At 38.7% G+C, this 121896-nt stretch overlaps 8 protein-coding genes across 11 annotated transcripts in view; 2 read left to right on the top strand and 6 right to left on the bottom strand.

Annotated features, from left to right (window-relative positions):
- Positions 1–246: 246 nt before the first annotated feature.
- Positions 247–3817, bottom strand: ethe1 (ETHE1, persulfide dioxygenase). Its single transcript, XM_004078322.2, has 7 exons — positions 3335–3817; positions 2455–2599; positions 1967–2115; positions 1712–1841; positions 1404–1493; positions 1149–1265; positions 247–1028 (listed from the first exon to the last, which is right to left on the bottom strand). The coding sequence occupies exons 1-7, from the start codon at positions 3542–3544 to the stop codon at positions 982–984; spliced, it is 888 nt and encodes a 295-aa protein (XP_004078370.1). The 5' UTR covers positions 3545–3817; the 3' UTR covers positions 247–981.
- A 965-nt stretch (positions 3818–4782) lies between these two features.
- LOC101158972 (transmembrane protease serine 3-like) lies at positions 4783–17929 on the bottom strand. 2 transcript variants are annotated; one of them, XM_020710333.2, is made up of 10 exons: positions 17109–17929; positions 16510–17002; positions 9854–9949; positions 9095–9238; positions 8679–8844; positions 7963–8138; positions 6648–6743; positions 5932–6074; positions 5688–5843; positions 4783–5200 (listed from the first exon to the last, which is right to left on the bottom strand). In XM_020710333.2, the coding sequence occupies exons 2-10, from the start codon at positions 16919–16921 to the stop codon at positions 5141–5143; spliced, it is 1449 nt and encodes a 482-aa protein (XP_020565992.1). In that variant the 5' UTR covers positions 16922–17002; positions 17109–17929; the 3' UTR covers positions 4783–5140. The 2 variants fall into 2 exon arrangements, with proteins under 2 accessions (XP_020565992.1, XP_004078369.2); XM_004078321.4 differs by having other exon boundaries at positions 9104–9238.
- A 109-nt stretch (positions 17930–18038) lies between these two features.
- Positions 18039–54072, bottom strand: LOC101171193 (D(2) dopamine receptor A-like). 2 transcript variants are annotated; one of them, XM_023963811.1, is made up of 8 exons: positions 53540–54072; positions 38125–38523; positions 37226–37335; positions 30103–30239; positions 25500–25714; positions 24721–24804; positions 24141–24489; positions 18039–23204 (listed from the first exon to the last, which is right to left on the bottom strand). In XM_023963811.1, the coding sequence occupies exons 2-8, from the start codon at positions 38494–38496 to the stop codon at positions 23008–23010; spliced, it is 1464 nt and encodes a 487-aa protein (XP_023819579.1). In that variant the 5' UTR covers positions 38497–38523; positions 53540–54072; the 3' UTR covers positions 18039–23007.
- A 5646-nt stretch (positions 54073–59718) lies between these two features.
- On the bottom strand, positions 59719–78018 carry xrcc1 (X-ray repair cross complementing 1). 2 transcript variants are annotated; one of them, XM_023964320.1, is made up of 18 exons: positions 77873–78018; positions 77521–77658; positions 77334–77426; positions 77027–77134; positions 76782–76940; positions 76052–76126; positions 75177–75300; positions 73604–73716; positions 72122–72284; positions 71806–72046; positions 70814–70930; positions 66099–66180; positions 65901–66006; positions 62474–62522; positions 61336–61472; positions 61079–61169; positions 60918–60993; positions 59719–60611 (listed from the first exon to the last, which is right to left on the bottom strand). In XM_023964320.1, exons 2-18 carry the CDS (start codon positions 77569–77571, stop codon positions 60504–60506), a joined length of 1893 nt encoding a protein of 630 aa, XP_023820088.1. In that variant the 5' UTR covers positions 77572–77658; positions 77873–78018; the 3' UTR covers positions 59719–60503. The 2 variants fall into 2 exon arrangements, with proteins under 2 accessions (XP_023820088.1, XP_023820090.1); XM_023964322.1 differs by having other exon boundaries at positions 65901–65997.
- A 1276-nt stretch (positions 78019–79294) lies between these two features.
- On the bottom strand, positions 79295–84522 carry LOC101170953 (B-cell receptor CD22). Its single transcript, XM_004078452.3, has 8 exons — positions 84427–84522; positions 83351–83749; positions 81642–81953; positions 81301–81564; positions 80305–80577; positions 79935–80037; positions 79685–79850; positions 79295–79596 (listed from the first exon to the last, which is right to left on the bottom strand). Exons 1-8 carry the CDS (start codon positions 84461–84463, stop codon positions 79456–79458), a joined length of 1695 nt encoding a protein of 564 aa, XP_004078500.1. The 5' UTR covers positions 84464–84522; the 3' UTR covers positions 79295–79455.
- Positions 84523–101124: 16602 nt separating this feature from the next.
- Positions 101125–104216, top strand: LOC105356074 (myelin-associated glycoprotein-like). Its single transcript, XM_023964148.1, has 4 exons — positions 101125–101794; positions 102136–102548; positions 102592–103288; positions 103673–104216. Exons 1-4 carry the CDS (start codon positions 101749–101751, stop codon positions 104074–104076), a joined length of 1560 nt encoding a protein of 519 aa, XP_023819916.1. The 5' UTR covers positions 101125–101748; the 3' UTR covers positions 104077–104216.
- A 14494-nt stretch (positions 104217–118710) lies between these two features.
- On the top strand, positions 118711–120113 carry LOC101170704 (free fatty acid receptor 2-like). Its single transcript, XM_020710328.2, has 2 exons — positions 118711–118927; positions 119179–120113. The coding sequence occupies exon 2, from the start codon at positions 119186–119188 to the stop codon at positions 120095–120097; it is 912 nt and encodes a 303-aa protein (XP_020565987.1). The 5' UTR covers positions 118711–118927; positions 119179–119185; the 3' UTR covers positions 120098–120113.
- Positions 120114–120204: 91 nt separating this feature from the next.
- Positions 120205–121896, bottom strand: part of LOC101158477 (lens fiber membrane intrinsic protein) — a 2086-nt gene continuing 394 nt past the window's right edge. Inside the window, exons 2-5 of the mRNA XM_004078319.4 lie at positions 121298–121506; positions 120897–121046; positions 120615–120749; positions 120205–120343 (exon numbers count right to left, since the gene is read on the bottom strand). Of these exons, the coding sequence (XP_004078367.1) occupies positions 120282–120343; positions 120615–120749; positions 120897–121046; positions 121298–121472 (522 nt within the window). The 5' untranslated portion in view covers positions 121473–121506 and the 3' untranslated portion in view covers positions 120205–120281. The remainder of the gene's footprint in view (positions 120344–120614; positions 120750–120896; positions 121047–121297; positions 121507–121896) is intronic.

The raw sequence follows: 121896 nt of genomic DNA, 5'->3' as shown, positions 1-121896 counted from the left end.
GCGTTTCCAAACGTCATGTTTTAAAGCAGTACTAAACTGTAGTTTCAAGGTGGTTCACTCCAAATCTTACCAGCCAGATTCAGTATTTTGCTCATAGAGCATCTAAAATTAGGAAATAACTTCCCCTCCGTGTTTAAGCTTAATTTTTAGTGAAAAGTAGAATCCAGCCATAAAGGGTTCCTTTCATGCCAACATGGGACATCATCCAAGTAGCTGTGGTCCTTTCACTGTACCACACATAAAAGCTTGCATTTGCTAAAATGAATTTATTTTGATGAAAGCCCCTTAAAGCAATCACACAGTTTGTAATCACATGTGCAGGTTCCTGTGGCTGATGATCCTAACAAACCTTAGACAGAATGAAGTCTAGTATCTTCAGATAATGGTTTCAGAGTTTGGGATTTTTTTGTTTTTTTGTTTGATATCTTCAGATGAAGACACACAAAGCATTTTTAGTTCCAGCAATGGAAACTGTGCCTTTGATGATATTGAATGCAAAAAGTCTGGATTTATTTTCCTGTTATGCAAAAAATTCTGTACTGGTTAACAAATGCATGACTGTTCCTGTGTGCGCTCTTGGCTGACGGGAGTCCGGAATCACCGAAAAGGCCTCTCTCTCTCTCTCAAGAAACCTGTTGTTCCTGTGCAGCATTCATGAATACTAAACCAAACCTTGAATTGAACTGTTCTATTTGAGCTGCTTTTCTAGAAACAAAAAATCTCTCCTCAACATTACAAATAACACAAATACAAGTATTAGACTTTTTGAACATTTTAGGTACAAATTATTGCATTTGTATTTTTTAACACAACAGTAATTACTTTAGTTGTCAATTAATGCACTAAAAAAATATATACATTTACAAAAAAACACAATAAAAGCACTTAATGGTAAAGCACTTTACGTCCGCTAAATCAGATATGAATAGTCTTTGGAGCCGGACCAGTTCATTCATTAGTGCACTCTTCTCTGCAGGCCATTCAGATTCCATGTAGTCCACACACAAGGTTGGCTGGCACTGCAATGTCTGCAAAAACAAATGAAATCATCTTCTAAACTCATAATGTGAATCTACTGCACTGTTTATTGATGGAAGAACTCATGGAAGTGTCAGCTAGTTAAAATGTGAAATAAATTCCTTTCATACCGATTTTTTTGGGCTTTGGGAGATTCAGATTGTCCATTATCTTTATAAATTCTTCCTTGCTTTTTGTGAGGCGGGGATTCAGTTTGCGCTCCTCTCCAACTGTGGAAACGGTCTGGCCTAAAAACAAAAAAGTATAAAACCAACTCTCGAATTACAGTGTGACAAATAATTAGTCACTAAAACTATGCATCAGATAAAACAAATTGCATACATTGAAAAGTTTTATATTGTGGACTAAAAAGACAATATTCTAACCTAGATAGTCATGTGCGGGGTAGATGAGGCACTGTTCAGGCAGCGTAAAGATCTTCTGATGGATCGAGTCATACAGCTTTGAAGAAGATCCTGAATTAAAAAAAAGGTTGTCAGTATTTTGTTTTCCGTTGTTCATAAATAAGGTTATAGAAATAAATATAAACACTGAAATGATAGAACAAACCAACTGTTGGGTGTTCATAAACAGTGCAACACTGCCCTCTAGTGGCCATTTGTTAGATTTACAAAAACAAGCCGTTTTCAAACCACTAAGGAATAAAAATGAAAGTAGTACAATATCTGCCTACCCTGTTGGAAGTCTGTCCTGCCACAGCCTCTAATGAGCAGAGCATCCCCAGTGAAGGCCATGAGCTCATCATCCAGCACTAGAGTGGAGCAGCCATCTGTGTGGCCCGGTGTTTCCTTCACAACCAGGTACTGAGAAAGTGGAAAATGGAATTAAAAAAAAAAAAATGGAGGCCTGCTAATTATATTCTATACAAAGAAAGCCTGTTCAAATGCTTTGCTTATTGGTTATGTGAACAGTTTGTTGTTTTCCTTACATGTTTTCCAAAAGGGATTTTGTCCCCCTCCGACAGTTGAATGTCTGCTGAAGCGCCGCTGAACTTGGAGATGGCGCTCTTCAACCCCAGAATCCTCTTCTTCATCAGTCCTGTGCTTGTGATGTGGTCCGCATGGCAGTGGGTGTTTACTGTCAAAAAGAAGATTAAAAAAAATATTGATTCATCCAAAAAGGGAGGTATCATATTTCATTAAAAAAAATAAAAATAAACAAAACAAAAAATTACTGACTACTTAGATATTTTATATAGTATAAAAATATTTGGCGAACCCAAGGCTTAAATTCTTGTATCAGTATAACTGCCGCAATTAATTTTAAAATTATCTGATACCATCCATTTGTATTATGGACCTCTATTTTTGTAAGCAAAATAACAGAACCCTCGAGTTATTCTTATTGACTCAAAAGTACGGGTCCAGGCACAGACCATTCATTTCTCAGCCAAACTAAAGCACAAAATAAAAATACCTGCAACTGTTAAGTTGAGTCCAAGCTCTTGGACAAGTTTCACGTCTCTGTCGAGCTTCTCCAGGACGGGGTCAATGATGACTGCATCCTTGGTTTCAGTGTCTGCGAGCAGGTAGGTGTATGTGCAGCTTTCAGACTCAAACAGCTGAGGAGGAAAAACAAGTATAATTAGAAATGACTCAGCAATAAACTCCAACACTACACAACAGGTGTGCCACACCCGTGTAAACCTGCCTCCTCGTTTCGAGTCGGTTTACGTGAGAGGAGAGACAGAACAGATAATCATGTTATAACACCAGTAAAGAATCCCAGCTAATGTATTAAAATAAAAAAAACATATATTACAGGATCAATACAGTTCTGTCATTTGATGTTTGGGGCCTGCTGGGAAATGGATTTGTCTCCTCTTTTTGTAGCATAAGAGGAGCTTTTTTTCAACTTTAACAATAAAGCCCGTTTTTATTTTGTTGTGACTAGATTTTACTTCCAAAAAAACAACAAATGTTACACAAATGTCTGCTGAAATTTCAGGATGATGTGGACATAACTATACATACACACACAAACAAAAACAAGTCTGAGTGGGTATAACATAAGGAGTGGGTTTCCACAGCATATTTACTCCGAAATACAGTAATTAAAAAGGCTAAATGTGATGGCCCAAACCCAAATACAGCAGCCAAAATCCTTTGGTTGAGAGCCGTAACATCATCTACGGTAAGCTAGCAGCTAACTCCGCAGGGTACACTTCCTGTTGTCATGATGACCCTGAACATGATTACGAATTTAGCCGTTTTTAAAGCAAAAACCTACATCATGTTGGCACATTTTGAACACAGCAGTGCAATAAAAAGCAGGCAGATGAAACATGTTGACTTACTTGTTTGAAGAGGAGTCCTTGTCTCATCGCCATACTGGCGCAGTATAACCTCCTACTGTCTCGCGACGGCTCTATGAAAGAATTTAAACCGGAATAGAAGCGCCTACTTTCGGTTAGAGCGCAAGCCGAACCCTCTGTTATCGATCGGAGACGCAATGTATGAGATGCTATCCGTTGAGCAGTGCGTACTCTGCCTAATACCGAACACATAGTCGACTCTTATTTATACCAACGCCGGCTGGAATGATTTATACCCCAGCGGCTATGTCAAAGGGTCCCGAGACACTCCCCCCAGTGGCGGAATGCGCCCTTATCTCAAGAATAGGTCAAATTCCTCAAAAGAACTTAGTCACGCGGCGGATTTGGGCTAACTTTACTCCCAGCGACGATTGCTGTTCGGTACCGCCGTGGCTAGTCCATAGGCTAGCAACGGTGCAGTTTGCCAACAATAAATGTGAATGGTGGGTTTACGTGCGGGTGAACAGCCGCCGTCGGTTGGCGTGTGCACGCGCGCACGTAGAACAGACGCCGTTACTTGTATTTTTTGCCGTCTCACGCAGACTCATCACACTGAAACCAAAACAGCACTTAAGGAACCCTATATTGTATGTTTTGTTTTTTAAATCAGATTGAAACGTTGGAGCTTCATTTTCAAACCATAAAAGAGAATAGAAAAAACTAAACATTTACTTTAAGGTTGATGTTTGCAAAAAAATGTCTTATTTTGAAAATATATAACACAAAAATAAAACTATAAAGCAAAATGCCAGAAGAACCTCTATTTTTTTCTTTGGAAAGCATGCCTTCATATTTTGTAATTCAATGCAAAAACTTGGTTAAATGTTAAGATTATTTGTTTCTGCATTCTTAAGGGTTTGCCTCTGTTCTAAATATTTTACTTTTCTAAATATGTCTGATCTTCATGTCTGTTTTGCAGATCAGTAAATGTAAAGCTAAAGTTGGGCTATTTAATGTATTAAAATGAGCTTTAACACTTTTTTGAAGAGTTCCTCAAATCTCAGTTCCAGTCATCATCACTTATATACTCTCCAAACTTATATAGACAATTTTTGTAGGTCATTAAGGAATTTGTGCAATGTGTTGCAAAATCAGCCCAGCCATGTTCATCACTTTTCTAACAATGCAATAAATAAAGAAAGAAATGTTTAAAATGGTTTTAAACTACCATTTACAAAAATTGAAGTATTTTGAAAATCTATAACAGGAAAATGAAATGTTAGCCTCTTATTGAGACTAGATTATAATGTCAGAAGAGCTTTTCTTTTTTGACAGCATACCTTCATATTTTGTAATTCAATGCAAAAAAATGCAAAAAAAAAGAGCAAAATAACTTTTCCCTTCATAATGAACATTATATTTGACATGAATGAGTTTTGACAGAAAATGTTCCTTTACATCTGAAAGCATCAGCTGCCTTTTTGTGCTCATTTAATTTTTTTTTGCTATGAATGATGTCCAAACATTGCAAAGAACAGTTGTTTTGCTGAAGTTTCAGAATAATCTTAATTTTAAAACTGTGAAGTCCCAGATGAAAAATACAATTTCAAAAATAGTCAAATGAAAAACATGGACGTGATCAAAGTACATTGTGGTATGTTACCCTGCCGCCCAAAACTGGCAAGTGTGTTAACAAATCAGACTACTATAAAGTTATATTGTGCATTTAATTATCTCAGCAATAATACAGAAACTGTTTATATGTTTGTTTGTTTTTTATTAGTCATCCTTCTGCAAAAAGCAATAAGAAAGCCTGGACGTTGTAGACATATCAGCTTTTATTGTCAGTTATCTGAGGGATGAGGCAAGCGTTAGGGAAGTGTCAGTCACTGCTTTCTCCTGCAGTTTCTGTGTGGAAAAAAAAAGAGATTTTTCAACAAATGAATGAAAAAAAATGTGATTCTTGTTAACATTTTTATTTTTCACTCATAAAATTACTTTGAAAGGCCCTTTATGTTCCACAGATATTCAACCGAATAAAACAAAAGCTGTTGTGCAACAGTGACTAAGGGAATTGTGAAGTGTAATTACTACACAATGCAGGTTTACTCATAACTTTTTTTTTTAAATAACGCCATCTCTTTTCTGGTGTTCAGAAAAAAATGCTGCTCTGCAGCTTCTTAAGATTTTCCAACACAATCGTTTGCAAAAGGATTTGCTCTTTGACTCCAAGAAATCTTTGTTTTGCCCTTTTATAGCTTCAAGGGTTATCATGGTGACCCGTTTATTTCCAAGTCTTTGATGCACAGCAGCAACAAGTTAACCATTAAACTATTTGATAGTTTGTCTCCAAGATGGCCAAACCTGCCCATAGAAAGTGGGTATGATGTTGTACCTCTGAGGATTCCTCAATCCATTGGAGCAGTTCAGTCACTCTGCTGTACACACCAGGTTTATTGGGCCGTGCACAACCTTCACCCCAACTCACTATTCCTGCCAGCTTCCAGTCTCCAGAGGATGTCTGGCAAACCAGTGGCCCACCACTGTCTCCCTTACAGAACAAGACATTTGCATTTTGAGCACAACTTTGACCAATAACTGAATATATATATATATATATATCTATATCTTTTAATTACCTGGCAAGAGTCTAGACCACCAACCATGCTGCCAGCACAAATCATCTGAGGTGTTATAAAGTCCCCGTAGACCCTTGAACTGGAGCAGGTTACTTGAGCTATTATCTTCACCTGAGCCTGCCTCAGCTCCTCTGACACCGACCCTGATGAAAAGCAAAAGCAAATAAAATACACAATGAAACATAGGGAGGCGTCATCTCTGAGAAATTTGAGAAAAAAGCCCACGAAAAAGATGGGAATCAAAGTTGTAACACAGCTTTTTTCAATGACAGATTTCAAATTTCAGTTTTAGAATATAATTTTAATGTCACACATCTGTCTGGACTTGATGATAAATTTAGTTTTGAGGAGGTTTGAAGATGTTTTAGTGATTTTTAAAAACAAAAATATCAATAAACATTGATTTAAATGCAGTTTTTGTTTGTATTTCTTTTAATTTAACCTTTATTTTACAAGGGGGTTCCACTGAGATGAGATTTTACTGTCAAGAGATTTTGCAAATATTTACATGTTTGCCTTTAAAAAAATGTCCCAGAATGCACCACTAGACAAAAAAACAAAACAATGTTGGATGTCAAATTTTCAAAACCTAATGCAAAAAAAAAAAAAAAGACTTACACTAAAATTACATGCAACAAAATTTGACATGGTTAACTTTGAAGCTGTTGTGTTGGATGTGAGCCGGGAAATCTAACAGTGAGTATGCGTGAAATGACCTCCTTCTTGAGTGGAGCCCCAGCCTGTAATCCAACAGTCTGCACCAACAGGAAAGATCTCATTTCTCCTGGGTAAACACACCGGTTGCACCCCATCTGCAGAGAAGCCAGCAATCAGACTTGAAAAAACTAAATGATTGAAGATGATGAAGTAACGCATTGCTACTGTTTTGTTTCCTGGAACCACATTCCTGTACAGATTTGAACTTTTGCTTTTCACCTTTGTGAGACATGCCTTCCCACCAAGCAGGAAACTTTGGAAAACATCCAATCAGAGAGCGAGCTTTGGTCAACAGAAATATTTGTTTTTTCAGGAGGCAGATGCAATTAAAAGACAATTCATATTTAATTACATTAAGTCAACAAGATTCAAGTATTAGTTGAACTTGACTTGATCAAGAAAACCAACTAAACCATTTCAAGATCCAAACTTAAGGCTGAAATGAGTCTCATAAAAAACAGAGGATTTACTGATCCCACTGAATGTTGACTTCTGAAAGTCTCTGTCACAGCATTTAGCAATTTCCTTACTTTACAAAGTGGAAAACGAATCTTTACATTTTTGCTTAAAGACCCACTCCAATCATCTATTGTTCTACTGTAAAACTGTTTCGAGTGGTCTTTTAATTATGACATTTTTAGCCAAAAAAACCCTGAGTCTTTCTCTAGGACATAGTTTCTGCAGAGCGGCAGTAGTTCGTTAGAAGCTCGCCACCGAGTTGTGGGGGGGACAACTGCCACAAAGCCACCCTGCTCTTTACCATTGCTGAGAGCTCTCTGTTTACACACTCTACTGCTAGCTTACAGCCCCCACAATTCATACCTACAATTTACAGTGCAGCAAAAATGGTGATCAGTATTAGAGCGATCCAGCTGTATAGTTTGGAGCCAGATGTGCGTTTGGATGAGGTAAACAAAGACGTACATATATCTATTTGTCTACGAGTCATGCATCAGAATGAGAGAGGGCTGGGAGCTTGTGGCGCGCCTATGTATTTTCTACATAACAAATACAATCTTTTTGCACATTTTCATTAACAATTTGAATAAAGAAAAATGCAGAAATGCAATTTTAAGCTAAATAATAACAATCCCTTACATCGTGAGAAAAATGCCACAATAACGTGTTAAAAACACCAAAAACACACTTTTCATTTGAGTGAGTCTTTACAAATTAACATAGTTTAATCTGATATAGCTTTCTCTATTTTTTCCTCAAGGAAATGCACATTAACCTGTGTGTCGAGTTTGCATTCATTTTTGATAAAGAGCATTTCTCTTCTCTGTTGATGAGTGGAGCCATGTCTTTCCCCACCTGTCATGTCAATGTCAGTGATGGTGCGCAGCAGCCCCACATCATAGTCATTATTCTGGCTGCTAAAGCCAGGGTGGTAGAGGATCTGCAGGGCTCTGTAACGTTTCCCTGAGTTGTCTGCGAGGCTCACAGAGCCGACCACCACCAGCCAGTCAGCCGCTTCGAACATCTTATATCTGCAGGAATGGAAGACAAAAGTTAAGGTTTTTTTTTTTTTAATTTCATTGTGCAGGTTTCTTATGGTTTTATTTTTATAAATCTACATGTCTGCTTTGCAGATCCGTTAATTTAAAGCTACAATGAAGCTCTTAATGTACTTTTTGAAAAGTTAATTAAATCTCACTTCTATTCATGTACATTGTCTTAAATTATAATGCAATTTAATTAATAATAACAATACTTTCTTATCTCATTAGGGATATTGTTTAATTTAGAAATGGGGACTATAATGAAAGTAATCAAATCAGGGACTCTAAATTAATTTAATTTATTTAATTGAAATTAATTTCTTTGGCAATTTTTTATTGTTTAAACCGAGAGTAAGCAAAGCTGGAGACCCATTAAGTCTGAAGTTCAAGTACTGAGTTGCAAAATCTGTCCAGCCGTGTTTCATCACCGTCTCAACAATGGAGACCTTCACTGAGCTACAATTCAATGCCCACTTGTCCTTCTCACCCCTCCTCCTAGTCCCCCATCCCCATTTGTCCACCTCTTACTCAACAAAGCAATGAGCAGCAGTGATGACCCAGTGGTCCGAGATGATGGCCCCACCGCATACGTGTCTCCCCCTCCACTGCATGCTGACTTGCCAGCCCCACGCGTACTCTGCCGCCAAATTCCCACCAACTATTCGCGACCCGTCTCCAACCACTAAGGGACAGCCTGAACACCAGTTGGAAAGGGAGCATTAAAAGAATCAAAGGAAAAGGAAAAAATTTTGCACAAAGAGACGCATTCTATAATGACAGGATGATGAACAATACAATTCTTGAGCAGAACTCATATAAAGAATACTTTAGAGACAAAACCATGGGCGTGTTGAAACAGTTGGCTATCACTGACAGGATGGTCAAAAGCTGAAACAATCATTCAGACTTTTTAATGGATAAATCACGCAAAAAGGGAGTTTCACCGTCATTACTTGCAGTAATGTTTGAGGTCTGATTGAGTGGGTTTTTGGACAGAACAGGCCTCTGGCTTGTGCTGCCGCAGCTTCCCTCCACCTTACAAAGAGTTTGTGATTCACCTGAGTGAGAAGGGAATGCCAGGAACTTGACTGAAATAAAAACAAACAGTAAAACAACATCAATGTTTTATTCTTAATTATTTTTACTTGCAGTATTTGAATTCTTTCAAACGCAATAATTGAAAGAGTTTTCTCAAGTATAAATGTAAGTATACAAATAGAAAGTGAACATGTACTGCCAAGGTCAAACTTTTTCACAGGCCACCCATTGTAGGACATCATGGCTGGCATATTAAACAGTCCTGGTTTGCAATTTAGATTTTATCATCCTTTGTTGTAATTTTAACCTGATAACAAAACCCAAATTTATGCACCCAGAGGTTTAGGTGAGCACATTAAGGTTAGATTTTATGACAGTTTTGGAATTATAATCATCAGACTACACCAGGGTGGTATGCCCCAAAGTGTGTTAAAGATGCAGCAGCTGTTCCTTCATGTCAGAAATATACAAAATATTACCGTACGGCTGCAGATCTTTACAAATGCTTCATGGATGACGTAGTATGTCATTAAAAAAGTTTTAAACAATTGACTTGGGAAGAGTATAAGCTCCGTAGTTGATCTTATCAAATGAATATATTGCACAAGTGCAGTTATCAGAACTTCGAAAGCCCACATATCATTTCTGATGCTCTATTTGCTTACCTAATAAAGCAGTACCAATGATTAGTTTGATGGTGATGGGGATTCCCACAATAGTTAGCAGCTCACGAGTTGTGCAGGCCCGAGTGCTTTTTGTTTCTGCAAACATAGAAAAATGCAACTTATTTTTTTTAATAAAACAGAGTGGCTTACATTTCCACTCTAATGAAAATAATGTTTTTGATGTATTCAATATGTTTTGTGACATTTTTCTGATGATGGAGGGTGAAAATTAATCTAGGAATTCAATTCTTCTTCTTCTTTCTCTTTCGGCTTTTCCCATCAGGGGTCGCCACAGCGAATCATCCTTTTCCACCTCACTCTATCATGGACATCTTCTACCCTAACATTAGCCAACTTCATGTCCTCTGTCAAAACATCCATGTATCTCCTCTTTGGCCGTCCTCTTGCCCTCCTGCCAGGCAGCTCCATCTCCAACATCCTTCTACCAATATATCCACTATCCCTCCTCTGAACATGTCCAAACCATCTCAGTCTGGCTTCTCTGACTTTGTCGCTGACACAGGCAACATGAGCCGTCCCTCTGATGTACTCGTTCCTTATCCTGTCTAACCTGGTCACTCCTAAGGAGAACCTCAACATCTTCATCTCCGCTACCTCCATCTCAGCCTCTTGTCTCTGTCTCACTGCTACCGTCTCTAACCCATAGAGCAGAGCTGGTCTCACCACTGTCTTGTACACCTTTCCTTTGAGTCTTGCTGGCACTCTTCTGTCACACAACACTCCTGACACTTTCCTCCAACCGCTCCAACCTGCCTGCACTCGCCTCTTCACCTCTTTTCCACAATCCCCATCACACTGAACTGTTGACCCCAAGTACTTAAACTCCTGCACCTTCTTCACCTCAGTCCCCTGTAACCTAACGCTTCTACCTTGATCCCTCTCGTTCAGACACATGTATTCTGTCTTACTACGACTGACCTTCATGCCTCTTCTTTCCAGAGCAAACCTCCACCTCTCTAGCTGTTCCTCCACCTGCTCTCTACTCTCACTGCAAATTACGATGTCAGTCTAATCTAGGAATTCAATTACTGAGTATTTCTTGATTAAAAGTGTTGTGAATCAGGAGCAGACAAAAATGCTATTTGAAAAAGATCATATTTGTGATGCAGAAAAGAAGTTATAAAAAAGATTAATAGTGGGTTGCTCGCCATTTTTGTCAAGAGAACCTGGCTGCAGACATCAACGTTCAGAACTGGAAGTCCCCCACCCATATCCCTAAAAAAAAAAAGATTGCGACCCTAAAAGGTTACATTAATTCCCAATTTTAAGTTATAATAAGTGTTTATCAGCTATTCTGAACATCTTTGGTTTATGTATAGGGTAACGGTTAGGGTAAATTATATAATTTTTGCCCCCGGCCTATAATTTCAGGGACCATCTTGTCTGCAGCCAGGTTCCTGTCATTTTTGTTGCGCTGGTAATTTCAGGTGTGTGTGTGTGTGTGTGTGTGGGGGGGGGGGGGGGGGGGGGGGGGGGTGTAAGATAGCGGCGGAGTGTGTAAACTACTGCCGCTCTGCAAAATCTATTCTAGAAAACGACACAGAAATTTTGCTTTTAGCTAAAAATCTGCATAAAACACCACTGGCAAAACTTTTAAAATAACTCAACAGATGTTTGGAGTGAGTCTTTAAGCATTAATACATCATTAATGCCATTAGTTTTTTTGTTACTGCTTTAGAAAGATAATCAACAAAATCAAAGACTGCACATGGTTACCTCTAAATAGGATTATTCTGATGAATTTAGGGGAGAGAGGGGAACTCAGTGATGTGGAATTTTAATAAAGCAACAAATCCATTCATTGAAAATCATCCACAATAGTTGTTGGGGGGGGGGGGGGGGGGGGGGCTGTCAAACCTGTCTAATGCTGCAGCTGCCATTGAACCGTGTAAGCAAGAAAGATCTGAATGCAATTTAAATATTTCCTCAGCTGTCACCAAACGTTAAATTGAGCCATGGGTCTATCCGTCGTGTAATAGATTGTAATTATGTTGTGGTGAAGCGCAACGGTGGCAGTACATCCTCTTTAATTACTTATTCCTTTCTTGTTCAGAGGAGTGGGACGCGTCCCATCATTGCTTCGCTTTGCTCTGACAAGAGAAAACAAGAATTCTCCAAGCTGAAGTTGTGGCTCTGCAAGTTGCTTCTTAACAATCTGTTAGCATAGAATAGGTTTACATAATAAACAGCTCCAGAGTGTAACAGCAAAGTCTGTGGCCCATCAGAACTGATATCTGTTACTCTGTTATTGTGCTGCTGTTGCATGCGGGTTTCGTCATACTACGAGTCCTCCTTCAGCAGCACAGTGGAACAGAAGTCAGAGCTGTCACCTTAAAGTTAGAAGGTTGTGAGTATGATCATGTCTGCTGGCTGAAGACTTTGTGGAGTTTTTTTGAATTTTGAACTGTCCCTGAGCGAGCATTGCTCATTACCAGATGGGAAGGTTTGGACACACAAGAACTGATGGTTATAAAGTGGCCTTGGGTTTGTGTGACCGCATTCCTTTTGCCAACCCTTAAAAATGACCTGAAAGTCTGTCAAAACAGTAATGTCTGCATGTTGTGAATACTGATAGTGTCAAAAATTCAGCCCTGTGCAGTGTCACTCTGAAACATTTGTGGGCATTCATCAGCTTTCATCTGAAGTGATGGGAACATTATATTTCATTGAGGATGAGGCAAGAATAGGGGGAAAGTTACTTTTTATTTACAGTAAAAGCTTGCTTACCAACCCAAATGAGTCCCACAGAAACTGCGAACGAAAGCCCATAGACAAAAAGGAGATGGAACTGTCTTATTCTAACTGGACAACAGCTGCTAGCCCTAATTGAGGCCCACTTTGTGCTGCTAAAGCAAAAAAAGTTCAGTCAGAAACTACCTCTGCTCTGGACGTTTTGACAGCAAGCACACTGCTTCAGGTAAATGAAAAGAGCTCTCTAAGTTATTGTTTTTTCTTCCTCCCATCGATTTTACCCACTGAATGCTTGTTAGGGTCATTGGGCTGCTGGAGCCTATCCCAGCTACTGTTCGGTAAAGGTGGGGGAAGGGTGTCCAAATCCAGGCCTTGAGGGCCAGCCTTCTGCTGGTTTTCCCAGAAACCCTGCCTCATCTGCTGTTGATTACCTGGATCAGGTTTGTTAAGCCAATAAGGAGCTTCAATGGGGAGTTGGTTGGAAAACAAGCAGGACATCCTCGATCCCCGGAATTGGACCCCCCTGATTCAGAGTCATCAATTAACCTATAAAGCATGTTTTTGGAAAATGGGAGGAAGCCAAAGTGTTCACGGAAAACCCGGGGAGAACATGCAAACTCCATACAGAAAGGACCAAGACAGGGTTTCCAACCAGGGCCTTCTTCCTGTGTGGCAAGAGCGCCGGCTACTATACCATTGTTTATTTAAAGAGCCGGTGAAAAAAAAAAATTATATTAGAGGTTCAGTTTAATGGACAATGGTGACTATTGGGGTTTATTGGTTTAATGGTTTATTCTGGTCTTGCAGAAGAAAACCTTGTTGCTGTGTTAAACAGAAAGAAAACTAATAAAAGTAAAGTGCTTTTTATGACACTTCTTACAAAAAACAACCACATCATTGCCAAACCCTGGAACTTCCATTGGCGCTGGACAAAGAACGTTGTTCTTCATCTGCTGCTGCACCAAGATGAGAAGACATGCCGCAAGAAACAAGGGGCTTCATATAAAGGGCATCACATGAAAGGGGGGAAAAATGTTCAATGGCTTAATGCATAGGGCTTGACAACAAAGGGACATCAAATACAGTGGTGATGAAAGACCCCCTGCAGTGCCTTCTCATGCTGCGTATGGGCAAAAATGTAGCACACCGCGAAAATGACTTCCAGCCCCCAAGCCTGAAAACACTTTCACAAGAGGACATGTGCTCCACTGCATAATAAGGAAGCAGTCTATGTGGATTATATTAGGAACAGACAAAAGGACAGTTTATAGATTAAAAAAGTGAGAAAGTGAGCTTCCCTGGTATGAAGGGGAGAGGTTTTCTAGTGCTTTATCATTCCAATGTCAAATGGATTTCATCAGCAAACCAATGGTCTGTAGTTAAAATCAAATCGACCTGGAGGACGTCAAAATAAATGATTATTACAATTACAATTACATTACAATTATTTTATGGTTTGGTAAATTGATGTTAGTAAATGATTGTTGAAGTTTACACATGGAATTTGAAACTGGCACACATGTCGTGATAACATTTCTTTTAATTATTATCATTATTATTATGTATAGACAACACAGCAGATACTGTGATAGTTTTTTTATTTATTATAAGTTTCTATTTTAAAACAAGAGAAGGAAATAATCAAACATTTCTAAGGACTTGATATCACGTTTTGAAAAAAACTTTCCACCAAAATTTAAAGTGAAGACTGACTGAATTTTCAATTATGTCTTATTCTATGTTCTTTAATCTCATTTATTTTTTATTTTTTTGCTATTTGCAGTTCGTTATTGCTTCTTACATAGGCTTTCTCTCATTTATTTTTCAGCCTCTTGAGACCTGGCATCCATATGCGTGGACATCACATTTTGGGTTGTATTACCACAGTGGTTAACTCTGCTTATCTGAGGCCGTGTGACCACAACATTAAAAAAAAGCATGTCAAACAAGAGCTTTAGTCTTAACAGGTGAAAAAGAATCTACTTTAGGTCGTGACTGAATTCCTTTACTACTTGATGTACTAGTATAGTGCATTCTCCATTTTGCAGAGCTGTCCAAAATCCAGTACCCTGGAAAATTTCCCAGAAGTCTTTGTGAAAAAACTGTGTGCAACTGTGTGAAAAAATGTATTTTAATGTACTATTTTATAAATCAACCATGTTTTTGGCTACGTCCAAATTCCCTCCCTACTCCTAAACTAAAAGCCTATATAGTATGGAACTATCTAGCGCCCTGAATCTTAGAAGCAATTTGGACACTTTGGTCACTACTTTTTTTTCTCAACGTAAACAATGGTGTTATCAATTTCCCAAAGTAAAAACCAACAAAGTAAAAATGAGCATTTTACAAAGACTACTTCTGAATTCACAGAGTTCAGATGATAAAAAAAAATACATATATTTTTTTTGACCAAAAATTGTTCTCTGTGCTCTATATTCGCCAGTCGAAGAAGCATCAATGTTTTTACTGGAAAATTTCTAGATCGTCCCGCACTATATAGTTTTTATATATATATATATATATATATATATATATATATATATATATATATATATATATATATATATATATATATATATATATATATATATATAGTAGTTCGGGAGTAAGGAGGGAATTCTGACATAGTCCATGTTTTTATTTGAATGTTGTATTGTCTGGTATTCGTGTATTGACCCAATCCTGTCTCTCAGAGCGTGTTCGCCTCAGGTAAACAGATAAATTTCTGTCCTGGTCTCTTTGTATTGACCTGCCCTTGTTCTTCACATTGAGACCTTTTGATAACCAATACAAGCTATGGTAAGGTGATGCTCAGCTGCATACACGGCTCCAAGGTGAACATGTCATTGTTAATCAAGGTGAGTAAAAGTGTGGAAAGACTTCTTATAGTTTCTGGTAAAATGCTGATTGACAGTGCTGTGGCAAAAACAGACATAAAGGAGTGATGTAATGTATCCTCCTTTCTATGAAAGCTTTCTTTCTGTGACATTTGGTTTTAATTTCTCATGCCGAAACACAGAAAGTCTCTGCTGTAATTAAAAACAAAAAACAGAGAACTGTCAAACTCTTTCCTTGCAAAAAAAAAAGGAGGGTCTTGAAAAACTTTACTTAAAAAACAAAGTTTAACTCACAGTGGATGGATTTCCTCAAAAGATAACGAATATAAAAACATTTTATATTTTTTTGAAAGAAAGAAAAACCACCAAAGAAGAGGATCGATTAAACTGAAAGCCCAGAAATTTATTCATTAGATTTAAAAATGTCTTATCAAAGGTCGCAGTAAAGTCTGACAGCAAAAAAGCAGATTCTATCTCCTCAGCCTGTAACCTTTGCTAACACAGAGCTGGCATAGATAGTGGATGGATTGCAAACAGCTTTCTCAGCATTCTGAGCTTTATATAAGCTGTCTGAAACCCTGCTGAGTTTTTTTTCTCCTAGTTTTCACGGCTGATAAGTAAACAGTACAAGGTGGAGGCGATAGCTGGAGTGGGTGACATGCAGGAGTAATACGATTAATTTATGGAAGCTGCTGTTTAAAGCTGCAAGCTGTTTTCAAAGCAAAGAGACAGGATGCATTGGCCTTAAGGCTACCATTCACAACCAAATTTAATATTGCGTGCAGCATTTTTATAGCAGCTATCTGAAAATCTGGTGAATATTGAGCTAATTTAATCTTATCTTCCAAATGTTGTGGATTTGATATAAAGCCATAAAATCCAAACACACACAATTGTTAATCATTAACAGGTTTAAAGTTTTTTTTCTTTTCTATTGTTGTTGTGACTAGGATGAACTAAAATTAAGGTTACGGTAACCTTCTGCAAACCTTCACCTTTCATCTATGAATATGCCTTTTGAAGAAGCCAACATTCAGATCTCTGTATGGTAGTTTTTTGAGTATTAAAATGATGCATTGAAGCTCCGCCTTTAATTAATTACCATACCTGCTTCTTCATCTGGGATGTCCTTGGGCACCAGGAGATTGACAGACCTCTCCTCCACTGGGGTTCCATTTGACAGTTCCCTCTGCTGAGCTTCGTTGTCACTTTTGTAAGTTTGGTTGTCTTGCGCCTCTGGGGATGCAGAGCTGGATGATGAACTTTTAGTAGTTTCAGGCTCTGATGTGAGATAAGGAGATGAAAATTCTGGGTATGCGCCTGCAGCAGCACTTAGAGGTTCAAAGCTGGGTATGAGTGTGAAAACAGTAGGAGGGATTAGAGAGGATACGCTCAGTATTTCAGTGTTGGCTGGACTTTTGAAAGAGTCTGAGGAACTCTGTTCGAGGGACGCAGGGCTCGCCATTTGCAGCTCGGCTTCAGAGGAGCTTGTGTTGTTTGTTTGGACCTGACAATCCATATTTGTAAAGCCACAAAGAAATCACCAACGGCAGAGTATGCTCATGATGAGAGGGGCAGTAAAAAAATGGAAACCAAAAATCTGCAAGATAAACATGACAATAATTTTTAGAAAGCGAGAGAAAAACTAAGAAAAAGAGCTGTTTTACTGAAACACACATCTGGCAACACATAACAAGATGTCTCACCTGAATACTGAATGTGCAGGTTTGACAGCATGAGCTTCATTTATATGCACAGGATTATCCATCCACTTGTCTCCTGCATTTATTAAGCCGGCTTGTAGCAGAAAATGCAGAAGAAATAGATCACTGGTGCATCCTGAGTGACACGGCTCTGACAGTGCCCACTTGCTGAGGAGCATCTTAAATCCAGAGATTTCTGCTTCTTGGCTTTGAATTAATCATTTTTACCTTCAACAGGTTGCAGCAGTTTGTCACCTCGGCTGTTCTCCTCTTCTTAGTCTCAATCTTCTCATTGTGTCACTCCCTTCAGCACCGTCCTCCCCTCCCCTTCCAGTATACTGTGTTTTTTTTTTTTTTAAATCTTTCTCCTCTGGTCACAACAGCGAACGCCGCCATTTCAGGTTTGTAATAGATCCGTGCCCTCGCTGTCACTGGGAGTCAATGAAAAATGCATGGGGATTATTGTGAAGCCTGGGTCACAGTTTAGGAACAGAGGGTAATGTATACTTCAGCGATGAGGCACTGCGGCTCAGATGCTATGCACATAAAGGCAGCGCATGACGAAGGATTGAATTGCACAGAATTTAATGCAACTTTGTAAAATAAAGCTTCTGTTATGAAAGCAATCCATAAAGCAGCTGTGAATGGGGTTTTTCAGAGCTTCCTAAGTATTTTCTATGGAGCCTATTATGTGACAGAATCAGTTACCCCTGATGGTGATGATCTAAAAGGATGAGAGTTACTCAGCATTTTTAAGGTTACACCTCAAAGCTCTGGTCACAGTAAGAAGGAGGAGATACAATATCATTACTGATCACGTCAGTGTATCTAAGCATTGACAAAAGTCAGCACCACAAAACATGTACAAAACATTAAAAGCAAATATTCTTTGTGAAAAAAAGGAAAAACTACAGTACATCTTTTTTTTTGGTATTTTTTTTTTTGCATCTGTCACTTTAAACAGGATAAAACTAACTAAAGGATAAAAAGTTTTGAAACCAATCAACTTCTGAGAAAAGAAGGCTTCAAAAAGGACAGAAAGAGCCCCCCCCCCGCATTAATTTTCATTACCAGAAAGCACACACAGTAAAGAACAGCTCTTTCCATGCACTGAATAAACTCACAATGTTTGTTCTGGGTCACACGATATTCCATGGAGATGATCAGAGGAGATACAGGACTCCATTTGTTTCCAGCTGGCTATCATCTGCTTTAAATCATCAGTGAATCTAAATCATCTCTGAATGAAATATGGTAAGCTATGATACACTACAAATTTTCTGACCTTTATTTAACAAAAAAAAATTCTATAGAAGCTAATAACAATAAGCTGTCAAGAATAGCCGTGTATTTCCACCAATCAAGAATTCTTTTTAGATAAAAAATAATAAAGTCAGACTGAAATCTTGGTCCAATCCATCACTGTAATGACTCCGCCTTCAGTCTAGTTTTTTCTTTTCAAAGTTTATTGCTGAGTGGGAAGGAGACCGAGTTTTTGTGTGAGGATAAGCAGTAATTGCTAGAGACAGTAGGAGAAGTGTCTACAAGCAGTTTAGGCTCTGAAACTCACCTCTTTGAGAGGGGTTGGACTCTTATATGGTGTTGCTCGTACCCCTAAGCTCGGTCAACATGAGTCAAGGTTCGCAAAAGGACTCCATGTCTGTACCCCCGGGTCGGGGACTGGTCTCGGCTTACGGGTCTAACAGAATACTCTGCCTTCCTGGAATCTCTATAAGGGGTTAGGAGAACTGATTCCAATGAAAGTCTTTTGTCTCCCACATGACACCTGGAAGGGGATTGATCAGGACGAACTACTTCCTTGATGTGAGCTGTGTTTTGTTGTTGGACTTCAATGTCAGTCAGTTCATCCATAACGAACACCATGTTTGAGCACAAGTGCATGTGTGTGCACCCTAATTAGGTCAATGATCATCTTTATGGTGTCATCTGACCTTCAGCCATGTGTCTTAGACACTCAAGTAAAAAGAAGGGAGAAGCTTCCAACTGATCACTACCTAATTTGCAGTCAGAGAAGGAGGCTGGTCACAGAATGGGTAATTCCCAACTGTTTTTTTAGAATCTGTTGGGAATGACTGGCTGAGCCCACTGTCAGTAGAGTCTTCAACTTAACTCCCACATCTGACAGAGAGTCTGCTTTGGAGGTCAAGAAGTAGTTGAATCGAAAGGCAAAGCTCCTGATTTGGTGGTCAGTCTATGTTCCTACCATCAGATGTGGTCGCGAGCTTTGAACCTCTCATAAATGCATTTTTCATTGACTCCCAGTCATGATAGAATAAGTTCCCAAATTCAAGAGGCTATAATAAGGGTGACTGGGTGCTCCCTTAGACATGGGATGAGGAGTTTGGTCACCTGGGAGGAGCTTCTCCTCCTCCACATAGAGAGAGGCCAGTTGAGGTGGCTCAGACATCTCTATTGGGTGCCTTCTGGGGAGTTTTCAGGGCATGTCCTACTGGTTGAGGGATGACCCAGGAGAATACTGACGGATGGTCCGGGAGAGGGGTGGGGGTGGTGGGGGGTTAGTGGAGAGGGATGTCTTTACTAAGACTACTCCCCCTGAAACCCTGGCTCCAGACAAGCAGGAGAAGGTGGATAGTTGGATGGATTCATTTTTATATAGAATTTGGCTGTTTTGCACACTGTTCTGTTTTTACAGCTCCTTTGTTAGTTTTACCATATAAATGACCACATTTGATCTTGACCTCAGACCTTTTAAGTAATAGTCTTTAGGATCAAAAACAATGAAAGGGTTTTATCATTGATTACATCAGCAGATTTAAATTTACAAAGTTGGGACATAAAAATGAAAAAGGTGAAAGGCTGCAAGGAGAGAAGTGGCCTATATATAACAGAGAAACACACAGGAGGACAGATCATAAATATAGTTTAAAGTCCAGAGATAGATTTTTTTTTATAATTAATGTAATATATGCAAGGAAACACAAGGAAAGAGATACGATCAAAATGGTCAGGGAGGTAAGCAGCAACTAAAGGTTAGATACAAAACAACTGCTGACAAAAGTGAGAAAATTATTTTAAATCATAAAGAAATGAAGTCTAAACAAATGTGGATCTTTGTTAAATAGTTTGATAGGTTATATATTTTCATAGGCTTGTTCTTCGGGTTAAAATTTGTTTTCTGAGAATTACTTTGCAATATCCTCCACTTTCCTAAGACTTTGTGTCTTTGTGCAATCGTGTCTTCCGTGTAATTTAGAGAGAGAAGCGATATTTTTGAATAAATCAAAATTGTGTGGTTTTATTTATGGACAGAAGAGGTTTTTTTTTGTTTTTTATAACATCCAAAAGTTTTAAAAGTTCTACTTTAACAATGGATAGGAGCTTTGCTGCAAAACCCAGTGCATTGTCATGCCAAATATGATTAAGATGTTATTAACTAGTATCTGACTCAGACATCTGTAAAAAGCATTGAACTTTCTAAATCTGCTTTCTAAAGCATAATTTTGATCTTGAAAAAATGCAGTAAAATGGATTTTGTTTCATTGTTTTTTGCATCAAAACTAGTGTTGTTACACTTACTCGTCTATTTTATTTTCTGTGATATTTCGAGTGAAACACCTTTTCATGCAGGATTTTTCTAAAGATCTACGACACGAGCTCTTGATATTCAAGTGTGGATCCCTCCGTTCCATCTGCTTCTACCGCGGGGCTAATTTGCATCCACGTTCCCTTGTTTACTGAACTCAAGCTGTTCAGCATCTCACACCTGAGCTTGTCATCTAAAGCACATCCCTGTCTGTGTCTAATTCATTTGGTTTCACTGAGCAGGGAGGAAATGCCTTCTTTCTGCCTCCTTGAAAAAAACAAACAAACATTTAATTTGTTTTATTTTGCTCACAGTAAAAATGAACGGATACGATGTGGGGCATCAAGTCAGTGACTTCTTCCATGAAAAAAGCTTATTACAAGGTGGATTACATCCATTGTGGCTGCTTCTATTTATTTCCTATGATGATAATTGTGACATTTTTATTCTCATGCCTCTCGTTTGCAGATTTTGGGAGGTTTAAAAATGATTTTGGGTGTTCTTGAATGACAAAAAAGGGGCGCAGATAGACCTGGAGTTAGCTTACAGTGCATGGAGGACTGGTCTTTTGTATGTATTCAACAAAAAGTTTAGTGAAAAAAATATTTTTTACATTATAAATTCCTCTTTATATTAAATCTCTGAGTGATCTCAATCCAATTCCCTTTGATTGCATTAAGGTCAGATTCCTTTCCTCTGATAAATGGAATGAATCACCTGATCTCATCTGGCACTTCTGACATTCTACCCTCAGCCTCACCCTTCACTAGCACTCCCATCCTACGCCTCCCCCTCTCAGGTTGATGTAGAGTCTTCTAAATCAAGCCGAAACTCTGAACTCAGATAGATATCCAGCGCCCACTGATTCAGAAAGAGCCAGTGTGCTCTGTCATCACCAAAGGTGGCGCTCACAACGCAGCTTTGACGAGCTGACGTGTTCAGGTTACAAGGGCAGGGACTCAGATCTTTGCTACCAGAGGGAAATCAGTGTACTTTTTTATTCAGTTAATCCAGAAACTTGATTAGAATTCAACAACATTGTCCAAATCACAATTATTTTTTCTGTGACTCCGGCACAGTTAGCTTTGTTCAATGTCCCTCCCCCAGCAGGTAGTCATTTTCCATTAACAATTTTCTTTTATGTTGGTAAAAAAAGAGAAAAACATCCACACAAAAGCTTCTGAAGTAGTAAAAGATGCACGATTGTTGAACGAAGCAAACAAGCTTTACAACAGTACTGTGTGTGTTCGCGGTAAACTGGCTGTTGGCCACTCACACATACTTTTTATTTCCTTTGTGAACAAAAAAAAAAAGCAATTTTATATTCTTAATGATTTTCTGACAAGAAGGGTAATGTGTGCTTTAAAATCATACAAACCTGCATTCCCACTTGTTTGCAGACACACTGCTTTTTTTAACTTAATTTATTTATCATCCATACCTAGTGTTATAGGTGAAAAGTTAATATTAATGAGACAAATTTCACATTAAGCTAACAATCTGAAAACAAAATCCCTTTTTTTTCTATGTCTACTGCTAAAAACATAAACATAAAAGTAACTTTTGTGCATATTTATTGTTTTATCAACAGCATAAAAGCCCCAGGATTTACTTTTTATCTTCTATGTACGCTTGAATATATAAACCAGTCACTCCAGCTTGATGCGATTCCGGAGATGCGTCAAAAGTGGGGAAAATATTGAAAAGTTCTGGGCGTCAACATGACACAAATATTAGAGCCCGACATCAAAGTTAGTGTCATTTTTCTGCCTCATTCTCTCCTCTCCAACAAAAAAAGTACATGTAAACACTAAAAAACCCATAGGATGCTTGTCAATGCTCCAAGAAAATCGAGTCTGACGAGAATCAACTGTTCTAGTAGAGTAGGAAAACAGTCACGTCTCAGCAAATCTCACTTTGACTTTGCATGCTGTGGTGAGATATCGACTTCTCACATTCCTTTCACAGATTATATACACAACACAGTGCATGTCATTTCTTCTAAAGATGCTTCCAGCTTGTTTGTGTTTCTTGTTTCTGTCTTCTACATGCCATAACACTCTTTGTTTGCAATTGTCTTGTGGTTTCTTTTATGTCTGCTGTCATCCTCTTGTTTTTTCTGTTTGTTCTGTCATTGTCTGAGCTCCCGGTTTTGTCTATTAAAGCCTCCAAGTCAGTATTAGCTTGACTTCTCAAATGTCCAGATATCTTCTTTTTTTTGCCTCGGTCTTTGTTTCAGTGCATCAAAATGCATCAGAGGTTTCTTACTTTCATCCCAATACTTCTTACCAGTCTCAGGCTTTCATGAAAGCATGAATTCCTAAGGCTGTCAGCAGTCTAGCAGTGCAGGATCTTAATGAAGGCTTTGCGAAATTCAATGTTGAAAGTTGTGTAAATGACAGGATTGACGGCGCTGTTGAGGTAACCCAGCCAGGTGACGGCGCTGTACAGCGAGGGCGAGATGCAGCAGCTCCTGCAGTGCGCTTTGAGCACATGAGTGAGGAAGAACGGCAGCCAGCAGATGATGAACACACCTGAGAAAGAAAAGGGAAATGTGGATTACAGGACACGCGTGCAGTAAAGAATCAGCTTTAATGATTGTTGCTAAGCTTCAAAAACGATAAATATCAGTGGGGAATCATCTCTGACTGTACAGTACATTAACACTGGAGGATTACAGCACAAAAAAAAGATTGATAAGAGCAAAACATTTCAGTCAAAGTGCACATAACAGAACATTCCGTTCACTTCATTTAAGATAATTGCAGTGAGCATCAGATGTACTGTTTTTTTTTTTTTAAAACCCATCCTTTTAACCTTAAATATTATGTCTAAGCTATGAAATAAGAGACAAAGAGTGTGGCATAGTTTCAATGCATCATACAAATTTGGATGTGGAATGTGAAAATTTCAATGCAAATGTAAAAAGAAAAAAAAAAGAGAAAATTTTTCCATTTATAAGAATTGACACACTCCAATCATCTTTTGATCTATTTTCACAGTGTTGTCCTTTATTTATAATTATATCATTTTTAGCCAAAATCAAAACACCTGTGTCGTTTTCTATGGCATAGATTCTGCAAAGTGGCTGTAACTCATTAGAAATTCACCTCTAGTTGTTGGCGGGAGTGTTGACGCAGAGCAACCCCACCCCCCTTCCCCTCCCTGTTGCAGAGTGTAAGTGTATGTGCTTGTGGTCCACTCAGTGTATTTTCTACATATCCATCATGAGAAAAATGCTACTTGTAAATGTTAAAAAAACACCAAGAACTTAACCTTCAACAGAGTGGATCTTTCTTTTTTTAGTGATCATTGTTTTACTTACACTTTTCAAAATGATTCTAGTATTTATTTGTATTTAATAAATCATTTTGAAAATTGATTTATTTGTAGTGTGCATATGAAAATAGACGGAACATGGCTCACTCTAAAAGTGAGCATCTCATTACTTAGTCTGTTTTTCTGCTCACCCAGCACGATGGCGAGCATCTGTGTGGCTTTCCGCTCCTTCTGCTGTGACAGCCTCCCTCTCACCCTCTCCTTGGTGGTGCCCCATTTCTCTCTGCTTCCGCTGCGTCCCTTCCATCCTTCGCACCCCCTCATGCCGTCCTCAAGGGTGGCAGGGCGAGGCGTCAGGGCCGATCTCGTCACAGACGGGGGAAGGACAGGCGCAACTGAGATGGAAAGCGAGATTCCAGTCCGCGGCGAGTGGGACGCGGTCTGGGGGGCGGGAAGAGGGGCTCGGCTTTGCTCGGTCTGGGGCAGAAACTGACCTGGTTCCACTTCCAGAGGGTGGACAACTGCCTCCTTCACCAGAGTCTGACACAGAGAGGGAGAAATGAGGCTGTTAAGGGATGCATAATTTGGGGGACAAAGAGAAGCGTGGCTGCTTGTTATGAGGAAAGATGAAACAGAAATAACGCAAGACTGTTGGTGGGGAGAGTATGATGAGATGCAGGAAGAGCATCATTAAATCCTTGTGCAATTTACAGAAGAGATCCTAAAAAGTGGAGATGAACAGAGTCTGCCTGCTTGATCGTTAGAAGTTACCACTTTCTTGCGCTGAGGAGCTGCAGTGGTGGGTCTCAGGATCAGGGTGCACAGTTTCACATCTTCTGGTTGTGTACATTTATTCTGGAGCAGCACAAAACAAAAATAAAAGAGAAAGCACAAAAAATAGTGTCAGTACATTGTGTTATTAGCTCTGCCATCTATCATCTTGCTCGCATCTCGCCTATTTGAGTTTTTAGAGGTAACTTTTTTTTTCTGAAACAAAAAGAAAAATATTTCACCAGTGATCAAGAAAAAAGTAAAAAAAAAAAAAAAAAAACGTAAAATCCAAATCACTTTTCAATTTTATACAGTTTTAATTTAAAAAAATCAGTTGGAGACACTTTTAAAATGAAGATTACCTATGAAACACTTTTGAAAGGTATACTTGGCAGATCTGGTTGAAAGATGAATGCAATGAATAAAGATAATAAAAAGAACCATAGATGCTTTATAACACGCCTTTTCCATGCGGTGTGTTAAATTAAATCTACTTGTGTAAAAATTAACTGTATTTATTTTCTCAGCCAACAGTTTTCCTACAGTAGAATGAGTTGAAAGGAGATGTTATTTAATTTATGATTTAAAAAAATCAGCTAAAATCAAGGTGTTCCTTTAAGTGTTTTAAAATTACCCTCCAACAAAAAAAGACAAAATACATTTGATATATAAAAAATAAAAAACGAAACATTTTTGTTGGATCCATCGTCCTGTGGGTCGGAGGGTTTTCATGGTGTACATCTATGAGGGATCTGCTCCATCGCATCCTCAAACTTTACCTTCTGATGTCGACTTTCTCTGGTGTCAGTGCCGGTTTGGGTGAACAGGCCGTGTCTGCGAGGAGGGCCGGTGCGTCTGCCTCGCCTGCGCAGCACCACGCAGATCTGGGCGTAGACCAGCAATGTTACGATGAAAGGAACGTAGAAGGACGCCACAGATGAGTACACCACGAAGGCTGGGTCTGCAAAGCTGCACGTGGTGCCTTCACGATTGGCTGATGCAGGAAACAACATACAAATAAAAAAAAAAAAAAAATTGTCATTTTTCTTTCATTAAAATTTCCTCTACTTGACCGGTCCAACTGCTAACTAACCTTGTGTTTACAAATATACACCTTGTGTCAAAAGGTGTATATTTGTACAAACCCCTTTTGTAATTTAGGCTAAACTTTATTTATATTGATTACATTTGTATCCTTTATTTTGTTGGACTGGACGGAAAGGAAGAAGAGGAAAGAAGGGAGGGATTGTTGGAGACACAAGGGCACAGAAGAAAGGGTCAAAACAGGAGTTAATGAAATCTGGAGGATGGTTAAAGAACTGGTGGGGGGCTGCAATCATCAAGCAACAAGATACTGGAGGATTATCATCAGTCCTGTCTGGTGTAAATGTTAGTCAAAAGGGGCGGGGCCTGTCCACACACATACTCACGTGTTTCAAACATACCTGTTGGCTCCAAAAATCTTCACATACAATCATGTCAACATGTACTCAACACAACTACAGTTCACACGGACATATGCATACAAACCAACACGTGTAAAGCATTTCATTCTGTCACACATACTATTTGTGCAAAGGTCAGCTGACACCTGTTCTCAGGTGGGTGTCTGAAAGATTAATTCTTCAAAGCCTTAAGTTAGCAAAAAAAAAAAAAGTTCAAGACACACCTGACTTTTGGACTTTTTGCACAGCCTTCATGGTTACTGGAGTCGTTTTACAGGCTGTTTCGTAAAATACGTCTTTGATCCTAAAAACCAATTCTCTGAAAACATTTATCGTGGAGTTTTGACGCTCTGAATCTTCTTGTGGCTTGAATTACATTTGAGTCTTTTCATGATGAAAGTTGAAACATATAGTCAAGACATTTAAAAGTTAACTTCTGATTAATGTTTGACTTGTTTTATCCCTTTTAAAGCAAAACTGTTACATTATAACAAACAGGGCCTGATTTCTGTCAGTTCCTCATTGTGGGAAAAGGTAGAGTCTCAGCAGGATGTGCACACTGCTGCCCTCCACTGGTTGTTGTCAACCCAGTGAAATCTGCATAAAAAACACACCCAAGTCATTTGATTTTGATACCGATACTCAACCCTGATCGGAAAAAACATTTTTAAAATCTGGGAAAAAAAATGTTATAAACTGATCCAGTTGGTCCCTATTTTTATTTTATTCACCTTCTTTTTTCTTTTAACTCTTAAACAGAGTACTTCTGTAAAAGTAGCATCAACAATCAAGTAAAAATAGTGCAACTATGAACTAGAGAAAAATATTCAACTATAAACGAGTACAAACTGGTGATTATTGGTCATGTGAGAAAGTTTAAAAATGTAGTTCCTTTGGAACTACAAGTCTTTTTTGATTCATTATTATCCATGTTTACCTAAAAAATTCTCAAAAATAGAAGTGATTTTCTCTGAAAAAATCTTTGTTGCAGTATGCCAGGAAGGTAATAGTTATTTATGGGAGAAAGTTTGGTGACTGTAGGATGTTTAGAACATTTTTGATCAGATGTCACCACATCTCTATTAAAAATGAAAAACAAGGACTTTAATTACAATTTATTAGTTGCGGTTGTTTTTGAGAGATAACGGATTTATTTCATTATTATTATTTAAATGAACTTTTTCCCAGAGCTTACACTCTGCAGCTATATCACTGTTGGCAGCAGGAGAGAACTGTTCTCATTAAAAAGAAACAAAAAACCCATCTTCTTTTTGTTCAAATGTTTTTATATGCCATGAGTTTAAGTGTTTATTAAAGGAGTTTTTGAGCCCCGAAGTCAGAATCTGTGAACAGGTTGCTAACTTTACCAAACTGTTTCTGTTTACCTCCTGCTCAATCTGTGCTTTGCAGCAGCAACATGACTTCTACTACATTTATTTAAAACAACAATCTTGAAATATACATCGCTGATCAAAACAACTATAAAAAAAACTGGATAACCGAGCCTGATCGGGAGACAAAATCCAATTTTGATCGAGTCTACAACCTGATTCCGGAAATCCCAAGTTTGCATGACTGAAAAACCCACTTCACTTCAGAAAATTGGGAAAAACTGTCCGTGTTCCAGCTGATGTGAGTTAACTTTGTGATGAAGTAGCAGAAAGAAGATAGATTTGCTGTTGTATGACGACTGGAGGATTTTAGTGATCCTTCATGAACCCATTGAATTATCAGAGCAGCTTCATTTCCATGCATAATGGCGCGTTCTTGTTTCTCCACTGTTTTCTTTGAAAGTTATGTCCTGCTTAAAACAGAAGCACTGTTTTTTTTGTGAAGAGATAGTCTTCCCTGATTTAAACTTGTAAGCCGCAGTAACTCCAAGAATTAGTTGGGAAAGAGAGCAACACTGCTTGCGAAATGTATTCATGTTGAGTGACCAATGGTGACTTGGGTCAGTTAACTGTCTAATTTGGTTCAAGGATGAAATGTAATGCAATAAATTAGGCTCTAGATAAAAAAAAAACAACAACATTACACGTATCTATTAATTTGTTATGACACGGAAAAGGAAAACATTTACTGGTATGTTTTAGTCTAAATTCAGCCTGCCTGTAAACGTATTCCTACTTTCTACTGACGGCACTTCTCCTTCGTGAGGCCACAATCTAATTAAGGCTTATGTGTCCAATTATTTCAAAGTCTGTAATCTCCTTCCTTTGATGAGAGCAAATTACTGAAGTAAGAACCACTTAAGAGTTCAGCATGAAACTGGCATGGAACTTCTTTTTTATTTTAGATCCCAAATAAGAGATCAATTTAAGACATGTTTTTTATTATAATACTGAAGAGGTGGGGTAATTAATAAGATAAAAGATGCTCTCCTGCAATTAATTTGAAACACCAAAATACATTTTCAGAAGAAAAGTAAAGTGGGACCCAAACTTACTTAAATATCTGATACATTTCTATTTGATTTGTAAATGCAGAATAATGATTGAATCATAAAGAAAGCAGACAGTTATTATATAGGACCTAAAAGAGGAGGATCTTTTTGTAGGATTGCTAAGAAAGCCATGTGGGGAGATTAATGGGGATTTGTTATGTGGGGGAGGCTCTGTGGTTTTCAGGGATTTACTGAGTTAATGTGTATGTTCAAACACACACACACCGCTAAATCTGTCTGACATTTCACAAACTGTACAAACAAGCGTACATTCACTCTGGTTTACACAAAAGTCTGTTATCGTATGGCTGACTGGTTGCAGAGCTGCATGTATGTTGTGTTTGATGTCTTCCTCACATCACACATGTTGTGGTTTTTGTTATTGTGTCAGATTATGTCATTTAAAGTCATGTACTTGTTGACATATTTCTGCTTTTAAAATGTCCAAGACTTCATTTTATGAGTGATTTCTCCCATGAATCTTTTTTTTATTGCTGGCCTTTAATTCCCAGCTTATTATCATTTTAAACTGTCAACCCCCAAGGTACCCCGAGAAAACAGCAAACATCCCTGTTTTGTTCTGGATGTGCACACTTAAAGTCACACACTCCAATCATGTTTTTTATATCATATTTGCATTAATAGTAAGAAAATGGAAATTTTTATAGTTTTCTTTTTATTGTTTTCCATTTACATTAAATCACATTAAAAATACATTATTTTGGACCAAAAAGCTTCATAACAGCCGCATTTCTGTTGTAAGCCGATGAATCAAGGCCCTTGAGTGAGTTGAAAGTATTAGCCTTTATACAAAAACTAAATAGCTTTTGCAGACTCGTAGAGTCTGACAGAACAGTGCGTAGAATATTGCTCTGCATGTCTATAAACCACACTGTTTGCCTCAGGAGGAAAAGGAAAATGCAGTTTTAAGTTAAGGGAGAAAATAGAGATTTTTTGTTTTGTCCTCAAAAAATTCTGAATTAAGACTTTGTGGCTCCTACTGGGTTACAGTCAGTAAGAAAATCGACCAAAATATCTCTTTAAGTGGTGACGGTTGCAGACCCAAGCCCTAAATCAATTGTAGCATCTCATGGTAAAGTCTTTTTGAGGAAGGATTGCTTTAAGCATCTTGACAGTCATTTTTACTACTTTGTTTTAACCACAGTGTCGTGTGTCAAAGGGGTCAAACTGAGCAGTGACATCACCTCTGGAAGTGAAGGATCTCCACAACAACATGAAACTTTGATGAACATGACAGAAGAGCTAAATCTGAACCCACATCCAAGAAGTGAAATCTTTATGTTTGTAGTAAAACAATCATCTGTTGGTTTCATTTCTATTCCTGGGTTATGAAAATAATTCCCATAGTTCCTGAAATGGAGCAGCCAATGGGATCCCTGGTTTGTCAGAAACTGGGGATTATTTCAGATTCTGACGTTAGATGTCAACTTTAATAGAAAAAAAAGAATTAAAAAGTAAAAGGAGGATTTTTACCAGTGTTGTTCAGACCGAACAGCAAAGGGCAGGAGATGGCAAAAGAGAGGAACCAGACGACGGCGATCATGACGGCCACCCTCCTCCTGGAGCTGTATCTGGTGTTGTAGAGCAACGGCATAGCCACTGCTGTGTATCTGTAACGATGCATGCACACAGGTATGTCAGAAACCACAGGAGTCATGTAGCTGTCTTTTTTTTCTCCAAAACTCATGCTGCTCACATTTCACCACCAAATGGTGTCATCCTCAGAAACTCATGTCATGCTCTCGTATATTTTAAAGTAAACTTGACGGATGAATTTTTAGGTTCCACTCAAACTGACAAAACTTGTCATTTTCTGGTTTTAAAGCCAGAAGGATACAAGAACCAGAATCAGAATCAGAAATACTTTATTGATCCCACACATATCCCATAGATATTGAAACCAGCTGTAGTCATTTTGGTATGAATGCAGGTAAAGGTAAACTGAAGTGCAGATGCTAATAATCCCAAAAGCTGCTGCAGGGTCACAGACCGAGATATAAGAGAGCTCTTAAGAGTTAACACACGAAATACGAATTTCCAGAGACTTCATTTTATGTCTGGAATTTTGTTTATTATTTTTTTTACTTTAACTTTTAACCTGTCCACCAGCTGAGTAATCAGATAAGAGCTGAAGGCCTCTTGTGTTGGACACATGTTACTGTTACAACAGGTGCGTTAGGAATCTTCTGATTCCCAAGATGTATATTTGTATAAACCCCTTTTGTAATTTAGGCTAAAATTTATTTATTTTTATATTGATTATCTTTGTAAATTGTTTCTCATTGGACCGGACGGAAAAGAAGAGGAAGGATGAAGAGAGGGATGTTAGAGAAGGGGGGAAGGGGAAAAGAAAGGGGGGGGAAAAAGGAAAAAGAAGGATGATTATGGAAGGGGAGGTAGAATTATAAAGCAACCAGCAACAATTTGCTGAAGGCTTAAAATCATTGTGGTCAGGTGTAAATGTTAGTCTAAAATGGGCAGGGCCTGTTCACACACACATTCAAATGTTACCAATGTGATCAGGTAGATTCTGGTAGATCAAATTCTGTTTTTTTTTTTTTTTTTCAACTTGTCCTGTCCAACAGCTGGGCAGACAGATGAGAGCTGAGGGCCTCTTGTGTTGGACATATTTTACAGTAACAAGAGGGGTTATTAATCTTCAGACAAACCAAAGGTATGTCTGAATAAACCCCTTTGTAATTGAGGCCAAACTTTATTAATTTCAATCATGTCTGAAAATCTTTGGTGTTGGACCGGACGGAAAAGGAAAGAGGGGAAGAAGAGAGAGGGACGTTAGAGAGAGGGGGGGTAGGAGGGTGATAATAGGAGGGGAAGGGGGATAAGACCATGAAGCAGCATAAAGCAACAAGTTTACTGGTTGTTAATCATTATGGTAAGGTTCAAATGTAGTAAAAAAAAAAAAAAAAAGGGCGGAGCCTGTCCACACACACACACTCAAATGTTATAAACACACCTGCTAGCTGCAAAAATGTCCACCTGTCGACATGTACACAAAACAGATAGTGTTCACACGCATACTTATGCCTTAAAACCAACTAGTGTGAAATATTTCAGTCATTCAATCATGCAAACTGTTAGTGCAAAGGTGAGCTAACACCTGTGCTCAGGTGAGTGTTTATGTTCTTCTAAAATGGATGGTGGAACGTGAAAAGAAGGAGGGAGAGTGCCCAGCCATCCCCACCCCAAGACCCCCACCGCAGCAGCAGCGGCAGCCGGAATCCCCCCAACGCCACACGGGAACCGGCAGGGAACAACCGCCGCCCGGGCGACCAAGCCCGCCACCCAGGCCAGGGCCAGCAGGGCCGCCGCAAGGCCCCCAGAGCCAGAGGCCAGGGAGGCACGGAGGGAAAGAGAGCGCCGCCCCAGCCCAGCCAGGAGAGCGGCCCCCGCCACGCCGGGAGAACCCAACGCAGGGCCCCACCGGAGAAGGACGCCCACAGCCCCAAACGAGCACCCCACAACCACCCAGGAGTTCCGGGCATCCCCCCGCCCCAACCCCAGGTACGAGCCAGGACCCCCCAAGGGAGACCCGCTCCGCACTCCAGGCAGCCATCCGCCCGGCCCACGGTTGGTCCAGGGAGGAGCGAGGCAGGGGCCCGCCGCCCCCGCCCAGGAGGGGGGAACCCCGGGGAAAAAAAGAGGGCCCACAAGGGGGGTTGTAAATATGGCCCGACCAGGCTCGGCCACAGTTGGAAATTTGGCGGGGCCCAGCACTCAGGAGCAAGGACCAGAACCCACCCCCCAGGGACCAGACACCCCCGGCTCAGATGTAATGTGAACCCCCCCACCGCGCGGAGAGAGCACCGCCGGGCCCAGGAAGCCGGCACCCCGGGGACACGGCCGCCGTTGCAAAGGGGCCCGTACCCCCCACCAGGGAAGAGGTAGGGGACAGATGGACCCAGGTCCCACCTTCCTTGCAAAATGTGTGTGCGTGTATGTGTGTTTGAGAGGGTGTGTGTGTGCATGTGTGTGTGTTTATGTTGGGATGTATATATTGAGGGGGGAGGGGTGTGTGTACTAAGGGGGGTGCAGTTAAAATTGGCGGGTAGGGCACTAAGGGGACATCTCCTGATTGCTCACAGTGACGTCCCCTCACCCTCCCCACCAAGGGGCCCTAAATGTCTAAGGTGCGGTTAAAATTGGCGGGTAGGGTGCTAGGAGGACATCCGCTGCTTGCTGGCAGTGATGTCCAAGCACCCCCCCTACCAAGGGCCCTACATGTCTAAGGTGCAAATAAAACCGAAAGAGGGGGGGCCCACTCCATACGGCAACCATAGGAGGGGGGCCACTGCCTAGTAAACCCCCCCCCCCAAGGCTCATCGCATGCTAAGCCCCCCACCCCCTCACCCTATTACGAGGTTATATGAGGAAGGGGGTAAGTTGGACAGCTGATAGACTGTCCCCCGGTGGTCAAACAGCTGTCCCCCCCCCCCCCCCAGCAAGGGGGCCAGATCAAATTCTGTTTAAGGAGACGAACAACCAGATACAAGTGTTCAAAAGGTTTATCGTCCATAGGAAGTGTCCACCCTCCAGCAGTTTAAACGCTCCACCCAATCTAATAAATCAATTAAAAAAAAACCTTGAGGTTCCATGGTTCAATGGGTCCAACTTTGCTGTCTCAGTCATGTGGCTGAGCCCAGCCTCTACGCTCCAAGCACCGCTCATTTAACTCCTGTGGTGTGCCTTTCTTCTGTTTCAAGTCCTGCTGTTCATCCTTTTTGAAGGGTCAAAACACCGACCGACCCTGATCACACACCTGCGACTCATTAGCAGATTTGTCACGAGACATTTAAAGGCCCTTGGAGTTTTAAGCTGCACAACCAGGATCAATGACAAAAAACAAAAATACAAAAACCAAAATGGTACAAGAAGGTACAAGAAAATAACCCTTTGACACCAGCATTCCTGCTGGCTCCAAAATTCTTCAAACATGTCAACATGTACACAATACTGCCACATTTCACACGCACATACATATGCATACAAACCAACACACGTAAAGCATTTTATTCACCTGTGCCTGAATGATGTTCTGCTGGGGTGGATGATGGAATGTAAAAAAAAAAATAGGAGAGTGCCCGGTCATCCCCATACCCGACACCCAGTATAGCAAATAGAGGAAATCCGCCCGCCCGGAGAACACCCCCAGCCACAGACGAGCAACCCACCACCACTTAAATCCCGGGGAGGAGCCAGGGCCCCCCATGGGAGACCCGCCCCATGCTCCAGGCGGCCACCCACCTAGCCCGCGGAGGGTCCAGGAGAGAGCAAGGCAGCGGCTACCCTTCCCCCACAAGGGACAGGGAAGATCAGAGATCCCACCTTTCTTGTGTGTTTGTGAGTGTTCAAGTGTATGTTGAAGTGTATGGTGTTGTGGGGTAAAGGGTGTGTGTACTAAAGGGTGCAGTTAAAATTGGCGGGTAAGACATCTTCCGCATGCTGGCAGTGATGTCAGAGAACCCTCTCACCACATGTCCAAGGTGCAATAAAACCCGAGAGGGGACGGACCCGAATCCAGGTGGCAACCATGCCTGGAATTAAAAAAACATGTATTTTGCTGGCAAAAGTCTAGTGAATAGACCAAGTCAGGGTTCTCCTAGTAACAAATATTTAATCATATATAATCAATCACATTTAATTTGACCGTCGTGCAGATGTAGGGCGGTGGACAGGTAATTCAACCTCCAATCGTAAGATTGGATTGAATTTGGTTCAATTCCCGCCTTTCCCGCCCATGTGTTGAAGTGTCCTTGGGCAAGACACTGAACTCCACCTTGCCTCTGGTGGGAGGTTGGCGCCAGTGTTTGGCAGCGGAGCCGCCACCAGTGTGTGAATGTGTGTGTGTGACTGCAAGTGCTTTGGGCCTTTGAGGAAGGTCGAAAAGCGCTATACAAGTATACGCCATTTACCATGTTAATTCACAACATTTCCCCTTTTTTTTGCTTTGCAACATTTATTTTATTCATTATTTGCACATTAGAACTAAAGTGGGAGGTTACGTCCCCAGAGATGGAACATCATTTCAAAAAGTTTCAAGAGATCATAAACGAGAGACAGAGTAGAAACCAAACAAAAGAGTACAAATAGAAACTACACATAACACACACACAGGGGGTCTCAATATCCACATCTATCTAACATGACATTTGAAACATTACTTCACCCAAAATCCTTTGAAAGAACTTTAGAAGAGTCTCAGAACAAGAGGGGTGAATGAAAAACCCTGAAAAACATGCTCAGCCCCACGTTCCAACATCTCTCTGCCTTAAAACAAAAGAATTGATCCGGTTTTCCTGAAGCAGCTCCCAAACACGAGCAGTTTGCCTCTCCAAGGTTTCCACAAAAGAAAAATAAAATCAGTCGAAAGAAATACTGAACTTTGATTGTAAAGCGGAACTCAGAACAATTGTTGTGTGTGCTAGCATTTAGTATTTATATATATCTTGGCAACAACTGAGCTGATGATGTTGGCAGCAGCTGATTTGAATTACAAAAAAAAAAAAAAACTCATAAGGCTGAACTTTATCTGAAGTAAGTGAAAAACATTGATTATATCAAACAAAGCATGCTACTTTTGTTTTCCCCTGATTGAAATTACAGCACATGGAAGCACATAATAGTTGTTTTCTTTAAAAAAAACAAAAAACAAAGTTGACTCAGGTGGATGACTCAGTCTGTTTTGGAAAGTGCTTTATTATTGTCCTTCTTAAAACAATCCCACTTTCTTGCAGGTAAACAGGTATTTTAGCCAAAGTGAAGGGTCTTTACACTCAATCATTTTCCTGATAGTTGAGGGCAGATCTCTTGAACTTAACTCTGAATATCAAATATCAAAAAATAAATATAAGTAAACGTGAAGTTCCACTTCAATTATCTTCTGATATATTTTCGAACCGTTCCCAGTGGTCTTTTAAAAAAAATCATTTTGATGCTATTTTAGTCTGTGTCAATTTCTTAGGACATATTTTGTGCAGAGCAGCAGGAGTTCGTTAGAAATTCGCCTCCGAGTTGTGAGCGAGACCGCTGGTGCGAGGAAAGCCCGCCCCCCGTTCCCCTTTTCATTGCTGAGAGCTTGGACTTTGTGGCCCGCTCAGCTACATACATCACAAACAAGCTCTATGTCCAACTGCATTTTTTTTTGTCAGCTCTTGATACATTTTAAGCTTGATTGTCTTAAAATATGTCCTCCATCATCAGAAAATGCCACAAAAACATGTTGAAAAAACACCATTTTCATCAGAGTGGCTCTTTAATACTCCAACTGAATTACCTGTTGCTGCTTTGTGGATGTCTGCTAGAATTTTTTTCTCTTTCCAGATGACACATTTACAGAAGAATCTGTGCATCTCTTGGTGAAATGTGCATACATATTTAATGTGCGGTGGATGGGAGCACAATATTCTATCTACAGGCCAAAATTATAATTGTGAGCAACATGAGCAGAGGTATGAAAATAACTCTTAATAATCATGGCTAATTATTACAATGAGGCACAACTGAATGTGAGATATTTAGTTACCTCTATAAAAAGCTTTGTGGACACTGACACTGTAAGTCATGTCGTGTGCTTGAATGTTTTGATATTAGCTGTCGAATAAAATAAAAAACTCTTTTTTGGGGTTTTGCAACCTTATTAGACTGAATAGACTTTTACTTAGAAGAATCTGGGTTAAGCCATTCCATGTACTGGTAATCTTTTTAGGATGTATTGGTCTCTTTCTGTTCCGATTTACAATTGTCCTAATTTTCTCTGGTTTGCTATGAAAAATTAATAAAGATTCTGTTCTTAGTGCACTGCTTTACACAATTCCAAACTAATGTGGCCTGAATGTGTCTCTCTGTCAGAGGAATTAGCACACAGCTGCAGATGACCTGCCTGCTGGGTGTCTCCTCACCTCCCACCGGAGCGGTGAGGAGACACTGAGGTTGATGACCAATCCTAAAAAAAGGGTGTCCATGACAAATAGCTGCATAAAAAGAGGGCACAATAACACAGATTTCCCCCGAACTTTAAGCAGAGTGCAGGGTTCTGATCTTGCGCTCAAGTGGAAACATCTTCAAACTTTATTTTTCATTTCCATTGTTCAATTATTTCTGGGAAATCCCAGAGATGCATCTTCATGGACCCTTTTATTCATTCCTAGATAAAAAGCCTGATTGCTGTATGACTTAGCACACCCTCAGCAGCTGAGAAAATGTATCTATTTCCTTTAGATTAAACAAAAATACAAAAAAAAAGCAGAATACATTTATGTTAGATTTTAAAATCACTAAAACCTGCATAATACTTCTTTGCCTTTTTCTCCACTAATTTACACATAGATTATTGTTTTCATCTTAGAAAATTACTGCTTTCCATTAAAAAACAAACAAACTAGATCCTCACCAGTGAAGACTATGGGCAGGAGGAGAAAATAATTAAGCCCATTGCAATGATCCTGTTTTCTCTGCTATTTTAAACCAGTGAAACTTTATATTTTCAAATAACTTAATCAGTTTTTGGAAGCTTTAAGAAAACAGAAATGGGCACCTGAGTTGGAATGTCTTCCGATTTAAAAGTGGAGGATGAATCTACCTGTCGATGCTGATGGCGCACAGGTTGAGGATGCTGGCGGTGCACATCATGACGTCCAAGGTCAGCAGGATGTCACAGTGGATGAGACTGAAGTGCCATTCTCCCACCACCTTCAGAAGGTAAAAAAAAAAACTCATTTATCACGTTTAAACAACACATGTAATATTTTCGGATACTTCATTTATCCCTCAATGGGGAAATTCTTCTCCGCATATGACCCATCCCCTGGGGGATGGGTCATATGAAGGTCATATGAAGATAATATGAAGGTTACTCCTGCTCAACAAAAACAATTTTCCTCTTTAATTGAACTTTTTGTAAAAGTTTGGCCATGATGCTTGTTTTAATTCATGAATGTTCAAAATAAAATAAAAAAAGTCTCCTTTGTACATGGGTATCATTTAAACTTAGTAATTCATTTTTTTTACCAACTGAAATTCCAGCTGCAGTTACTCATCACTTGACTGAAACTTTAAAAGAATAGATATTTGATTTCATAAAGCACAATCAAAAGTAATAAAATTCACATTGCCCAAAACTTGTAACCATGCTACTTTTTTTTATCTTTAGAGGATTAAACACTTTTAAAAATGGAAGTGGTTCAGCAAAAATGCAAAGAAAATACAAACAAATTAAATTCTAAAATGTCCAATGTGTGAAACGGTTTCATATCCTGGTATTGCCTGCCTGATGTGTGTGTTTTAACATTATTAAACAACATTACACGTCTCTGTTCCAATTCTGGATTAAATTATTGATTGCTTTTGTCTAAAATACACACTTTAAACTTGTTTTATATTATTATTGATGGCAGTAAAATAACAATAATTAAACTGTTTTTCATCCCCTAATGCAGCAGTGCTTTGCTGAGAAAAACCCCAAAATGTCCGCCAACACACCTCCAGGTAGACTCCCCAGGGCATGACCAGGGTGGCCAGCAGCAGGTCGGACACAGCGAGGGAGACGATGAGATAGTTGGTGGTGGTCTGCAGGGCACGCTCCCGTGACACGGCTATGCAGACCAGCACGTTACCGAACACCACGCAGAAGATCAGGAGAACCAGGAGCACGGCGTAGAAATTGTACGGGGGAGAGGAGGGCGACGCCGAGCTGGTGCAATTGGAGGAGGGCAGCAGGGTGGAAGATAAGGTGGGGAAGGACACAGGGGAAGACGAGGGGTCATAGGTGACAGAAGAGGAAAGATTTTTCTCAAGAGAGGAGATGGGGAAAGACAGGGAGGACATATCGTCTGAGGCGTTCAGCGAAGTCATGATCTCTCCCCTGTGAGCATGGTCAGGCTGAAAAACGAGACACAAAGAGAGGAAGTGAAAAATAATGACCACAAATCCTCGAATGACCTGGTCTGCATTTCCTACAAAACCCAGCGTCAAATTGTTTCAGTCAACCAAAATAAAGGAAAGGTCGTTGTTAAACTAGAACAGTAACGTTAAAAGACAGCATAAAGGACAAAGATATGATAAATGTTCCCAGATTTTCATGAAACTCTGAACAAACTGAAGTAGAGATGAAAACCTTCAGCCTTTTATTATTTCTTTTTAAGCAGTGACTTAAATTCATAGAACAAAAACAAAACAAAAAACTGTTTAATTGGAAAAATCTCGTAGCAGTTTTTCTGTTTTTTTTTTTTTTATTTTGATCACAAGTCATGCTTTGACGAGGGGCCCATGAGACTCCCTGTAAAACCTATTTACAATCTTTGCTTCCCATCATTACTGCAAGAGTTTATATCAAAAAGTGTCAAATATATGAAAGCGGAGTGTGTTCTCGTTCTCGCATGAAAAATGACTTCAGCTTCAACAGCTTTGGCTTCTACTGACATGTTTTTAACTCAAAAGAATCCCAGAAGAGTTTAATTGGTGACATGTTTGGAAGTAGAGACACAGCAGCGCATTCTACATTCACAGCGAGCTCTGGCACCGTCTCCCCTGAAATGAACAAAGGTTTCTGCCAATCTGACCAACAACAGCGCAGAAACGCTGCTGTGGATTAAAACAATTACAGGAACATCCAAAAAAGATTTAAAGTGACAATAAATTATTAGGCCTACATATTGATTGATTGAAGCATTAAAAACTTTGAGTCTTGAAAATGAGAATATTGTGAATATTCTGAAATCCATCATTGGAGATCCTAATGAGCTTATTAACTTAACAAACCGCGAACGTTTCCAGACCCATTAAAAAGGACTCAGTCTAGTGTGAGAAAACTGCTGGCTTTGCAGATAACTGGAAGAAAGTCATTGCCATTTATTTGTTTAGCTATTTATTAAATGATAGGGACAAATAAATAGATCAACATATTACAGTGTTCCTTCGTTATATTGCAGTTCATCTTTAGCGGTCTCTGAGTTTCTATGATTTTTTTTCAGTGCAATTTAGTTTGCTTTTTTTGTATTTTCTGTGCCCTGATTGGTTGTTGACCTTGTCAATCAATCTCCTCTGCCATGTCTCCTGTACAGAATGCCTTCAAATTTAAATAACTCTATCATCGCGATCAGATTGTCATTTTCAGTCTTTAATACTGGCATTATTTTTCTATGAGGGTTTGAACTTAGAGAGTTAAAACAAGAGAGATGTTCCCTTCTGTCTGAAAAACATGTATAAAGTGTGTAGTGAGGGGTTTACTGCATGAAAAAAATCACAGACTTCACCTATCAGGAGTTCTTTTAGAACACAACTCCCAAAATATACCAGGAAACACTGTAATGCACAATGATGATAATGGATTGGATTTATCTGTGCTTTTCCAGACGCTCATATTGCTTCCATTGTGTCCATTATTCATTCACTCTTCACTCATACTTGGTGATGGTAGAAGCGTGGCTGCCAGTTCGCACTTACGGTCCCTTCACCCGGTATCAATCATGCACATTCATGCTGGTAGGCAGTAGCATTAAGGGTCTTGCCCAAGGGCCCTCACTGGGTGATGTTAATTGCAGGCTATTGATATGGTAATTGCCCCAGTACCATCATTCCCCTCCGGTAATCCAACCCTGGATGATGAACATCTATCCAGACAGTGATTGACAATTGAACACATCACATGACAGAACAATTGTAGAAGGTTAAAATAATCATTATTTACAGAACTGGTTTACTTTCAACCAATGCTTGAGGGAGTTCTGTAAATGTTTGTGATGAGGGACATTCCCTTATAGGGAGTGAGAGACTTTTCTTGATGGTACTGGTCTTTACAAAAAGAGCGTTTTGTCCGAAGGCTGTTTTTCTCTAAGGGACGTCACAGTCCCCTCTTAAGAGAGGCCCTGGTCCCCAAACTGTCCTTCACAAAAAGCCATTGCTAAATGAGCTGGTTGCTGACAGAAGGCTGTACCCACATTTTAACGCAAAAACCGGATGGGGGGTAAAAAGTTTTTGTAGGAAAACTGGGATAACCGCAGCCATGAGAGAATTTTCAAACAAAATGTGTTCAAGAATTTGGGGGAACATCACAAGGCATAGAGCCACCGCACACAGATGAATCCTAGATAGGGGATTCAAATGTCACATTCCTCATGTCAAGCTGCTCCCGAACCAGTGAGGTCAGAAAAGTCAGGGCTGAGGAGAAAAATAAGTGGACTGAATGAAAGAACATTTAGTACTTATTTTAGAAATCAAAGGCCTTTAGTCTGGAGGGAGAGTGGACAGGCACAGAATTTACATCAGCTCAAGTCAAGTGTGAAATTTCCTCAGTCGCTGAAGTAAAGTCAATATACAGTGTAGCCATATACCAGAAAATAATGGAGCACTTTACGTTCCCGTCTGCTGACGAGCTGTGAGAGGAAGCTGGTTTTATTTTCTGGTAGAATCTGCCCTCGCAGTTAAAGACATACCACAAAATGGTGCAATGAACATGGGGTAACTTTGTTTAACTCACCAGCAAACTCTCTCGACATGAACCCAATAGAGCTGTTAAGAGTAACAACAGACCCAACCACATAGATGACTTTTCGGCAAAAGCAACCTGGTTTTCTATTACTTCATGCTATTCATTACTATTAATTACAACTGTCCCAGGTTATTTTTTCGAAAGTAACCCCCAAACGAAAGTGAATCTTACAATCAGGTGTGCAGCCACAAATGTTCTTCAGGTCCAACTTCCCCACATCCCTCCAATTGTTTTCTAATGGCTCCACTGTTGATGAAGACGTAGTATGACAATCCTTTCATGTTGAAGGCCAAAAACAGGTTTTGATGGCACTTTCACAGATGTGCACAATAGTTTCTGCCATGTGCTCAGGAGCACTTCTGCTACCTCTGAGGCTTTTCTTTTAAATGAGCAAAATTAACAAACCAGATGGCTTTTTATTCTGGATCAGCCCCTAGCGAAACTTTTTATTATTATTATTATTAAAATAAATTTAAGCAACTGGTTTTTAATCATCTGGAGTATGGAGTATGCATATGTATATGTATATATATATATATATATATATATATATATATATATATATATATATATATATATATATATACCGTAATTTCCAGACTATAAGCCGCTACTTTTTTCCAGCGCTTACAGCCGTGCAGCTAATTCAGAGACGCGGCTAATGTATGGATTTAATTGGTGGCCGCCATGTACGTATTTTCGGACACAGTGAATGGTTTGAATTCTCTATCCAACTCCAAGCACAAGTCATTTATTTTTCAACACTCCTCTAAGCAGCCAAACAGCATGGACTTGACTTCAGGTCTTAGACACTTCAGTCATGGTTCAACAAAACGAAACACGCATGCCCAGCCGCATCCCAGAATCCTTTGGTGCCATTAGACCCAACGTGCACGTGATCGCCGCTACAATATGATGAAGATTTCAAGTTAAAAGCAATCGTTAAAAGGAGCGTGAAAAAATCCACCATCACCAACGGGTTTGGAAAAGCCGGTCAGCTGCGTGACGGAGAGAACAGCGCATGGTCCGGAGTGAATTTACCTATGGGTCATAGTGACTCGGCTGGCTGCACGTAAATATGTGGGAATAACATCAGCCTTTATTTTGTCGGGACACGACTGGAAACACAAATTGACGTGATCGTTTTAACGGTTATTAAGGACTGAGCGGAGTTTTGCATTGAAACGCTCACAGCCTCCGTGTGAGCTGGAGACTGCGTGTCGTGTGAGCTGCGGGGCCGATGGCAGTCTGAAGGCTCCCACACGTAACAACGCATCCGCCCCTCATACACAAAACGTACAGTATTAAGTCCGATTGCTCTGCACAGACACGATTTGCTCCGTTCACCGGCGCAATGGGGACGAAGCGCTCCTCCTTGAAGCCGCCCTGGCCAGAGCTGTCGGAGTAGATAGGAAGGGGAGACAAGGAGCGTGCGGGAGCGCGGAGCGCAGAGGCGTCGAGCCATTCTGCAGGCTGCAGCCAGGGCTTACTCGAGGCGTCCGCGGAGCAACAGTGTTTGTTGTGGAAGGAAACTTCTGACGCACGCACCGCGCTAGGGCGGGTATCGCGCTGAGGCGCGCGCTTTTCAGTCGCCGCTGCTTTATTTTGCTGGTGTGTATTTTAACCAGTCCTGTTACTCCCGTAACGCTGCCGCGACACAAGCGGAAGGAGAGCTTTACCCGTTCACCCCTCCATGCACTGCTGATACTTGCTCATTCTTAAACACGTACAACAGAATGGCGAGCCGGGCATTGGCCCCGCCTTTAGCCCCTAAGACTCATGGGAAATGGGGGATCGCGGATGTAAATTTCCTCATCATAACTGAGGGATGTAATGTTGATTATATGGTTACTGTTTGTAATTTTATGTATGATACCTAGATTGTCAATAAGTAAAAAAAACTAAAACAATAAATAAATAAATAAATAAACCATAACTGAGGAACTTGTGAACAGAATAGATCTCCATGCTGTTTAGCAGATGTATATACACTCAAATACATGAGCCTGAGGCAAAGCTGACTCCACCCACTGTGTGCTAATAAATCACACTTAATCTGGGAGTCAGGACGTGACCTGTCAGGATGACAATGTCGCTTAATACATGCGGCTTGTACTCCGACACGGCTTGTGTATGTATAATAGTAGTTAAACACGTGAAAATGGGTGGGTGCGGCTTGTAATCGGGTGCGCCCGGAATTTACGGTATATATATATATATATATATATATATACCTGGAGCAGGCAACAAGGAAAGCTTCAACAGCTAAATACCTTCAACGAGTAAGGCAAGTCCTGAGAAGCCAGCTCAATGGCAAAAATAAGACCCGGGCAATAAACAGCTACGCACTACCAGTTATCAGATACCCTGCAGGAATAATAAGATGGCCAAAGGAGGAGATACAGACCACGGATGTTAAAACATGAAAGCTCCTCACCATGCATGGAGGGTTCCTTCCCAAATCCAGCACCCTGAGACTGTATGCTAGCCGCAAGGAAGGAGGCCGAGGACTAGTGAGTGTAAAAGTCACTATCCAGGATGAAACATCCAAGATGCATGAGTACATCAAGCTCAAGGCCCCAACTGACAGTGTGGTCAGTGAATGTCTCAGGCAATGGAGAGCAGAGGATACAGTGCTGGAGGACAGATCCTCATGAGAGGACAAACCCCTGCAGGGGATGTACCACCGGACCATAACTGAAGTGGCTGATATCAAGAAGTCCTACCAATGGCTAGAAAGGGCTGGCCTACAGGACAGCACTGAAGCACTCATAATGGCAGCTCAGGAACAAGCCCTGAGCACCAGAGCAATAGAGGCTCAGATCTACCACACCAGACAAGCCCCAAGGTGTAGGCTGTGCAAAGAGGCACCTGAAACAATCCAGCACACAACTGCAGGATGTAAAATGCTGGCAGGTAAAGCATACATGGAGCGCCCCAATCAAGTGGCTGGAATAATATACAGGAACATGTGTGCAGAATATGAACTGGAAACCCCAAGGTCAAAATGGGAAACACCTCCGAAGGTGGTAGAGAATGAGAGGGCAAAGATCCTGTGGGACTTCCAGATCCAGACTGATAGGATGGTAATGGCGAACCAACCAGACATAACTGTATTGTGAATATAAAATGCTCCCAAAAAGCTATAAATGCAAAAAACAGATAAAAATAAAACAGAAGAACATCAGCTAATAGCTATACTGCATAGCCAGTTGTAATTGATTTATTTAGTCCATAGTTGCAGCTCTCTTGTCCCTTTTTTCCACCATTGAAGGTTACATTGCTCAAAAGTGAGTGTGAGCACCTTTTCTCTCAATAATACTTAATACTAACCTCACATTCAAGACCTAATGTTATCATACAACTTTCTATGAAATCCCTTATTTATTTATTTTTGCACATAAGCCTTCATTTTTAATGACATGGATGTTTTTATTATTGGCAGTTGCCTGTAAGCAGCTCTGTAAACTGTCCCTGGAGGAGATTAGTGCTCAGCTGTGCTCTAATCCACCGGTTCATGGCCGCTGCCGCCAGTAAAAGGTTGGTTTAATTTCATTTTAGGATAGAGTTCCTCCCCACCAATGGGAAATGGGACAGCAGGTGCTCTAATGTGCTAACAGCCCAGAACACCTGTTTGTGGGTGTGATGAGGTCATTTAGAAGTGAAGCGGAAAGAAAGGATTATCCACATCCAAGCAAAAATGCATAATCTTTAAAAGAACCCATCTTGCTTGGAAAATTCAGTTATTCCCTGAGGGTTCTTTTTTTTCTTTTAAGTTCATGTTTTTCTACTTAAGTAATTATGGATCAGTGCAAAAGCTGTATGTATCTGTCTGTCAGTCATTAAGTCAAAAATCCATTTAAGTTTTTTCTCTGCTGTGGAAATAAAATGACAAACAGAGAACAGGTTTTTTGTGTTTATTACTGTATGAAAGGTTCATGAAAATAATGGAACCTGCTGCTCCCGAGCAACATCAATATTTTCACCCATGTGCAGGCTCTCCATTTGTATCAGTGAGATATTCAGGTATCGTCGCAAGAATACAGAGCCTGTCACATCAAGGAGTTAGAGGAAAAAAGATGTGATCAGTCAATTAACCTTAACCAAAGGTGATGTTTCTGTCACCAGCGCTGTGAACTAATCAGAATGTGACAACATTATAAGATCAATAAATGTTCCCGTCTCACAGAAGTTAGAGGTGTATCACTGACTGTGGAGCATGGATGCAACTCGGTTTGATATTGACTTGAACCAGATGAAGGATGAATGGGGAGCATCACAGAGGCTTTGTTTCAGCGTGGAAAGAGGTCAGTCGGATTATTAGAGGGGGAGGCGGCAGGGATGGCACTCAGCCGGGACCAGAGATCACATAAAACTGCTATTGCCAGATTTTTAAGAGTGCAGAATGATTGTTCTCTAATGAAATTGCTGATGATAACAAATAGCACAGCTTAAGTCATTGCTCTTCACATTTACATTCCTACAAATGAGGTTCAGTTTCACTAATCATCGTTTTTATTGGGGAATAATCATTTGAGAAATGTTATTTGTTTTTTAATAATGATAAGTGTGGACTTCCTACAAGCTCAATCCTGATTGGTGTGAGTGGTTGCTATAGAAACAACAACTCGACAGATTTGGTCTAATGACTGCAACTGAATTGATTTCAGTCAAGTTCTCCTTAACAGTCAATAAAAACCACATATTTGCTTGCTGTGAATGCAAATTTCCTTTTTTTTAATACAGGCTTACGTTTAAGTTCCCCTCAAAACACCCGAAAGACAGCATTCCTGGCAGAAGAAGAAATAAAAAATGAATTTGAGCACATCAAAGGCAGAGATGCCCCAAAGACAGGCAGCCAGACAAGGAAAAGACTATTAACTAATAACAGACTGTAGCTCTGCGCTCCTGTGAAAAGGCTGGTGTTGGTAATAGGAAAAGGGGAAAATGAGCTTCTCCAACTGAACTAGATCCTTTTCTGCAGAGAGCAGCTCAATTTAAAACTCAAATATTTTGCTTTGTTTAAAGAAGCCAAAAACCTCAAATCTTGATTGTTTATTTTTTGTAAATTAACAGAAGTCTATGAAAACAGGAAAAACAAAAAACAAAAAAACCAACAGCAGTCATTTCAGATTTGCATTGTGAAAACAGCTGACAAAAGCTAAAGCTTTCCGAGACTGTCGATGGGGAACTATGTCGGACCCCCTGCTGTGTTTAGCGGTGGTTTTTACCACAAAGGCGGCACATGAAAGTAGCAGATGACAAGAGCCTGCGACAGAAAAACTGAGATGAAAGTTTTAAGCACTGCAGTGTTGCAAAGACTGATCTGTTACCGTCAGAACTGTGACCGGAGAGGCTAAAACTAGACCTTACATGCTGATAAAAGACAACAGAAACAATTCTTTTTTTAAATCCTGTGATTTTTCACATGCTCTCTGCACTCTCTGACTTTCCACTATCACAACTTTAACACAGACATTTCTATTCGGCTCAAAAGAAAGACAAGCTTTTTGATAGTTTACTTAGGTGTTTGATCTTTCCTGTTAAGAAAGATTTTTGGTCTGATGCAAAGATTTGACTGTCTTATAAGGAAGAGACTTTGAAAGCACTACTAATAACAGATTTTGTGATGAAGAACGAGACACAATCCTGTGATGTAACTGTGTCTTCATGGAAAACATACATAATGATAAATCAATGAATTATTATATTAAATACAATTTATGTGAGACGTCTATTTTTCTAAATGGAAGCTTTTAAAAACTCAATTAAAAAAAAAACAACAAATAAGAGAAAACATGGATTTCATTGAGTTTTGTTGAGGCTAGAGAAGAGTTAAATAAAGCACATCATTGTTTAGGCTGGTGGAATAACTCTATTCAATTTGTTTCAGCTCAACTTCAGACACAACTTAAAATGCAAACCTATATAATTTTATTTTAAAAAGCATTACTAAAACTCAGTACACTAACTACGCAGAGAACCCAATTAACCAATAAATCGTATCCATCTAAACAAGTCTAACTTGTGAAACATCAGCGATCCATGACTTGCCTGAGTTGAGGCGACCCAATGAGCATTTTGGTTTTTTGTGGGGAAAAAGGCTGTCAGTTGTCCATGACCATTGACCACATAGAGAGATAGAGAGCATTGGGTGGCACCACTGGTTCATTTGTATTTGGCCAATTTAAAACCAGCTTTTCAAACTTTTTCAAACAGGGACAACAAAACCTCTTGACTCCATTGGAGCCAAAAGGTACTTCCTGTTTGGAATCCTAGGGGGGGGGGGGGGGGGGGTCACTCAGTCCAGTTCTCTTATACAGTCAAGGATTTAGACCTAAACATTTGTTCCCTTTATCCCGGTAAGACTACAGATTCCAACGCACACGGCTAAAAACAGAAAAGAAATCAAAAAACTTCACAGAACCTATCCCTACCATGATGGCCAATTTATCTTGTTTTTCATCCTAACAATTATTTTTCAAAACACCCAGTGGCTAATCTCTGACTTAAAGTGGGACAGCCTCACAGCCTTTTTTCAAATGCAGAAGCAGGCAACCAGTTTTTCACATTTTCTGGCACAGTGTCATGCAAAGCTTTTGGGTTTTGTAGAATAAACAAAATAACTTAACAGGCCTTATCTGCATCTCTCACAGAGCTGAATTATGTTGCTTGGTAACTGTGAATAAATCCCAAACTCCTGCAACTTTTACTTTTTACGGTTTTGTGTAGATCTCACCAAATCCTTCATGTCCATCACCTACTTTCTGTTATCTTTTCAACTTATCGGTTTGGTTACATTTTTAAATTTGGATATTAAGCTAAGTTTCCCCTTGGTAAAGTTTGCTAAAGTTTTGTCTTTAAAGCCATGTTTAACTATGTGGCAACATTTGTTTTCTTCCATGTAAATGACGAACAGGAAAGAGTGTCTGAATGCAGGAAATAAAACAGATCTTTGCAATCACAAACATTTTTCTATTTAAAAAAGAACACTGAACACATTCAGACCACGATAAACTCAGCAAACACGTTTCTGCAAGATATGCTTTGAAATGCAGGATAAACCAATGTTTATATTCACACATTTATATTACTTACTTACACAACAGGCAAGAATACAAACACGTTCGGATTCTGACACATTAAAACAACCAATGTCATCTGATTCAGTGAGATATTATTTTTAAGGCCAGGTCTTATGATCTTGGAGTCTCCAGGAAGAACAAAAACTTCCAGTTTAACCTGAACAACAAATGTAAGAAAATTCTGACATTTGGGAAATTTCTACATGGAGAGTGATGAAGTTTTGGGGAAATTGTTTTCTGTTTATGTTTAAAATGATGGGGGGTTATTAAATAAAACTTACCTTATAAGGTACCTTTTCAAATCTAAAAAAAAAAAATCCAAAATTATTGTTGGTACTATTTTTGTTTTAAAAGTTACAGCAAAACACCAGTTAAATTGAGGATTTTATTTTCATCTACTAAGTAAAGTAAAGTTGGTTGTATGAAATTATTGAGGTTGTCTTGGCTGCATTGACTATTGAAGTCTTATGGCCATGTCACATGGCCACTATAAACAACACGTCTGGAATTTCTGTCTTTCATTGTACATGTGTAATTTATATAAGTACATAATATATGCATATTATATAAGTGTTTCTTATGTTTGTCATTTAAGCAGTCCAAAATTTTGGATCGGTTGAGAATTACGCAGTTTATGCGTATTTTACAAAGTTTAGACACAATTATTCTGCAAATCTTAAGCAGCTGTGCGTGACTTTTGCAAGATGCACACGCAAATTTGTGGCTTTCCACAACCGTTTCACGTATGTCCTGGTTTCTCTAATAAACTATTCACACATGTACCATCGATGTATAACTTTCTTTTTGTGTATACCGCACACATATCACAAATCTTGGGCCAGATTTAGCTTTAACGTTGATTCACATGTTATTTGAGTGATTTATTTGTACTTCTAATGTGGTTCATTAACTAACTTTTCTCACTTTTTCCACGTATGACCAATTTTCATTCGTGCAAGATGTACAAAATGTTCATGGTGGCTGTTTGGAAAGCGAGGCTCTAAGTAAGTTTCCATTGCATAGCATAGCATGAAAAACCCAACAAAACTAGCCAGTTAAACAAGACTTTTCTCCCATTTTATGTTGCTAAAACCCCCCCGTTAAACATTCCTTTGCACATTTTTAAAATGCTATTTGTCTGCACTTTCTATCTCATTAAAGGTTTGTTTGAATTTTCATTCATGAAGCCCAAAAGGAATTTGAAAAATGATCAGGAAATGTTTTCTTCTGAAGGTTATACTTTGTTCCTTTCAAAGAGGTCACACTTTAAGAGGATTTACTGCAATATAGCACAACTTTGAAAAGAAAATGCCAGTTTGCTTTTAAAAATTGCAAATCTAATAAAAATGATTTCTTTCATCTCTTCACCTTTCCTTCATCTCTATTACTCCACTTTACAGTGATTGTCTAATTACGTAAGAAACCTGCGGGAAAAAAAGCTCCATACTTCATCATTTTCAAATATCCATGTGAACCTCAATGTTAGTCTTGAAGATTTGTGAACGTAGTTATATATTCTATAAAATAAGTTTTATCTGTAACAAGTTTTTAAGGAGGTCATTAATACTTTAGCTGGGATTTTTTCTGAAGATCAACTATTTTCTGAAACTTTCAAGTAAAAAAAGTTTCCTAAAATGTTGAAATATTCCCTTTTCTACTCTCAATTACCAAGATTTTAAACAGTAACACCCAAACTTTTGAGACCATATCTATTAAACATCATTGCAGGAATTCTGTCCGGATTCAGCTTTGGTCTGCTCCGTGCAGCAGCTCCTCCAGCGCTGCGATCCATCTGAACCCGTGTTTTACAGGGGAGGCTGGTAATTACAGATGGAAAACAAGGCTCTCACACACCTCACAATAAGCCTTTTTACTGGAAAAAAAAAATTCCAACAACTTTGTAGTTAAATAAAAAGTAAAAAAAGGAAAATAGACAAAAGAAATTCTCCACTCCAAACTATTTGATGCTTGCAAAGATTTTAAACCTTGTTTTGAGACATTCAAGACAGTGTACCAGAATTAAATTGTTTTAACTTATCTTTGGTCTACACCTTTCCAGGCTTTTCTTAAAATCAGCACAGTCAAACAGAACTAAGATCTAAAAAAAAAAGAGGACATTATTGTTAAAATGAATCTAAATCATTTTGCTTCATCCTGTTGACAATAGACAGACTTAAAAAATGCCCTAACATTTTGGTTTTAATTCTAAGGATGTTATTCTAAAGTTCAATAAATGTTGAAAAGTTAGACTGGCATTCAGTGTCATAATTTTAGAAACAAAAATTTACACTTATGTTCTAAGAATAAGTGCTAGTTTTAGATTTTTTGAGGATTTATTAAGATGGGCCAATTTTTTTTAACCAAGATTCAAATTCAAATTAATTTTATTTATATAGCACCTTTCATGACAGCAAAGACAGCTCAAGGTGCTCAAGATTACATTCTCATTTTGTTCACTTTTTCTTTTTATGAGTCATTTCCACAAGTTTTATGTCACTAATCAAAGTAAACTACAATGAGGTACATATAAACTAAAAGAAAAATCATTTGCTTAGAACATAGAATAAATCTACTTATTATTGGGCTGTATACCATTGAATTTGAAGTATTTCTATCTAACATTTATCCTTCTTAGCTTATTTTTCCCCTTTTGAATGTTTGTGAAGAACTCCTTTTTTCGACATTTTTATATCTTAAGGATAGAACACTTTACTTCTTTTTAGTACTTAAGATTCATGTACTTTTGCTCATTTTGGAAAAAAAAAATCAAAAAACATCACAGTTTGCGCTCTAAAAGCTTCAAGAAACTAAAAAATGATGTTTGGCACTTTATTTGTTAAGAAGCCTGTGTTGCATCTGCAAGGATGGCAACATTTATTTAGACAAGATCAAAAGAATAATTCTTTATTAAGTATTGATGATGAACAACTTTTACAGAAGCATTTTCACTCTCTAGAAAGAGATGCTTTTCAAGTGTGTGCGATGTAAACCAGCAGGGTGTCACATGCACAGGCTCAAAGGGTGCTAAAAGTGAGAAAGCTCTCAGAAGCAGAGGAAGCGGGAATGTGTTGCTAATGTGTTATCAGCAGATCATGGAGTTGTAGTCGATGCTTCTGCCTCATCCCGTTATCTGGCATGAATGAATAATAACTCGAAGCAGCATCACTGCTTTTCAGGGACAGATTAATCTAGGGATGCCTTTATGATTCTGAATATGATTTTTTTTTGTCCTGAAGAACACAAGGCAGGAACATAAATTGGACCAGCTGTGTTAAGCAAACTTAAATCAAAAAAGCTTTAAAGAAAAAAAAAGAAAATAACTTTGTAGAGAAGATTCTTTGCCATGCTTACTTTTCAAGTTTTAATTTATAATTCTCTGCAAATTTCCTCTTCTGGACTCTGTAGAAACTAAACCCTGGATTTGTTTCCTGTTATGTTTTAGTTCGGGATTTTTTGGGATCATGATGTTCAGTTCAAGTTTTAAAGCAAAGTCAAGACCGTCCAAAGGACTTTGACTTTATCCTTGCACAGTCCGCTGCTCTTCAGAACACAACTCTTATCTTATCGCTCCATCCATTCTGTTCCGGATGCATTTGACAGGTCTATTACATTCTTGGCCTTGTCTGCCCCCAATTCTATTGAAAAAAAGGATTAAGGGTAAAAAAAAAAAAGAACAAAAGGAGACTTTTTTAAATATAACCCTCTTTTGTAGTTTTGATTTTTCTTAGGCTCTAATAAGCTAGTCTTCAATAAATATTTTGTTTTCTTTATACTTTAGAGGCAGATTTGAATGATGTCCAGCTGCAGTGTAATCGGCCCTATGCTAAGACCAGGGCAAAAATAAATAAAAAACAATTGTGCTTTTCAACCATCAGCTCTGATTAAAACAGAGCAAAAATGCACAAAATATTACGTTTTATAAACATCACATCAACATTAGGGGCATATATTAATGTGAAGGATAAATTTGACTTGCAGATGTCTTCATTTTTCATCAAACTGTAAATTTAAGATGCTATCTTTTAGAAAAACACTTCATGTATTTTTCCCCTTTGCCCATCATCATAAAATGCATTTGGATCTTATGGTAATGCACACTAAGACACTTATAAAGTAATGAAACTGACGGGCTGCTCATTAACCCAACTACAGGTTAGACATACTATAGGTGTTCGCTGACAAACAAAAGGATAGAACGTGTAGTAATTACTCATCCCAACAATTAATGAACAAGCAAAGAGATTTATTTCAGTGCTGAGTCAAACTTGGAGACGTCGGCCCTGAGGCACTGTTCCCCAATCAGCCAAAAACATCCATTATTTAAAGTTTGGGCATCCTTGTTATCATTTATTTAAAACGAGTCGCCTCAGCTTTTGGAAGTCAATCCCAAACGACGTGCGCCCGATGCTGTAGACGAGGAAACAGACATCCAACTTGGACTGCTCGTGAAAATGGGTCAGTGGGAAGAAAATAACATTCCAAACAGCCACAACTTTTTCTGTTTGCAAATGAAGAATGTGCTAATTCAAAAAAGAAACTTCAAACTAACAAAAAGAAATCACATGGCACAGATGGTTCACACATAGGGGGTGGCAATAAAACCGGATGTAGGCGCTATTTTCACACCTGTGCACGTATCCCACAGCCGTCTCATTATATGCACAGATTTACACAGAATTCAACCGTGAGCTAAACAGAACATAAATCTACCACAGCGTCATTTTGATCTACCAGGAATGCAAAAACAGCTAAATGTGCCAAATAAAGAATCACTAAATAATGCAGCAACGAAATAAAATGGACGATAGTTTTTAAAAAGTTAATAATCATGAGAATAGTAACAGAATAATTCAGATTATTGCCCAGAACAGTTTCAAGACTGTGGCAGGACTCTCACTCGATCTCGTATTGCTGTCCGACTTTCCTTCTCATTCATAGCCTCTTTTTGATCACAGAAAAAAATATAACTTTAACTCTTTCCAGAACTACAGGTTTATCCTAAATTATGATTTTAATTAGTATCCAGTTCTTCAAACCATCTTTAGAAATATATATTTATTTAAACTGAAACGTGTTTTAATATTGTTGCTTTCAATACATAAAACATTTAGAACATTTAGAATCTTTTTTTAAAATATATAAATATTATTCTGTTGATTTTCCCCCTGAATTCTGTCTCAAAAGTCTGAAGAACAAACTTCCATGCAGATAAAGTTTCCCCTTAAAAGACTAATTGAACAAAAGTTTATCCACTTTAGCATTATAAAATGCTCTTTCTTAGCCACAGATGCAGAATGAAAATGCAGTCATTTCTTTAACTTACTGTTCTTGTCTCTTGATGTTGTGTTGCAGATCAGAGGAGACCGACAGGCTGACCGTGAGGCTGCAGCTCCCATCAGCAGTTTCCAGCCATCTCTCTGACCCCGGCTCAGTCTGGGGGAAACGATCATCCGCTCCAAGCTGACAGCGCTTTCCCCCCTTAGTGTGTCGCCACTAAATTCAGCTCGGCAGGAGCGTGGCAGAAGAGAGGTGCAGTTAGGCAAGGAGGAGGAGAGAGGGAGCGTGATGCCGTTTCATTTGTTGGTGTGTGAAAGAGCAGACACTCTGTTGGCTGAGAGGTATAAAAAGAAGGTGGAGTCAGGCACATTTTAGTTTTTGTCAAATTAGACATCATGCTCCTAGAGCAACAAAAAGATTGGATGTCAAGGGCGAGTAACATGTTAGCCTTCAGCAGACTTTAAATCTGAGCTCAGTTAAGCATAAGAAGCAGCTCATCTCTCAGCTATTTTGCTTTACCTTCCATTTGTAGGTAATGAGGGGAGCCAGGCAGCTTGGTGGAAGGACAAAGCAGTTTGACAGAGTAAAAACAGTGAAAAACAATCAAAGATCCACCTGACAGTCTGAAAAAAAAACAATTAAACAATTAGTGGAGGGGAAAAAAAGTTATTTTAATTCTCTGTAACATTCCTTTTTTTTTTCTGGTTTACATAACCCTATTGCTATCCAATGGGGTCCAGATGACCCGATCCTTACATTGACGTGTTCTACCTACCATGACAAAGGTGGATAAAGGTGGAAAGATTTCATGTAATCCGTGGACACCAGTGAAGATCACAAATCATTGAAGAAAAAAGGTTCAGCGCACTGTCTAGTGGGTCTAGATGACCCAACTCCCAATGTTAAAGTGCCTAGGATAGCACAAGGGTTAAACAGATAAAGAAAAACACTTGAGTAGATGACCTCCTTATAGGCATATTAAAGACCATCTCCAATGAAAATTATGTTTGGTATTTTTAACATGTTCTTGCAGCATTTTTCGAACGATGTAGGAAAAATATTCAGAAAAAAAAGCTTAAAATTTAAATTTTGAGTACTTCTTTATTCAGATCTACAGAGCCCCTAAAGGGCCATTGAAGAAAAAAAAATGTTTTAAAGCAAAAAAAATAAACAACCGCTTAGTAATGCTAGGATGGGGGTGTGAGGGGCTGTAAGCTAGCAGGAAAGAGTGTAAACAAAGTCTACAACTCTAAGGGCAAACTTCTGATGAACTCCTGGCGCTCGGCAGAAACTATGTCCTAAAAAACAACATATCTTTTGATTTTACCTAAGAGCTGCATCACCTAATTAAAAGACCACAGGGAACACCTTTAAAATAGATCAAACGATGATAAGAGGGCATTTTAAGAAGGACATTTAAAGTACATCCAATGGATACCTGTTGTAAACAGCTCTAGAGTCACGATTAAAAATAAAATATAAATACAACCCAACAGGGTCCATAAGTGCAAAATATGTCGGTGATGCCCACAGTCCTCTCTGGGTTCCAGGGAAGGTCTCCCACTTCAGTTTGGCGCATCAGTGGAACCTGTGGGACACAAGATGCTGTTAAGCTTTTAATTCTTTTTACAACGTGTTTTTATCGTGATCAGCTTTACGCCTAAAATGGCGAGAAAACAAGTCTGCATGGAGCTGTGTGTTTAGACTTGTATTGATTTTTAAATCCTGACAGATTGGTTAATGAGGAACGAGGGTTGTTGGAAGCAGTGCAACAAACTGAAATGAGTGTTACTCCTCAGAGTCGAACTGCATTTATCTCCAACAGAACCTCCATTCATTGTATATTATTTAGCACAAATAAAAGAAACATACAGGCTTATCATGCCATATAAAGATAAACATGAGGAATAAAACAACAAGATATGTAATATTATAAAACAAGAATACAGAGCAACAAATAGAAACAAAATGTCTACATTTTATTCTGCCCATTTTATAGATCCATACGATATATAATTTGATAACAATACCACAGTAAATATGTTGATAAAAGTATGTTTTTTAGTTTAGTTTTGCAGGTTGATAAAGAAATTGAGTTATTTACCAGATCTATTGAAATGTGTTGAAAACTATTCTCGGCTGTAAAAATATATAATCGTCATTTTTGCTTAACTATAATTGATATTCAGGTCTGTTTTGCATTTGTTGCAGCTTTTAAAATGCATTTGTCCAAAAGCTAATGTCTAAAATTTATTCCAAAAATCTAAATTAATTTTGTTTAAATCATATAGTCTATGAAAACTGTATCTGTGAAGTTAGAAACATGTGGAAAAAGGCATTTATGTTTGCAGTTAATTAAAAGATGTGTTTTAAGGTTTGTTCTTTTGTCGTCTACTGATAAAATTATGAATTTACTTAACCTGTTCACAGATTCTGAACTTTAATTAAATGTCCTGTTAAATCCTCCAATATTTCTTTTTTAACAAGCATAGACTGTTTACCAATGACACAAAGCAACAGTTTTAATTAATGATGGCATTTATCCAAAATTGTCACATACAGACAAATCCACTATGACTAATCAACCAATTCCAACTGCACTCCACCGCCTATTTTCTTGCTTTATTTTTTTACTGGAGCATTGCTGCTAATCTTCAGCAGATGCTGGTTGTCATGACAATGTTGTTTTTGTTTTTTCAAACTAAAGGTTAAAATTCTGCATTCATATAGTTCATCTATGAGGCAAATGTCTTACCAAAAAAAAAAAGTTCCTGTAAATGTATCCTTATTTATCCTTCTGCAGCCTCTTTGACGGCTGATATTTTTCTTCCCGCCCTTCCGACCCAATTTACTCAAAGTCATTCGCCACAGCCTGGAAATAATTAAAGTTTGATTTACTGCTTTAAGAGCAGAGGTCAACTTGTACTCCAATACTACCTTAACTCAAAAGCAGCTGAGAACCGCAGGTACCTTAATTACAAAAATGCACAACGTGCAAAATGATCTCAGCAAAAAAACACATAAATTACAGCTTCCTTATCAATTCTTTTTCTTCTGACAGATTCATTTGGAGTTAAAAAAGTCTGGTTTACAATACATTTTGCTGTCATAGAGCTAAAGCGTCTGACTTTTTATTTGCAGGTTTTATTTTTAGCATAAAAAACAGGCAGATAGCAAATGCTGTGATCCTTCTTTGACATAAAAGATAAATATATGAGAACATATTCAGTACTCACCATGGAGTGGACTTGCATCAACATGGGGTGAGCACATAAACAATCTGTTGGCCTTCCTTCACACACACACACTAGTCTTTGACGACGAAGATGGAGTTAAAATGTGCGCAGCTCTAACAGTTAACGATAAAGATCTGTTTAGGTCACTTAGACCTCGCAGTTACAGAAATTAAACATCAAAAAGAAGAGGTTAGGGAGAAGGGAGAAGCAGTAGGGGTAGGAGAAGAATTTCAGATAAATCCAATAGTTATCAGTGATCATGCACCAGTTTCCATTACTATATCTAAGAACTTATCAAATGTATAATTTAAAAACTGGAGGTTTAATGCATCTCTGCTTAAAGACGAAGATTTCACTAATTATTTTAAAAGAGAGTGGGACATCTTTATAAAAACGAATGATACTCCGGATGTTACACCATGTGTTCTTATGGAAGTGGCAAAAACGGTAATGACAGGTTAAAAATTATTTCCTTTTCATCTAACAAAACAAAAACTGAATAAAAAAATAAAGTAAGAACCCTGGATGTTGTTAAAGATCTGTTCTAAAAAATCGTAATACATTTAAACTTGAATTAAATATAAACAAACTCAATTTCAGCTACAAAGACTTCCATTGGAATAATTTGAACAAGCAAACATATCTGGTACATTCTTAGCTTATCATTTAAAAAAAACAAAGAAAAAAATCACAATCCCCTCAATTAGGGAAGGAACAGGAATATCACCCATGACACAAAAGAAATAAGAAGTTTAAACAAAGAATGGAGGAATCTGTATCGCCCCGGCCCGTCATTTTTAATTGCACCTCTTTAGTAAACATACATACAGTATACACACACACAGCGAAAGGGGGACGGTCACATTGTTCTCCGTCTCTTGCCCCCCAGACTGGGTAGGGCGGGCCAGCGGCTGCTGCAAAGACCTTGGTGCCAACCCTGGGTCCATGCGGCTCTTTTCCACACGGTGAGGGAGTCCACCACATCTGAGTTGGGGGAACCATATCGCCCGAGGAGCAGGTAGGGCCCTTTTTCTGGGCACACCAGGGCACCCCAATTTTTCCATCGTTGCTCACAGCAACTAATGCCTGGTTTGCAGGTTAATCGTCCCCTGGCCCCATCTGGGGCCTCTGGTAGTCGCCCGGGTGTTCAGTGTGGGCGGACCATGGGTTGTCCCAGCCTGCCTCTGGGGGTGGGAGTGGGGGCGCTCTGGACTCCCTGGCGGTGGCATGCCTGTCATCAAAGCCCCAGCGTGGGTCTCGTGAGGTTGGGGGCATTGGGTCTGGGCCTGGAGCACCTTGGGGTGGGACTCTGGCTCTGTGTGCTCTCTGTTCCTCCTACTCATGGGCCGGGGGGCTGCCGGGTCTTGTCCTCCGTCTCCGAGGTGGGGGTCCTGTGCCCGTGAGGGTGGTTGTTCCCGGGACTTTGTCTGTTTTTACACCTTTCTCCAAGAATATCGGCTATGCAAATCTTTTGTGTACTTGTCTGTGTCTTGTGAGATCAATCTTCCATCAATAACGTCTGAATACATTTAAAACCTTTAAATAGCTGTGTGCAGACTATTTGTTGGTATTTGTATGTGAAAACCAAGTCATGCAATAAACTCATGATACTCTTATGTTAAGACTCTGTCTCACCAACTGCCCCCCCTCCCCCATATCTTAACCCCTTATCCACCCATCTCTAACATCCCACTCTCTTTCCTCTCTTCTTTTTATCTGACTGGTCCAACAAGGGATGCATAGAAATATAATTATTATAAATAAAGCTTAGCCTCAGATACAAAAGGGGTTTATAGAAATAAACACTGTGTCTGAGGATCCATAAACCTCTGCTGGAACAGTAAAATATGTCCAACATAAGAGGACTTCAGCTCTTATCTGCTCAGGTGTTGGACAGGACAGAAAAATTATAAAAAAAAACATTTAAAATTTAAATGTCAGTTAATGATTTAACAAAAATAAAGGATTCTTGTAAAGGCTTAGTGAGAAGGAAAGTTTGAACTGTGAATTTGTTTTTGTGTAAATCTGTTTTTAAAGGATTTTGTCTTGATAATTGACTCAATTTTCTTACAAAATTGTAGATTAGTTGTTCCAGAAGCTTTCTTAGTGCATTTATAACAGGAAGGCAGTAGAGGGTAATGCAATAAAGACATTGACTACAGAATCACATAATCACATGACCAGTCCTTGGCTTCTAAAGAATAATAAACCATCTCTCTAAAGTGGCATCATCTTTACGAGAAAAAGAGCCCTGTAACAAAGGATCTGTGCTGGCTCTTTGTCTGACAGACTGGCTCCATCAAGGAAAAAAAAAAAAAGTTTTGACAAATGATGAAAAAACCAAGTGACGAGTAAAACAAAGATATAGAAGAAACATTTAGAAAATTGAATTCTGCATCTTCCCGTTACAGAAAAAGAAATGTGCACTTAGTCTACAAAAATGTTCAACCAAAGGACAAGGGAGAAGATGACCAGGAAGTTTGGGAAGCATCGTCTTCTCTCTGCCATCCACAAGATGGATATGTTTTTAAGTGGAAGATGACAAAGTTTTAGGCTGATGCCATCAGCTGCAACAGACCGACTATTAAGAAATAAAAAATAAAAAAAAAGATTTGACCTGAAAGTGTCCTTTCTAAAAATGAAAAAGGAAGTTGCAGAAGTTTGCACGATCGCATCTCTGACTTGAGTTTTGGTCTTTGTTTCTTTTGAACAGTCAGTTAAAAGAAAGTCAGATCATTTTCGTCCATCCTGCTCTTCCGTCCGGCTTTCCTACCACCTCCCGCCCGCCATCGTTCCAATCCCTTTAACCGAGGAGCAGGGGGCCTGGTGGCTCCAGGCAACAAACAGAAGTAAATTAAAGAGTGGAGACAGGACTGGGGGTCAGAAGTGGTGAGGGTGAAAAGGAAGGAAGGAAGTGTGTCTCAAGCTGCAGATGAAGGGGCTCAGAGAATAGAGAAGAGCAAGTTAGGTAAGAATAAAACCAGAGCCGTGCTTCTTTTTTTATTTATTATGAAAATGAATTAGGTACAACAGCAACAATAGAATAATAATAATAATAATAATAATGATAAAAAAAAGCTTGAGTTAAAAAACTACTTTGTAAGAACCCAAAGCAAACACTATTTCAAACGTATCCACATGAATTATGTTCTTATTGCCATCTCTGGTAGATTTATAACACAAATATTAATAACGCAATAGATTGAACTCTAACACACAAAGAAGAAATGTTCTAAAAAAAAGAAGAAATCTCTACTACTTAAATTCATTTGCAATTGCTTTTGTCTTTAAGGTTGTTTTTTTTGTCTTTCATTGTTGTGTAGAAAAACTAGCAACATCGTTCCTGTGACTTTTGGGTTTCGTCTCATTAATTCAACTGTATTCTGAGTCTTATCACTGCGAGTGGCAGTCAGGACAGGGCGATTACTCTTTCCCCGCGAAGCCTGAGGGGGCCGAGGAGGAGCAGCACACTTGAACACACACACAAAAAACAGAGACCTGGCTTTTTCCATGGTGTCCAAGTGATACGTGGCACAAGAAAACGTTCATTCTACTGTTTGCTTTAGCCTTTAATGGGGAAGCTGTAAATCAATCTATTTAATGAATCCTTGAGGGACAAAACCCATTTTTCTGATCTCTTTAGAAAAGATTAAACCTAAAGGTGTGAAGTCAGTGTAAAGACAGGAAGAGCTGAACCTGATTTATTGCCCTTTTGAGGTGAAACATGGCTTTGCAAACCTCAAGTTTCTGAGGATGTTCAGGGAAGGGTGAGGCTCAGGGGACGACGGTGTAAGGCTGGTAGGGCAGGAGCTTCTGTCGCTCGTTGATGGCATAAATCCATGCAGGCTTCACAAAGTTCAGATTGCTGTTTTCCATCAGGGCCTACAAAGTAAACAGGAAGGAAGAATCAGAAGTTGTACTTTTCTTTTAGAATCTATCATCAAAATGCTAAGATTTAGAAAAGCTTTTATAATAATCTCCTGTACTCCATTCTACGCTATTTATTACTTAATGCATCTCACTAAAAACATTAGAAGGCTCCGATTTGTGATTAGACTAACAGAAGTTCTTTCTCTGTGACTCTTAAAGAGTTTATAGGAACTTTTAGTTTGATCCGAACATAAAAGCATTCAGACACATTAATTCAGGACCCATAATGAACAGAGAAAGGGAATTAAAGAGACTCACATCTTCAAAGGACTCGTGCCACCCTTCACTGGTCACCACAAACTGCACTTTATCCGTCATGTAGTCCTCAATCACCCTGAGGCAAACGCAGCGGCACCGTGAGATGAGCTCACACTTTTTATTAGAATGCGAGGCTTAGGTGGGTTTCATTTATCTCTCACCCATTAAAGGCGACGATGTATCGCAACAGCAGTCGTCTCTCATCGTTGGGGAATTTTCCATACAGGAAAAAGTGCTTTCCACTGAGGAAATCTGGAAAATAAAACAAAAAAAAGGAAGAATCTGAAAACTGAAACGTGGAGGAATCAGAACTTTGATCAATGTGTTGATTCATGTCAACAGTGACAGGTAGAGCGTAAGGAAGCCATCTGTTTCTGCTGGTGGGAAATGAAAAGACGCTGGGAACAGACGGCTATACCTGGTAGCTCGGGGATGGGATGATCCTCCTCAGCTTCAGCGTCGGTGTTTTCGTCTGTCGACCCCCCATAAGGATCCTCCTCCTCCTCCGCTGTCCTTTCTGCCGCTGCTTTCTTCCTCCTGCTCTCATTCTCCACCCTTTCACCACAACAATTCCAATTTATGCCAAACAATGGTCTCAAAGGAAAAAACAATCCCCTGTTCCTGTTGTTTTTTTTTTTATGTTCAGAGAAAAGCTTCACTCATATCTACCTTTTGTTGCATTTCTGCCAAAGTGAAGCCTTTCAGAAGGTTATATCAGTTCTATTTGTAAAGGTTATTAGGCTGGACTTATTACATCAAAGAAACGTATCCACATGAATGAGTCTGATCTATAATGTTTTTCCTTCTGACAAGCTTCTCCAGAGAAAAAGACACTGATCTTTTCCATCAATGCTCTGCTTTGCAGACAGTTTTAGGCTTTTTTTTTACTGATGGACCTGGAAGTCTGAGCTGATTAAAGCAGAGCAGTAAAACTCCTGAAAGGTCAGCCAAAGCAGCTCTTAAAAAACCGACATGGTTTCATCGCATCCCAGAACCAAAAACTTCCTTCAGGGGATTTAAAGACCCACTCTGATGAAAATCGTGTTTTTAGAATGTCCTTGTGGCATTTTTCTGATGATGGAGGACATGAATTGACAAAGATTTACCAGTAAGCTTAAAACTACATTTCGGAGTATTTCTTTATTTCAATAACTGTTAATTAAGAGAAGAACATACACAAGCCCCCCTGCTCCATTCTGATGCATCCACTTGTAAACCACTAAATCCATGTTCGTCTTTGTTTTCCTCGTCTGAGCTGACTTAAAACTGTAACGCTGGATAGTTTCAATACTGATCGCCATTTCTGTTGGACTAATACTGTTAGGTTGGGGGGCTGTAAGCTATAGCAGGAGAGGGTGTAAACAAAGAGATCTCAGCGAATTCCTTATGTGCTGCTGTCACTCTGCCGGAACTGTCCTACAAAAAAAGCTAGAAATTGCATAACAATTATAAAAAGACCACTGAGAACGCTTTTACTGTTGATCAAAAGATGATTGGGGGGGAATCTTTAAGATTGTGTTTTTTAGGAGCTTTACAAGCATGACTCTTAAATTTACCTCTGCAGCTCATCCTCTGTATCCACGCCTGATTCGTCCTCGTCAGCTCCTAAAATTAAAGAGAACATTTGCATGTGAGGTTAAAAAATATAAACATAAATTCATTTTTTTGTCATTATGATAAAAAAAATTAATTTGTTTTTTCTCTGGCTTTATTATTCTTGAGCCCATTGAGTCCACGTTGTCATGACAACGCTGTGCCCTTAAGCTTAAAGCTAATTAAAAATAAGCATGTCTGAGACATAGACCTGCTCTGCATTCCTGACCATCTGGGGCAGAGGTTTAATGTCTCCTGCTAAATCCAGATTTCTATTAAATATACATCAGCGGTTCGATGCAACCTTGCTGGTAACGATGACCATTATCATAAAATCCTTGAGGGGAAATAGAGAAGCAGCTGCCTTTAAAATGCCATCCCCAAGAATGTTGTTTTGTTGGTGGGTCAATGCCTGTTCTTCCTCCTTAATGCTGCACCTCAACACTTCACTTCTGGCCTCTAATTAACATAGAAATGAGGTTCATGTGAAAGTCTCTCTACAGCGATTGCATCTCGCCTCCGACCTGGTTTCTGCCTAAACTGTGTCCTCGGTATGGATGCTGCTCTTGTCCTCTTACCCTAAGTGGCATTGCACCCTCATCCATTTCCAAGTGCCTCACTCAGAAACGTCTAATCTCCAGACTCTCACTTTGTCTTTATCCTCCATCAATTCATTCGGCCCCCTTCAGCGCCAGTGCTGCCCTCTCTTAAGTCTCAAGATTTTTAAGCTAATAGAATGAATCACTTCCCATGAATCACGGCTGACTCGTCTCAGTGCCCACAAATTTGTGATACCGACATATTCATGTGCTTTCACTTATTTGTTAAAAAGAGTGAAAGACAACAGGGGACTATTTTAACAATGTCATGTTCTCAATTTTAAGCGATAAAAGCAATTCTTCTCTAAATCTTTAGAACCTTTAACCCATAAGACCCCTGGGTGACGTCAGTACAGCAGACACATTTCAGAAATGGATGCTGAGAGCTCTTTGTTTACACCCTGTCCTGCCACGCCCGACTTTCAGCTGTTCTGGATTCCATCTGTTGAAGGAGACAGCTGTTGGTAGTTTTGAGGTTTTTAAATGATCCAACTGTCTTAACTATCACTGAAACTGGATGGAGGAATCTTCAAAAACATTACATTCTTTAGGAGCTTCAACATAGTTTCAAGCTTTAAGCTTTTTTATTAAGGATCAGTACTTTATCAATACCACACCAACTTTACAGATTCTTATTTTGTTTTAGATTTAGTGCTTTAATAAAAATCAGTATTTCGAGTGAAAATATTCATTTATATTCATTTACCTCACAAGATACTTGTACTGTGCAGCTGTGACAGGTGAAGCGCTTCATTTAACTACACATCTTAACAAAAATGTCTCCATGAGCAAAATAAAAAAGGATTAAAACCTTAAATTAAAACATTTGACAGATTACTCATCAAAATAGGGCATCAAGGAAACACGTTTCTTCGTTTACCTTCCATAAATATCAGAGAATGTCTCTGCTCTTCTAGTGTTCATAAAGGCCACAAGCGCATTTCAATGGCTGATATACTGATATAGCACAATTCGTACACAAAGTAATTCAAGGTGCTTCTCAAAACAGAAAAATGCATTAAAATCACAATACATCATAGAAATAATCAACGTAAAATTTACTTTAAAAGAAAAAAACAATTTGAAAGTTGATTTAAAAATAAAGGAAGGAAAGGAAAGAAAAGTGCAGATAGGACCTTTCAGTCATATACACGGCTAAACAGAAATGTTTTAAGTCTAGATTTGAACATGAACACAGAAGAGGCCTGTCTTACGACTTCAGGGAGGCTGTTCCAGATTTTAGCTGCAGAATATTGAAACGCTGATTCCCCTTGTTTAGTTTTGACTCTGGGAATCAACAGGAGGCCGGCCCCTGAGGTCCTCAGAGTACGAGATGGTTCATATGGCACTAACATGTCAGAGATGTACTTTGGTGCTCGGCCATGGAGAGACTTGTACACAAGCAGAGCTGCTTTGAAGTCTATTCTTTGAGGTACAGGGAGCCAGTGCAGAGACCTGAGCACAGGACTAATGTGATCACACTTCCTGGTTCTGGTCAGGACTCGAGCAGCAGCATTCTGGATGTACTGAAGCTGTTTTACAGCTCGTTTGGAGAGGCCGGTGAGCAGGCCGTTACAGTAGTCTAACCTACTGGAGACAAATGCATGAATAAGTATCTCCAGGTCTGGCTTTGACACTCTGTTTTTGATTTTGGCAATGTTTTTCAGATGGTAGATAAATCAGAGATTGTGTGACTTTGGAGTGTTTTAATTTTTCAAGAGCAGGAAAGTAAAAATATTGCTCATATATTCCTAGTTTGGATGAGCAACTCTCACTTGGTTTCCCTCACAGGACGCCTTCCTTTCTGTGGTATTTCTGGGATGTTTGCCCCTGTACCTGAATAGCTGCTGCCAACAAGGCCCGTAATTCTCCATTACATAAATTAGTTTATAATGAATGTTCATTCATTCATTCATTTTCTTAACCGTTTTATCCCTTTCGGGGTCACGGGGCTGCCGGAGCCTATCCCGGCCACTTGTGGGCGAAGGCAGGGGGGACACCCTGAACAAGTCGCCAGTTTGTTGCAGGGTAATGAATGTTCATTTCAACAATTCTTTTCCCTGTTTTTGGGTGAATTGAGAGAGTTCCTATTGAAACGTGTAGTTTATAGAGTAATATATTTCAGGATTGTTGTGCTCAAACAATGAAGTGCAGTGATGAAACTGCTTTTAGGCCGCTTTCAGAATCATCAAAGTGATTTACGGCTAAAAGAAAAATATATATTATTCAAAATGTAAATGTCTTTGTGCTTTTTTTAGCAAGTCAAGATGCTTTTTTAAAACTAAAAGGGTGAAGCAGAGTACAGTAGAGAGTGATTCAATTTAAAATAAAGTGTAACCTGCTGCTCAGGATCCAAGAACTTTTTTAAATGCAAAAATATGGAACAACACAAGCAAAATAAAATCACAAGTTTTAAAAACAATATAGTCTATTTTATCTGTCTGGTTCAAAATAAAGACTTTTTATATTTTATTTTTATTCATGATTTTTTTTTCCCTTTATGAAACATTGAGTCCACTGGGTTTCCATTCCTCATAAAAAGCTAAAATAATAGGGTAGAATAAAAAAAACGTCTGTATTTAAAATACTTCCTCTCATGCAATCTTTCATTTTAGGTTTTCAGACATTTCACCTTTTTCCACAGAGCTTTAACTTTTCCCTTATTCCCTAATTCAATTGGAAACTTCTCTCTTCCATGTGAGTGTCTATAAATCAGCCGGACAGGACACAAAAATAGAGAAGAATTTACTATAATTAAATGCAATGTCAGCTCTTTTTATCAAGCACTAACCTGGTTCCTCATCAGTGGATCTAGCGTACTCCTCCTCTTCATCCCTCTTTGCTGGACTTTTCTTTGGGGTGACTTGTATCTCCTTTTTCTGCGGAGTCTGTAGAAACTAAACAGAGTTAAATTGGCTTTTTGCCTTTAATTAAAGTCCCCCCACCCCCCAAAAAAAACAAAAAAACAAAACAAACAAATACAAATCACCTTTGTCTTCACTTCTTCCTCGCTATCTTCGTCTACCTCCATTTCGCTTTCAGAGCTCGACTCGTCTCCATCCATCAAATAACTGAGGGGAAACAGGAAAGAAAATGTGCCAAAGTGATAAAAAGCCAAAGGGAGTCAAAGGCTGATGCGGTAAATCTCCTTCCCATCAGTCTCACTGCCTAAGCCTGATTTAAAGTGCCGTGGGCACACGACAAGTCAGCTAAACAGGAATCAGGGAAAAACTTTGGACATTTGAATTGATCTCTTGACGTTTTCAACACTGACAGAAAATGTGTTTTTAGAATAGCAAAGAGGATTTTGTTTGGGCTAGGGGATCAAACAAAAGCAAATTTAAACCCAAAAAGAAGAAAACAAACCAACTAATACATTAAACTCAAAGGGAATAAACTTATTGTAAATCACATCGAAAATCATCATGGATACTTTGATTATGATCTCTGCAAAAAGTAAGAATTGTGTCTAAAATTTGTAAACAATGCAATATACATTATACATCACATTAATTTATTTCCAGCTATATGGAAAAAATAAATCACGTGCTTTTCAGTAGATGCTAAAATAAGGTAATTTTGGATCTGAAGTGGTTTGATGCATATCTGCATCATTAAGCATAACAGGGTTAAAATGATAAAACCAAGCAAAGAGCAGCTAGATTTAGAGTTTAATGCTGCCTGGAGAAACATTTGTTCACCTAATCCTCCAGCAGCCACAGGTTGAGTTCATGTGATCAGGTCTGCACTCAGTCCAGGAATTCATGATTGTGATCAATGCTGAAATGTTTTCATCCCCCAACAACAGAACGAGTGTGAGTGGATGAAAGTTTTTGAACTGCTGACACCTGGAATTTCACATCTTATGTACAAAGAGCCCATCCATTCATTCATTCATCCATTCATTCATTCATAGAAGACCTTCCACCACCAGCCAAGGAGACCCAAAGTGCTGTACACATGGAGAACAAACAAAGAACATTCTACAATCATAAAAAGCACAAAACCAATTTAAAACAGATATTCAAGCCAACAGAATAACAGGACTAGGCTGATGCTAAAGCACTGAAATGGAGGACTAATTCTTTGATTGCAGTTTAGGATCCAACACAGCAAATGCACGATCTTCTCAAAACTTACATTTGGTTCTGGGAACCATGAACACAAAGTGGTTTAAGGGCTTTAAGGAGGAATATTTTAAAAGCAGACTGGAGAGGTAAGGAGGTGCCGTGCCTGCCAGTGACTTAAAAGTAATGACCAGAAATTTAATAAAAACCAAGTATAGCACTGGTGGCCAGTTTATAGAGACCAAGGTCGGTGTTATGTGGTCAAACTTCTTTGCCCCACTGATAAATCTGGCTGCTTGGTTTTGGACCAGCTGCAGCCTGGCTATTGATGTCCTGGATAACCCGGCATACAAAGAGCTGCAATAATTTAGTCTGGACAACACAGAGGCATGGGTGACAATTTCAAGGCTCGTTTTCGATGTAAAAGATTGAATCCAAGCCAAACGTTGCATCTGACAAAAGCAGGACCTGGTCACAGTGTTTACTTGGAGGTCAAGCTTCAAGGCTGCATCGAGTTTCATGACCACAGACTGTTCAAAAGGGGCACTAGAGAGGAGATCAAGACGGTGATCTTTAAATTACACGACAGAAAATACTTCCTATTTAATCATTGGCTAAATTAAGTAATGGTTTCTTTTTTTAAGAAGAATCTGAGCCAACAGATCTTGGCATTTCTAATAAAGACAAGTGAAATCCCGTTTGTTAGTTGGGTCGACACGCTTCTTTTCAAGGTTTTTTTGTTTCTGTCTGGAGAATTTATGGAAAATAGTGTCACTATTTATGTTTCAGATCAAAGAGCACATATTAAAGCCAAGTTGACTTTAAAATGCCTTATTTTATCAGTTGTCTTGAAAAAAGTAAAACGTTTTGTAACCATTTTGCACCTATATAGAGAGAAGGAGAGAGAGAGAGAGAACTCCCTGATAGAACTCCCATCAACAGATTTTAAAATAATTTTGTGGATCAATTCAGTTTTTATCATCTCTGTCTATTTAGGTATAAGTACTGTATAAGTACTACGAAAAACCTTTCAGTAAATCCAATAGTAATTATTAAAGACCCTATTTTAATCGAGTTCCCAGTGGGTTTTTTATTATGATTTTGACGTTTTCAGCCAAAAATCCCATCTTCCTCTTGAGGCTCAGACACTGCAAAGATGTTTAATAACTTGAGCAACTTTAGATCCCTGGATGGGTGAGTCAACCCCCCCATTCAGCCCCAATTAGACCACTGAAGTCTGCAATCCCCACCTCCTAATGGCGAGGACAATCTTAAAAAAAAGTCCTTGATGACTTACTTGAGTGGCTCAAAGTTAGTTACTTTTGAGACATCTGTGCTTTTAATTTCTAAAACTTCAAACGTAAAAGTACTTTAAAAAATACACATGTGGCCACACCTCACTTCTGATTTACACCCAGATAAAATCCTTCTTTTTTTAAGATAATGGCGACTAACAAGTCTGATGGTAAAATATCTCTAAAACCCACTTCATGCAATATAAATATACATGAGATGTCCCAAAAGATTCCATCTTTGTAGGTGAGCTTTCTTGGTCATTTTCTCCTCTAAAACCTCTGGCTCAATGGCTAATGACTGTGTGTGAAGCATAGCGGGGGTGCTCATTAATGCATACGGCGAGTCGCCAGCACGCGCATCAGGGGCTCAGACGCCGCACATTTACCTCCAGATGCTCAGCGACAGCAGAGTGCCCCGTGAAGCAACAGTTTGAGGGTGAGCGCGTCGATTTGTTTGGCACTTACCATCATCAAAGTAAGTGGTGCTTTTAATTACCCATAGCAGATGCAGGCTTTAAATAAAGGATACATCATCAAAGCTGTACACTCCACAGGCGGCACAATAGGGGTGCTGGGCAGGGGAATGGATTATTCTTACAACAAGAGAAATGGGGGGTGGGGGGGAGAACTGCAGCCATATTTCTCCACTGCTGTCAGAAAATGATGAGAAAGGCGAGCACAAGGGAGAAGGAAAGCCCAGGTTCCACTCAACTTATTTTAACTCGTTTTTGAGAATTTTAAAGGAACTGAGTCCAAAGCCCAAAGCGTTATTTATTTATAACCCTCCGCTCCCTCTTTGAAGGCCCTCTTGCATGGATCATGGGGAAAACTCCTCATCATTACACCGGCTGCCCCGGCCACAAGAGACTCCCACAATCACGTGACACGAGAACTGGTGCAAAGAACGTGATCTGAAGCCTAATTCAAATACAAACCTGAAAATGATTCCATGTTTTGTTTGTCAAATCATTCTGTCATCAATAGATTCAAAAAGAAATTCACACCAGAACATCCAAAGCCCATCGTTAGTAAAGATAGATAGATAAATCCATTAATTATACAACTACCGGTACTCTACCAATGAAATTATCATTGATGTTCCATAAAACCACAACAAACAAAAACATACAATACTGGAAAATAAAAACTTTCCTCTTTAGTATCAGATTATATTTTATTGATTAGGGGTGCAACCGATTACAAAACTCCCAGTTTGAAAGTTTTTCTTTTGTCAAGAGTATAGAGCAAAAGGATTTTGACTCACAAGTTCTCCATTTCTAAATCCCAGTTCTTAATGAGACAAGAAATTCTCGACTGTGCAGATTTTGAGAAAAGCTTGTAGAGCAAAGATAAGTTAAAACAACTTCAGGATAAAATGTCCAAAAGCAAGATTTTAAATCTTTACAAATATCAAATAGCTTGGAGTGTTGATCTGTCTTTAGTGTTACAGCTGATTTCCAAAGACATATTCTCCCCAAAGCCAGACAGAAAGTTCAAAACGTTAAGAGGCTGAGCAAATAAAGGATTTGGAATTTCATCCATCGCTTTATTTGGTTTGTGGGAGAGTTGACATGATTCCATGTGTTTAGCATTGATGTCTGCAGCAAAGCAGTTTCGGAAAATGATTGCAACCCCCCCCCACCCCCCACCCCCTCTACACTCTACAGCCAGCTGTCAGGATTGAAAGGCCTGCTGTGACCCAAAGCACATCACAGAAGGTTTTTGTCCGGACCTCAACAAACTGTGTCAGCTTGTGAATAAGGGGCATAATATATTTCTATTAAAGTCAACCTTGGAGAAACTGGGAGGAGCAAAGCGTGACAGAACAGCCTGATATTACAGCAAAGGCTTATATTGGAAAATACAGGTCCAGGCCAATGAATTCCTCTTCTTTAAAGAGATGAACCTTTATACCTACATTATTCAGTACACAACGATTTCTTCTTTTTTGAGAAGTGCTGACAGAAGACCTTGATGCTGCAAAAGCTCTCCCTGTAATGAGGCATAAAATTAGAGAGCTGCTGGATCTCAGTGGGCTGACTGTGATCACAGCGGGGCTCATCTGCTCAAGGTTACCACGTTCTCTGCAAAAAGTGGGAAGCCCTGCTGCGGGAGACTGTGTGATCCAGAGCCACCGACATGGCTTAAACACAAGTATTAATCAGATATGCATTTGCAGAATAGGCAAAACACATGTTCCAGGCTAAAGCCAAGCGCTCGCCGTGCTCCGGCGCCCTTTTAAAACTGACGCAATGTCCCATCCAGCTGTTCGTCTGGCTGGGTCCACAAACCGGGCCTCTATAAGAGCAGTTTCACTTGAAAGAACAGAACCATGTTCTCACCGCTTAAAGGAGATCTTCTGTTTCCTCTTGTGGCAATCCAACACCCACTCCTTCCGCACGATGATGCCCCCCGCCGATTTCACCTGGCTGTATTTGGGGGTGTTGGCGAAGGCGCAGCTGAGGATTAATGGGGCAACGGGACAGATGTGCACAAAGAAAACACGGTTACATCACTACCGACGAGCCCACAAGGTCGTTCCATCACTCTGGCAGCTTGAAGGAGGCCATCAGACGGAATTTATGTAAAAACTGACACAGATGTTTCGCAATCGCACAATCTGTTTCAGTGATAAAAAAGACAAATGAGGTGAAGGACATCTAAAAAAAATAATAAAAAAGCAACACTAGAAAAGGACTTCTGCATTTTAAAGATAAGATTTCCTGTTTTTTATGACTTGCTGGGGTCATCATGGTCACCCCGCTCTAACACTTGCAACTATTATTCAGAAATATTTAGAGGTCATTGAAATAAGTGAATAAATATCAGCCATAGAACTGGAGGAAGTAAAAAAAAAAGCTTCCTGTTTTTCATAAATAAAGGTGTATTTTGCTTATCTTCATCATATGTTCATATCTTGAAGTGCTGCAGATTATCCAGGAGTCTGTTCTTGGTTTATCTCTTTACCCTGTCCTTGTAAAACCACGTCTCTGCGCCGCCCCTTTCTCCTCAGTCAATTCATGAGTAATGCCTGTTTAATGTGGCAGTACTATAGTTGATGTAAAAATGCAGTTTAACTTAAACCTAAATAGTCAGATGAGCAAATAACACTTCATGGCTGCAGGAAAGCAGCAAACTAATAAACTGCATGAGGTGGATTCCTCATTAGGGAGCTAATGGCCCATTAAATGTAACGTTTGTTGTGTAAAATGAGGATTTTGTCTTGCTTTAGTGCTTATTTCGCTCACAGTGATAGTTCCAAACCCAAGTGTCTGTTGATGTTGATGAAAAACGTAACATTGAGCAAACCGATTTCCCTTTTTTAACTGCTCACATGAGATGTGTGGAGTCGGACGTCCAGTCTGGGCGGTACTTGGCTCCCATCTCCAGGGCTTTTTCTCTCAGCTCCCCTCTGAAGGGGTTTTGGAAGCCGCTTAGCACAAACACGACCCCCTCCATGATCTTCTTGAACGGGACCTGCTGCTCACTTTGGGGTTTGGTTTTTGGTTTGGGTTTAAGCTCCGGTTTAGACTGTACCTCCTTCTTCTTCTCAGTGGATCTCTGAGTGGACGACACTGCAGAACAAAACGACCACAGAAGAAAATGATGAGTATTGGTTTAACAGCATCAGTCTGAATGCAGGGACCTACCTTTAGTGGTGCTTGGGCTGGGCGTAGCGGCTGGGCTTGGCTTGAGTTTGGGCGTGGCGGCTTTGCTCTCAGGAGAACCAGCAGGACTCTTTTTGGTTGAGGGAGAAGGACCGGAGGCAGACAGTCGCTCTTTGCTAAACTCAAACTTTCTTTTTACAGGTGGCTACCAAAAAAACAAAATAAAATAAAAAAGTCAGTTAAAAGCTAAACTTTAGCAGTGTTACACTTCAGCTAAAATGAAGTGAAACCGAATCCACAGAAAATGTGTCCAAAACAAAGTATTTGGGAAAACTGGGCCGGGCGATGTGGCCTAATAATAAAATCTACGTTTTTTTACACCAAATTTGATTTCTGATTTAAAGCCATTTTTTCTCTACCCGTTTGTTTTCTTAAACAAAAATGACAGAGTACTAGAGTTGCACGTTATGAAGAAAACACACGATTTGCGCTATTAATGATCGATATTGCCATGACGATGTAACTTATAACACATGAACAAACAGCAAAATAACCCAAAACATCGTTTCATTTCACTGCAACAGTTTAATTTAAATAAGAGTCAACATAACTTCAACTACACTCCAAATGACCCTCGTCTACATGGGAGGCGAGCTTCTTACATAAAAGGAGTCCATTCGATTGGTCAAACGAAACGACTTTCGTTAGCCTGAGCGTCTCTTAGAGAACAGAACTTCTCCCACTCGACTGGTTTCTGTTTCTGGAGCTAAAACAAATCCGTCCCACTCCTACTTCTGGGATCCAAAGCCTTCTAACAGCTTTTCTAGCGTGCAGGTTGTGGTTGTTGCCCCGAGTCTGAAGTCGCAAAAACAAACCAGTTCCATAGAAATGAAGAAACGGGGGGTCCACATTCCAGATTTTCTCAAAAATAAACTGCAAATTAGAATTCATCAATAAAATCAATTTATCACCCAAGCTTAGTGTATATGGACTTTTTTTAAATTTTTTTATGAAAGAGTATCAGAAAACAAACTTCGGAAAGAGATTGGCAGAAAAGGCAGTTTTTTAATTAGGAAAAAAAAAACTCCCAAGACTAAAACAACGACTCTTCAATAAACCCCCCAGCTGTGGTAAAGTGTCATGTTTCGTAGCTATTTGTGCAAAGACACTGTGATCTTTCCTGCTTTCCATTTTAGTGTTTATTCAGGCAGAACAGCAGAGCAACTTCAGGTTTTTTCAAAAAATACACTTTTATCTAAATCAATCATGTGCAATAAACATTATAATTCAATCATATTTCTTTTCCAAATGTGTTTAAAAATGGAAAAGTTTCAAAAACTTGATTGAACAGCTGCACTCTTTTTTTTATCAAGTTCAATCTTCTGATCTCTACAGATGTCAATCTCCATGAGCCTTGCTACTTTGGCTTCTTCTTGTCTGCATCGCACACAGCTGCCTCTCTGGTCTAAATCAAGCTGAGGGCTCACAGAAGGAACAGCAGAAAATGATGGCGGTGTTTAGTACCTGTGGTGAGGCTGAGCTGGAGGAGGAGGAGGAGGCTTGGCCTGATGGGTGAGGGCCTCCACCTGCCTGCAGAGCAGCAGCAGCGTAACTCAGCTTGTCACTCTGAGGAGACACTGAGGAGGGAACACAGGACCCCCACTCACAATAAATAAACTGATAATACAAAATACGACTAACATTGTTTCAGTTTGGGATATTTCTCTTATTTTACACGAGGGTTGAGAGAAGTCTAAACAAACATCGGATGTGTTGCCTTTTCTGTCATTCATTAAATTCTTGGATGAAGCGATTATGTATAAAACAAGCTCCATCCTGTTCTTTACTTGCTTTCAAACTCATGACCTTTGCTTTAGTTTACTCATCATACCCCATCAGTTAGTCCCGCCCCCTTTAGAAAACACGCTAAGTACAAAGTACCACATAAAGAAACAAACGATTTTGACTTAAAATTCCAATTTATCTGCTATTTTCCTCCCAACAATCAATTGTTCGGTCCTGATGTTTTGAAACAAACTAATCCTAACAAACGTATATCTCTACACATGCAACAGTCAGCCAGCAGGTGGCAGACAAGTTCAAACCCAATCATTTAACAGGGTTGAATGACTCCACAAGCCTTAAGAGAGCAGTCAACTTATGCCGCATTTATACTGCAGGTCTTGATACCCAAATCCGATTTTCTGACTATATCTGACGACCCGCTTACATCATCTTTTAAAAGTGGCCCATATCCGATTTTTGCATTTACACTATACAATGCTGAATATCAAACGTAGACGTTCTGAGGATTCCGTAGCAGCATTTCCGCCTTCCGCAGACCTCCTTCGGACTTTTGTGTGACTGCGGTTGTCATGGAGGCAACGCAGCGACAGAAGGAGGCGTTGCCTTAGACGCTACAGGATGAGGCAGATCCACGAGAGGGGATGCGCGGGAGAGGAAAAAGGAGAGCTGCGCGGTCGGCTTATGTGCTCTCTCTGAGTTTTGAATGAGGAAGTGTTGCAGACGTTGTGCTGTACTAAAAGTCTGATCCAAGCAAAGAAACAAACGGCTTCTAGCCTGTTCCAGAGCAACGGTGTCCCGCTTGATTAGTTACCGTTTGCGTCCAGACCGGGACCGGAAATAACGAAGCCTGAGGCTGAAAGGTAACACGCTGCTGGGGCTCCAGCTGTCCTCGAACAGCAAAATCAGCGCACAAAAGCACCTTAATAAGTCATGTGATCTCAGTTGGTGGTGTCCTGAGTTGATGTCACTGACGTACGACTCGCATTTACTGGGGAATATCCGATTTGTCTGCTTACATGGAAAACGCAAATGCACGTATCCGATTCATTTCTACATATAAATGAGGTCTGAATCCGATCTGAAAAAACGGAATCCATGCGGTTTTTTCCTGCTTACAAGTTCACCGGTCATGTCCGATCTGTGCCACATGAGAGGAAAAAAAATCGGAATTGGGTCACCTCAACCATGCAGTGTAAATGCGGCCCACATTAATTAAGTTACAGAGCTTCTTGTTGGCTGATTTTTTCAAGTAGATCTGAAAAGGATTCTGCCATTTAGTTCATTTCAATACCTTTAGGTGAAGTGCTCGACTTGTTTGCATTTTCTCGGTTAAAGAAGAGACTTCCGGGTTGCAGACTGGACCCAGATGAAGGCGACTCATCCTTTATTCTGAACTGTCCCAGCTTTGTCACTTTCTGAGCGGGAAACACAACGAAGGAAACAGAAGAAATAGGATGGTGGGACTCACAATTTGTGACAAAAAGTTCCAAAGTTGTTTGACAACACTCCCATGTTGGTTTTTCTGGATTCCCTCCAGATTTGTAATTAAAAAACCAAACACATTGCATCTACCACCTTGTGCAGTGGTTCCTCACTATATTGCAGTTCACCTGATGTTTTAATGCAGTTTGTATCCTTTTTTATTTGTTTTTTTAACAGCACATTGTCTTCTGCATCCTAATTGGCTGTATTCCCAAATCAACCTCTTCCATACTGTCTATCCTACACAGAAAGCATTCAGTTTGCCACATTTACATACATCCTCTATCACTAGCATATCTATGTTTTTATTCTCTAACAATGGATTAATGCTTTAATCAATGTTTGAATTTTAAGAGTTTAAACAAGAGAGAAAAGTGTGTTAAGTGTGCAGTTAAGGGGTTACATCTAAAATAGTTTTAAAAAAAAAGACTAACAAATGACACTAATCCAATAACATCACATTGCGTTTATTGAAATCAGAATAGTTTCAGTTTTTGCAAGATTTACATACATTTATAAAACTTAGATGTGATGAAGTGCATGAGTGCTGAGGTGCACCCACTAACACTTGAGATCTTACCATTTTCTTTATGAGAGCGTGTGTTAATAAGGCTAATTTAGTGTTTCCTAACTTTTAAATGGAAAATAAAATAGAAAAAAAAAAGTTAACAGTGGTTTACTTACAGGGGAGGAACTTGGAGGCTCATTTTTGTCAGGTGGAGAGTGGAACTTAACAAAGGCGATTCCATACGCTATGTTCTGTAAGGCACAAAAAAAAAGCTTTCATTTCGGTTAACGGTTAGTCATGAAGCTTCAACACCAAACATGAAGACTTTACTGTTTCCACAAACTGTATTTTGTTTGACAGCCCGGTAAGTTGCGTATATTTTCTTTAAGTTATAGATGTTTATCCCAACACTTTTGCTATTTTTGTTCTTAGTTACGTACACAAGAACTTTGAGTCAATTTAGAAGGAAATATCAACATTAGCTTTTTCTTCCCACTGCTTGTCAAGCAAATAATTAACCTCTTTGAGACAAACCTCACATTTAATGGATTTAATGTGTCATGTACTGTAAGACTGGCAGGTTCATTTCAGTTGGCTGAAGGTGAACCACAGCATGAACCATGTGTGCTGTGTGCACTAAACATATGATAACTTTACTCCCCCAAAGCACTTCAATAAATCCAATTGATCAAAATGACACTTTTATTAACGACAAGGAACAAAACAGATGATATGGAAATGTACCTCGAGCCGCAATTAATCATCCAAAGTTTGCTAAATCTATGTATAGATAGATATTGGTTTTTCTTTTTTTTTCGTGTATTTTTGGTTTAGATTGTTTGAAATAAGCCAAATCCGATTCTAAAAATGGAGATATTTGTTTATATAAATGGTCAAAATCCTCACCTTGTTGTATGGCTGGCTGCAAACAATTTTGACTCTGTCCCATTTCTCCTGAGCTGTGCTCTTCTGCAGCTGGTTGGGTCCAAAGAAACGCACGCGGTTCAGGTTAGATCCGTTACGACTTTCCGTTGGAGACATGAAGGAAGATGTGACGAGAAGAACCTGAAAGAGTTTTTGAAATTAGGGCACATCCTGTTAAGTAACAAAGAGTAAAGATGGGGGGGGGGGGGTATTTTTTGAAGAAATACCTCGTAGTCCTGAGTTTTAGGGGCTGAAGAGTTTGCCACCAGCACCTCAACAAAAGCGGATCCTTCATTTCCAATATCGATACTGTGCACCTGCTCCTCTTTCTCAAACTGAGAAAAGGAATAAGAGAAGGAATAAAATAAGTCAATTTTTTAAAAACATCCAACTTATGCCTGTATTTCAATCATTTTATCTATGGAATGAAGTGGAAAATCATTCAAATCAGCCAGTTTTGTTTTTTGTTTTAACAAACTAAGCTCACATCCGTAACTGAAATGCATTAACTTGAGTGTGAAAGCTAAATCAAACCTGCAGAATGACTGATGTCTGCTTCTCCCCGGCTCTCGCTGCTTTCCACTTTCTGTAGGTGTCTGAGCTCAGCAGGTTGTCCGCTTTGTGAGTCTGTTATATCACAACGAAGAGTGGGTTTAATAAAGCCATGAAGCCACAACTAACTGCTACACTAAAAAAAAAAAAAACACAGCAAACAACTTACATTGTCCTCGGAAGTGCAGGATACGACGTGTTTGAGTTTGATTTCTGGCATTTTGGTATTCCTGCTACTAGTGTTTTTAATCCAATAATCTATCTGTCACTAAGTGTGCCAACCGGGCGCTGTTGTGACTGTTTTAACCTGGCGAGAAAACACAAACGTTCAGCTTTTCGGAGTGACACTAAATAATGCATAGAAAAGTGTTAATTACTGATGTTTGACAGGAGCAACAAACTAACTAGCGAGAAAAAGCTAGCAGACTGAGAAAACTGAACTTTTTCGTGAACAGCCTGATCGTTTTAACAAACTGAAAGGCAAACGTGAATTAATATGTAGCTTCATGATTGACACGTACCCGTTAACTTGACGTTATATTAAACATCACAAAGACCACGGTAGGAATGGTTATTTTAAGGTAAACGTGTCTTATTGTTGCTCATTTTCCCACCAAAAGAGAGCAAATGTCTTCATCCAACGCAACTTCCGGGGGTAGATTACCATCCAATAGGCGCCTTTGTTTTCTTCTTTTACGATAAACTAATGGAACAATAGCGTTGTGTCGCCACCAAGTGGACGGAGGGAGCATAGGTTAAATGACAAATAGCTGAACTTTTACTAATAGTAATTTCAGTAATAATTTTAATAATGATGGGTCATATGAATAATAATATTGATAATGAAATAATAAAACAATAATAATATCAACAATGATGATGATAATAGTAATAATAATAATAATTTCAATATCTTTGGCATCCTTGTGGCAAGACCATTCTTCCACTTTCTCATATTTACACATATAAAGATATTACTATTTTACAGTAGTAAAAAAATATATTTTTATATTAAGAAGCAAAGTTATTTTTAAGTTAGAATATTCTAGCTCTGTTCACATAATCTTTCTACACAAGTAATGAGAAGGTTTGTTACCCAAACATGCATTATAAAGCTTCTTTTTTATTATTTTTTTCCCAAACTGCTTTTTTCCAAACTGTCTTCAGGTAATTTAGATTACCTGACTAAATGAGTTCTGATTTATGCATAATTTTAATCATGTTAACTCCAATTTGTAATTTAATTCATAATGCCTGTCATTGACTTTATTTATATATCTGACACCCCAGCAAAACAAAACCAACAGCAATATTAATCAATAAATATGTTGTTTTTAAGTAGCAAATACATCTATGTGCAGTTTCAATTTATGTTGATTTGTCGTTATGATAAGACAATAGTCTTTTATCGGTTATTTACTTCTTTTTTGGTTCGTGTTTTTTCTTTACATCAAGTTTTTCTTAATGTATGAAAAATCCTATCAGAGAAAAATAAAATCTGCCTTCTTTCCAACTTTCACACTTTTTACAATAATTTTCCATAATAGAAAGTCTTAAAACTTAGAGAATATTATAAAATAAAAACTAAACAACTGCTGCCCTGCGTCAGACTGGTGACGTCCAGGGTATAGTCCGCCTACCTCGCCCATGAGTGACTGGTGACCCCGAAAGGGACAAAAACGAGTTTAGAAGATAAATGAATGAAAAATGAATAAATAACCACTTATGTCTACAACCAAACTACATGAAAATCTGCAATTTAAAAAAACACACAAGTATTTATGTGTAAATAGAGAAGTAAATGAATGACAAAGACATAATTAATACACATTGTAAAGGTTCAGTGCCAGCCAGAAATATTTATCATATTTGTAGATATGTGTGTTTGTTGAGATTATATCACACAACACTTTTGCAATGGGTTTTTAACGTAGAAAAAGGGATAGGAGACAGTTTTCTTTTCATTTATTATTATGTTTGCATGATCACAGACTTACAAATAGTCAAAAGTAAGTTAAATGCACACTTATACCCTGAACGGATGGTCTTCAGTTAAACATTCAGTGAAGAAAAAAAATGAAACCCTTCGCATGTGACTCTGAAATTAGAGGATCTCTACATAGATGGCCGTCTCAAGCTCAGCAGAGGTGTCCTGCACCTGTCTTGTTTCTCTGATACCCACTCTGGCTGGTCCGATATCTCCACCTCTCCTTATTCCCCCACCTCTTCGGGCCATCGGACGGATCTGAAACAGGAGCACAGATTATGGATCCAAGCCACTTTTTTTTTTTAAATCGATAAAACTTGCTTTTAAAGACAGAGTTCACTGGTACCTGGTTATTACGGACAAAAACAGGCGTACAGTTCTGGTACACAAGCTGATAGCTGCCATTAGTGTAAATGTGAGTCACTTCTGTGCAGTTTATGTAGAGCGGCATCCTTTCCTGATAAATCCCCAGGTCTTCTGGATGAAAAATGGGGCGTCTTCTCAAGCTTTTTCTGAGAGGGGAGAAACATGTTCAAGTTTCAAGAACAGACTTTTTTGATTTAGGTAATGATAAAGAATCGACTTGCTTCACATACTTTTGAGCTTTCCTTCTGTGCCAGCAGATGAGAAGGGACAGAAGGGTCATCAGCAGGCATATGGCTGCAGCAGGCAAAACCAGCCACAACAGAGGTGCCACGTCTAAATTTAGACCACAAGAGAAGCAATGCATCAGCACACTTTACTGCTGCAGTCTGTTCATTGTACAAAAGTTTTGTATGATGAAAAAACAAAAAGTTCAACAAAGGAAAAAAAAACAATTCTGCAGCAATGGCTTTCTTTCTTCTTTTCCTTTTTTAAGCTGCTGGGATGTTGCACAAATGTTACAACACCAGCTTCACATCAAAGTGAATAAACAAGAAGTCCAGCGGCTTCTTCGTAGATGTGAACCATCCGATTTGAGCGTACCTTCTTCTCCCTGCAGCAAAACCAGGGAGTCGTTTCCAAGCGCGTTAAAAGCAAAGCAGACCACCTGCAGAGGTTTCTCCATGCGGCCTGTCAATGAGGCTGTCAACATGCTGTGGTCTGATGAGGCAGAAACGTTGAAACCTTGAAGTGGAATGGTTCCGTTGACACTCCAAGTGACCGCCGCTTTGGGGTTGGAGTCAACCAGGCAGCAACACACCAACTCCGAATCCTCCACAGAACAGTTGGAAGACAGTCGGTGGATAACTGGCTTGTCTGGGGAGAGAAAGATGTACTTTTATTTCCACAGCTGTAATAATCCCGATTCTATTCAAGACAACTGCTCTACTTTTATGGAGTGATTTTTATGCCAACGCGTTGCACACAAAACTTTCAAAGTTGCAAATTAAAATATGAAATATTTGCTTTCAAATTTTTTTATGTATTTTTTGCTTTCAAATTTTTTATTGCGTTCAAAAACTTTTTGTTCAAAAAAGTTGTTCAAATGTTTCTGCGTCTGTAAAACAAACGTTTTTGCATGCGTTGTGTCTCATCTTGCTTTTTTCCTGTCTTTGCTCAAATAAGTTGCAGTTTAGCGTGACACGGCCAAAAACTAGATACTGGTAAACTAATGTTCATTTTCACAGCACAAAATATTGCTTTTGCATCAAAAAAAAAGTTTAGAATTCGCACAAAAGAATGAATTTGCAAATCTGTATGGATGCAATAGATCCATCAGCTGCTTCTGTCATTTTTTGTGGAGATATCCTGAAGCTTCTGCAGAATTTCTGATAAAGATGATTTATGATTTTGTTAAATGTTGTTTTGCCAAATCCGTGCAACTTCATGCTGTCCTGCAGTGATTCAACAGTGTGATCAGCCCATGGTGACATCACTGCTGAGCAAGCAAACTTGAAACCTTGAGGGGGAAAAAATCTGTTATCTGAAGCAACAAGTAGATGGAAAAAAGCAACGGTTTGGAACAGGAAGTGAAATTACATTGTATGTTCAGCGCTGTGGGCTGTGATTCTCCCCGACCGATGGAGTTGTGAGCGGAGCAGGTGACCCTCATGTCTCTGGTCACGTTGAACACGCGGACTGTGTGCGTTCGGTGGTGGAGGTGTACGGTGCGGCCGTGTTGGCTGTAGGACCAGCGGTACTCTGACACTGGAGGATCAGCTTTGCATGAGCAGACGAGAAGGGCAGTGCCCCCCTCATGCACCACTAAGGTCTGAACCTGAATCCTCACCTCTTTAGGTGGAACTGAAGTGTGAAAAGAGACAGAATTAAGCTTAAAATGTAGATTTTTAAACAGAAATGTTTGCTGAAATTGTGCTCACATGTCACATGCAGGTCTGTGGTGGTGGACACCATTTTGGCTCCTGGATAGTTGACCTCACATTTGAGCCTCGGTTTCACTTGGTGGGAAGCCGTGAAGGACAAAGATGCCAGTAGGGTTTGTGCGTCCACATCTGGGTAGGTTGTCTGTGCATCCCACAGCTCAGTGCTGTTCAGCAGGGGTCCTCGCTCCCATCTCCACTGCAGGGTAGGAGGTCTGGAGGGGCAGTGGTACCTGATGGAGCAGTTCAAGGTGACCACCTGACCCTCTGTGGCTGACAACCTGCCACTGATAGCCGGAGGCTCCGGTTCATCTGTCAATGATTAGAAAAAAACACCTGCATCACGTCATGTTCAGCTCTATATTTCACAAATATGGAGAAACTATTAAAAAGGGGGAAAAACAGGACCCATTTTCATTCATCCAGTATAGTTTCATTTACTATACTTAATTTTTAATCACTCCTGTAATGAAAACTAAATTCCCGTCCAAATTAAAATAAAGTTTTGTGATTTTGAATATAATTATAGGGGAAGGAGGTTTGTGGGGCACTCCAGTACAGAAGAATAGCTCAATCACAGAAATACAAATGTGTCATAAATGTAAAAAAACATAAAAGGCTACAAATAAAATAAAACATCCCAGTGTGAGCCCCTGAACATGTTGTGACTAAAAAGGGGGAGATGATGTGTTTTGGTGCAGCAAACAGAAACTTCAAAACACTTCAGTGTATAGGTACTGATTGCAAATTTAAACCGGCGTGCTGTGACTGACAGCCTGGAAACAGAAAATAACTGAACTCAAAGCATGGCTGAACTCAAGAATATGAATATAAAATGTCACTAATTCCTACATTTACTGCCAAGTTTGGACCTTGACTGTGAAATAAAAGTAAGTCTGTTCTGGAAGGAAACATATATTTTTAGTAGTAAGAATAACTAATCAATCGGAAACATGAAAAAGACTCTAAAAATTACATAATATGGTCAGAGGTTCATCCGTCTGTGAAATAAGCATCTAAATATTATAATGAAAGACTCTACAGCAATTGACCGAAAGTATTTCATCATCTAGAAATATAAAAAGCTGTAAAAAAAGTTTAAAAAATGCCACGACTTTTCAGACACTCAGAAAACACGCAACAAAAAATACGTTTTTAAATAAAAATTAAAGAACAAAAGAATGAATTGACCTCCTTACAGTCCTGACCTTTTAACCAAATTAAAATTCATGGTGACAGTCTGATGATTGGCATGATAGTTTTCTGAGTAAAAGCATATATATCTATATATATATATATATATAGATATATATAAATGTATAAATCCAGTATATATATACATAAACATATTTAAGAATGATGTTATTATTAAACTTCTTAGGAGCAATTTTTAACAATCTTCCCTTATATTTTTAAGACATTTACATTTTTCTGTGTTGGAAATATAAAATGTTAGTTTCTGTATTTGCCATTGACTTTCCATTGTTTTTATTTAAATTCTCCACATTTAGATAAAGATGTCGTAAATACATGATTTTAGGAATATCTGTGACTCCAGATGAATGTTGTGCTTTCTGTGCATCATTTTACTTCGTGCAACATAAAGTAACATTCTTCAGATAAAAGATAAAAGTTCACTCTATGAGGGAAAATAAAACCAAGGTGAAAGGGGAGACTGCTATTGGCTGTCAATTCATTTATGGACTCACCCATGATATCAATCTGAACGGTGCTTGGCCTCCCCCAGAGTAAATCCTCCCGTCTCTTCAGGGCCACCTCAAACATCTGGGGGTCGTCCAGTCTGATCCTCTCCATCCTCACTGAACAGTCTCCTTCTTCTATTTTCCCAAAGAGCGAGGCTCGCCCCTGGAAATCTCTGCTCACTTGGTCTTTGTCCTGGCTGTTGAAAGCAGTGCTCTGCAGAGGAAAGAAGCGACCTCCACCTCTGTACCTCAGCCGCACGTCCACCCTCGGCCTCTGTCCGCGTGGGTGTGGAGAAGCGGCCGAGAAAGAGCAGGGAAACACCACACAGGAGCCCACCAGAGCCTGGACCCGGTCTGGGACCGAAGGCACGGGCGAGGCAGACTGAAGCCCCCGGCACATGACCACTGTTGGAATGGAAACAAAATCTGATAGCAGAGAAGATCTTTCACCACTGCATGTTGCTGTCGAACACAATGGACAGCCTAAAAACATGATGGTGCCATGAAATCCACAAATAAATAAAGTAAAAATAGCTCAGTTCTTTCTTTTGTCTGCAGACAAAGGTCAAAAACATGTTGCAATAGACTTTTATTTAAAAAGGGAAGAGAGAAAAGGTACTTTGGGGTCTGGAGCGCCCTTATATCATTTACTATCAGTCACTTTATTTATGTAGCACTTTTCAACATGCTGTTTAACACAAACGATATATAAACAGTAGTTAAAAAAAGTCATATGACACAGTAAATAAACGGCAACAACAGAAAAAAAAACACTGCATTCATGTGTCAAACACATTTTGTCTGCTTTTTTTCCGTTTTAAACGTACAAATTATTTAAAATAAAAGTCTAAATACTGATAAGCTTAGAAGGTTTTCACTAAATATGTTTTCTGTTTTTGAACATAAAAAAATCCAGCTCTGTATTTCAGAAACACACAAAAAAAATCAAATGCACAAACATATAATATATATTCTTGACCTTTGACCAGTTTCTGAGACAATTCCTTATAATCATACATTACATACATTTCCTTGAAAGCAGAATTATTAGTGAGATGTGATCATAATAGCTAAATACTCACCAAAAATCAAGGCAAAGAAGGCAACGTGTGTCTGCATGGCTGCTGCCCTGCTCTGCCAGCAGACAGGGAAGCATGAACACAGCACCAAAGAGGGAAGTTGGAATATTTCATTGTGTCACTAAACTTCCAGTCGTTTTCTGACCCCCCCCCATGCACTCTTCCTGGAATAATTCCCCTTCATTGAAGGATAACACTCTGAAGCTGAATTTTTAACCCTCAATCACTGACATTAATTAATCAAATAAAACTTACAATAGTTTGCAAAGGAAAAAAAAATGATAAGTAATACAACACATGACAACAGATGAGTCATTCTCATGCAGCTGTTTCCTCAAAGGCTCTGAATTTGCTCATTTCTCTTTTCTTCTGTCTGTTCACACAAACTCCTCACAAGGAGAAGGACTTAAGTTAAGTGGAAAAACATTTTGGGATGTGAAATGACCAAAGGTTGGAAGACTAAATTAGTTTTTAAGTGAGAGTGGCATTAATTGAGATTAATTGAGCAGAAGAAAAGTCGTTGAGTTGAGGGTAAAATGACTTTAATATTATAGATGTTGGTTTTTGCTGATATTAACCCTTGGTAGTCGAAGGCCTATTTTTTCTACATCTATTTATCTTCAAAACTGTTTTTGTGGCACTGCCTGATACCCATCTTTTTAGTATAACCTTGGCTTTTTTTTTTCCATATATCCTTAGATTACACAATAATTCCACAATCAACCAGAATCTGTTCAAAAAACGTAATTCTGAGTCTTTAGAAAAAAGATCAAACAACAGAGACAATATTTTAACATTTCAAACATTTTAACATTTCAAACATAAACAAAAATGTTTAGATATAATAATGTGATTTTAATTTTTTTTTTTAATTTTTTGTAAATGATCAGAAAAAACAGATTTTTTAATCTTTTAGAGATTAAAATTACCCCAAAGTTTCAACTGAAAGCTGAAGTCAACCCCACAGGAAGTTTTTAAAGACAGCTGCGCCCCCTACTGGCAATGAAAATAACTGTATATTGAATTCAACAATTACAGGACAAATACTCAATTTTTTTGGCTTTTGATTATAATTTAGTCTTATTTCCATGTAACTTTATTTAATTTCCGGTGGTGTAAAATTAACAAGGTTTTTGGTGACTGCATGGCTTTTCTCTTTTGTAGGCTTGAATCGAGTCATTTCAGACAGTTCTGTTGATGTTTGTGTGGCGTTAGAAAAAACACACACTGTCATCACTCACACACTTTGTTGAATTCAGCTTTACACACGATAATGTATATAATCACAATTTTAAGTCAGGAGAAGAATATCAACTTCACTTGAAATGAACTTCTTAAAATGGCGACAAACATTTACCTTGTATAACTACGAATTTGGTCTCAATATTTGGAGACATGGTTAAAAGAAAACAACGTGTCCCCACAGCTATCATCATGATTATTTATACCACAGTAAAGTTCTCAACCGAGTGGTACACATCACTCACCATATAAATAAAGCTGATCTTACTAACCTCAGTTGCCATCCTGCAGCAGCATTTATCTTTCACACACTATTCAACAGGAAATGTACTTTTGAACCCGAGTCAGACCAGTTTGGAAGGAACACCAAATGATTAAACCTTTCTAAACCCACTACAGCTTAATTTATTGTGAGATGAGTTTGAAGGCTTTGTTGGCAATAGTAAGATTTCTAATAATTCACATATTAAAATTGTTTTATTGAAACTCAAAATCTTGCTGAAATATCATGTGCTGTTAGTGCATAGGAGTCAATGTTTGTTAATCACTAATGTGTTTAAGTATTTTGCCAAAAAGACAGAAATATATATTTTTTATTTTTCAAACCTATTGTATTTTTTTAACTAGAAATGTCTTCAAGTCAGTGTTAAACTACAGTTAAGGAGTCAGCCGTTGCTGCAGTGAGGAACAGGAAGGATCTCCATCATAGAGTCTCTTTTCTCTCCTCACCAGACTGTGGGGGAGCAGACAAGCTCTTTCTCATTTCCAGCTCTGCTCTCACAGAGATCTGCACAGGACTTCTTTGATACTAAGCTCTGATCAAATCAAACAAACATGGTCAGAACGCTCACTTTGCTTCTCTTAGGCTGTTTGATGGAGGGTGAGTTGTTCCATTTCATTTCATACATGTGGTAAATATTCAATATGCAATTCTGGGAACAACTGAATGTTGGAAAACAGTAACACATGAGTTGGTTCATCTATATTTTGCTTTTATGTATTATTTTTTCTAAATAAAACATTTAAAACTATGGACTCCAGAGTTTAGCTGAACAAACATTTTATAATCAAAAATATAGAATGTCTCAAATAAACCTAAAAACTGTGTGATCAAACGTGTTTGAAGAAAACAACATCAAATATTACAACAGTTTATGTACTTTATTGATATAAAATGCTGAGAGTTCTTTCTACTTTAGGTTTTGGTGTTTTCTCTTTCAGATGTCTTTGGTAACCAGTTCAGAGTCAGTCTGCCGCAGACTGTGAAGGCTGTGACTGGATCTTGTTTGACCATTCCCTGCTCTTTTGAGATAGAGAGTGAATATGAAAAACATCTCAACAACAAATGTGAAGCCAAATGGCAAAGTACAACAGAGCACAATGGGGATCAGAGGACAAATCTAAAACTAACTACAACTAAAGACATGATGGGAGATCTGACAAAGACAAACTGCACCTCGACCTTCAAAAACATAAATTCAAGCATTTCCGATCAATATCCCTTCAGACTGGATTGTGGTCACCCCCTGCAATACACTTATACACATTCTCTATTGACAATAGAGGTCAAGGGTAAGTTTTCATTTTTGTTTAAGCACAGTATTTGCTTTCTAATGCAGACTATTCAAACCAGCTGATCCAATGATAATCATTTTAAAAAGTGCATTATTCTTTTGTCAATGCATCTTCCTCCCAGATGTTCCTCCTTCACCGACTCTGACTGCATCAGCTCAGGAAGTGAAGGAGGGAACCTCAGTGAGTCTGACGTGCTCGGCTCCAGCTTCCTGTCTGCTTCATCCTCCAACTCTGACATGGACGCCCAAACTGGCCCACAGTCAGGAGACACTGAAGGAGAACCAGGACCAAACCAAAGTCCAGATCTCTGTTCTTAACTTCACAGCTTCACACCTCCATCATGGAAAGAGAATAACATGCACAGCTGTCTACTGGAAACATGGAGGCTCTAATGTATCTGTTAACGCGTCTTTAACAGCTGAAGTTAAATGTATGTTTCTGTGCTTTAGATGTTATTTATTTATCGTAAACATAACTATTGCATTTTAATGATAAAAATATTTATAATTTTAACATTTTTTTTAGATTCCCCTAAAGACACCAGAGTGTCAGTCAGTCCTTCTGGTCCAGCACCAGAAGGACTGACTGGTAGCCAGGAGACTCTGATTGGACATGGAAGAGTTTTAAACGTCACAACATGGATTCATAACAGAGTTTATTTCTGCAAAGCTGAAAATGAACTGGGAGCTGGACGTTCCAACAACACTCACATAAATGTTCACTGTACGTATGATCATGATCACTTTCACACCTTTAACCAAATATTCTGTCATCATTTAACTACTCATACAGACAATGGAAACAAGCTTATTGTTAGTTAGCTTGATGCTGTTACTCCAATGTGTCACTAAGAGACACTGTGTTGACGTTCTAGCTTTGGTAGATGAACCATTCAAACATGAATGGAAGTGGGCTGAAAGTTTTCAAAATAGTAGCTGACTAGAAAAGCCTGTTTGTAGAATAAGGAGACAAACGTCAGAAAACATCACAACACAGTTTCTCTGCAAGGATAATAAGATCAGATATTCAATGTTTGTAATACAACATGGAAATATTTTGTCATTTTATTTGACAGTCTTTATAGCTGACCTTTTGCTGTCACAATATTTCAAACAAACTCTATAATAAAATTACAAAACATTTGAGTGAAAAAGGAAGTTTTTACTCATGTGGAGTAAATTAACTATTTTTTAACCCTTGTGCTATCTTAGATGACCCCACCCTTACATTGACGTGTTATTCCTACCATGACAAAGGTGGATAAAGGTGGAAAGATTTCATGTAATCCATGGACACCAGTGAGGGTCACAAATCATTGAAGAAAAAAGGTTCAGAGCACTGTCTAGTGGGTCTAGATGACCCAACTCCCAACGTTAACATGCCTAGGATAGCACAAGGGTTAAGCTAACAAATAAAAAGCTTTTTGGGGATCATTATAATGTATTTTTTTAAAAACAAAACTTAATTGAAAATCATTCTTGGCTTCAGATAACTGTCAATTTTATTTAAATGAAACCTCATTGAGACTAAATGTAGCCTCTTTCTGTAAAAGATTTTTGGAAAAAGAAGAATTAGATAAGTTTAAAAGTGTCTTTGTAATATTATTTGTTTTAATATTACAATAGCATTAAAAGCAAATAAACAAATAGTTATCTTGTCTGCTTCCTTTTCATAGAAGACATTTTCATGCAGGGCACTAAAAATGCAGCTTTAACTGACCAATGATGGAAAAACATTTAAGACAATATTCTTTGACTGACTACAACAAAACAACATCTTAGCAAAATAGAAAACCCTGGAGTGTCAGGATGTGAAAGAATATTTATCATTTTTAATCATAATTTGTGTTTCAGATGAAGAGCCGCTGCTTCTGATTGTTCCAGTAACTGTTGCTTCACTGGTTCTCCTGTGTGTTTTGCTGTTTGTTATCAGGTTGGTGATCTTCCTTTACTTTAGTCTCATGTTTGAGGAGAATGATAGCAATGAAAGTTGTTGTCAGGAAATTTGACCAAAACTTTATTAGCACCTTTTTTGACATTGAAGATCTTCATTCATCATCTAGTTGTTTGTTAAATCTTTGGACTATCAGGAAGTCATGCTAGCACATGACAGATGCTCTGCTGTGTTTTCAGGTTCCTCAATAAGCGCCATAAACTCAGAACATTGGTAAGGAGGAAAGATGAACTTTGAACTCATCTCTGAGCCTCACAGACTTCCTGTTCAGTTTCTGGAGGTTATGTGTTTACATTTAACTGCATTCAAAGCTTAAATGATGACTTTCATTTATCTAATAATTTTCTAATGCAGGAAACAGCAGAAGAAAACATTTATGACAACACCAGTGAGCTGGGAGAAGAAGATGCTGCTCATCCTCTAAATCAGTGTTTTTCAACCAGTTTGCCGCGGCACACTAGTGTGCCGTGGGAGATGGTCAAGTGTGCCGTGGGAAATTCCGCTCATTCACTGATCTAAAAACATTTCCCATCTCCAGGATTTCAGCTCTCTGTTCATCCAAACAGGCCCTGATAAAACACTGAGGATTTAAGAATATAAAAGATCTTAAAATACTTTTTCTTTGCGTTTATTTATTTTATTAAAGACATTTTGATAAGAATAACGGTACAATACCGCGATTCAGCTGCAGCTCCGGCTGTATTTTGGAAAAGTCCTGTCGCTTTTAACTGTCTCCACCAATCATTGTAGGGGGGCTTAATCACATGTCATCAGTCTGACCAATCAGAAGTGGTTAAAGTCTTCACTTCCTTGTCCCAAATTAGCTCATAAAGTCGCTCAGTTCTAACAAAAATACCAGCTAAAGCTCGTCTTTAGCGGTGTAGCTTTCCACAGAATCTGGTATCAGACCGTGGAAAAAGTGAACAAAACAATGAAGCTCAGAGACGCGATCTCCGGCCGTTTTATGCACTACATCTCCCATAAGGCATTGGGTTGTGAGAGGGACAGCGCACAAGGAGATCTGTTGTTAAACGTCTTCAAACCAACGAACACACATCAAACTGTTTTTAGATACTCTAACTTAACTTTTATTGCATCTTTTAGAAAAAAAACAGCTGCAGTTTCCAGCTTTTTCTGCAACAATTTTCTCAAAAATGCATGTGAGATTGTGGAGGGACTGTAGATCAATACAGACTATGAGTTTCTCCTTGTTTTTTTTAAATTTTTGGATGCTGGTGTGCCGCGGGATTTTTTTTAAGGTTAAAGTGTGCCGCGGCTCAGAAAAGGTTGAAAAACACTGCTCTAAATGACTCTCACCAAATCAGTGATAACTCTCCAAGTTCAGCTGCAACTGAAGGACCCAGTGTAATTCCAGGAAAAGATCAGGAAGACGTGACTTACTCCAGCATCATTTTTAAGACCAAAAGGAACAGCAAGGCAGGAAGAAAATATGGAGACGTTAGCACCTGTGAGACAGAGGAAAGGTTTGTGGTCGAGGGAAATTTGTATACAAAGGTTCAATTTAAAAGCAAGACTGATAAGATGGCATAGAAACAAAGGAGATGTTAGGCCTGGAGTAGAACACTCCTCTGATACACAGGAGAAGTTGATAGAAAAAAACACACCATTAACCTCCGTTTTATTTGCTTTAGATCAAGATGGTTTCAACAAGCATCAGTTTTAACTTGATCAAAAGCTGGAAATATTAAAGAATTTCCTGCAAAGAAACATTATTTTTTAATTATTGCCAAAGTAACTCCAAAAAAGTGTTTATCATCTTAATAATAAACAGAAGACATGTTTTCTGAAGATTTTGAGTCTAAATTTAAAATTAATGGCAATGTCATTATTAGAAAGCACGCGGCACAGTGGTGCAGTGGTTAGCACCCTCTCTCCACAGTGAGAAGGCCCTGTTTTTTTTACTGCAGACTCCATGAATTAACTGTTTAAACTGTGGAGGTGAACATGGGTTCTATTATATTTTCTACATTCTTTTTATTATGCATTTAATGGATTCTATTTATGAATGTATATTGTATTGCAGAAATATGCTTGATTCCTGCCTTCAGTAGCAGATAATATGTGCTGAGGTCACCAGAAGGCCTGTTTTTGACTTGAGGTCTCTGTTTTCTTTCTGTACTGGAGTGTTTATGGAGCAAAACACAACAGTCTGATGATGTATGTTTGTATGTTTTCATCTTGTCTTACTGAATAATAAACTAAAACCTTTTTTGCCTTGAGGACAGAGAGAGCGGACAGCAACAAAGCCTAACAGGTCGTGTTTCTCCACCTCTTCCCTTTTGCAAAAGGTTCATGCAGACTCTTGTGTGTCTTTTTGTTTCCCTAACTGCACTTTTCCTTTTTGGTCGTCCTAAACCATCCAAATCTGCAAAGGCTGGACAAGATGGCAACAAAACCTATAACTCAATAAATTAGAGTATTCAGCTGCATGATGTTTTTTATTTTTTCAAGATACATTCTTAAAAAAAAGTTGTTTTTTGCCCTCCTTTCTGTCCTGATCCTCTGCTCCTTTATCAGAAAAGATAAAAAGGGAATATGCATCACTAAAGAAAGACCTCAGGTTCATTTGAATCAATCCAGAACTGAACCGATTTAATGTGATCAGATGTTAGAATCCTCTAACTGAAGCTGCATGCAGCGTGACAAGACTTCATTTTTTAGGAACCATTTTTGCAGACAAGCTGTGAAGAAGATGCTTCTGTGACATCAGCTCTCAAATGTGTGAAGTTGAGGTTTTTACACTTGTGACATACTCTTTAGGAGTTATTTTTGTAAATTTGAAGTTGTTGAATTTATGATTTTTGCAGGAGTCTTTGCTCTTTTATTATTTTTAGAAGATAGAATTAGGCTTGAAAAGCTCTTGCTCTTGTAAATAAATTTGTTTCATTTTGATGTTAAGTTTGTTGAAAATGTTTTAGGCATTTTAAACGTTTCTATGTTCAGACCAGTGAAAATTATTTAGTATTATATGACTAACAGTTTTTATTTCTTGCATTTTTTTCAGCAGTACGTACTCATTTTTATCATTTTTCTTCTGTGGATTTTATGTTTATTGTCCCATTTTTACTATTTGGCAAACATTTCTGTATTTTAACGTAACATTTTATGCCAAAACATGCAGGAATATAATAAACAATATTGACTTTCAAAGGCATTGTTGCAACAAATGTTTTGGAAAAAGAACATCTTTATGTTCGTTTATACATAAGTTTCGTATGTTTTCTTAAAACAAATGACTAATTATTTAACTAATGTTTTCAAACCGGATCAGCTTTTTTTTGACAACCACGAAGCTTTAACAAGAAATTTCTAGACTCGATTCTTTTCTATGTCTTTGGTAACCAGGTTAAAGTCAGTTTGCCACAGACTAGAGGCTTTGACTGAATCTTGTTTGACCATTCCCTGCTCCTTTAAGGTAGAGAGTAAATATGAAAAACATCTCAACAACAAATGTGAAGCAGAATGGGAAAGTACATAAGAGGTGAATGAGAAGAAGAAGAGAAATCTAAAACTAAAGACATGATAGGAGACATGCTGGGCCGGTCCTGGTCTTCCGTGGGCCCTTAGCAAAATTTAAATTGTTGGCCCTCTAACTGTTATTGTAATATAAATGAGGTGTCTCTATTAATAAGTTTTGTGAATGTATTATTGTTGCTGTCAAAGAACTGAATACAGAATATGGCCTGCATATTGGATGCACATTTAGTGGTGCCAAACCATCTTCCTCCCAGATGTTCCTACCTCACCGACTGGCTCCATCAGTTCTGGTGGTGAGGGAGGGAACTTAGTGATTCTGACGTACTCGGTTCCAGCTTCCTGTCTGCCTCATCAGAACAGCAGGAATCCAATGTGAGTATTTGCTTCAGTTTCACACTCATGAGTGTTGACCACACTGTATCAGTGTGGTCAACAGTCTTTGTGGTCCCCTGCTTTTCATGTAGTCAAAAGTTGCATTTACTCTGAAACAACTTTAAGAAAAAATATCAAAGAACAATGAGTGGAAAATGATGACGGCATAAAAAACAAACCCAAAAAACTACAGTCACACAAGCAATGGCTCATTGAAAGTAACAGACACATGAGTTGCAGAACATCTGGTTCAGCTCCAATAAATGCTGCAGGGCACGAGTGAAGACTCACATCCTATAAAATCACACTATTCCTGTTTGATCTCAATTTATGATCTAGTAACTGTTGTCAATTCAAAAACACTAAAAGGTATTTCAGTTAATCGATTTATATTGGTTTGATAAATTAATATATTTTCCACATGAATTTACTTTTTGTTGGATTTCAGATCAAGTAGACCCACTCTTGGTATGGCTCACGACCTCTACTGCTGTTTTACTACTGCTGGTATGTTCTCTACTTCTAGTTATCTGGTAAGTGAGCAGTTTCACTTAAGTTAGCATCATATATTATTTTTATGATACATGCATCTAAGGTCTAAATGTTGGTTTTGTTGGACGATTAATCAATAAAATAAAAGTAAAAACAGTTCATTTGTTTCTCATTCTTTGGACAGTACATGAAAGTATCCATTGATGATGGACCTTCGGTTGTATTTTTCCGGTTTGTCATTCCAAGCATCAACTCACAGCTGAAACTGACACGGCTGCTTCAGGTCAGCTTCTCATGAGGGCCGAGAATAAGGTAGTTTGACTTGGAGTTGTTGAAGCAGTTATTAGCAGTTAGAGATTAAAATGCATTTAAAGCTTAATGTACTTTCCTTTTTTTATGTCTAAAAGGGTAACCATGGAAACGGATAATGACACCTATAATAATGTTGATGAGCAGAGACAGGAGGCGGCTGCTCGCTCTGCTGCAGTTTCGCAACACGACATAAAACTGTCAGAGAGAAATGCAGTTTACTCCAAAAAGATCCATCCATTCAGCTCCTGATTACTCTGTATGGGATGTTTAAACATTTTGTTTCTTTTTATTAATTTGAGGTTAGTCAGTCCACTTTTCCATATTTTATGTTAAGTTTGCAATTAATTGGTTTGTTTTTGACTGGCTTTTGAGTTTCTTTTTTAGATGCAAAACAAAAAACTTATCTTGAAATCTTGAAAGACTTCCTGTCTATGTCGACTTCTCAGTAAAATTGTGAAACTCTTCACTTGAAAACCAGACATCTTATTACTGGTTTGGCAGCATGTCAGCATAGCGCCCTCTAGTGTCATTTCTAACTGAAAACAGTAAATGTGTCACGTGAAACTATAACATCCTACTTTCTAGCAGCCTCACCTGAAAGGATTTTTTAGAAAAGTTGTGTTAAGTTAACTTTTTTCAAAATATTATTACATTTTTTATTACATCTTGGAGTTTTTTTCAACTCATAATTACAGAAAATATTTTTACAGTAAGATGTTAATAACAATAGTTCTGAGAAGCAAGACTCTTAGAGGTGACTTCCTCGTTTTGATCCAAATTTTTGTCAATTCTTAAAATATCTTTTCAATGTTAAGGAAGTTTACCCATTTTGAAAATCTTGACATGTTGGAAAAAAAAAAACCACATAAAAGGCTGTAGATCAGTAGAAGCCTTGGTGACTCTAATGAACTTGTCTCCAGCTTCCTGTCTGACATGGACGCCCAAATGAGCGAACAGTCAGGAGACAAAACACAACCAACACTGCAGATGAAGAAATGCCAGAGCATCATAAATTGAATCCTGATCATTCTGATAAACTGGAAAGTAATTATCCTTTATTATGGACGTATGCATGTGCAACTCTGACAGCAGAGGTCAAAGCTAAGTTCTCATTTTTCTTTGAGATGAATTCAAAAACTGATAAAAATGTATTGAATTCTTAAATTATACCACCCTGGAAATCACACAAACAACCTCAACCTGTTTCTTCCTCCCAGATGTTCCTCCTTCACCGACTCTGACTCCACCAGCTCTGGAAGGGAAGGAGGGAACCTCAGTGAGTCTGACGTGCTCGGCTCCAGCTTCCTGTCTGCTTCATCCTCCAACTCTGACATGGACGCCCAAACTGGCCCACAGTCAGGAGACACTGAAGGAGAACCAGGACCAAACCAAAGTCCAGATCTCTGTTCTTAACTTCACTGCTTCACACCTCCATCATGGAAAGAGAATAACATGCACAGCTGTCTACTGGAAACATGGAGGCTCTTATGTGTCTTTGAACTCACATGTTTGTGTGATTTAAATATTATTTAACTGATATAAACTTAAATATTATGTTGCATTTTAACTAAAAAAAATATTATAAAACTGTTTTAAAAAATCTTCTTTAGATTCCCCTAAAGCAGGGGTCGGGAACCTATGGCTCGCGAGCCATATATGGCTCTTTTGATGGTCACATGTGGCTCGCAGACAAATCTTTAATTATAGTTTTTTTTTTTTCATTAGACCAGTCCTTCTCGGGCGCGATGCGATGCCAGAGGCGTGCAGTAGTAGCAGTGCTTAGAGAGAGAAATCTGCGCCAGCGCTATCTTCTTCTTTCTCTTTCGGCTTTTCCCATCAGGGGTCGCCACAGCGAATCATCCTTTTCCACCTCACTCTATCATGGACATCTTCTACCTTAACATTAGCCAACTTCATGTCCTCTGTCAAGACATCCATGTATCTCCTCTTTGGCCGTCCTCTTGCCCTCCTGCCAGGCAGCTCCATCTCCAACATCCTTCTACCAATATATCCACTATCCCTCCTCTGAACATGTCCAAACCATCTCAGTCTGGCTTCTCTGACTTTGTCGCTAACACAGGCAACATGAGCCGTCCCTCTGATGTACTCGTTCCTTATCCTGTCTAACCTGGTCACTCCTAAGGAGAACCTCAACATCTTCATCTCCGCTACCTCCATCTCAGCCTCTTGTCTCTGTCTCACTGCTACCGTCTCTAACCCATAGAGCAGAGCTGGTCTCACCACTGTCTTGTACACCTTTCCTTTGAGTCTTGCTGACACTCTTCTGTCACACAACACTCCTGACACTTTCCTCCACCCGCTCCAACCTGCCTGCACTCGCCTCTTCACCTCTTTTCCACACTCCCCATCACACTGAACTGTTGACCCCAAGTACTTAAACTCCTGCACCTTCTTCACCTCAGCCCCCTGTAACCTAACGCTTCTACCTTGATCCCTCTCGTTCAGACACATGTATTCTGTCTTACTACGACTGACCTTCATGCCTCTTCTTTCCAGAGCAAACCTCCACCTCTCTAGCTGTTCCTCCACCTGCTCTCTACTCTCACTGCAAATTACGATGTCATCCGCAAACATCATTGTCCAGGGAGATTCCTGTCTTACCTCGTCTGTCAGCCTGTCCATCAGCATAGCAAACAAAAAAGGACTCAAGGCTGATCCTTGGTGTAGTCCCACTTCCACCTTGAACTCCTCTGTCTGACCTACAGCACATCTCACCACCGTCATACTTCTCTCATACATGTCCTGAACTACTCTGACATACTTCTCTGCCACTCCAGACGACCTCATACAGTACCACAGCTCCTCCCTCGGCACCCTGTCATACGCCTTCTCTAAATCTACGAACACACAATGCAGCTCCTTCTGACCTTCTCTGTACTTTTCCATCAACATTCTCAAAGCAAAAATGGCATCAGTGGTGCTCTTACGGGGCATGAAACCATACTGCTGCTCACAAATCTCCACCTTCTTCCTAAGCCTGGCTTCCACTACTCTTTCCCACAGCTTCATTGTGTGGCTCATCAACTTTATTCCTCTATAGTTGCTGCAGTTCTGCGTGTCACCCTTGTTCTTAAAGATCGGAACCAGAACGCTTCTCCTCCATTCCTCAGGCATCTTCTCACTCTCTAGAATCCTATTGAAAAAACTCGTTAGAAATTCCACTGCTGTCTCTCCTAAGCACTTCCATACCTCCACAGGTACGTCATCAGGACCAACGGCCTTTCCGCTCTTCATCCTTTTCAGAGCCTTCCTAACCTCATCCTTTCCAATCTCTGCTACTTCCTGCTCCACAACAACCACATCTTCCTCCCTTCTTTCCCTGTCATTTTCCACGTTCATCAGCTCCTCAAAATACTCCTTCCATCTTTTCTGTACACTCTCCTGGGTTGTTAGCACCTTTCCATCTCTGTCCTTAATCACCCTTATCTGTTGCACGTCCTTCCCATCTCTGTCTCTCTGTCTGGCTAGCCTGTACAAGTCCTTCTCTCCTTCCTTTGTGTCTAACCTGTCATATAGCTCATCGTAAGCTTTCTGTTTGGCCTTTGCCACCTCTCTCTTCACTCTACGCTGCGCTTCCTTGTACTCCTGTCTACCTTCCTCAGTCCTTTCTACATCCCACTTCCTTTTAGCCAACCTCTTCCTCTGGACGCATTCCTGTACTTCCTCATTCCACCACCAAGTCTCTTTACCGTCTTTCCTCTTTCCAGATGACACACCTAGCACCTTCCTACCTGTTTCCCTGATAATCTCTGCTGTAGTTTCCCAGTCATCTGGAAGCTCATCCTGACCACCCAGGACCTGTCTCAACTTCTGCCTAAATTCCTCACAAGTTTCTTCATTCTGTAGCTTCCACCACTTGGTCTTCTTTTCTGTTTTCCCTCTCTTCTTCTTCCTGACCTCCAGAGTCATCTTACACACCACCATGCGGTGCTGTCTGGCTACACTCTCTCCTACCACCACTTTGCAGTCATTAACCTCTCTCAAATGACCTCGTCTACATAGGATGTAGTCCACCTGAGTACTCCTACCTCCACTTCTGTATGTCACTCTATGTTCCTCTCTCTTCTGGAAGTAAGTGTTGACTACAGCCATTTCCATCCTCTTCGCAAAGTCCACCACCATCTGTCCCTCCAGATTCCTTTCCTTCACACCAAACCTGCCCATCACCTCCTCATCACCTCTGTTGCCCTCACCAACATGCCCATTAAAGTCTGCTCCAATAACAACTCTCTCTCCTCTGGGGATACCCTCTATGACCTCATCCAACTCACTCCAGAATCTCTCCTTCACTTCTAACTCACAGCCAACCTGTGGCGCATACCCACTGACTACATTCACCATCACCCCTTCAATTTCTAACTTTAGGCTCATCATCCTGTCTGAGACTCTTTTCACCTCTAGAACACTGTTTACAAACTCCCCCTTCAGAATCACACCTACCCCGTTTCTCTTCCTATCAACACCATGATAGAACAGTTTGTATCCTCCTCCAATACTACGTGCCTTGCTGCCCTTCCACCTTGTCTCCTGCACACACAGTACATCTACCTTCCTTCTCTCCATCATGTCTGCCAGCTCTCTGCCTTTCCCTGTCATTGTGCCAACGTTAAGAGTCCCTATTCTCAAACCTATGTTCCTGCCTTTTCCCTTCTCTCTCTGGCCACGGACCCTTCTGCCTCCCCTCTTTCTTCGACCAACAGTAGTCAAATTTCCACCGACACCCTGTAGGTTAACAGCATCGGTGGCGGTCGTTGTTAACCCGGGCCTCGACCGATCCGGTATGTCAAAAGTGTTGTGGATGATTCGCATGGTTATTTTGGCAATTTTTACGCCGGATGCCCTTCCTGACGCAACCCTCTCTATTTATCCGGGCTTGGGACCGGCACAGAGGCAACTGGCTTGCAACCCCTGTGGCTAGATTACTGCGCCAGCGCTATCAGTTACTATTATCTATTATTTCACAGAGTTTGTACCAGCTGGAAACCTGTGAATTGACGTGCCTAAAACTGCGCGCTCCCGTCTCTGAGAGAGAGCGCGCAGATGCGGGGACGGGATGTGTGAGGGAGAAAGCAGAGGGTGGGGCTGAGGTGTTGTGGGGACAGGCAGCAGGTGAATCGCGCAGGGATTGTAAAAACGTAAAACCCGCTTCCCGTCACTCACTGCAGCGTGTGAGTGTATGTTTGGCTCCCCGTCTGCATGTGAGCAGTCTTTGTCACATCTACAGAACATTCAGGCCTACGATGACGTTTAAAGTCTCAACGCCTGCACGAAGCAGAAACTCACCACGTATCAACCAGACTAGACCATCAGCAAAACTACCACGAGAAATACTCATCATTTATTAGCAACAGCATAACTATGTTATTAAAAAGAATCCACAGACTTATTGTACTTTAAAAATGTTGAAATTAAATCAAATGCACACATTCATTTGTATATTTAGTTTTAAACAAATTGTCGCGGACTGAGTTGGATGGCTGTTGGGCCGCGTTAAAAGTTCTGGAGTTCATTGAACGCGTCAAGCAGAGATCTGATTGGCCCTCAGTTCTGTCGCTCAGCCTGTTGTTAGGTAGTTTGGACCAATGGGGTTCAGCTATGGGCCGAATAAGGGAAATGGGAGGGCTGCAGCGGGAGCAGGGGAATATAAAGTTGGGAGAAGCGCTCTCGTGTCGGCGGGAGAGATTCAGGAGTTGCTGAATTAATTGAACGGCGTTTGTTGCGGTCTGCAGTAATCGGAATAAAGAACTTTAAAAGAGGTTAAGTCTCCGTGCCTCAGTGTGGGGAAGGGACACTACATTATTGTATGGCTCTTTCGAAATTACATTTCAAAATATGTGGCATTTATGGCTCTCTTGGCCAAAAAGGTTCCCGACCCCTGCCCTAAAGACACCAGAGTTTCAGTCAGTCCTTCTGGCCCAGCACCAGAAAACAGAAGCTTTAGTTTGACCTTTAGAAACTTAAATTCTTGTTTTTTAATTTTCTTTAAAAATGCACTACTTAACCAAAAGAGTTACAATCGTAATAAGCAAAGGAAGTTCTGTTAATTGCAAGTTTTCCTGCAGAAAAAAGCAGACAATCAGCTTTACATTACACCCACCAAGATGAGACATTGAAATGTTGCTTAACTTATGGCTAAGTCTTTGCAAACATCCATGACCAGCAAGATTCTTGTCATAAAGAACCGGAAAAAGGTCAGTAAAAAATGACAAAGATGCAATCTATTTCAATGCAAAAAACTACAGAACATGGCAATGAAGTCCCACCCTCTTCTAGGTCCACAGAGTGACACAAATTCAAGTTCACAACAGGGAAATCTAACTGCTGACTTTTGGAGACTTTGAGAAATAAGCAGAAAAAATGAGTTTCTTAAGATGCTTTCATAAATTCACAAAGACAACTCAAAGTTTCCTATCAAACTTTATTTCACTTCTTATGTGGAAATCTAAAAAGGCTCCATGAGACTTTTATTTTGAAAGATAGCAATTGATCCTCAGCCAAGAGATGATCTGAGAATAAACTCTGAACATTGAGTGAAATGAGAGCTGTGATGTCTTCCAGTCCACTGCTGCTCCAAATGCAGAATAACTATAACAGACAAACATCTGTGGTAAAAAAGTGTCTTAAATTTCCACACAGGCAGATTTTAAAGAAGTTCCGCATTAAGCTTTCAGCTGCAAACCAAGTTTACTTCTGTAAAGACTTCACCAGAATTTAGAGATCCTTTTTCACCACTGCTGTGTGTTTGAGCTGCAACACAAAAGGGTAAGTAATGTTTTTTTTATTTGGAATCTTCAACTAAAGTGTTGATTTCTATGTACATACAAATGGTCTTTAAGCTACAGTTAATAATTTTAATGTTTGGAATTTTTCAGTATAAATAATGTTTAAATTACCTCAATATAAAAAACTACTAAGTAAAAATAAAAAAAATAAAAAAACATATTTTTCAAACTGTTATTAATAACGTGTTGATTTTTTTATGATTTTGGAAACTTGGAAGAACTTTGATAATCTTTTAAAAAGGGAAAAATTGTTTTTGAAGTGTTTGTCTAAATTACTCTTTGTTAAGACAGCAAGTAAAGTCTTAACCCTTGTGCTATCCTAGGCATGTTAACATTGGGAGTTGGGTCATCTAGACCCACTAGACAGTGCTCTGAACCTCTTTTCTTCAATGATTTGTGATCTTCACTGGTGTCCATGGATTACATAAAATCTTTCCACCTTTATCCACCTTTGTCATGGTAGGGAGAACACGTCGATGTAAGGGTGGGGTCATCTAAGATAGCACAAGGGTTAATCAAACGTCTCTAACTTATAATCCAGCAAAATGAAGAGGAATGACGTTTTGGTTTTTTGTCAATGTGTTTTTTTTTCTCTCTCTGCATGTATTTCTGTGTTTTTTTGTTTCCTGTATTCATGTAAAACTTTGACTACAGCTTGATTTATTGTTAGATGAATTAAAAGGCTTTGATGGCAATGATAAGATTTTTAACAATTCACATGTTTAGATTGTCTTGTTGAAATTCAAAATCTTGTGTGCTTTTTATGTGTGGGAGGTAATGTTTGTTAATCACTAATGTGTTTAAGTATTTAGCCAAAAAGACAGAAATATATTTTTTTAAATTTTCAAACCTATAGTTTTGTTTTAACTAGAAATGTCTTCAAGTCAGAGTTAAACTACAGTTAAGGAGTCAGCCGTTGCTGCAGTGAGGAACAGGAAGGATCTCCATCATAGAGTCTCTTTTCTCTCCTCACCAGACTGTGGGGGAGCAGACAAGCTCTTTCTCATTTCCAGCTCTGCTCTCACAGAGATCTGCACAGGACTTCTTTGATACTAAGCTCTGATCAAATCAAACAAACATGGTCAGAACGCTCACTTTGCTTCTCTTAGGCTGTTTGATGGAGGGTGAGTTGTTCCAATTCATTTCATACATGTGGTAGATATTCAATATGCAATACTGGAAACAACTGAATGTTGGAAAACAGTAACACATGAGTTGGTTCATCTATATTTTGCTTTTATGTATTATTGTTTCTAAATAATACATTCGAAATGATGTAGTCCAGAGTTTAGCTGAACAAACATTTTATAATCAAAAATATCGAATGTCTAAAATTAACCTAAATACTGTCTGATCAAATGTGTTTGAAGAAAAGAACATCAAATATTAGGACAGTTTATTTACTTTATTGATATAAAATGGTGAGAGTTCTTTCTTCTTTAGGTTTTGGTGTTTTCTCTTGCAGATGTCTTTGGTAACCAGTTCAGAGTCAGTCTGCCGCAGACTGTGGAGGCTGTGACTGGATCTTGTTTGACCATTCCCTGCTCTTTTGAGATAGAGAGTGAATATGAAAAACATCTCAACAAAAAATGTGAAGCCAAATGGCAAAGTACAACAGAGGTCAAAGAGAATCAGAGGACAAATCTAAAACTAACTACAACTAAAGACATGATGGGAGATCTGACAAAGAAAAACTGCACCTCGACCTTCAAAAACATGAATCCAAAACACTCAGATCAATATTACTTCAGACTGGATTGTGGTCAACCCCTGCAATACACTTATACACATTCTCCATTGACAATAGTGGTCAAGGGTAAGTTTTCATTTTTGTTCAAGTACAGTATTTGCTTTTTAATGCAGACTATTCAAACTGGCTAATCCAATGATGATCATTTTAAAAAGTGTATTATTCTTTTGTCAATGCATCTTCCTCCCAGATGTTCCTCCTTCACCGACTCTGAGTCCATCAGCTCAGGAAGTGAAGGAGGGAACCTCAGTGAGTCTGACGTGCTCGGCTCCAGCTTCCTGTCTGCTTCATCCTCCATCTCTGACATGGACGCCCAAACTGGCCCACAGTCAGGAGACACTGAAGGAGAACCAGGACCAAACCAAAGTCCAGATCTCTGTTCTTAACTTCACTGCTTCACACCTCCATCATGGAAAGAGAATAACATGCACAGCTGTCTACTGGAAACATGGAGGCTCTAATGTATCTGTTAACTCGTCTTTAACAGCTGAAGTTAAATGTAGGTTTCTGTGCTTTAGATGTTTATTATTATTATTAAACACAACTACTACATTTTATGATGAAAATATTTATAATTTTCATATATGTTTAAAATTCTTTTTAGATTCCCCTAAAGACACCAGAGTTTCAGTCAGTCCTTCTGGTCCAGCACCAGAAAACAGAAGCTTGAGTCTGACGTGCAGCAGTGATGCCCGTCCTCCAGTTCAGAACTACAGCTGGTACAGAGATGATGGAGGCCAGGAGACTCTGATTGGACATGGGAGAGTTTTAAACATCACAACATGGATTCACAACAGAGTTTATTTCTGCAAAGCTGAAAATGAACTGGGAGCTGGACGTTCCAACAACACTCACATAAATGTTCACTGTACGTATGATCATGATCACTTTCACACCTTAAACCAAATATTCTGTCATCATTTAACTACTCATACAGACAATGGAAACAAACTTATTGTTAGTTGTCTTGATGCTGTTACTCCAATGTGTCACTAAGAGACACTGTGTTGACGTTCTAGCTTTGGTAAGTTAACCATTCAAACATGAATGGAAGTGGGCTGAAAGTTTTCACAATAGTAGCCGACTAGAACATCCTGTTTGTAGAATAAGGAGACAAACGTCAGAAATCATCACAACACAGTTTCTCTGCAAGGATAAAAAGATCAGATATTCATCGTCTGTAATACAACATGTTAATATGTTGTCCTTTTATTTGACAGTGTTGATAGCTGACCCTCTGCTGTCATTTTAGTTCCACCATGGATCCGACCTTTCTCTAATTGTACAAAAGCTGGAAACCAGATCAACTGTTCCTGTGAAACTGAGGGGAACCCTGCTCCCACTTTGAGCTGGTCTTTGAATGGAAAAACAATCAATCAGTCTGACACCATTGAAATCAACACAGACTCTCCAAACAGTACATATCTGAGAAGCAGCATCATTCTGAGTCTGTCACAGAAAAGGTTTTTTTCTGCATTGATCTGCTCCAGTTTGAACTCTCTGGGATCAACTGAACATCAGTTTAGTTTAAACGACCTAAAGACTCCGGGTGAGTCAACTGCATACATCATTATAATTCAAACAAACTCAATGATAAAAATACAAAACATTGGTGGGAAAAAGGAATTTTTCACCCAGGCGAAAGATTTTTTTTAAACTAACAAATAAAAAGCTTTTTGGGTATCATTAAATATATATTTTTTTAAACAAAACTTGATAGAAAATCATTCTTGGCTTCAGAAAACTGTAGAATTAATTAAATGTTACCTTATTAAGACAAAATGTAGCCTCTCTCTGTAAAATGTTTTTGGAAAAAGTGTCAATAATGAGATAATTTTTAAAAGTATGTTTGAAGTAATATTATTTTTTAAATATTACAATAGCATTAAAAGCAAATAAACAAATAGTTATCTTGTCTGCTTCCTTTTCATAGAAGACATTTTCATGCAGGGAACTAAAGAAGCAGCTTTAAATGACCAACGATGGAAAAACACGTTTATATGACAATATTCTTTGACAACAAAAAACAACAAAATGGCATAGCAAAATGGAAAACCCCAGAGTGTCAGGATGTGAAAGAATATTTATCATTTTTAATTATAATTTGTGTTTCAGATGAAGTGCCGCTGCTTCTGATTGTTCCAGTAACTGTTGCTTCACTGGTTCTCGTGTGTGTTTTGCTGTTTGTTATCAGGTTGGTGATCTTCCTTTACTTTAGTCTCATGTTTGAGGAGAATGATAGCAACGAAAGTTGTTGTCAGGAAATTTGACCAAAACTTTATTAGCACCTTTTTTGACATTGAAGATGTTCATTCATCATCTAGTTGTTTGTTAAATCTTTGGACTAACAGGAAGTCATGCTAGCACATGACAGATGCTCTGCTGTGTTTTCAGGTTCCTCAATAAGCGCCATAAACTCAGCACATTGGTAAGGAGGAAAGATGAACTTTGAACTCATCTCTGAGCCTCACAGACTTCCTGTTCAGTTTCTGGAGGTTATGTGTTTACATTTAACTGCATTCAAGGCTTAACTGAGGACTTTCATTTATCTAATAATTTTCTAATGCAGGCAATGGCAGAAGAAAACATTTATGACAACACCAGTGAGCTGGGAGAAGAAGATGCTGCTCATCCTCTAAATGACTCTCAGCAAATCAGTGATAACTCTCCAAGTTCAGCTGCAACTGAAGGACCCAGAGTAATTCCAGGAAAAGATCAGGAAGACGTGACTTACTCCAGCATCATTTTTAAGACCAAAAGGAACAGCAAGGCAGGAAGAAAATATGGAGACGTTAGCACCTGTGAGACAGAGGAAAGGTTTGTGGTCGAGGATATCGGGCAGAATTTTGTACAAAATGCCATCGAGATGGGACTTGTGTATGCAGAGGTTCAATTTAAAAGCAAGACTGATAAGATGGCATAGAAACAAAGAAGATGTTTAGGCCTGGAGTAGAACACTTCTCTGATACACAGGAGTAGTTGATAGAAAAACTCACCATTAAATCTTTTTTGATTTGCTTTAGATCAAGATGGTTAATTGTAGAAATTATAGAAATAGTTAATTATCTCTTTCTTAAACAGAAAACATGTTTTCTGAGGATTTGGAGTGTAAATTTAAAATTAATGGCAATGTCCTTATTAGAATGCAGGCTGCACAGTGGTGCAGTGGTTAGCACCCTCTCTCCACAGAGAGAAGGCCCTGTTTTTTAACTGCAGACTCCATGAATTAACTGTTCAAACTTGTAACTCAGTAAATTAGAGTTTTCAGCTGCATGATGGGTGTTTTTTTCAAGACACATTCTTAAAAAAAAAAACAGTTCTTTTCTGCCCTCCTTTATATCCTGATCCTCTGCTCCTTTATCAGAAAAGATAAAAAGGGAATGTGCATCACTAAAGAAAAGCCTCAGGTTCATTTGAATCTATCCAGAACTGAACCGATTTGCAGTGATCAGATCTTAGAATCCTCTGAGGCTGCGTGCAGCGTGACAAGACTTCAATTTTCAGGAACCACTTTTGCAAATAAGCTGTGAAGAAGATGCTTCTGTGACATCAGCTCTCAAATGTGTGAAGTTGTGGTCTTTACATTTGTGACATACTCTTTAGGAGTTATTTTTTGTAAATTTGAAGTTGTTGAATTTATGATTTTTGCAGGAGTCTGTTCTTATTTTTAGAAGCTAGAATTAGGCTTTTAAAGCTTTGCTCTTGTAAATAAATCTGTTTCATTTTGATGTTAAGTTTGTTGAAAATGTTTTAGGCATTTTAAAAGTTTCTCTGTTCAGACCAGTGAAAATTGTTTAATATTTTATTATGACTGAAACATTTTTTATTTCTTGTATTTTTCTCAGCAGTACGTACTCAGTTTGATCATTTTTCTTCTGTGGATTTTATGTTTTTTGTCCCATCTTTACTATCTGGCAAACATTTCTGTATCAAAATGTAACATTTTATACCAAAACATGCAGGAATATAATAAAAAATGTTGCCTTTTGGATTAGATTAGATTTATCTGTGCTTTTCAAGTCACTCAAAGCGCTTACAGTGTGTCCATTATTCATTCACTCTTCATTCATACTTGGTGTTGGTAAGCTACGGTTGTAGCCACAGCTGCCCTGGGGCAGACTGACAGAGGCGTGGCTGCCAGTTCGTGCCTACGGCCCCTCTGACCATCACCGGGTTCATTCATACACATTCACACACCAGTGGAGCTGCACTGGTGGCAAGGAGGGTGAAGTGAAGGAGGGAACCTCAGGGAGTCTGACGTACTCGGCTCCAGCTTCCTGTCTGCTTCATCCTCCAACTCTGATATGGACGCCCAAACTAAATGACAGTCAGGTGACCCTAAAGAAGAATTAGGATCAAACCATCTCTGCTCTCACATTCACTGCTCCATACCTTCATCAAGGAAAGAACTTAACAGGATACAAGATGGAAACTCTGACGTATCTGTTCATCAGAACAGCAGGAATCCAATGTGTATTTGCTTCAGTTTCACAATATGATAACTACTGGTTTCAGTAGTTATGGGTCTGTGGGAGGAAAAGTGGGATTAAAATAAAATAAATAAAAATAACAAACTTACATATCAGACCAATTTCAGGTAGTTCATATAGGACTGTCACAAGAACAGGCAGACGGCTGGATCCAAATTTAGCAGGTTTATCAGCTCAGCTTAAAGTCCACAACGCTAAATCAGGATCAGGCAGGGAGAAGTCAATAACAGGAATGAAATCATCAGAGGAGAGACAGAGTGGTTAGGATCCAGGTGACTTGTGACAGGCAAACAGTCAGAAACAGCCAATCAAGTCCACTCATTACACTATGTAAGGGAGGCAGAGTGGCACAAACAATACTTCACACTGAGCTCAGCTCAGTGCAGAGCTCAAATATGCTGTGGTTGATGACTGAATGAGAGTCAGGTGACTGGCATCCAGGAAGTGCTCGTTGGGTTTGCTGGGAAATGAAGTGCATCCAGTTCTCTGGTGACAGTTCCCGCCGGTGACCAGAGGGGGAGACAGAGTTCTAACTTCTGACAGACATCTCATGCACGAGCTATCATATTTTAACAATCTTAATGTACATAAAACGACAGAATATTATATTTCACATGACAAACTTTAATCCAATATCTATTTCTTTTTCTTCTCTTTTTGGCTTTTCCCTTCAGGGATCACCACATCAAATCAGCTTCATCTATCTACCCTGTCTTCTGCATCCTCTCCTCTATCACCAGCTACCCTCATGTCTTCATTCTCTGCATCCATAAACCTCCTCTTTGGTCTTCCTCCAGACGTCTTTCCTGGTAGCTCTGGACTCAGCATCCTTCTAACAATATATTCACTGTCTCTCTTCTGGACATGTCTGAACCATTTCAGTCATTTTTTAAATAAATCAACCCATACTAAAACATTTCTGCTGTTTTTCTCTTGCAGCCAAAATGTCCATGTGGAGGACATAGGCAGGGCAATTAATGCTGCAACTCACAGCTACTGTCAGTTGGATTTGATTTGGTTTATTAAACAGGAAAATATTAAAATATAGTCTGGTCTGACTCAGTTTAAAAACTGCTTTTCAGGTTCCTGCTCCTCAGTACATACGACTCAGACATATATCACACATAGCATGACAAGAGACGGAAAAAAAAGTCTTCCAATTAACAGTATAAATGAAGCAGCTCAAGGGGGGCATTGATAGGTCACAGAGGTCAGACTTTTCAACTGTTAGACAACAACATTGAAGTAGGATTTTTGTTTTTATGTTCATTTAACCTGCTCTGACCTCACTGTATCAGTGTGGTCAACAGTCTTTGTGGTCCCCTGCTTTTCATGTAGTCAAAAGTTGCATTTACTCTGAAACAACTTTCAGAAAAATATCAAAGAACAATGAGTGGAAAATGATGACGGCATAAAAAACAAACCCAAAAAACTACAGTCACATAAGCAATGGGTCATTCAAAGTAACAGACACATGAGTTGCAGAACATTTGGTTCAGCTTTAATAAATGCTGCAGGGCACGAGTGAAGACTCACATCCTATAAAATCACACTATTCCTGTTTGATCTCATTTAATGATCTAGAAACTGTTGTTAATTCATAAACACTAAAAGGTATTTTGATTAATGGATTTAAATTATTTAGATAAATTAGTATATTTTCTACATGAATTTACTTTTTGTTGGATTAAGTAAACCCACTCTTGGTATGGCTCACAACCTCTTCTGCTGTTTTACTACTACTGGTATGTTCTCTACTTGTAGTTATCTGGTAAATGAGTAGTTTCACTAAACATCACTTAAGTTAGCATCATATATTATTTTTATTATATATGCATTTAAGGTCTAAATGTTAATTTTGTTGGACGACGAATCAATAAAATAAAAATAAAAACATTTAATTTGTTTTGTAATTCTTTGGACTGTACATGAAAGTATCCATTGATGATGGACCTTCGGTTGTATTTTTCCGGTTTGTCATTCCAAGCATCAACTCACAGCTGAAACTGACACGGCTGCTTCAGGTCAGCTTCTCATGAGGGCCGATAATAAGGTAGTTTGACTTGGAGTTGTTGAAGCAGTTATTAGCAGTTAGAGATTATTTATTAAAATGCATTTAAAGCTTAATGTACTTTCCTTTTTTTTATACATATATAAAGGGTAACCATGGAAACGGATGATGACACCTATAATGATGTTGATGAGCAGAGACAGGAGGCGGCTGCTCGCTCTGCTGCAGTTTTGCAGAACTACATAAAACTGTCAGAGAGAAATGCAGTTTACTCCAAAAAGAACCATCCATTCAGCTCCTGATTACTCTGTATGGGATGTTTAAACATTTTGTTTCTTTTTATTGATCTGAGGTTAGTCAGTCCACTTTTCCAAATTTTATAAATTTGGCAGCATATCAGCATAGCGCCCTCCAGTGTCTAGTTATCTGATAACGTTAAATGTGTCACATGAAAGTATAACATCCTTTTTCTATTAGCAACCTCATCTGAAAGAATTTTTCAGAAAAGTTGTGTTAAGTTAACTTTTTTCAAAATATTACTACATTTTTGACTACATCTTGGAGTTTTTTTTCAACTCATAATCACAGAAAATGTTTTTACAGTCAGATGTTAATAACAATAGTTCTGAGAAGCAAGACTATTAGAGGTGACTTCCTCATTTTGATCCAAATTTTTGTCAATTCTTAAAATATCTTTTCAATGTTAAGGAAGTTTACTCATTTTGAAAATCTTGACATGTTGGAAAAAAAACACCACATAAAAGACTGTAGATCAGTAGAAGCCTTGATGACTCTAATGAACTTGTCTCCAGCTTCCTGTCTGACATGGACGCCCAAATGAGTGAACAGATGAAGAAATGCCAGGAACATTAACGGAGGAGAACTGCACTTCAACCTTTCTTCAGCTTGAATCCTGAACATTCTGAAAAACTGGAAAGGAATTATCTTTATTATGGACTTATGCATATGCAACTGTGACAGAAGGGGTCAAAGCTAAGTTCTCATTTTTCTCTGAGATGAATTCAAAAACTGATAAAAATGTATTGAATTCTTAAACTGGACCATCCTGGAAATCACACAAACAGCCTCAAACTGTTTCTTCCTACCAGATGTTTCTCCTTCACCGACTCTGACTCCATCAGCTCTGAATGTGAAGGAGGGAACCTCAGTGAGTCTGACGTGCTCGGCTCCAGCTTCCTGTCTGCTTCATCCTCCAACTCGGACATGGACGCCCAAACTGGCCCACAGTCAGGAGACACTGAAGGAGAACCAGGACCAAACCAAAGTCCAGATCTCTGTTCTTAACTTCACTGCTTCACACCTCCATCATGGAAAGAGAATAACATGCACAGCTGTCTACTGGAAACATGGAAGGTTTAATGTGTCTATGAACTCGCATGTTTCTGTGATCTGAATTTTATTTATTTGACATAAACTTAAATATTATGTTGCATTTTAAATATAAAAAAAATATTATAAAACAGTTTAAAAAAATCCTCTTTAGATTCCCCTAAAGACACCAGAGTTTCAGTCAGTCCTTCTGGTCCAGCACCAGAAAAAAGAAGCTTGAGTCTGACTGGTAAAATTTTTTAAATTCTTGTTTTTTAATTTTCTTTAAAAATGCACTATTTGGCCAAAAGTGTTACAATCGTAATAAGCAAAGAAATTTCTGTTAATTGCAAGTTTTCCTGCAGAAAAAAGCAGACGATCAGCTTTACATTACAACCACCAAGATGAGACATTGAAATGTTGCTTAACTTATGGCTAAGTCTTTGCAAACATCCATGACCAGCAAGATTCTTGTCATAAAAAGCCAGAAAAAGGTCAGTAAAAAATGACAAAGATGAAATCTATTTTAATGCAAAAAACTACAGAACATGGCAATGAAGTCCCACCCTCTTCTAGGTCCACAGAGCTGAGTAACACAAATTCAAGTTCACAACAGGGAAATCTAACTGTTGACTATCGGAGACTTTGAGAAATACGCTGAAAAAATGATTCTCTTAAATGCTTTCATAATTTCACAGAGACAACTCAAACTTTCTTATAAAATTTTATTTCTCTTCTTATGTGGAAAACTAAAAAGGCTCCATGAGACTTATATTTTGAAAGATAGCAATTGATCCTCAGCCTTACAAACTAAAAGATGATCTGAGAATAAACTCTGAACATTCAGTGAAATGAGAGGTGTGACGCCTTCCAGTCCACTGCTGTTCCAAATGCAGAATTACCATAAAAAACAAACATCTGTGGTAAAAAAGTGTCTTAAATTTCCACACAGGCAGATTTTAAAGAAGTTCCGCATTAAGCTTTCCGATGCAAACCTAGTTGACTTCTGTAAAGACTTCACTAGAATTTAGAGATCCTTTTTCACCACTGCTGTGTGTTTGAGCTGCAACATAAAAGGGTAAGTTATGTTTTTTTTTATTTAGAATCTTCAACTAATATTAAAGTGTTGATTTCTACCACCATCCAAAAACATGCTTCATAGGTCAATTGGTCACTCTAAATTGTCCATAGGTGTGAATGTGAGAGTGAATGGGTTTGTGTTTGTGGACATGCTACCCTGCGACAGGCTGGCGACCTGTCCAGGTTGTCCTCTGCCTTCGCCCACAAGTGGCCGGGATAGGCTCCGGCAGCCCCGTGACCCCGAAAGGGAAAAACGGTTAAGAAAATGAATGAATGAATGATTTCTATATACAAACAAATGGTCTTTAAGTTACAGTTAGTAATTTAAATTTTTGGTGTTTGGTGTGTATGTTTTCATTACTTAAATGTAAAAAAACTACTAAGTAAAAATAAAAAAATTCAAAAAACATATTTTTCAGTGAAACAATGCTTTAGAATCAAACTCTTTTGAATATCATGTTGATTTAGTTATGATTTTGGAAACTTGGAAGAATCTTTTAAAAAGGGAAAAAATTGTTGTTGAAATGTTTGTCTAAATAACTCTTTGTTAAGACAGCAAGTAAAAACTTAATCAAATGTCTTTTACTGATAATCCAGCAAAATGATGAAGATTGATGTTTTTTTTTTTTTTCTCTGCATGTATTTCTGTGTTTTTCTGTTTCCTGTATTCATGTAAAACTTTGACTACAGCTTGATTTATTGTTAGATGAGTTAAAAGGCTTTGATGGAAATGATAAGATTTTTAACAATTCACATGTTTAGATTGTCTTGTTGAAATTCAAAATCTTGTGTGCTTTTAATGTGTGGGAGGTAATGTTTGTTAATCACTAATGTGTTTAAGTATTTAGCCAAAAAGACAGAAATATATTTTTTTAAATTTTCAAACCTATAGTTTTGTTTTAACTAGAAATGTCTTCAAGTCAGAGTTAAACTACAGTTAAGGAGTCAGCCGTTGCTGCAGTGAGGAACAGGAAGGATCTCCATCATAGAGTCTCTTTTCTCTCCTCACCAGACTGTGGGGGAGCAGACAAGCTCTTTTTCATTTCCAGCTCTGCTCTCACAGAGATCTGCACAGGACTTCTTTGATACTAAGCTCTGATCAAATCAAACAAACATGGTCAGAACGCTCACTTTGCTTCTCTTAGGCTGTTTGATGGAGGGTGAGTTGTTCCATTTCATTTCATACATGTGGTAAATATTCAATATGCAATTCTGGGAACAACTGAATGTTGGAAAACAGTAACACATGAGTTGGTTCATCTATATTTTGCTTTTATGTATTATTTTTTTCTAAATAATACATTCGAAATGATGTAGTCCAGAGTTTAGCTGAACAAAAATTTTATAATCAACAATATCGAATGTCTAAAATTAACCTAAATACTGTGTGATCAAATCTGTTTGAAGGAATGAAAGTCAAATATTAGGACAGTTTATTTACTTTATTGATATAAAATGCTGAGAGTTCTTTCTTCTTTAGTTTTGGTGTTTTCTCTTTCAGATGTCTTTGGTAACCAGTATAGAGTCCGTCTGCCGCAGACTGTGGAGGCTGTGACTGGATCTTGTTTGACCATTCCCTGCTCTTTTGAGATAAAGAGTGAATATGAAAAATATCTCAACAACAAATGTGAAGCCAAATGGCAAAGTACAAAAGAGCACAATGGGGATCAGAGGACAAATCTAAAACTAACTACAACTAAAGACATGATGGGAGATCTGACAAAGAAAAACTGCACCTCGACCTTCAAAAACATCAATCCAAAACACTCAGATCAATATCACTTCAGACTGGATTGTGGTCACCCCCTGCAATACACTTATACACATTCTCTATTGACAATAGTGGTCAAGGGTAAGTTTTCATTTTTGTTCAAGTACAGTATTTGCTTTCTAATGCAGACTATTCAAACCAGCTAATCCAATGATAATCATTTTAAAAAGTGTATTATTCTTTTGTCAATGCATCTTCCTCCCAGATGTTCCTCCTTCACCGACTCTGACTGCATCAGCTCAGGAAGGGAAGGAGGGAACCTCAGTGAGTCTGACATGCTCGGCTCCAGCTTCCTGTCTGCTTCATCCTCCAACTCTGACATGGACGCCCAAACTGGCCCACAGTCAGGAGACACTGAAGGAGAACCAGGACCAAACCAAAGTCCAGATCTCTGTTCTTAACTTCACTGCTTCACACCTCCATCATGGAAAGAGAATAACATGCACAGCTGTCTACTGGAAACATGGAGAATCTAATGTATCTGTTAACTCGTCTTTAACAGCTGCAGTCAAATGTATGTTTCTGTGATGTAGATGTTATTTATTTATTGTAAACATAACTATTGCATTTTAATGCCGAAAATATTTATAATTTTAAAATATTTAAAAAACAAATTGGAAGATTCCCCTAAAGACACCAGAGTTTCAGTCAGTCCTTCTGCTGCTGGACCAGAAGGACTGACTGGAAGACAGGAGACTCTGATTGGACAAGGAAGAGTTTTAAACATCACAACATGAATTCATAACATGATCACTTTCACACCATAAACAAATATTCTGTCATCATTTGTCCTTTAACTACTCATACAGACAATGGAAACAAGCTTATTGTTAGTTAGCTTGATGCTGTTACTCCAATGTGTCACTAAGAGACACTGCGTTGACTTTCTAGCTTTGGTAGATGAACCATTCAAACATTCATGGAAGCGGTCTGAAAGTTTTCACAATAGTAGCTGACTAGAAAATCATGTATGTTGAATAAGGAGACAAACGTCAGAAAACATCACAATACAGTTTCTCTGCAAGGATAATAAGATCAGATATTCAATGTTTGTAATACAACATGTTAATATGTTGTCCTTTTATTTGACAGTGTTGATAGCTGACCCTCTGCTGTCATTTTAGTTCCACCATGGATCCGACCTTTCTCTAATTGTAAAAAAGCTGGAAACCAGATCAACTGTTCCTGTGAAACTGAGGGGAACCCTGCTCCCACTTTGAGCTGGTCTTTGAATGGAAAAACAATCAATCAGTCTGACACCATTGAAATCAACACAGACTCTCCAAACAGTACATATCTGAGAAGCAGCATCATTCTGAGTCTGTCACACAAAAGGTTTTTTTCTGCATTGATCTGCTCCAGTTTGAACTCTCTGGGATCAACTGAACATCAGTTTAGTTTAAACGACCTAAAGACTCCGGGTGAGTCAACCGTATACATCACAATATTTCAAACAAACTCAATGATAAAAATACAAAACATTTGTGGGAAAAAGGAATTTTTCACCCAGGCGAAAGATTTTCTTTTAAACTAACAAATAAAAAGCATTTTGGGGATCATTAAATATATATTTTTAAACAAAACTTAATTGAAAATCATTCTTGGCTTCAGAAAACTGTAGAATTAATTAAATGTTACCTTATTAAGACAAAACGTAGCCTCTCTCTGTAAAATGTTTTTGGAAAAAGTGTCAATAATGAGATAATTTTTAAAAGTATGTTAGTAGTAATATTGTTTTTTAAATATTACAATAGCTTTAAAGCACATAAATAAATAGTAATCTTGTTTTCTTCCTTTTCATAGAAGACATTTTCATGCAGGGCTCTAAAGAAGCTGCTTTAATGGATGATGGAAAAACTAACATTTATATGTAAATCTTCTTTGATTTACAACAAAAAAAAAACATCTTAGCAAAATGGACAACATCAGAATGTCAGGATGTGAAAGAATATTTATCATTTTTAATTATAATTTGTGTTTCAGATGAAGTGCCGCTGCTTCTGATTGTTCCAGTAACTGTTGCTTCACTGGTTCTCCTGTGTGTTTTGCTGTTTGTTATCAGGTTGGTGATCTTCTTTTACTTTAGTCTCATGTTTGGGGAGAATGATAGCAATGAAAGTTGTTGTCAGGAAATTTGACCAAAACTTTATTAGCACCTTTTTTGACATTGAAGATGTTCATTCATCATCTAGTTTGTTAAATCTTTGGACTAACAGGAAGTCATGCTAGCACATGACAGATGCTCTGCTGTGTTTTCAGGTTCCTCAATAAGCGTCAGAAACTCAGAACGTTGGTAAGGAGGAAGATGAACTTTGAACTCATCTCTGAGCCTCACAGACTTCCTGTTCAGTTTCTGGAGGTTATGTGTTTACATTTAACTGCATTCAAAGCTTAACTGATGACTTTCCTTTATCTAATAATTTTCTAATGCAGGCAACAGCAGAAGAAAACATTTATGACAACACCATGGAGCTGGGAGAAGAAGATGCTGCTCATCCTCTAAATGACTCTCAGCAAATCAGTGATAACTCTCCAAGTTCAGCTGCAACTGAAGGACCCAGTGTAATTCCAGGAAAGGATCAGGAAGACGTGACTTACTCCAGCATCATTTTTAAGACCAAAAGGAACAGCAAGGCAGGAAGAAAATATGGAGACGTTAGCACCTGTGAGACAGAGGAAAGGTTTGTGGTCGAGGATATCGGGCAGAATTTTGTACAAAATGCCATCGAGATGGGACTTGTGTATGCAGAGGTTCAATTTAAAAGCAAGAATGATAAAATGGCATAGAAACAAAGGAGATGTTTAGGCCTGGAGTAGAACACTCCTCTGACACAAAGGAGCAATTGATAGAAAAAACTCACCATTAACCTCTTTTTTGATTTGCTTTAGATCAAGATGGTTTCAACAAGCATCAGTTTTAACTTGATTAAAAGCTGGAAATATTAAAGAATTTCCTAAAGAAACATTATTTCTAAATTATTGCCAAAGTAACTCCAAAGAAATAGTTAATTATCTCTAATAAACAGATGACATGTTTTCTGAAGATTTGGAGTCTAAATTTAAAAATCAATTGGTTAGCACCCTCTCTCCACAGTGAGCACTGGTTTAAATACCAGCCTTTCTGTGTGGACTTTGCATGTTCTCTGACAGGCCAAAAACATGTTTCCTAGGTTAATTGTCATTTCCCCTAGGTTTGCGTTTGAGTGTCTGTGGTTGTGTGGCCCTTCAACAAACTAGCGGCCTGTCAGCGCGTACCCTGCCTTCGCCCAACAGTAGCTGGGATAGGCTCCAGAAAATGTATTATAAACATCTGTCACTTGTTGAGTTTAAGAATTTCAGAGGGATTACACAATTGCTTGATTGCAGCTGATTTCTACCTAAGAAGTTGAACCATTGATGTTGATAGTTTGCTTTATTTGCTTTTGTATGACTGCGTATCTGCTTCTGTCTCTGAGTCGAATTACATTTGTAAGAAAATAAATAAATAAAACTAAAGACGAGAAGACTGAAGCCACAGAACTAACTTCACGATTTTCCACTCGCTAGTTCTGCTTCTTTGTGCACTTACTAATCATCTCGCTCTACTTGCTGGTTTTTACTTCTGTTTAGGGTGAGCCGCTGCATTAAAGTGCGGTTTACTGTAGAGACTCTATGCCCTTTAGCATTATGCTATTTAAAAAAAAGATGATTTATTAACCGCAAACTCCATAAATGAACTGTTCAAACTTACAACTCAGCAAATTAGAGTTTCATCTGCATGATGGGTTTTTTTCAAGACACATTCTTAAAAAAACCCTTCTTCTTGTCTGCCCTCCTTTCTATCCTGATCCTCTGCTCCTTTATCAGAAAAGATATAAAGGGTACATGCATCACTAAAGAGAGCCCTCAGGTTCATATGAATCTATCCAGAACTGAACCGATTTATAGTGGTCAGACTGTTAGAATCCTCTATCTGAGGCTGCATGCAGCGTGGCATCACTTCATTTTTCAGGAACAATTTTTGCAGACAAGCTGGGAAAAAGATGCCTCTGTGACATCTGCTCTCAAATGTGTGAAGTCACTTGGTTTTTCAATGATCACACCTGTTGCATATACACATGTCAGCTTCAAACATTTTCTTTAAATTTGTGACATACTCCTCTTCAGGAGTTACTTTCTGTTAATTTGATGTTGATTGTTGGATTATTGAGTTTTGTGGTGGTCTCTGCTCTTTTATTATTTTTATAATAAAAATACATTTTTACACCTAAGTATCATATGTTTTCTTAAAACATGATTATTACCAAATAACAAATTATTTACCCAGGCTTTTTCAAACTGCACCAACTTTGTTTGACAACCAACAAGCTGTAACCAGAAATTTCTTGACTCGATTCTATGCTCTGGTTTGAGACATTTGATGAAAATTGAACAAATCTTAACATATCATTTTGCTTTTTAACCTAATGAAAAGGAAATATACCAAAATAAAGAAAAAGTAAATCATTTAAAGGTCCCCCTTCTCAAGCCAGCACATGTCTTAAGTTCTACAGAGACAATCTGGATGATCCAGAGGAGGATCAGGAGAACTTCATGTGATCATAAGACCAAAATTAAAATCTTTGGTAGAATTGCAGCTGGCTGTGTTTGTCGAGTGAAGAATGCTGATCCAGGAACTTTGTATCCACTGTGAAGCATGAGTTTGGAAACATCATGTTTTAAGGTGAACTTTTGTAATTGATCAAATACTTATTATAAATTCTTTAAAAATCCTACATTGTGGCTTCCTGAGTTCTATTTTTGCATATATGTGTCTCTCCCTGCTGAAGGTCTTTCTGTGAACATTGCAGATCTGTCAGACAAACTGCAGAATTTGTGATCAACAAATACACAAATCAAAAACAGCTGCAGTAGCTGCAGCTTTTGCAGCCTTTTTTATTACAAAATAGTAACTGGTCAAAAACATTATAGGAAGAAAATCGAATAAATACTACAATGCATTTTCTAGTTTAGAACAGATGACGTTTAGAGTCATGTTGTGGAGCTAAAATGATTCACATCTTATTGTTATTGTTACATGTTATGAAATGATCTTTGTTTTTGAAGTGGATAGGGGAAAGCACAGTGGTCAAATATTTTCCTATTTTCTTTCCTTGAGTGTTAAAAGTGTCATATTCTAACTAGGTATTTTGTCATTTAGATATTTATCTTTTTATCCCACTTAATAACAATAGTATCTGAGTTTCCTTTTTACAGATGTGCCTTTTCGCAGCATTCCTAAACTAATTTGTGCAGCAGCTTTTGGGAAATGAAGGGGTTTTTAGGTTGCAGTGTTGACAGATGCTAATGTAGGGAAATAGAAAATAAAGTGAGCCAAAGCCAGGCAACCATACATTTCTCTGTAGACTAAAGGTCACATATAGACCTGCAGTGAAAACCACAGTGTCTGTTGTAATGTTAATTTCGACATTTGATGACACGCTGATAAAATGACATAAGCGAGAGTTTTAACCCTAACCTTGAAGAAAATGCAGTTTTTGATACGAAAGAACAAAAATATCAAGATCAAGCAGAGAATGTTTTACACTACGGATGAAAGTCTTTTTACCGGAATTGAAACCAACCTCAGATTTGCATTTTAGTTAATATTAACCAGCTGTTGTTAAGTCAATTTATGAGACCACTGAGGAATTGATACAATGACACCATCCACCAAGTACACAACTCCCTCTGTTCCTCATTTTACATCTGCTCCTTTGATAAGAAGCAGTGAAAACGCCTTTTGGTTTTTAACTTTTCCTACTATTTTTCACTTGAAAGGAGACTTTAGGAATCGTGCTGCAGCAGGTGAGTAAATGTCTATTCTTTTTGCAGGAAAGAAAATACACTTTTTATGTTTAGAAGTAACGCTGACCTTTAAAATTCAAAAGGAGTTAACTCCAAAATACTGGGTTTTTTTATGATATTACACTGTAAAGTTAGAGATGGTTGAATTACGTTTTAATTTTAGTGTGGAAATTTAGGTTATTTCTGTCAAATTATTTAAATTTCTTGCTAAACATTTAAATTGATGGTTATTTTTCCTTATTTTCCATCAGGTTTACAATGGATCTAGTGGTGAAAAGTGAGGTTATTCTTTCAGTTTACATAATTTCTTTTCTAATCGGGTGCCCTGCCAACCTTCTGGCACTCTATGCTTTTAGCATCAAGGTCCACTCAAAGCCACTTCCAACAGACATCCTGCTTCTGAATCTGACCATCTCAGACCTCCTCTTCCTGATCACCGCCCCCCTTAAGATGCACGAGGCAGCTTCAGGGATGACGTGGAAGCTGCCCCCCTTCCTGTGCTCCATTGTCTCCTTCACGTACTTCTCCACGATCTACACCAGCTCTTTGCTGCTCATGGCAGTCAGCGTGGTCCGCTACATAGCAGTGGTGTTCCCTATCGCTGCTACAAAGATTAAAAAACCCATTTACCCAGTTATTGCTAGTGTTGTTATCTGGGTGATCTCTTCAGCCCACTGCAGCATCGTTTTTATTACCATACATCATCCATCTCTGTCCAGCAAAAACTCTACAATTTGCTATGAAAACTTCAATCCAAATCAGCTGAAAGTCCTCCTCCCTGTGCGTTTGGAATTTTTCTTTGTGCTGTGTCTTCTGCCCCTTTTGGTTTGTATTTACTGCTACTTGAGCATGATCGTGACTCTTTACAGCCGGCCCAGAATACCCTGGAAAAAGAAAAAGAAGGCCATCGGCATGGCCTTGGGGACTCTTGCTGTGTTTCTCATTTGCGTTGTGCCATACAATTCTTCCCATCTGGTGGGTTACTTCCTGGGGGAGAGCCCAAAATGGAGGCACTACACACTGCTGCTGCTTGCCTTCAACTCTTGCATAGATCCCTTCATTTTTTACTTCTCCTCCTCCATCTTCCGCTTTACCATCAAAGCATCCATTTTCAAGAAGCTTAGGATGAATCTTGTGAAGCTGCAAAGCCAGGATCCCAGCTCCAAATAAAACAGATGTAACCTTTTATGTGGATAAAATGTTTTATTTGATGCATTCTATTTAAAGGAACCGATCTGTAATTGTTGGCTTTTCATAAAAACCACAAGACATGTCTGTTAAATTTACATATTTCCATGTTTTTTTTATTATGCTGGTATAATTAGATTTTTTTTTTAATGTTATGTACTTCCGTTTAGCGTGGGCCTGCCACTCTTCTGCACTCATGCATTCTGTAGGCGCACATGTAGAAAATACCTGAAAAATAACAACAAATGTCAGAATTTAAAAGGCACTGTTGTAATGACAGCCTAAAAACATGTTTACAAAGAAAACCTGTGAGGTAAATTAGCAAAATTTATCAATTCCTTTTATAAGATTTTCACCAATAATTTTGCAATTTCATAGTTATCTAAAGATAAATATTTGATGTGTAAAAACTATGTTTTTTTATATTCATTTTAATGTTTTAATGGCAGAATTTTGTTTAAACTTTATGTTTTATGCTAGCTTGCATACATGTACCAACCTGCAAAAAAGGTCATGAGTAGTGCCACCCAGCCTAGTATGTACGACCAGGAGAAACGCCAGTCTCCAAAACGCTTGCCCAGGAAGTTGACGGTCACTCCCGTGTAAATGGCCATTGCAAGCAACACAAAGAGAGCTGCAGTTTTCAGGATGGAAGGAAAAACAATAAAATTTTAAGTCCAAAAAAGTTCATTTTACTAATAAATCTGTTGCATTGTTTAATATTAAGCACTGGCCAATAATTTCTGAGCTTTCTACATATGTGTATGCATCTGTGACTCACTTGAAACAAAAAACATGATCCCTGCAGCGAACGAGCGATTGAACCGCTCAAAAGCAGAGAAGTGAGCGAAGGAGAGGATTCCTGCAATGATGCCAGCGAAGCAAGACATGGCAGACAGGATCATAAAGGCACGAGTGGCATTCCAGTAGGCTGAAGAGGACAAATAAAACAAAAAAGTCAACAAAATGATGAACAAGAGGAGTATAAGATTTAGTCTATAAACACAGAATACAGAATAAAAAATCTGTGGCGTTATAATGACTAAATTATTATTAAAACAGCAATATGCTGAAGCACAAAAAGCATTAAATGACTGTTCTGGTTCTGGTGATGCTGAATGGACTCAGGTGTGCAGTATATTTCTGATCCGACATGTGTACATGTATACCCCCCTGCCTTACCAATGCTGTCATTCTGCATGTAGCACTTCCCAGACATGCAGTATCTCCACAGACCCTGATGGGCAAAGCTGCCAGACAGACGGTATTGCATCCAGTAGTCTGTAGCTGTGGAGACCACCAGCAAGATGTTCCCCACAATGGCACAGAACAGGCCCCCTCCCATAAAGCTGTACATGGTGTCACTATGAGGCCAGTTAAGTTTGTTTGGACTGTGCAAAAGGAAAAAAAGATAGAAGAATATTTTAGTTTTTTATTCTACAGGTTCTGAAAATCACTAAATGCAAAATCAGTTTAGATATATATAAAATGCACTGGTATTTTAAAGTTCTAAAATAAATTAATGTTTTGAAAATTGGGATTTATGTAATTATTGGCATTTTAAAATTCGCAAAATTTAAATAAAGCTTCAAACAAAAAAAGTAAGTCTATAAATAACCTAAGCATTTATGTCAAGCATTTTAAGAAATAAACCTGTTTCTCTGAAAGTTGAAGCCTTTTCAGTGAGATGAAGGTGTGCGGCTGAAGTTCACAATGAAGACCTTCAGAGCTCAATTTGGACTCAATGAGATGAGTTTTTACCACAGCTACTGATGAATCTA

This window comes from Oryzias latipes, chromosome 16 (genome assembly GCF_002234675.1).
Source record: "Oryzias latipes chromosome 16, ASM223467v1".
Taxonomy (NCBI): domain Eukaryota; kingdom Metazoa; phylum Chordata; class Actinopteri; order Beloniformes; family Adrianichthyidae; genus Oryzias; species Oryzias latipes.
Note: the sequence above shows the minus strand (reverse complement) of the source record. Positions and strands in the feature narration are given on the sequence as shown.

Bases quoted from the DNA above. Each gene is read 5' to 3' on its own strand.
- ethe1 (XM_004078322.2), bottom strand. From the start codon at position 3,544: ATGTGTTCGGTATTAGGCAGAGTACGCACTGCTCAACGGATAGCATCT. The intron at 2,116-2,454 runs GTATTTTTATTT...TCTTTTTGACAG, and splicing joins ACTCAACTTAACAGTTGCAG to TAAACACCCACTGCCATGCG. The intron at 1,842-1,966 runs GTAAGGAAAACA...CCACTTTCTCAG, and splicing joins AAATCCCTTTTGGAAAACAT to TACCTGGTTGTGAAGGAAAC.
- LOC101158972 (XM_020710333.2), bottom strand. From the start codon at position 16,921: ATGGATTGTCAGGTCCAAACAAACAACACAAGCTCCTCTGAAGCCGAG. The intron at 9,239-9,853 runs GTAAGCAAATAG...TTTTTATTTCAG, and splicing joins CATTGGTACTGCTTTATTAG to TCAAGTTCCTGGCATTCCCT. The intron at 8,139-8,678 runs GTAAGAGGTGGA...CCATTCCTGCAG, and splicing joins GCTGCTCATTGCTTTGTTGA to ATATAAGATGTTCGAAGCGG.
- LOC101171193 (XM_023963811.1), bottom strand. From the start codon at position 38,496: ATGACTTCGCTGAACGCCTCAGACGATATGTCCTCCCTGTCTTTCCCC. The intron at 37,336-38,124 runs GTGTGTTGGCGG...TACCTTCTGAAG, and splicing joins CCTGGGGAGTCTACCTGGAG to GTGGTGGGAGAATGGCACTT. The intron at 24,805-25,499 runs GTAAAGTTTGAG...GTGCTGCTCCAG, and splicing joins GAGAAAGTCGACATCAGAAG to AATAAATGTACACAACCAGA.
- xrcc1 (XM_023964320.1), bottom strand. From the start codon at position 77,571: ATGCCAGAAATCAAACTCAAACACGTCGTATCCTGCACTTCCGAGGAC. The intron at 72,047-72,121 runs GTAGGTCCCTGC...TTTGTTCTGCAG, and splicing joins CAGCCCAAGCACCACTAAAG to TGTCGTCCACTCAGAGATCC. The intron at 61,170-61,335 runs GTATAGCCGTCT...TTTATTTTCCAG, and splicing joins TCCCATCCCCGAGCTACCAG to ATTTCCTCAGTGGAAAGCAC.
- LOC101170953 (XM_004078452.3), bottom strand. From the start codon at position 84,463: ATGCAGACACACGTTGCCTTCTTTGCCTTGATTTTTG. The intron at 83,750-84,426 runs GTGAGTATTTAG...CCATTCCAACAG, and splicing joins CTTCTTTGCCTTGATTTTTG to TGGTCATGTGCCGGGGGCTT. The intron at 79,851-79,934 runs GTATGTGAAGCA...CTCCCCTCTCAG, and splicing joins CACAGAAGGAAAGCTCAAAA to AAAAAGCTTGAGAAGACGCC.
- LOC105356074 (XM_023964148.1), top strand. From the start codon at position 101,749: ATGGTCAGAACGCTCACTTTGCTTCTCTTAGGCTGTTTGATGGAGG. The intron at 101,795-102,135 runs GTGAGTTGTTCC...TTTCTCTTGCAG, and splicing joins CTTAGGCTGTTTGATGGAGG to ATGTCTTTGGTAACCAGTTC. The intron at 103,289-103,672 runs GTACGTATGATC...CTGTCATTTTAG, and splicing joins CACTCACATAAATGTTCACT to TTCCACCATGGATCCGACCT.
- LOC101170704 (XM_020710328.2), top strand. From the start codon at position 119,186: ATGGATCTAGTGGTGAAAAGTGAGGTTATTCTTTCAGTTTACATAATT.